The sequence below is a fragment of the Halichoeres trimaculatus genome, unplaced genomic scaffold, assembly GCF_033239565.1.
Source record: "Halichoeres trimaculatus isolate MK-OKI-2021-1 unplaced genomic scaffold, fHalTri1.1 fHalTri1_scaffold_16, whole genome shotgun sequence".
Lineage (NCBI taxonomy): Eukaryota > Metazoa > Chordata > Actinopteri > Labriformes > Labridae > Halichoeres > Halichoeres trimaculatus.
In genome coordinates, this window is record NW_027437194.1 from 8,786,558 (window position 1) to 8,914,580 (window position 128,023).

At 39.7% G+C, this 128,023-nt stretch overlaps 6 protein-coding genes across 8 annotated transcripts; 5 read left to right on the forward strand and 1 right to left on the reverse strand.

Annotated features, from left to right (window-relative positions):
• Positions 1-7,754: 7,754 nt before the first annotated feature.
• On the forward strand, positions 7,755-13,271 carry bhmt (betaine-homocysteine methyltransferase). Its single transcript, XM_074690283.1, has 8 exons — positions 7,755-7,942; positions 8,136-8,268; positions 8,390-8,502; positions 8,701-8,892; positions 11,389-11,536; positions 12,259-12,441; positions 12,526-12,754; positions 12,845-13,271. The coding sequence occupies exons 1-8, from the start codon at positions 7,832-7,834 to the stop codon at positions 13,023-13,025; spliced, it is 1,290 nt and encodes a 429-aa protein (XP_074546384.1). The 5' UTR covers positions 7,755-7,831; the 3' UTR covers positions 13,026-13,271.
• A 2,783-nt stretch (positions 13,272-16,054) lies between these two features.
• jmy (junction mediating and regulatory protein, p53 cofactor) lies at positions 16,055-49,261 on the forward strand. Its single transcript, XM_074691208.1, has 10 exons — positions 16,055-17,317; positions 29,022-29,195; positions 41,498-41,648; positions 41,900-42,069; positions 42,523-42,688; positions 43,235-43,425; positions 43,502-43,576; positions 43,929-44,021; positions 44,617-45,151; positions 45,242-49,261. The coding sequence occupies exons 1-10, from the start codon at positions 16,502-16,504 to the stop codon at positions 45,547-45,549; spliced, it is 2,679 nt and encodes an 892-aa protein (XP_074547309.1). The 5' UTR covers positions 16,055-16,501; the 3' UTR covers positions 45,550-49,261.
• Positions 49,262-50,625: 1,364 nt separating this feature from the next.
• homer1 (homer scaffold protein 1) lies at positions 50,626-78,542 on the reverse strand. Its single transcript, XM_074691209.1, has 9 exons — positions 77,520-78,542; positions 59,855-60,011; positions 57,098-57,229; positions 56,922-57,014; positions 54,602-54,744; positions 52,682-52,841; positions 52,489-52,599; positions 52,327-52,407; positions 50,626-52,244 (listed from the first exon to the last, which is right to left on the reverse strand). Exons 1-9 carry the CDS (start codon positions 77,522-77,524, stop codon positions 52,056-52,058), a joined length of 1,071 nt encoding a protein of 356 aa, XP_074547310.1. The 5' UTR covers positions 77,525-78,542; the 3' UTR covers positions 50,626-52,055.
• A 7,853-nt stretch (positions 78,543-86,395) lies between these two features.
• Positions 86,396-90,897, forward strand: dtwd2 (DTW domain containing 2). Its single transcript, XM_074690556.1, has 6 exons — positions 86,396-86,622; positions 86,822-86,912; positions 87,996-88,090; positions 88,172-88,370; positions 89,381-89,509; positions 90,323-90,897. Exons 1-6 carry the CDS (start codon positions 86,459-86,461, stop codon positions 90,500-90,502), a joined length of 858 nt encoding a protein of 285 aa, XP_074546657.1. The 5' UTR covers positions 86,396-86,458; the 3' UTR covers positions 90,503-90,897.
• Positions 90,898-92,035: 1,138 nt separating this feature from the next.
• Positions 92,036-104,371, forward strand: LOC141805251 (cytotoxic granule associated RNA binding protein TIA1-like). 2 transcript variants are annotated; one of them, XM_074690175.1, is made up of 12 exons: positions 92,036-92,274; positions 94,262-94,358; positions 97,026-97,124; positions 99,552-99,606; positions 100,350-100,437; positions 100,748-100,823; positions 100,972-101,077; positions 101,291-101,389; positions 101,485-101,569; positions 101,652-101,790; positions 101,935-102,080; positions 103,532-104,371. In XM_074690175.1, exons 1-12 carry the CDS (start codon positions 92,249-92,251, stop codon positions 103,668-103,670), a joined length of 1,155 nt encoding a protein of 384 aa, XP_074546276.1. In that variant the 5' UTR covers positions 92,036-92,248; the 3' UTR covers positions 103,671-104,371. The 2 variants fall into 2 exon arrangements, with proteins under 2 accessions (XP_074546276.1, XP_074546275.1); XM_074690174.1 differs by having other exon boundaries at positions 92,037-92,274; positions 101,932-102,080.
• Positions 104,372-106,530: 2,159 nt separating this feature from the next.
• Positions 106,531-113,442, forward strand: cunh2orf42 (chromosome unknown C2orf42 homolog). Of its 2 annotated transcripts, XM_074689732.1 has the most exons (9): positions 106,531-106,637; positions 106,916-108,004; positions 109,198-109,314; positions 109,462-109,563; positions 109,947-110,051; positions 110,934-111,041; positions 111,160-111,260; positions 111,367-111,529; positions 111,653-113,442. In XM_074689732.1, the coding sequence occupies exons 1-9, from the start codon at positions 106,547-106,549 to the stop codon at positions 111,889-111,891; spliced, it is 2,115 nt and encodes a 704-aa protein (XP_074545833.1). In that variant the 5' UTR covers positions 106,531-106,546; the 3' UTR covers positions 111,892-113,442. The 2 variants fall into 2 exon arrangements, with proteins under 2 accessions (XP_074545833.1, XP_074545834.1); XM_074689733.1 differs by lacking the exon at positions 109,462-109,563 and having other exon boundaries at positions 111,653-113,441.
• Positions 113,443-128,023: the final 14,581 nt, after the last annotated feature.

Sequence of the window (128,023 nt, forward strand, 5' to 3'; positions counted from 1 at the left end):
AAGATCTGACTGTATAACAGCAAAGTTTCATTGGTTGTGGGGTAGAATGCTGGCGGGCTGTTGAGTGACGTGTAGAAGATCAGTGCATTCCACAACAGATGCCTCTGGAAAATATGCCGCATCATCTAGCCTGACAGGATCTCTAATCAGACCCTGTGCAAAAACACCAACTCTTGCAACATGGTGGTAGCAACCAAGCAATGCATTTACAATTGCATTTCCAAACTGGCCCTGAGATGGACCCCACCTAGGGAGAGAAAGCAAGGCCAACCGAGAACTACCTGGTGAATAGCTGTGGCTGCAGAGCTGAAAATGGCAAACCTGTCCTGCAAGGCATAACATGCAGCACAAGACAGTACTAGATGAAGGCAGACCGTCACATTGGTATTGGTTGTATACTGCAGGCGGTTTGAAATAACAGCCTCAGCATAAGAAACTAATGCCTTCCAGAAGACTATGTTAAACACTCCATTATGTCACCCTGTCCCCTATTATTAGGCGTAGTAGATGATATGAACTTGTTAGCTTAGTTACCTGACCATTAGGGTTAGGTACCTTTCACATTTGAAACGATATAGTACTGATGCCCGGTACCTGGCAACAGTACTGGTACTCAACGGTACCAATTTATGGTAATTTTTTGTGTTTATGTGGTAAAAATGATCCATTTGTTTAATGATAGAGTACATTTTTGTTCAATTTAACTTATTTATTCCTCAATATACAACCTTGCAATGCTGTGTTCATGTCCAGTATGGAAAATCGCCTATTCTTCCTCTCCCTCACAGTCACAAGGATGCATTTAGGTCTCAAATCATGGTACCTTTGAATTTACGTGAATCTGTACCAGATACTTATGACAGAATTCGGTCAGTACCTATAAAAGTACCTAATTCGGCACCCATACTTACTGACCATCCAGCATTATTTTCATCTAAATCTACCTGCTATGGCTTCCCTAAGAGATTTCTGTGTTTTAGTGGAAACCTCCAGCCAAAATAGTTCGTTTTCACTGTAAACAATGATTGGCAAATTTAACATTGGTAGAATGGGAAACCCATGGCTTTTGGTACAAGCTCCAAGAGGACACTCAAGGAACTGCAGATTATTTCCTGTACTGGTTTCATTTACTTCAAGCTGGAAGTTGCTACTTTCTAGGGTTTGAAAATCAAGTCAGTAAAGCTTCAGATACACAGCCCATACACCAATACATGACGTTATGATGGCTGTTTTTATTATTTAAACAGTCTGTTATAGGATGTGACACAGATTCATGGGAGAAGCCAATAAACCTTCATGTTTGTCAATGACCAACAGAGGGCCACCCCTCTGGCTGCTTGGGGAGGTTTATTTGAACTTCAGTCGACCAGAAAATTACTATACTTGTAACTTGATAAACTACCTTAACCTGCACCTGAGATTCCCAACAATTATCCTTTAAGTAAGTAGGTCACTAAGTTTTGCAGGATTCATCCTCCAAGTACCATTAATACCTGCACCAAAGTGTGTCTTAATAGCTCCTCAAATACTCAAACTTTAACCAAGACAGGCATCCATGTACAGTCTGTGCTAAAATCAACTGAACTAATTGATGTGATATGAATGAACACTCCAGCTTTCCCCCTGTGTTCTTGTTCAATTAGGGTCTGGATCATGTAACTTGTGTAGAATAACAGTAAAAACCTGGAGGTCCCTGATAGATCCAGTCTGTCCTTGAGCCATGTGTTGCAAAACAGTCTCTGACCCACCTGGAACAGCTGCAGCAGGTTTGAACTGGATGTTTATCTTGAATGCTGGTTTATATAAACGCTGCGGAAACACAGAAGTTTCAGGCTAAGGAAACAAGATCTGAGGTGAGCATGTGTGTAGGAAACAAATGTTGCCAGTCTTTTGGAATTTAAAGGCAAACTCTGGGGATCAACATAAAGATCCACAGAGGAAAAAGTAGACAGTTGTTTGCGTTGTACTGAAGATTTAAGGGTTTGTAAGTTAGGAGCAGCAAACAGTGCTGGATTTATCTTGATCACATGAGGTTACACTACAACAAAGTTGAGTCTAAAATCTGCAATAAACTGGATTGTTTTTAACATTTTCAAATGAAAAAAAAGTTAGACTTTTTTTTTTCCATTTATTTGTATGCAAGTATAGTTATTCACTGAATGTAATGGTGCCAATATAGGTTATGATTTTCTGCTATGACATTATGCATAGAAATTCATGACCCCCAGAGGCGGAACCTTCACAATCCTCTAGTTTATTTCTCCTGACCATGACACTGGCATTTGTTACTTATATAAAAGCTTTTTACTTTCCAGTTGGTTTTTAATGAAACTCTTCACAGAAGTTCATGATCCTCAGAGGATGACCTTCAAGCTATGAAAAGCCGACCTTAAACATGAATCTGGTGCGCTTTAAGGTTAATGTGCCATGTTAGGAGATGTAAAGAGCCAAAGATTCGATCAATATTCAATAACTAGGTTATGCAACTGTGCTACATCCCAAAAGGATATACCTCTAAGACTTAGATAATAAAAATGCATGTGCATGTTTGGCTTAAATATATGACACATGTATATTGTGCTTTGAACCGGTCTGTTCAGTTTATTGTCATGGACAAAAATATCTGGTTTTCTATGAATTAGATTGTTGTTACATTTACAAAATTATTCTTGATCTCCAGAGTACTGATCCTAATGCAGCCAGTGATCCCTCTGAATGTGTCTATCCATGGTGCTCAATATGGGGTCCATATTACAGCTTGTGAGTGCAGTCCCTGCTGTTTTCTTCCTCTTGTGTCTCAGCCTCAGACTTTCTGTGGTTCATTCAGGAAAAGCTCCATGTCCTTAAACCTCCCCCCTTGCGCTGACATACCATTGGTTGCCATAATGTGACCCGTTGTGTTGATTTTGACTGCTCTCCAGCAGGTGTCATTGTCATGGTGATCCAGACAGAGAGAGGGCTCATTTACTGGGTTCTTGAGGCCGTCTTTCATCCATATTCAATGTGTTTACTTTATCTTTAGCATAACAACTTCATCATAAACCAGCTGGGCCACATTACAAGTGTACCTTAAAGGGTGTGACTGATTAAAACTATTGTAGAGCACCTGCTCTACTTGATGTGACAGTAAACCAAAATGACCCTGAAGTTTAAACAGCATCTCAGAAAACACTACAACATTCTTTGGATAGGTTTTTTTATTTATTTATTTATTTATTTATTTTTCAAATTAAGATTTTCAAGATGAATTTTTATATAGGAAACATATATGTTGAAAGTAATAAATGAATGAATGAATAAATAAATGAATAAATAATTTAATAAATAAATAAATAAAAAGAAAAACAAAACAAAGAAAAGATAGGAAAAAATAACATATGAATAAATAAATAATTGAATAAATTATACACACAACCAATAACAGGTCTTTCAAGAGGATTTTAGAAGGCACATTGTCAAAGCCTGTATTTCTTCAGCTATGTAGAGCTACTGGTGACTGAGTTTATCCAGTTTCACCCTGAGTGAGAATAGAACATCTGTGAGATTGTGCACGGTCCATAAAAAAAAACACATTCCTACAGTTGTTTTTCATCACTTGAAGCTTTTGATATCATTTAATAATAATCTTTTTGTCAAAAAACTTTTGAAAAATTCTCAGAAAGAAATGCAAAACATGATAGCATTGTATCCTACAAAGAAAGATATTAAGAATACCAGAACAACATAACAAATCAGGCAGGTATGAGGCTGATAGCAGAGTAATAAGGGACAGGTGTGCTGGGAAGAAGAAGTGTTTAAATGGGAACCTCTGCTGGACAGGTGAGGTATTACAGTGTCTGGAGAAGTCACTGAAGTGCAGAGGTTATTTAAAGGTGTTACTGGGAAAAGGAAGAAGATGCAAAGATGATTGTGTTGCTGAAACACGTATGGTTTATAGTATCCAACCCAAACACTTTAAAGAACAGGTGTTAAGTTATAAGCAGGTCTTTGTGCTTCCTTTAAAGAGGTGCATTGCACAAACCTGGTGGGGAGCCTGCACAATACTACCTGTCACTACTTGTCAGACCATTTCTGTGATCCCTGACACCAGTTTATACCTGGGTGTAACAAGCATCTTCATGAACTGATTGACAGCAAGGTGGAAATCATTCAAAAGCTGAAATACTTGGGGGCAGCAGAAACAACCAGCAGTGACAAACTTGAGTTGATAAATTTTAAGCGAAAGTTATGTGAGCTGACAAGTTCATCTGGAGGATATAAGATGTCTCTGACTGCTCTGTTGTTTGCTCAGTGAAAGCGTTGAGTTTGAATGTTTCTCTCGCATGAGTTGCACATGAACATTAACAAGACCAATTCTGTGTCAGAATTTATACTCGTAATAAACAAAACAGCTAATGTGAGCTGAGGAAAATGGTTTAGCAGATGCATCTGAAAACTATCATCAAGTATGAAACCATGCATAGACTGTGGACTCCATTATTCCTCAAGGTGAAGATTCAACATCTCATCAAAGACACAGCACAAATGTAATCAGCTGCATCTCTGTAAGGCAAATATTTTATTTTTAAGGATATTTTCTTTATGAATTTGAAAGCACTTTGAGATATGCTTCCATTGTCTCGTATTTCATTAATGTTGCATGTTTCCAACTTTGCAAATTTCTGCATATATAGGCTCAAGAATTCTGCAAAAATCCCAATAAAGAAGCAAATTCCAACAATGTGCAGTAATGCAATCCATCTCATTCCTGCATGATAAATTCACAAGTACAGAACACTTTGTACAAATTTACTTCAGACTTTTTTTAAGCTGCCAAAAAGAAGTTTAAAAGAGTTTAATTTGTGAACAATCAAGCAGTAAACTTAGCTTCAAAACTGTTCACAACCTATTTTGTATAATTCAATACAAAATTGTGCAACTTGATATTTGTTGAGATATAAAACATGTTTACATTTTGTGAGGAACATTGTGATATTTGAACATCGTGATGCAGTTTATCTCTCGTGGTATTTGAATAACTACTTACAGCTTGTTCAGAAACATTCAAAGGCTAAACAGACTGTGCTGTGTGCTGAATAACAGCAGTGTGACTGTTGAAATAGCTTTTATTGCCTCTAGGGGGCAGCAGAAACAAGAAAGAGTGACACACCCCCAATAAAAGCCAATAAGTGTTTTAACAACAGATATCAAGAGATCTAACTGTACTTCAGAGTTTCTGTTTGAACAGCTGAGGTTTAAGGTTTGAATAATTTGTTTGAATGAGTGACAGATTATAAACTGGTGTGTGTGTGTGTGTGTGTGTGTGTGTGTGTGTGTGTGTGTGTGTGTGTGTGTGTGTGTGTGTGTGTGTGTGTGTGTGTGTGTGTGTGTGTGTGTGTGTGTGTTGTTCTGAATATCTAATGCAGGCTCACTCAGAGAAACATTCAACCTTTTTTCAGAAGCATGTGAAAACTACCGTGTAGAGTCCAACTGTGCACGTACCAAAGGCTCCGTCATTCTGCAAGGTGCAGATTAAACACCTCAGTAAATGAACACTCTGTCAACACATTCTCAGACTTCTATGTCACTACTTTCACATTGTCGTTCTCCTCATTACTTTGAAGCTGGCTCATGATGATGACATGTTTAAGATCTTTGTAGAGCAGAAGATTTGAATATTAATCTGCACAATACACAGAAGCTTCCATGCAGAGTTCAAAGGGATCACAGCACACGTTAAATCTTCTCTGCTGCTACTTTGTTTTATTGTATCAAAGATTTCTTCCATGCACAGAATGTTTGATCCCAGCTGGTATGGATCAGTACAGTTTGGTCTTGGTCGGGGCGGTAAAGCCTGTTTGCGTTTCCACAACCAACCGTCAATCGGCAGAATGTAAGCTAGTAGCATGGTATACTAATAGTATGATGGCATAGCAGCGTGACACAGTGGACTCTGCTAATAAATCCAATGAAGAAGAAAATTGCGATGTAGTGTCATGCTGTTTCATGTCACCATAGTCCAAACAAAAAGGAAGTTATTTTCACAAAGTCAACTGGAGAATTAAGCATAGCAAAGTTTTTTTTTTTTTTTTTTTATTACCACTGGAAGTGACAATTCTTTCAACCAATCAACGGACTGCAATATTTCTAGCTCCACCTTCTAGGGTTGGGGCGGTACATCTGGCACCCCAACAGAAGGGTACGAAAAAGTAGAATGGTACGGGTCGGTAATTTGGGGACCTTGACCCAGTTTTGTCAGAGAGATGATGCATTATGTGCAACAGCATGTCTCTGTACTAGAAGAGTCCAGGTACTAAACTGACCTGACTGCAGTTTTGACTCGTTGAATATTCAAACTAACAATTAATCAAAAAGGAAAACGAACAATTAAAGAGGTTACATCCTCTACCAGGCAAGAATGGGACAAAATTTCACCCTAGGCTCCAGAAACTTCTCTCCAGGGTTCACAAGCTGTTGCGGAGTGACGTTAGAAGAAGAGATGATGCAACACAGTGACAAATGTGCATCTTTTCCAAATAACTGAAGTGTTTTTCTTGCATCAGATTAAAGAATAAGCACATATTTTCCCTTAAAAGGACTGTGAGGACTGTTTGAATTGGATTGCAGCGACACCTTTTGGCCTGGAGTTGCACACACACTGTCAAAAAGACTTAACTCTTAACAAGACACATGTTTGTTTTGGAAATTAATGGAGATCAGATTTTCTTTTTCACAGTACTTTTCTTTTTTTAAGACGACCTTTTACTGGATAAAATGTGACGAAGTAGGGTATTTATCCACAATTATGTAGCAGTGTTGTCTGAAACGTGACAACAAGCCAGCTGTCAGTTTGTACCATAGTTCAGTAGCCGGCTAGCGCTACTCGCAGCCAGGTGCTCTGGGACGAACTCATAAACTGTAACGTTTGTGACTCCTGGTTATGTCCTACCAGTGCTGACGTAACCTCATTTTTTATTTTATTGATAGACTACTGATTGATAGACGTAGACTGCAGAATAACTGCAGCACGTGGGTCTGAATGAGCATTATCACAAAAAGCTTAACTCGTGTTTTAGCTTTTAGCTCATGCTCTATCTCTCTCCTGTTTATCTTTCTTCTGCTCATCTGTCCTTTTTCTGTCCGACAGTTAGGCTGCAGTGTCCACCATCACGACAAAATTAATCACAGAAATTATTTTCCATAGAGAAAAACATGGATCTCCCTCCTAACTGCCAGACTTTTGTTGTGGTGTCCTGCCGACCCATTTGGGAAGCAGAGAAGTAGCATTTAGGAATAACTTACGCTGATAATCTCATTTTAAAGTGTGAATTATGAACAAGCATGTATCTAGAAGGGAAACTTTTCCAAGTTCACTTAGAAACTTCACAGTTCCTTTAAACAGTGCATGTTTTCATCTAGAACATGTGATATGGTGTCCCTTAACCCACTGAATTTAATAAAATGGTTTGCAAACCACCGCAGTCATGTTTTACCACAGCATCTATTTTGCAGACATAAGTCTTTGTTGAAACAGTGCTGAACAGATGAACCTGGTGATCTTCATGAGCTAAATTCGTCAAACTTTCCATTAATCCATTATCTCATTCTCTCCTTTGAACACCGAGTCCTCACAGCTTCAATCCACCAAATGTCACAGGTTACTCCCTCTCTCAGCGGAGCGGAGCAGGGTAGGGGGCGTTTTTCTGAGGAGGTTTAGCATAAACAATAGGTTTTCTTGTGTGAACTTGCCAAAGGGGGAGTGAAAAGGGATGACCCGCTTTAAGGGGCTGGCGGCTTCTGACGTGACACCGGGAGCACCGCACCCCTTACTCGGATTATAAATGCAGCATGGATGCGTATGATCGGTCCTTTCCAAACTCAGAAGAACTCTACAGCTGAGAGGAGAGGCCCGGGCACTGCTCTTACTATCAACATCATCATCATCATGTCATCAGGAAAGAAGGTAAACCACACGTGCTGATGAGACGCGTTTGATTTAGCTCTTAAACTCAGTGCATGGAGAAGCAACAGGGTGAGGTCGCGTTTTTGCGCACAAGGAAATCTGTGTGCGCACTCCAAACTTTCACAGAGTGGAAAGTAAGGAACATGTATGCACCTTTTAACATGTCTTTGCACACTTTTTGAATCTCTTTCAGGGTATTTTGGAGCGTCTGGATGCAGGAGAGATCGTCATCGGAGACGGAGGCTTTGTCTTCGCCCTTGAGAAAAGGGGCTACGTCAAAGCAGGACCATGGACACCTGAGGCTGCTGCCGAGCACCCTGAAGCAGGTATTTCCCACCACCCACTACCCTCATGCATGTCTGCAGCAGACACCAGTGTGTGTGTGTGCAAACCTGTGAATCCAGTTTTGAAGCGAACTGATGAGCTGAATGTGTGTTTTTTTTCCAGTGAGGCAGCTGCACAGGGAGTTCCTGAGAGCTGGCTCCGATGTCATGCAGACATTCACTTTCTATGCAAGCGATGATAAGCTGGATAACAGGGGAAATAAAGTGCAGACCACTGTGAGTAGCGTGACACTATGAGTGTGTGTTAAAGTGTGTTTGTGTGTGGCTGCAGCTGCTCTCAGGCCTCATCAGGAGGAGATGGCAGTTTGGCACCAGATTTGGCCTTAATCCAAAAGTTTGTGCACATGGAGGTAAAGGAGGAGGAGGTTTGTGTGTGGTACTGAGTGAAAGTCTCTTTTCTTCTTCTCACTGCAGGGTGCGAAGATCAACGAGGCCGCCTGTGACCTGGCTAGAGAGGTGGCCAATGAAGGTAATGCTCTGGTGGCAGGTGGAGTCTCTCAGACCCCCTCTTACCTCAGCTGCAAGAGCGAGGATGAGGTGAAGGCCATCTTCAAGAAGCAACTGGATGTCTTTGTCGATAAGAAAGTGGACTTCTTGATTGCTGAGGTATGCACTGAACTCTACATCCTTGTGTTTTTAAGGAAAGCTGCTGGCATGAGATCAAGTATCTGAGAAGAAAAGGGGGAAAAAGCTTTAAAACCTGTAATATGCATTCCAGTTGCATTACTTCAAGACAGAAACTCTTTAGTAACTCAGGCTTAGGAGCCTTTTAAAGAAGCTAACCTTGCCATGTAAACTAGCTGTTGTGCAACACCAAACTGCAGATTCCTTTTTTTTTTTTTTCAAAAAGTTAGTGCTGGAAAAGGTTTGCAGGGAAGGAAACTCTGAATATTTTTGTGTCTGTTTTTTTTAATCCACTTATTAAATTAAAACAGAGAACACAATGTTAGGATGGTGTAAAGAGGTTTGTTACTTGTTTCATTTAAAGACCTCTGTGTTAACTCCAGCGGCTGAACAGACCTAGTTAGGTGTTAATTGGCAGCACCTGGTCTGCAAACAGGAATTAGTTTAAAAGCAGAAGGTCTAACTTGGCCACTTGGTGGCGTACTGATACTTTAAATATATTTTTGAGAAGGACATGAAAATGCAACGCTAACACTGCAAAAAAAAAAGAAAAAAAAAAGAAATTTCATCAAATGTTAATCTTATTTTTGAAAAAAATGAATGAATAAATAAATAAAAAATAAAAATACATAAATAAATAAATAAATAAAAAAAATCTTTAAACTTTATATAAGGCACATGCAACTGACCAGTCAAGAAAAATATCTTATTTCAAGTTATACCAAGACAAAAATTAGATGTTGCTTGTAACTAGTAAAAATATCTGCTAATGGAGTAAGAAAGTTTCTTGTATTACAAAGTTCTAATTGACAGGCACTTTTTTTTTTTTTTACTCTACTAGCAGATATTTTTACTTGCTACAAACAATTCAGACCTCATTTGTTTTAATATCTAGAAATAAGACATGATTCTTGACTTGTCGGTCAAATGTGGCTCATCAGGTATTTTAAAACAGGTAGTACAAAAACACTTGATAAGATTTCAGTTTTTATACTGTATGTTTGGGCACAGACAATTAAATTTATTCTTATTGTGATGCAGGCGTTATCCATTGGTCAGGTCTGATCTTTCTTCTTAGTTAAGGAGGAAATATTTGCATCTTTTAAAGATTAACCATGCTAAACTGCTCCAGAGCTGTCTTTTTCTGCTCCTATAGCAAAGTTTTACCAAAGTTAACATGGATACAACAGACAATAGATGAACTAGACAAAACTGAGTGGTTATTGCTCAGACACAGGACTCATAAAGGGATAGATAACAAAACCGATTTAAAATGATTAAATAAAAAGCATGGATCAAGTGGCTCAGTTACTCTACAAACCAGGGGCTTTGTTGTGGGTGGGCCCAATGGTCCTAGGCCCACCCACTTTTCAAAAAGTCTATTCTAAAATTCTTTAAAAATGGTTTAAAAGGAACATTGTGAAATTGTCACTTCTAGTTTGTCTTTTTATTGTTGGACACCCTGTCTTTTTGGCCTGCTGGAAAAAACAAACCAATTAATCAGTTATGAAAAATTCTGCCTCATGTTACTTGGGTGGGACTAGAGGATGATTTGAGGAAAGAATGTAGATTCTTTGTCTTATTGGACCATGGTTAATGTTGCCACTCGCTACTCTGGCCAGGACTGTAAAAGTCAATTGGATGTGGAACAGTCTGATTCACAGACATGTTAAAGTGCAGTCAAATATTAAAGGAACAAAAATTAACTAGTAACCTTAGCATATCAGTCAGGGTTTTTATTATTTAACTGTTTATCTAACTTTTATAGTTTAAGGCTCAGGCAAAATTTGTTTAGCTCATCAAAACTGAAATCTTGGCTCCATCCCTGCCTCATATGTAGGACAAGGTTGCCATATTTTATAAAACGTCTTGGTGGCTATGCGACTAGATTGCAATATAATTTACTTTTATTGTAATAAGATTTATCATTCTGAGGCTAACACTTTTTTAACATTCATATTTTATAATCAAGCACTAGTCTTCTGAACACACACGTCCTTCTTCTGCTGTATTTGGTCACACAATGCTCTCTTTGGCATATGATCCTCTCTTTATTATATTGTGCATTAAATGACAATGAAAGGTGGTTGGGACCAGCTCTCAGCTCACTTTTTCCCTGTACAAGATCTCATTCTTGGAGCAGTGTGGTGTGCCTTACTGATCTGTTACTTGCAGAGCAGGTTTTGAACAGTGGGCTATAAAGCTTGCTGAAAATGAGTCAAGTAAGTGAGAAGTAAAAGTAAAGTAGCCTAGGTCAGTCATTTTGATCCATTACTGGAGGAGAAAAGAGGCTTTAAAGTTCCAGTAGCATGAAATAAAGCTGCAGGTTGAGAATACCGAACTCCGTCTCAAGAAGTGAATGATAACATGAGAAAATATCTGCCAGTTTTACTTAGTTGCCAAGTTCCTTTCCTATAGAAAATGCTCTGCATGTAGATAAAAGATCACACGTCACAAGTGTGTTTTGTTTCCCTGTAGTACTTTGAGCATGTTGAGGAAGCCGAGTGGGCCGTCCAGGTTCTCAAGACCACTGGGCTCCCCGTGGCTGCAACTCTGTGCATCGGACCCGAGGGAGACCTGAACAAGGTCAGCCCTGGAGACTGCGCCGTCAGGCTCGTCAAGGCTGGTATGAAGATATCTGTATTTATCAACTGTATGTGTGTAAAGAATGTCTGGTTACCTGAAGGAGGCAAAATGCAGTTAAAATGTTAAACACAGGATTATTTTCCCAGCAGTCACTTCTCTGTGCCACAGAACAGATAAACCAGACTAAAGGTCAGATCAAGGAACAGAAATGGCTAATGAATTTTAAGCTCACAGTCAAACATCCTCCACAGGATCACGGTAGTCTCATGACCGGGGTTTAAACATTGTTTAAGACCTCTGCAGAGATCTGACTGAGCAGAATAAAAACCACCACAGCAGAAAAATCTTAATTTCCTGGATAACTTTTGGCAGAGATTCAGGGGCGCTGCAGGCGTCTGTTTAACTCTGCAGAGTCATGAGAGAACTGCTCTTTTAGCGCATAACTGTTGAATCTATCAGCATTTGGTGAACATAAATTTGATACTTAATAATTAAAACAAGAAGCAGTGTGGAGGAGGGGAACCCAAGTGTGAAAAGCATGCAACCAATATAAAACTGATTATATCCAGAGGGTAAATGATTCAGCAATGTTGTGTGGGTGTAAAAGTGAATATTTGAAATCTGTGCATGCATGATTTGAAAATGGTACTTCAGTGCCCTCTAGTGGAAGTAGAAACTCATTGCAGCAGACAATTAAATTATAAATGCCCCTCATGTTCTCTCTAATATCCAGCCACTCAAAACCTACGTTTTCTTTCCCAGGTGCTCAGATTGTTGGAGTCAACTGCCACTTTGACCCTGAGACCTGTGTGAAGACTGTGAGGATGATGAAGGAAGGTGTGGAGAAAGCCAACCTTAAGGCTCACTTCATGTGCCAGCCTCTGGCTTACCACACCCCTGACTGCAACTGCCAGGGCTTCATTGACCTGCCTGAGTTCCCCTTCAGTATGTATAAACCCTTAGATCTGCAGATTTAGACGCTGACCGTGGTAAATCATGATACCAAAATGCATGTGTGCCCTCTTGCAGGTCTGGAGCCCAGAGTCCTGACCAGGTGGGACATGCAGAAGTATGCCCGTGAAGCATACAAAGCCGGCATCCGTTACATTGGAGGCTGCTGTGGATTTGAGCCGTATCATATCCGCGCCCTGGCTGAGGAACTCTCTCCCGAGAGGGGTGGTCTTCCTGCAGGATCCGAGAAGCATGGCTTGTGGGGCAGCGGTCTGGAGATGCACACCAAGCCATGGGTCAGAGCCAGGTAGACTTTGGACGCCTCTGCTCCCCTTACGTATTCTCAATTTACCTCTGCTTTAAGTCGAACAAAAAAGTAACTTCTCCTTCTTTATAGGGCTCGTCGCGACTACTGGGAGAACCTGAAGCCTGCATCTGGCCGTCCCTGGTGCCCTGCTATGTCCATTCCTGACGGTTGGGGCGTCACCAAGGGCAGTGCTGAGCTGATGCAGCAGAAGGAGGCCACCTCCAAGGAGCAGATGAAGGCTGTCTTTGAAAGGGCCGACAAAACCCACTGAGCGCTTCCTCAGGCAGCTCTCCAACACTTCCCTCAAGTTTACATACCAAAAAAATCACAATGCTGAAGTTTTTTCTGTCTCTTTAGGACCATTTACTCCGCTTCCTTCCAGGCTGCTTCAGCCATCTTTAACTATCTGCTTAACTTTGATGATGCCCAAGGAGAAGTTACTGTGATTCAAACTGGCTGCTGTGAATGCTCACATGTGATGCCTTGACACTCCAAAAAAATTACTGACGTTGTCTTACGCAAATAAAACGATGTTGGGAAAAATGAGCATTGTTGTGGATTTTGTTCATTTTGGAAGTGTGATGTTTTTAGTGAATCATGTGATGTTTAACTTTTCACTGTGTTAAACTTATATAAAGTCAACAACTATTCTTTAAAAGACCATTCATGACTGGATATCCAAGATTTTCCCTCCACTTAAAGGAATGTCACCTGAATAGCAGGTGAGCTGGATAACGCCAGTGGTTCCTGAAGCTTCACAAATGATCAGCCTGTATCTGTTTATTAGAGGGTTGATTTCCTGAACTCAAAATAATAACTTTGAATGATCTCTATAAAATTGTGGGCAGGATTTCCATCCAATAAATACATGTAACCCCAACTCAAACTTAGTACATCTATACAATAACAAAAATTAGTTAGCCCAACTCATACATAAGAAATAACGTCAAGATGTAATTATTGTAGTTACCTAGTGAAATTATTTTACATTCGTCCAACTCAAACTATTGTGATTAATTGTAAATTTAAGCAAGCTAAAAACCACTGTTTGACCAATCCCATGAAAAAAAAAATAAAAAACCTGATTGACATTTTGAGTGATGAGGGAACACAGGGGACATGAGACTGCTGATGATGCGCAGGTGGGAACATGGGGCTCCACAGTTTGGAGCTCACTCAAATAAGGCACTTGGCAGTTGATTTAAACTGAGTTATTTTAACACAATAACATAAAATTCCTTGTGGGAACATGATTTAATCAAGTAGATGTAACATTTTAACGAAGAAAAAAACGAGAAAAAAGTAAATATTTTTCCCCTATCTAATTTTGCATGCACCTTTTGTGTGAACACTTCCTAACCTATCTTGTTGTGGCTCAAACTGAGTTTTCAGTCTTCCTATTTTAATGGTTTAACAGAGTTCTCAGTAAATGTACCGCTGTGAGAGCACATGTCAGAGGTTATTATGTAACTCTGGCCTTTTTAACTGGGCGTCCAATGTGGAGTGTGATTTCCTGTGTTTATTCAGCTGACTGTGGGCAGCTATTGTGCTGTGGAAATATTGTCATGTGGAATAACCCCACTGGCAGGCCTCTTTAATCTATATAAAACACAACCTTCACCCAGTGAACCATATTTAATTCTTTTCAATCACCTTTTAACACTTTATGACGAACAGAAGTCCAGAAACAAAAGCAGGAAACGTGTTTGCTTTTTTTTCTTAGCTCTAGTTCTTTTTTTAATTTGAACTTTTTTTTGTCCATCTTCTCATTCGTCCTACTACGTAAAAATTTCCAAATAAATACATACAAAAAAAATAATACTAAATGTTGGGGAAACTTTTGAATTACGTCTTAAAACAAAAGGTCTTTCTTTAGCTATGGAGTATGCAGCATCTAACGTCGTGACGTTTTCTGCGTCCTTGCGTCATCGATTTACCCACGTGCAGATGTTTATGCTCCTCGTGCACGTCTGTGGCGAAGGAGGCGAGCATACAGAGGGATGAACAGAGAAAACTGGAGGGAGGCTATGATCACACATTTTAATCCAAACATGGAAATAATGGACTGAAAGATGAACTAACGCTGAGGTGAACCAAGTCGTACTCTGTTATTTTGTTCATGAAACTAATTTCATAAAATAAAGACTATGCTACATTCACGTAACGTCGAACAACATCTTCATATCAGTCGCACTAGTGATTTCGTGTACTGACTAAGTTTTAGGGGTATAATTAGAAACATTTTAAAAGAAAATAAATATTTCGAAACATTCATACACCACAGTAGAGGAATGTGTCATTTAAATATCCCAATTTACATTATGACATTGAGCAAAGTAAAGTTTTTTTTTCATCTGCAGATCACTGGTCTATATTAATCCCAAAATATCACATATACAGTATACGAATTTGTAAATTGATTGATAATTGATAGAAAATATTCTCAATTTAATGTCAGGCAAAAATGTCTTGAGAGCTTGGAACAGGAGCATGTTCATTATTGGCTGCATCACCCCTTCTTTTGACAACACTTTGTAAAGATTTTGGAACAGGGGAGACTAGTTTCTTTAGTGTTAAGGTGACATAAATAATTAATCATTAAATGAATGTAGACAGGTAAATCAATAAATATATTTATTATATATAGTAAGTGAAAAGTACAATGTCTGCAAACAGGTCTTAATTTTTAAGGTATTTAAACAAAAGTAAACCAGAGTATAAGGACAAAGACCAGACAAAAGAAACTGTAATAAACTGTTTGAAAGCTTTTTCTCTTGAAATGAATTTATTGTACAAATGCCTCGTTCTGTTACATTTATTTTCGTAAATGATACAAGGTTTCTTGTTCTTGAAACTACTAGAAAATGTGGAAACTGGCCATAAGTAAAATTAGATGACCGAAACAATACACTTTACTTTTGTTGTTACTGCGGTCAAAGGAATCAAAAATCAGGTTGAAATATGCAAGAATTATGTTGTTTGATAATTTTTTGACTATTTTTTTTTTACAGTTTGTGTGTAAATTTACGAAACCAAGGAAATAAAAACGAATTTTGTTTGCTTCACTACTGAGAAAACACTTAAAGTTAAAGATTACACTTTCATATAAGTCTTAACACTTTTAAATGACTCAATTTAAAGGTTGCTGTAGAAGTAGAGACCCTTTTTTTAAATTATTATAGTAAATATCATATTTACTACACTTCCATTGGACCCCTAAACGCCTCAGTGCGGGGGGGTGGTGGGTTCAGCAGTTAAACTCCGCCCCGGATTTGCCAACACGCACGCGCCTTGAATGCTTGTAAACAGAACCTCACACGTGACACCGAGAGCCGAGTCGCGCGACCGCATTGTCTGCGAGCGGACAAAGAGCAACACAGTCCGTGCGAGCTCCGTCCAGGTAAACGGTCAGGTATCATGACAACGGAGGTTACCTGCCGCGACATGAACCCGAGGATCCACCGTCAGCGTCACCGCGGAGTCCGAGCGAGTCTGATCGTTTAAAGAGCTCCATGTCCGGATCTGAAACCCGACCGTTAGGAGGGATAACGACGTTAGCCTGTGAGGGTAAACAAAGCTGGGGAGCCTTTGTTTCAGCTCTTAATTCAGCTAGCAGCGTCACACACAACATTTCTCACTTTACCTTACGTTTAATGTGAGCTAATCCACGCTAGCAGCAGCTCTTAGCATCGAGTTATTCTGTAATCTTACATTAATCTACGTGCCTCGGTTTACTGGCTGCATGAGATGTCATTCACAATGGAGGATAACTTGGAGTCTGGATGGGTCTCCGTCCGACCGAAAGTCTTCGACGAAAAAGAGAGACATAAATTCGTCTTCATCGTGGCCTGGAACGACATCGAAGGAAAGTTCGCCATAACCTGCCACAACAGAACCGTGCAGAGACGAAGCACCCTCCTGGACCTCGACAGCAGTCCCCCCGTGGCAGAAACACGCACAAAAAGTCCTCTCAAAACAAAGACGGATGAAGTCTGTCAAACGGGTAAAGTTAGACCTCACTCTGTCCCCAAAGGAAAACCCCAAACAAAGACTGTGAAAGTGTCAAAGACCTCAGAATGTGTCAGCACCGCGTTAGGCTCCTGGGACATAGTGACACCTAAAGTATTAGACATAGAGATCCTGGATCCAGTGGATGTCCTGTTGTCTCCGGACGATTCAGACCCAGGGGATGGTGAAAGCAGCCGCGAGGACTTCAGCTGGGCCGGTTTGTTCTCCTTCCAGGACCTGCGGGCAGTCCACTTCCAGCTGTGCACCGTCAACTCCGACCTGGAGCCGTGTTTACCCTCCTTCCCAGAGGAGCAGACCGGCATGTGGACGGTACTTTTCGGGTCAGCTGGAGTATCTCAGAGGGAGACGGATGCCTTGTGCTACCAGTTGCAGGTGTACCTGGGTCATGCCTTGGATACCTGTGGGTGGAAGATCCTGTCACAGGTTCTGTTTAGTGAAGGAGATGACACTGAGGAGTACTACGAGAGTCTGAGTGAGCTGAGGCAGAAGGGGTATGAGGATGCTCTGGAGAGGGCCAAGAGACGCATGCAAGAGGTAACTTATTTTGATTAATGTAGTTTCTATTAAATGCACATGTTGTGAAAGGTTTTGGATCATGGGAGACACATTTTCTCAACTGACAAGAACACGTGGAATGTTCTTTATTATATAAATCCTAGAGACAGACCCCTGTACTCAAATACTCAAGCCTGTGGTGTTTTTCCCTAAAAATATTGAATGAATATCAGTTTTATGCTTTTGGCTTCAGTGGAGAACAGGAAACTGGGGGATACTGAGGCTCCAAGTTGGAGTCCAACCCGGGCTACGAACCTAAAGTCAGATGATCATAGCTGGTATCCCAAGAGGTTGCAAAAACAAAAACAATCAGAAAAAAAGTGGGGGCGACATGATGTGCTGAGTCATATGCTGCAGGTTGTCAGACACAAAGAGGAGGAAGTGGTGACGGATCATCTGGTAAGGGGACTATATGTGGTATACCAAAAATCATACTTAAGCCAAGGTATCATCCTTATGTGGGGAAACCTGATGTCTGCTTAGAGCTTCCGTACTTGAGTCTGGTGACCTCAAACAACCAATTCAATAAATCAGAAATAAACCCAAAACAATCAGACAAATGCTCTCAGCCTGGGAGTATAAATAAAGATTTCAACAACAGACTGAAACATATCAGTCATACTCTCAATAAAATGACTAGAGGATCCATTATTTTCCAGATATAATACAAAAAAGTCTGAACAAACCATTTCCTAAAGCAGTTTAAGAAAGTTCTGGTCTCAGATTATCCTCCAAAAATATCCAGACCGGATTTGGCACATGTTCATTCTTTAACATATTTAAGGAGGCATGGGGAAACCACAGACTGGTGAAATCCCAAAGAAAAATATGTTGATTTCAGGGCATAATTGTGTCTCATGAGTTGTGTTACCACCACAGGAACTTTCTCCAGGGACTGGGGACTTTTGGGGGTACTAAGTGCAGTGTTTCCCACAGCACGAGAATAAATTTGTGGAACTAATTGCGGCATAGATGAAGAAAAAAAACTAAATTGTAGACAGTTTTCCTTTCCACTTTGTACCCTTACTTTAACCAAATCTGCGCTGAATCTGGGTATATATATAAAGACTACTTTAACTACAATTACTCTCTGTCTGAACATTGCCGTTAGTTATTTCACTCCAGCTTTGTGTCGACTCTTTTGATTGCTGTCATAAGCACAGTAGTTTCTAGAGCACCTTAATAATTTCTCAACAGCAGGTGAGCAGAGACTGGCTTACAATGATGCAACATATCACATCAGTCAAACACAATATGACATCACATTTATCAACCAATTACAGGAAGTCATTTGTCTCTCTGAATGAACAAGAATCTTCTTAAGCCCTGGACATTTCTCTTTTTGCCTCAACAAAAAGTTCTTGGTACATATAGGACCCGGTCTGATCAAAGTCTGGTGTAATGATGGAACAGAGAATGATAATAGACCATTTGCTTTTTCAGGAGAAGCTCCTGGGACTTAAGTTCCTGGTACCTTTGCTTTAAATGTAGCTGTGGTCTGCTTACTCTCCTCCTCTTCCTTTATCCTCCTCCCCTCCTCCTCCTCCTCTGTGATCTACCATCTGTTGCGGCTGCACGTTCACAGGCCTGAAATATGATCCGGTCCGGCCAGAGACAGCACACTCCAGTTGGCTGAGCGGTCTGAAGGGAGTTACATGGAAACATCAGAGAACAATTAGAGGTGGAGTGAGAGAAACGTTGTGTCACCACAGCTGCTGAGATAGTTTCAGTGTTAGGGCAGACAGCTGAAGGCATGTATTTAACTCGACAGGCGTGTAGAAAAGTAAACACATGATTAATTACAGAAGGAAGTGTGCCAGATACGGCGGAGCTGTTGGGTCTGGGCGAAATTACAGTCCTGATCAGAGTCAGTCTGAGTGTTCGAGAGGAGATAGAGCCTCAGGCTGAGTCGTCCAGGTCATCGTCTTCTTGTTTTGTTCGTCTGATTGACACACGAAGCACAAATAGCTGTGAAAAGGTTCAGCTGAAACAGGATGAAGATTGTTCAATCACACAATGACCAACTTGTTTCTGAGATGGAGATGGGAAATTTATTTGATTTGAAACACATAAGCTCATAGGTGTGAGCTATGATGCGTAAATTCATTGATTATTGATCAATATTTTACTCGTAAAGGCCGCAGAAACTTGACCAAAGGATTCTGTAAGTTGTCTAACGTAAGACAAACCCAAAGTCACTATCACGACAACCTCACTCGTTTGGTTTAAAAAACTAAATTTAAGCTTCCCTCCAACACAATACAGATTGTTACTATAGTATTTAAAGGTGCAGTGAGGACTGTCTGGAAAAGATAGTGCTTATCTGGGGAGAAGACTGTGTTTCCAATGAGCACTATCTCCCAGGTACAAGACTGAAGACTCTTGCAAAGATGTGTTTTGGAGAGCAGGTCTTCTTTGTAACACAACTTTTCCTTGCTCAAGACAACTTTTCCCAGGATGCAAAGCAACAAGGTAATGTGTCTATTTGTAGTTTGGAAGGTGACATCAATCAAACTTTGTAAACTCTGTGAGTAGTTTAGTGTCCTGAAGGTTGTGCAAACCGTCTGTTTAGTGTTTCACAGACCAGAGACAAGTCCGTAATGTGTAACTATCAGTGCACATCTACCACCTCCAACCTCACCAGCAGAGCTAACTTCATTTTATTGATAGACTCTTAAGTTTGAACAGACCATTGCAGAATAACTGCTGCATGGCAAAGCATGGCTCTATCACTCTCCTTTTATGCTTTCTTCTGCTCCTCTGTCCTTTCTCTGACCAAAAGTTAGGCTGCAGTATCCACTGTTGCTACAAAATTAATCCAAAAATCCTTCTTCAGAGAGGAAACTGCTAAACTTTGTTGGCCACAAGACTTTCAGTGAACATACAGTAAATCAATCCAGTCCTGTCTGACCCAGACAGAGAAACTTAGGAGTAGCATTAAATAACTATTTTATTGGTGCAGATAATCTAATTTAAAGATAGATTATGGCCAGGTATATAGAGGTGAGACTTTATCAAGATCTCTTAAGCCCCATTTCTACTAAGCGGTCTGGTATAGATTGCTGCAGTTTGTGTAGCCAACTGTGGCCTTCTTTGTTGGTGGCATGTAAGCTTCACCTTCTGTTGCACCCCAACAGAAGGGTACCAAGAAGTGGGATGATACAGTTTGCGATTTGGGGACTTGTCCTGGTTTCAATCGAAGGAAATGCCACAAAATGTGTGCTGTACTGAGACGAACCAAACTGAGCCACTTGGTGGAAACAGGGCTTTTGTTAGCAACAAGACTTTCAGTGAACTTATCAGTCCAGGCCCGGACAACCTGGACAGGGAAACTAAGAAATAATATTCAAAAAATAACCAATTTTGTTGCTGATAGTTTCATTTTAAATCGCGGGCAAAGATTAGGCATATATGGGAGTGAAAAGGTTTTTTAAGGAAGTTCTCACAGGGACTTTATCCAGTTAAAGAATTCAACCGTCTCCTTGCTGTTAGTTGGGAAAAACCTCCTGCAGGTTGCTGATCACATCTTGACACAGGGATGAATCACGCAACACTCCTTTCTACATGTGAGTATAGCTCAGTTTCCCTAAAATGATTACTAACAGTAGAAAAACAATCATTTTCAATGGAAAGATTAGTAGATGATGAAAAATAAATTGTGTTTTCATAAAGAATTGAGTCATTCAAAGTCCAAATACGCTGCGTGGACTCTGGGATAAGTTTTTGCTGTTCTCCGACATTTTTCTGACTTAATAGTTAACCAGCTAAGACAACAGTTAGCTGCTCAATATAACTGAATCTGAAATGAAAACACGTTGTATCGTCTTCATATAGTGGGGATTTAATGAGGTTTGGGACTCAGATTATTAAGTATCCACTGGTACACTGACACTTTAGCAACAGAAATGTAGCATAATCATCTCACTAGACTTCACACCTCTTTCATCTCTTCACCAACACTCACCATGATGAGAGTGAGACCTCAGATTGGGATTAAAATATTATGGGATTAGAGGAAAGTATAAGTAGGAGAGAAAAACTCTAAGATACTCTGTGGCTGTGAACTGTCTTACATATTTCTGCGCTCTTACCACACAAGTTTTGAGTTGATCTGTGGCCTGTTGCTCAGTGAAACCAGGTTACCTGCTTGTCTGCAGTAAACCACACACGTTTTACAGGCTACAAGTGACCTTTTAATGGCTTTACAGGTCTCTTTGTTGTCATTTATGTGTGATTAGAATACAAAGGTGTGAAAACTAGAGAAACATTAACCAAAGCGTTGCAGTGAACATACCTAAAGCAGTACGACCACATTGTTAGAACAGTAAGTAGATTCATCACCCCTGTTTACTGTAAATTCTATGATTACTGTTTTCAGAGCATCTCAAACCTGATGAGTAAAAGCTGCTTTAACTTTCCTGTTGACATGTTTAGATTCTTAAACCTCTTTATGAGCATGGTATGATAGCTCTAATCCTCATACTTCACCTGTAAGCTTATCTGACACACACTTGAGAAATTTTTTGTGTTTGTGTGTGTCGTCTTGGACTTTCTGTGTTTGTGCCTTTTTTGTGTTAGTGGGTCTGTAGTTCTGAAGGTGAGTGTACACATCAGCTACTAGTGCTTAAGTGGGATTAGTCTGCATTACAGGACACCGTAGTGGCTTAGATTGTGTTCAAAACTCACCCTGGGAAAAGCAAGTCTTGTTTCACCCACTAACATCATTATTTTTAGCACCATAACACACATGCATGCTGCAAACGATGAGCTGTCGTAACTTGAAGGATCCCCAGTTGCAGGTCTGAGTTGATTCATGTGTGATGGCTGCTCTAGACTCATTTAGAGCTCTTTCATTCAGAGAGCTGTCAGAGGAAAGCGTCTGCTCTCAGCTTCCTGTGAGACGCTTCAATTAAAAGGCAGAGGGAGAGAAAAGTACTCCAGCCAGACAGAGCAGATTTAGAACTGACAAACTGGAAGAGTTAGTCCTGATGATAGGGCTGGAGCAGCTATGCTATAGCTCATATCACTCAGAGCATCCTGTAATTATACTGTCAGAGCGCACTGGAGTGCTTTCTGCGGGGGTATCTGCACAAAATAAGGTACACTGAAGTAGTTTGGTATTTGTTCTTATTTTAAGTCAGTATTTCTGAAAAGCTGATGCTTTTATTGGGTCAGAAAGTGAAAGCAGCCACCACAAGGAGCCCTTTGTACATGTCAGTGACAATACCGATACCTTAGCTTTGATATCAATCGATTCAATATTTCTCAATGTAACGATGAAATAGAGAATTATATTTATGGCTGTAGTAACTTGAACTGAACAGATGACCTTTATGGATCTGTCCTACAAATGGTCACTTTTTCACCCATATTTGATCTAGCTGAGAGAGTCTTTATCAGACCAACACAAAGACTGAAAAGGTGCTACAGGTGTGAATATAACAATACAGCAATATAAAGTGAAACTTTGACCAGTAATATTTCAACTATATCATATCAATGTCAATATTTTATTACAATAAAAATTAGTTTATTTAGTTTGAAATTAGGGATGCACGATATTGGACATTTGCCGATATCCGGTATGCCGATATATCGAAACCCCTTTTGGCCGATACCGATAATCACAAGTTTGTTTGTTTTTTTCACTGTAAAGAAAGCTAAGTCTATACTGTACTGGAATTTATATGTTACTCTTATTGTGACGGTCTTATTTGTTCAAGAAACACACATAAAACAAGACAAAAAACATTTAATTTTACCATAAATAAGAAATTTATTATTTTTTCAAACTCAAGACATTCAGTATTGAAATACAGAAAAATATTTTCTTTAGATCACATGAACTTTAAATGTACAATGCATTTTTAAACATAACCAAGTTGCATTTGATTATTTTAGAGCTATGGTAACAACCTGGTGACAGACACAGAGCTCTGCAGTGCAAATAAATGAAGTGCTACATTTTATTTAAGGAGCTTATTTTTCAGATGGAAAATAATAATAATCCTAACTGAATAGCACCTTATCAGCAGAAATTTTCATATCTGCCGATACCGATAAACGTGTTTATAAGCTTTTATCAGCCGATACCGATATTGTGCCGATAATATTGTGCATCCCTATTTGAAATTATTTAAGCTTAATTTTCACAGTGTAGACTGATTAAGTAATAATCATAGTTAGAGGTGTCCCAGTCCGATATTGATATCGGATATAGGTCCAATATCAGCAAAAAAACAAGTATCGGTATCATATCGGAATGCATCCAAAATCTCCGATTTAAGCACTCCAATATAAGCATTGTTTGTTACCTATTGGTTGATAATAAATGGGTCAGTTTTTCCTCATACCTTCTGTCGCTGACTACTGTTCTTTGTTTGAATAATATCACTTAATCAAGCCTTTTCCAACATGACAGACATACTACAAAATAAGTAATAAAAGTATGCATGTTTAATGATGATATCGTATCGGACTAACATCGGTATCGGCCAGTACTCAATGCTGCAGTATTGGTATTGTATTCGAAGTGAAAATGTAATATCGGGACATCCCTATCATAGTCATGTTTTGTACAATATTAGACCTTGTATGAGGAACATTAGTTACACCAAGTGACATTTACCAGTTTCACCAGCTGACCACATCTTTCACCCTATATTATTTTTTACATCATTAGTTTTGTGTCGTATTTGTTTAAGTGACAAACTTGACACACACTTTATGTTTTCAAGTTAATTGTATTTATGAAAAACTGCGACTGACTTTCTTTATACCTTTATAGCTTCTTTTTTAACCTCAATAAAATAGAAAAGCTGTTTTCAATCAAATAGTTCTCTGGGTAGGATATTGCATTATATCACAATATTGTGATATTATTGTATCGTGAGGTTCTAGCCATTACTCACCCCTGACTGGTGTATTCCTAAAATGTATGGTTCAGACAAAGACAAATGAAACAGAAGAAGGCTTAATACAGACAGCTGAGGTCAACAGTGGTAAAGCAGCGATTGAGTTGAGAAACTCCTCACAATATGAACAACTTAACTAAGTGGGTAATAAATCAAGGTGAACAGATATTGTGGCTTTAAAAATAAAAAATAAAATCAAACTTCATGTCAAAGTTGAAAATAATGTTCTATTGAATTGATTTTTAGAAGTAATGCTCATGTAAAACACATCATTACATACCATTTGTTTAGAAACTTATGTATGTTTATAATCTGTTTAAGAAAACAACAACCTTAGAATAAGTTTTAAAGTCTGATTATTTCTGTCACTTTTCACCCTTATTGATATTGTAAAGTTTGATACACTGCAGCATTCAGACAGGGAGCTAAATGCATTATCCCATAAACCATCTGCAGTGAGGTAAAGCATGATCTGGTGCTGATTTTTCAAATATCTGTATTTTTTCTTCTTTAATCTTGCATACTTTATCCAGGTCTTTAGCCTTGTGGTTGAAACACAGGCAAACACTTGGCCGCAGGAACCATTTCGTTCTGGTGACGAAAAGTTCCTGGACCCTCTGGTTGAAACGTTACTCCTAAGATTTTCCTCCTCTCCACTCAATCCTCTCTCCTCAGAGCAGCTTTAGGGGCTTTGCATTAGTCTTTGACAGAAACTTGAACCAGAAACAAGTTTTAATTCATGAAAGACAGAGGAAGAATCTTTTGGAGCTCTTGGGTGCAGCCACAAAGTGTTAAAAGAAAACAAAACCCCATCTAGCAACCCAACATTTGTCTGTTAGTAAGAACGCCTGCTGCCTTTTAAGTGCAGGGTCATCGGCTTTAATCCACCGAGCAGCTGGAGGCCATCCACTTTTTTTTAAATGTCAGGAAAAATGTTCACTCACAGGAAAAAATACCAAGAAAAAAGTTTGCATTTCAAAACAAGCTCACAAGCTGTTATAATACCTAATGATCGACTTTTTGTGGCACTGAACAGGTGTGTGCACGTCTTCTTTTCCTTCCTACCCCATGCAGAGTGACTGGTATCAGCTCAGTCAGAGAACTCTGTATTGGGATTAATAAGACACTCTAAAGGCAGGCTGATAAGCCTGGAGGGTTTTCTGTTCAACAGTGACTGTAGGGGCAAAGAGTCGGTGTACGGTTGGCCTGTGGTTACCACGGAGACACAGGCTCAAGGTAAACAGTGGGCGCAGTGTTTGGGGCTGAATCGTGCAGTGTCTTCCCCGTTCCCCAACGTGGAGGGCTTTGGAAAAATCAGCCTGGAGTTAATATAAGAGTCTCTATTCATATCTATAGCCGCTCACAGAGGAGAGCACTTTATACACCGCTTTGGATGAAGATTGGCTGCTGGAACATTTCAATATTATCTGAAGCAGGAGTGAAGGAGGAGTATTGTACCATTTGAATTGGAGATGCTGGTTTCTAAGAGCTTGGACGTGAATTGTATTTGTGTGTACAATAGCTGTTTTGACTGTGTTTATGTGGTGAACAATGAGGAGTCTGTGCATGGCTGGACATATGGTGTGAATCAGCAACTGTTGGAGCAACTTTCCTCTCTTTCTCCTCTACATTACCATACAGTTTATGGTATCACTCCTGGTCACACACACTCACTGGGGCTGCTTTTATAGCTTAGGCCTGTTATTCTTCTCCTCCAGCTTTGAAAGAGCTTTTGTTTGAGGCTCATTGTTGAATTAGTCAGAATTAGACCCACTTCACATGAAATCAAGTTGTTCCAAAATTCCAAAGAATTAAGCAAAGCTAGCTTCACACATTATTAACACCATGACATGGGCTGTGTTTGTTGAACAGGTACCTTCTGGTAAAGGTTTAAAAGGCAGTGAAATGTGAGATTTTCTATGTCTTGGAACAAATCTTACTGTCATCTGTTTTTTCTTGTGTGACACTACAAACGTGTTGCTCTGCAAAGATGGTAAACACAAATGCAGCATCTCACACTGGCCTTTTTTTCAGTCTTTCTTGTCCTCTTCCTCCTCTTTCTCTACATGGGAGGAATCAGTCCATCAAAAATATCAAACACTCCCACACACTCTTTTCTCTTTATTTTTGTTGTTTTATGACAAATATACAACAAACAATTGAGTTGACAGGGTCACCATGAGTGAGATAGAGCTGTTTTGACATGATATATTGCACTGTATTTTATTTTATTTTTTTACTTTGCGCAGAGAAACAAAATTATTTTGCAAAAACTACAACCGAAAACTGCCACTGTTGTGCAACCAACTGTGATAGCGTTGGCAATACATTTACTATTGGTTATTTTGTAACTCTGTCACCATTTTTTCAATCAGAAAAAAAACAAACGGCAAACCTAAGATTTAAAAAAATCTATGAAACCAACCACCCAAGACTTAGAGCTCTCCAGTGATATATTATTCTTTATTATTTTTCAATTTAAAGAGATTTGATGCCTCTGAAAATAGGTCATTGCCAGATGGCCACGAGATTTCGAACGTTGTGACGACACAAGCTACCTTTCTTTTTATTGGAGTAATCTGATAAAGCAGCTCCTCCTCTGTGATGTCAGTTAGTCACACAACCGCCACTGAGGGATACACCCACCAAGAGCCGAGTATAACAAATAAACTATACATGTTACAGTACCCGTTTGACTCACCACACTGAAGCGTCCTGAGATGATCTGTGTCGAGGTGGATTTTCTTCTTCCTGAGCTGCAGAACCGTCCGGGTCTGACTCGGGGTCCAATACAAAAGGACGTATCCTACACTCTGTCATTTTATTACTGCTATCAATGCCTTACGGTGAAGCTTTGGCAAACGGCAAACTCGCTCGGTCTGCTCCATTCAATGTGGCGATTTTGTAAATACTGCCATGCTGCAAAAACCGCCCCCTGGCTCTACCCCCTCTGCCCCTCTGATAGAACTGACCAATCAGAGCACAAAGGGCTGTGACGTTGCGAGGTTACTAGAGGTCATTCTGGAAACGGAGCGTTTCAACGAGATCTTCAGAATGGCCTAAACTGAGGATATTGAGAACGCTATTGTGGGGCAATGAAGGAACTAAATGACTTATACTGAGGGCAGAAATGCTTTACAGGCATCCTAGTCTGGCATAGTGAAAAGGAGAAACAAGCATGATATGTCCCCTCTAAGCATTACAAACCCTCAGTGGAATCTCTGTAATAAATAAGTGCTGAATGAAAAGTAAACATAGAATGAAAATAAAAGTAATCAGATGGTGGCATAACTTTCTTCCAACTAAGAAGTATCAAACATCTAGTAAGGAAGAAAATTACCAAAGCCAAATGTCTATGAATTGTTGTTGACATCTCCTATCCGACTACACCAAACAGTGCAATGGGTCGGGCTTATAACCATCTTGTTTCATGGTTCATTATGGTTGTCACGGGCATGTGAAGTAGCCCCGCTAGAATCAGAATCAGAATGGCCTTTATTGTCATTATACATGATACACAACAAGATTGGAGAGCCTCTCTTTTCAGTGCCATAGACAGTTAGTTGGAAAAAATATACACAAAAAATAGTATAATTAAAAAGATAAAGAGAAAAGGAAAGTCGCAGGAGGCTTTAAATATACGAGATATGAGATTTAGTCCTTGTGCACAGCAAAACAACGCAAAACAACAAAAATGTAGCCAAAATGCTAAAGGGCTTGAAGCGCGGCCTCAAGTTTTTCCAGTTTTTCCAAAAAAATTCCAACTCTGACGGAGCACTGAGAAGCTGTGCTGTCTGTTAATTACTGTCCGTCTCTCTGAACTCCTAAAAAAACATTTTTTTTCTTCTTTTACATTCCTGATTTGCCAGAAGTAAAAAAATCAAGTTCATGTAGTATTGGAAAAAAAGGACAAAGGACAAAGACATTGAGCATTTTCACGCCATTTTACAGCCATAATTAAATATGTCTAGACCATCTTTAGCCTTAGTTGGTAAAAGGTTAATCATGTGCTACAACTTTGTAATGCTCACATCTTGTCATCAATCCAGTTGTTCTACACTTCACACACAGGATTAAAACCTCAGTTTAGACTGAAAACAAAGGAATTCACTTTAGATGGGACTTTGAAAAGAACTGTTGATTCTTACAAAGCAGGGGAGGGATATACTAAGTTATAACAGCATTGTTTCCAAGAGTTGAGAAGTGAAGTGAGAAGTATCAAGAGATTCAAAGAGAAAGAACTTTGCTGAATCAGGAATTTGTCAAAGTGTGAAAGAAGACAGTCACTAGAGCCACATTTTGAATCACACCAGCAAACCAGAGGGCAGTCATACTGCTCTGTGATTCCCACACACTATCTTACTTCCCAGAATACATTAATAGGTGATGTTTTTGTTGCTATATCATGAGGCGAGCCTGTAACTAAAAAAAAAGAAACTGTTGACGACTCATCCATCCTGTCCTAGAGGGTGTGAATGAATTTATTTTGGGATGAACCAAACGTAAATGTCCCTTCCTGTGAAGAATCTCACAAGTGAGTCAGAAGTGATGTTTGAATATTTCACTATGATTACTCTTGATGGCGTGCTTATATCTCCTCCACAGACTCTTTGTCCTTTCATCCTTTTATAGGATTTGTTTCCTGCAACAAAATCCTCAAACACTACCAGGCTTCTCTTTTCATGATGAAATGAAATATGTTACACCCCATGCTTCTGTGTCAGCACCAGTTTCCCTGCTTCATCTCCCCTCTGTGTGTTCCCTCCCAGGTGTTGGATAAGCACAAAGCCATGGACAGCATGGTGGAGCTGCTGCAGGTGTACCCTGAGGAGGACGAGGCGTATGGAGAGCTGCTGGAGGCGACGACTCAGCTCTACCATTACCTGCTTCAGCCTTTCAGGGACATGAGGGAGCTGGCGATGCTGCGCAGACAGCAGATTAAGGTAATACATTGGACACACTCTCACAGATACGAGTACCATCTGTTTTAGGGTTTGATTTAAAGTGGTTTAGACCACGCTGTAGACGGCGAGCTGGGACGGACTCATTCTCCACCAGCCGTTTTCTGGTTTGAGGTTTTTAAATGCGAAGGTTAGTGCTGGGAAATGGGCCTTGGACCACTTCAGGGTACTGTCCTCGTATGAGCCCACGCTTCTAAGCCTGCTGTAATGACATTAGCGTTTGTTTCCGAGGGTACATGTGATGATGCTGGTGTAAGAGACCGTCTGTGCTTCTCTGAAGCTTTGCATCCGGGGGTTGTAGAGGGCAGAGGATCAGCCAGAGAGGCTTTTCCCCCCGCCCAGATCGGCTTAACAACCAGCATAAGTATTATTACAGCAGCCACTAAACCACTCAGTAATTCTGCAGCCTCAGCACACTCCTCTGTTTTCCACACGCTCTTTCTGCTCTCCATCTTGGTTTTTTTCTGTTCATTAGAGGCTTGAAAGGGAGGAAAACTTCAAGTTACTATCTTACAGTCTTCACATAGTGTCTGTTTGGGGTCTAACGGCATGTCTGTTTGGGGTCAGTGGGTCAGGACTTTTTACACACCTTTAATCTAGAAAGTACATTTCCGTAAAGCCATATTGAGTAGATTTTATGTAGAGCTTCACTTCTGCTAACAGTAAAAACAGCTTTAATGTTTGTTCTTTCGAAAGCTTGGAAATTGATGACTAAATGTCATGATAGACAGAATTTACAACCTAAGTAGGGCTGCAACTAACGATTATTTTAAAAATCAATTACTCTGACCATTATATTTACGGTTAATTGATGAATCGGGGGAAAACAAAAGGATGAGAATGCATAATAGTAAAATTCACAAAACCAAATGTGTCGTTATTTTAGTTGATGGCTATTGATTGCTTAAAGATATATAAAAAGAAACAACCTATATGAACATAGTTTAAGCTGACCAGATGCTAAAATTATAAAGTATAACCAATAACACGAATGTATTGTCACTTAAAGAACCAACAGTATGAGCAAAATAATAGAGAATATATTGTTATGTCATCAGATTAAGAACTTAGTGAATTAGTAAATAAAAATGTGTCGTCAATCTTTTCACCTGCAGGTCAATCAGTACACCCCCTCTCTGCCCTACCGCTATCTGTAGCAGCTAACGCTAATGCTAACGTTGCTTCAATGAACTCCTTGTAGTTTTCAAACGGGGTAATGATTTAATAAAAAGACAAAACAAGTCCTAAAAGACATACCATGCATTTCACAATATATGAAATGAAAAAAATGTTGCAGTTAGTATGCTGAGTACTTTTACTCGGCGTGAAATACACCCAAACTCTGGAGTCATTATTTGCGTGTTTACTTGTTTCCCTCCCCTGCCGGCTCGGCTTCTCCTCCGCTGCACTGATCTGTTTATATGTGACGCATACGGCCCTGCAGCCCAGGTAATCAACACTCCAGTCCAGTAGGTGGCAGTAATGCACCTTCAGCTAGTTGCCAACCACTGAATAATCCAACAAAAAGGAAGAAGACAGATGGCGCAGTACAGTGCATGAAGAACATTGTCGACGCTTTTGCTAATTGATTTTTTTTGCGATTTTATCGATTTGTCATTGCAGCCCTAAACCCAAGTAAATGTTTGACTGGCTTGAACTAGATGTAAACAAGGGTTTTAGTATCATACTTAATGCTGTTAACAAAGACTACTTACCATTACAACAACAACAACAAAAAAGGACGTTCATTTGAATTACTATGAATCATATTTGAATTTGAATACCCTGGATATTGCTATAAAGCTTGTCTTCTATTCTTTAAGGAGCTGTTTGAATTTTCTCACCAGCCCAAAATGTTGAGGCGTTATAGTATTTTCAAAAGCATTAGTAAAACGGGAGCGCTATTGCCTTGTTGGGTTTGACATATAGAGCAGGTGTAAGCCAGAATGTATCAACTATTCTAGACTTCTACCATTTTCAATCCTCAAATATGAGCCTGGATATTTACTTTTGCAGCAGATGGTACCAGGCCTTAACTTGAAGCAGGCCTGTATTAGAGACAGGCCTCAATTTTAAATTCTCAATCAAGAATGATTCACAAAATGATTGCACACCTTTTCACTCGATAAACTTTTGCAAACAAAGAAACATACTCTGATGTGCTTCACAAACTGGTGCTGAACCAGCAGTATTTGCATACATTTAAATGAACCATTGTGCATTCATTATGCCCTTTTTATGCAAAGAAGTAAAAAAAAAAACCCACCTGATTCACAAACACCAGTATTAGCAGACAGGCACACATAGTGACTTTTTCACCTTCTGCTGAGAGTTGCTGTTGTTTTGCTGGAGTTTAAAAAAGCATTAGACAAGAAAATCAGGATATTTTAGTTAGTATTCATTAGGGATGTCCCGATATTACATTTTCACTTCCGATACCGATTATTAATCCGATACGATATCAGCATTAAACTTGCATACTTTTATTTCTTATTTTATATCACCTCTAGTATTCATCAATATTACTGTTGTGTTACAAGGGATGCACCATATATTGGTATCAATATCGGTATCAGCTGATGTTGGTCATTTTTTTTAACATATCTGCATCAACTGATGTGTAAAAGTGGACACTTCTCCTCCTGATATTGATCCAAAAAACAGACAAAACATGCTTTTTTGAACTACATCGACACATCATCTTGGATTGTTATTATTATTTTTTTTTAACCAATATTGATATCAGTAAATATCAGTTATCGGCCATAACAGCAATATTGATATCGGATATTGGTAGATGCCAAAATTTTTATAACGGTGCATCCCTACATGTTACTATTTTGTCATTTTAAGGCAGCACCATTACATACAACGGAGGTTTTTATTCGTTTATATTTGAACAAGTGTTTTTCTAGCTTGCCCCAGGAAGTCAGCTGGTTATAAACTGTAAAATCTGCCATGAATAGACTCTACAATGCAATAGTAAGGCCTTTCCCTCTCCATCCAGCTCACCATAAATGTGAATACAAGTGGATGAGAGCACAAGGCCCAGGCCTGTAATGGAGGCAGGCTTTTATTCAATTGTAACTGGCTTCATCTCTGACCTGACCACAAATTAAATACTGGTCTTTGTGTGAGGATTCAGTGTATCAGGCTGATGTAGAGAGGAATCAAGGGGGAGACTCTGCTCCAGAGAGGAGAACCTGGTTTGGATAGAGCACAGGATTCCCCAGGAAGAGCTGGGAGGGAATATGAGACACAAACAGAGGAGAAAGTGGGGAAACAGAAGAAAACAGAAATATCCAGCCGTTAGAAAAGGCATGTGCAAAGCTCAGCCAAAGACTTGTGTTGGCCAGCCCGGTCCTGTGATCTAGGATTAAATTACACTTAACTACGCCTGCTTTTTGATCACGTTATGCAGTATTCCTATCTCTCCTCTCATAGACTCTCTCTCCTCTGTTGTGTTGTGAGTAATCTGCTCTTTAAACTGCATTCCTCTAGCAGCATCGTGTCACTAACCAACACAAGCGGCTCTGTGGGTGTGTTTATGAGAGAGCATTATGATGGTATTTGGGTTCTTGGGCGGAGTGGGGAGCTAAATTAAGAAATGTCGCTGAAAATTATGGAGAACTTTGTCTTGAAGGATCAGTCTGATGATGTTTGAATGTTTTCTTGTCGACAACAAATCTCTGGACAAAAAACTTCAAGTTTGTGATCCTGAAAGCACAAATCACACAAACATCCTGCTGTGGCTGCAAACACTCCCTAAACCACTGCATCAGTATTAATCTGCAGCTAAAAATAGACTCAAGCAAATGTTTAGGCAAAATTGACCAGAAGCCACAGCATGCAGACACAACCCTTGGCTGTGTATTGCTCCAAACTTTTACTCATATAAGAGATGAGTAAAGATATCAGAGGCATCACTTCAAATACAGGTGAGGCCAAATATGACAACCCACTGCTCAGTGTCTCGTCACGTGTTTTCCTAAAAGACTTCAGGTGCTCGTGTCCCATTAATTCTTCTCGTTAGATTCTGACATGCTTCATTTCTCAGAACCTGAATGCTGAATGATGCCAAAGTTTCAGCTCCACCACCTGCTGCCCTCAGGCCGATCCAACGGCTGAAAACAAAGCTGTATGCAAATCAATCCCGGGTGCCGGCAGATGAGGCTGGTTTCTCCCAAACAGCTGAGTCAGGAGAGCAGGGATACTCTCCCTGTTTTGGAGAAGGAGCCAGAAACAGAAAACTGTAATTTACACACAGTTTGCATCAACACGAACGAGACGTGAAAAGGCCAAAACAGCAGAGTATCAGACGACTGAAAGTGTGACCGACACGTGTGAGGTCGTGAAGCCACCGCAGTGCTCCAGGCCCAAAGCCAGACTCTTTAAATGAACTGAAATTAGGACTCAGGCTTGTCCAACTGAGGCGTCGAGCAGTCAGAGGAATGTAGTGCAGAAAGCAGGAGGAGGATCTGTGAGGTTAGGAGGAGCATTTTCTCTGGTTTTGTAGGCTGTGATATAAGCGTGAGGCTAAATCTTCTTCAGAGGTCTTAAATTTTACTATATTTGAGTCTTTAATGGGTGTCTTTTTACCATTTACCTGACTTTTTTATACATCAGGGGCAGGATTTCAGATATTTCCACTCTGACTCTCTGAAGTTTGACTCGGTTGTTCTGTCTGTGTGGAGCAGCTCGGGTTTTACAGGGCTTTACAAACTCCAAAACATCTTGGCACATAACCATCCACAGATTTACAGGACAAAGTACAATTAGATTTTCACAAGCTGTTAAAGCAACCCCGGTAATCTGACCTGACACTGACCTCTGACCTGGTGAGATAAACACAACCCACATCTTTATTGATGTTTGTCAGTTTCACAAACATTGGGTGTAGATAGAGAGACATGTTTAAACTTTAGGATGGTTTTATAATGATGAGATACAGGTGTTTTTGAAATTGCTTACATATTTTTATTCTTTAATATCTTTTTTTTTAAAGTGATCCTGCCTTTTTCAATACCCAGTTCTTAGTTTCAGCAGCAGCATATACAATGAGTTGCAGTGACGGCCAACAAGAAGCACTGAAAACAATGATACTGATACAGGCAACACAGTTAAGGCCTTTGCACACTGAGTCTGTTATTCTTGGATGTGTTTTTTGGATGGGTAATCTGATCCAAAAAAAAGTAAAAAAAAAAAAAAAAACTTCACACAAAGACACCTTGTACACTGAGTCTGATGCGTTTAGTTTCCTGTTAATTGTGAAAATTTGCAGTATGATAAAAATGGAAACAGTGAATGACTTCGAGAAAAGAAAAGGAAAACACTGGGCCCATCCACTTCTGAAAATACAAAACTTAACAAAGCCCGAAGCTACAGAAAAAGTGACTTTGCAAGTAGCCGCAGTGTCACCAGTCTGTTCCTGAAACAGTGAAATTAAGCCAAACCCCGGACGCAGCCATATTGGTTATAACGCTGGCTTTCGCACAGCTACATGCGCCCCTCAGTCACGTGACCTGGGCTCTGTCTCTGATTTGACAATCAAACGATCCTTATAACTTCTAAACTGTAAAGTGTGTGCCAATAGTAAAATCAATGTTTCACACTCAAGCCGTTTTTGAACCAGGCTGTAAGTATGTTTTTTAATGCCGTAAAACTAGAGAAAGTTTTTTTGGCTGGATGTGACCGTGACTTCTCGTCTTTCTGCAGCCAGCCTCGAGTGAATTCTCAACGAATTCACTCAAGGCTGGTGAACTTAAAGCACTTCAGCACAGGCTTCATTTTTTTAAACCTGGTGTTTACCCTTACATACAACTCTGGAAAAAAGCTGGGTGGATGCAAAAAAACCCACGGAAAGCTGAACCTGTTCTAAAAAAATTTAATGATGGTCGAAGGTTTCAACATCAGTTTACAAACATGATTGACACAATATGAGATCAATGTTTTATTTCTATAACGTGTCAATTTCAGACGGAAAAAATTGACTCAGTGTGCAAAGGCCTTGAGTACTGGGTATCAATCAAAAATTTTTGATACCTGTACCAATACTGATACCTTACCTTAACAACACTTTATTCCATACCAATGTGTTCATAACTTTAAATGAATACTCTTCAATGAAAAATTATTAAATCAAATATCCTTGGCTCAATATAAACAGATCAACTGATCTCAGTCTTTTAAGAGTTTGATCAACTTCTTTGAGTAACTTCACAATAACATCAAAACCCATTGGCACCACAATACCTCTGAGCCGGGATCATCTCACTACTTCCTTCTGGATGAAGTGACACTAGAGGCTGAATAGAGGAGTGAAGTAAAATGTTTCATTTTTTAACCAACTTTTTCTGTAATTAATGAATCGTTAAATCATAATACTGCAAATTTTGTTTGGATCTGTGTCAATCAGAGAAAAGCTTTTCTGAGCTCAGTGAAGGACTTTGAGACCACGCATATTGAAGCCTCGGTTTTCCAGTGGTTCCCAAAGCAGGGTTCGCAAAACAGTAAAAAGGCATGATTTATACAAGATTATAAACATGTGAACAAAAAAAGAGGTTAAATTTGATATAAAACCATGCCAACAGAAAGTGTTTGATCTGTTTTCCACAATTCTTCCCTGAGGTGACTAAACCAGGATAATGATGGTATAAGTGGAGGCTGATTAATTCAGGAAACAGAAATATGTGGCCATTGGTAGTCTCATTTTACACATCAGCTAAATAAAGTACCTCAGGCCTTTTTTAGTTCATTTTTGTATGTTTTAGGATTGGACTGTTTGTGTTTTCCTACATTAGGAGGTCAGATGTTTCTTGCACCCAATGTTTGGGGGATGTTGGGCTGAAAGGTTTGGGAACAGTTGTTCTCTGTAACAGATAAATGACACAGAGATGCTAAAGTCGCTCCGCGGAATGAATGAGCAGATGTATCCCTGAATGAGAGCTCACCTGAATGACTCAACAAAAGGTGAGGAGTGTTTCAGTGACTCTTCATTGTTGGGCTGATGGTTCCCTGAAGCAGAGAGCGGTGTTGTGTTCCCTGCAGGTCAGAGGGCGGCCATGAATTAAAGATGTGCTTCCTCTCTAATGTGTCTGAGCCAGCTCTTGTTTCTGTTTCACATCACCTGTATCATTACGTAGCAACAGTTGTCATGGAGATACCTGTGAGCACCTGCTGTGTTGGCCTCCAGCTGTGATGCAAATTTTACACAAATGTAGAAAAAGTCAGTGTTGAACTCAAATGAGGCAGTGACTCTGAGAAAAGAATGATTCTGTGTCAGATGATTTAAAAGTTAGAATAAATTCAGATTTCTTTACTTAAACCCTTAAATCAAAGTTTTATCCCTTTGCCTCTCCCTCTCTGGTCTCTTTTAGTTCCTATTCTGACCAAATGAGATAAGCAGGCTCTAATTTAAGCGCCGGCGTCACTTCTATCTCCAGGAGTCTGACGCGCCTGTGTTTTGTCACCAGCAGCTGTTGTCCAGAGGTGTTAGAGGAGGTCACTCTCAGCTCTCCTGCTGCTTCCTGGAGCAGTTTCAGCTCTGTCCCTCATTGCACAGAGACTAAACAGGTGTCAAAAGAATCACCTGCAGATACAGGGCCAGTGGGTTATTTATGAGGCGGAGATTAAGTCAGGAACTCACTGACACCAGGTGGTTATAGGCGCGAGGGAAACTAACATCATGTTTATTACCTGTTACCTCTCACAAGCTGCAGTTTGAAAGTTCCTGTAGAGAAGGCACAGGTAACACAAATAATGCTTTGTCTGGAGTCTGTGAAAAGGAGCTAAATTCAATGATAATGCTGGTCCAGTCTGCAGCAGGTGATAGGTTGACATTAGATAGAATACCATGCCAAAGCATCAACACAAGAAAGTAAATTGTGCGAAACATTCAAGAACATATAATTAGAATAATATAATAAGTGTCAACCAGAAGAAAAATGTCCATCAGGGACAACAACTTGACCATAATTCCTCACTCATTCACCACCTTCACAGGGTCCAGGAGTGAGCTGGACTTCTTCACCAGTCTCTTCAGTCTCGCTGTCCTGTATCCTGTCCACTCACAGCAGATTAAATCCTCCCAATGTGGTGTTGGTGTCCGGTGTTAGCTCCGTTAGCCATATCAGTGAACAGCATGATGCTACTCTGCCCTCTGGTGCTGGGTTAGCACCGCTAGCTCGTCCATCTTATTTGAGATCGATCTTACATTCAACATAACCATGGATGGAAGGACAGGTCGATGTTGTCTCTTCTTAGCTCACACTGCAGCACCAGCACACCATCTTACATCTCCTCAGCTCACAGGGAACATCAGGCCTAGCACTGGTTAGCATTGACATGCTACAGGCTGCTAACAGCTGATCTTGTATGTAAACAATACAATCAGGGTTGCATGTAGGATCTCTGGAAACACACAGGAACAAAAACAGTAAAAGCACTAAGGGTGTAACGGTACACAAAAATCACGTTTTGTTTTTGGTTTTAGGGTCACGGTTCAGTACATTTTCGGTAGAGTATGGAACAACGCAAAACCATTTGCTTGTTTAGCATGTTTATTAAACCAAAAACTTGCCATTATACAGTGAGAGGGGAGGCTCTTTGGTCGTTAGCAGCAGCCATGATGCACAATTCAGACACAAGCTCCGGTGGCTACGGAAGCTCATCAGAAGCTTGATATTCATCTTCTGATTGGCCCACCGTGAGACGTCACGTCCACATGATATGCACATGATTGCAAAGCACCAATCACAGACCACTTTCCTCATGAATATTAAAATGACTTCCTTGCTCAGCCAATCATAGAAGAGTACTCACATGAATATTAAAGAGCCATGTGCAGTGGCTAACGTTAACTTACTGTACTCATTCAAATACAGCACTGTACCGAACCGAACGACCTTATGGAGTGGTTTGGCACGAATACATGTACCGTTACACCCCTAAAAAGCACCACTGAAAACCAAACCAGTTTGGTGTCAATGACCAAGAAATGAAACATAGAACAACAGCTAAAAAGAGAAGAACAAAAAAGGAGGAAAAAGAAAAATAAAGACAGAGCTGCTGCAACAAGCTTCCACTCAAGCAACGCCAGGCATCTCAGCAAACAGGCCGACCTGATCGATATCCCTTTAGGGTAAAACACTGACCGCTGACAAATACCTCTTACAACCCCACTTTAGAAATGCTGAACTATTCCTTTTAAAGACTGAGCTAATATAAAGAGTTTGGGGAAAGTGATGCTTTAGTTCCTCAAACACAAAACAAGACTTTTATCAGGGTGTATTCAGCACAGGTTCCTTTGCTGCTTCCCCTGCAGGGTGTTAGTTTACATTCTGAGAAGTGTTTGATTCTCTGGCTGGAAATGTTTGGGGCTTAAAAGGTTGTTCACAGGTCAAAACTGATTCTGCCACAAAAACATCCTGACATATTTTCCCCATATCGCCCCCTGATGGAAAACATCTCCCTTGGTCAGAAGCAGATTTTGGTGATGTTTACACAGCACTGCAGAAAACTGTCCAATAATCATCCGGTATCAAGAGACACCTGAGGGACAGGTGAGGTTTGGTTTCATCAGTATATGACAGTATTTGAACGCACGTAGGAGCTTTTATGTCATGATTTCTCGTTGCTTAGTCTTTACAGCTTTTTGATTGAAGCAGATGACTGATGATTCGCTGGAAAAACACAAGCAAGCCTAGAAAAACATCTGAGCAGAGGTGAGGATGCTCCTGTTTTGTGTAAAACCAGTCGAGCAGACTGACAATCAGAGCGCTGACTGATGCGGGGATGTTTGGCCTCAGTTTGAGGAGTCACAGAGGTCAGAGCAGTGTTTGTGTCTGAGCCATTTGTCGCTCTGTGTTTGGTGTTTGGATCCTTCTCGTGTCGTCTTCACAGGCAGGTGAAGTTTCCAGATCCTCCCTGTTTCTTTCATTCCTTCTGCTTTCTGTCACACTCTCAGTTCTTACAGTTTCCTCTCTGGTGTCTGACGTAATCCCTCCCCCCACCCTTACTCGCTCCCAGTTTCACCCCTAACATCCCTCACGTGCAGACACACACTCGCACAGACACACTCTTACTGTAACACAGACACAATACGGAGCTATGACATGGATAAAGAGCTCTGTCAGTAATCGCTGTGCTCTTGTTTATTTTTGAGCACCGACACACATCTGTTTCCCATCCAGATATTAATAAGCCTGCAAGTGAACGCAGCCCTGCTGGAAGTGTGTGTGTGTGTGTGTGTGTGTGTGTGTGTACATTTTGTTCCATGTGGTCTAGAGGAGGAGGAGAAGGAGGAGGGCGGTCGGGGGGTTCAGACTCCACGTGGCAGAGCTTTTCCCCCTCTTTCTCACTATTTTTCACATGTCCAGACACGAGCTGTGAGCCGCTCAAACGCTCCACTTGTGATTTTTGTTTTTGATCCAGGTGGTGAAAACTCCAAACTGTGTTCAGGTTTTGGTCTTTGTTGTTCAGCGGCTCAGTAGGACACTGGGTTAGTGTCACTCTAAAAACATAAACATGCTCCAACTTCTCTTTGGTCACCATCACTGTTACTGCCACCTGCTGGAGGATTCAGGTACTGCTCAGCTCAGGGGGTTTAAAAGCTGTGCACAGATTCTGCAGGAAATACGGGGTGCGTTCAAGAGATTACAACAATTTGCATCATCAAGAAACGATTTACTGTATAATACTCAAAGCATTTGGCGTCAGTTGTCTAATTTTAGGACTGTCATCTTCTGTAGCTGACAGAAGAAGACACCGCTTCTTACCTGGCTTCATGTTCTTCTCATGCATCACTGGTCACTCTTTCTTTGTCCTCCATTGCTTTGTTTCCTAATTCTCAGTGTACCTTAGCCCCTCCCAGCTGTTTAGCAGAGCAATCCTAACCCACAATACCTTTGTTTATTACAGTGAGTGAGGTAATGTGTCACAGCAGCAGACCCCTGGCAGCCTGTGTGCATACTTAAAGGGGACATATCATGCTGATCCCTGATTTAATACTTTCCCTTTATAATACATTTGAAAACAAGACCTTTCACCCCCTGAATTTTCAAAAAATTAGATATTGTATTTTTTCTGATATCCTAGAACGAGATTTGATGCCTCTGAAAATAGGTCATTGCCAGTTGGCCGCGAGATTTCGATCTTCCTTACGACACGAGGATCCTCTCTTTTTATTGGAGTAATCTGATAAAGCAGCTCCTCCTCTGTGATGTCAGTTAGTCACACAACCGCCACCGAGGGATACACCCACCAAGAGCCGAGTATAAATAAAGCTCCCTACCAGCTCTGGCTGACTTGACTGAGTGCTGGATGCAGGGACTCTGCTCTGCTGAGCAGCTCGGCTTTACATGGTGAAGTAGCAGTTAAAGTTAGCAGTTAAAACACTGTAGTTTTAGCAGACGTCGTAATACTTGTGAGACTGTGATATTTGCATGCTTGTTCTGACATGCACCGTGAACCTGGACCACAATAATGCTGCGGTAATAACATAGTGAGGAACTGACCGTAGAGGCGATCTTTAGACTACACTTTCAGCATGATGGATAAAACAGACAGAGAAAAATGAAGGAGCAGGATGGAGCCCTGTTATAGAAATAGTTTATTGGTGAAGCCTATATTTCCACGTCTAAATTATACATGTTACTGTACCGGTTTGACTCACCACACTGAAGCGTCCTGAGATGATCTGTGTCGAGGTGAATTTTCTTCCTCCTGAGCTGCAGAACCGTCCGCGTCTGACTCGGGGTCCAATACAAAAGGACGTATCCTACACTCTGCCATTTTATTAGTGCTATCAATGCCTTAAGGTGAAGTTTTGGCAAACAGCAAACTCGCTCGGTCTGCTCCATCTAATATGGCGATTTTGTAAATACTGCCATGCTGCAAAAACCGCCCCCTGGCTCTACCCCCTCTGCCCCTCTGATAGAACTGACCAATCAGAGCACAAAGGGCTGTGACGTTGCGAGGTTACTGGAGGTCATTCTCGAAACGGAGTGTTTCAATGGGATCTTCAGAATGGCCTTAAATGAGGATATTGAGAACGCTATTGTGGTGAAATGAAGGAACTAAATGACTTGTACTGAGGGCAGAAATGCTTTATAGGCATCCTAGTCTGGCATAGTGAAAAGGAGAAACAAGCATGATATGTCCCCTTTAATAAGAAGTGAAGTGAAGATGAAAAACTCAATGATTCAGCCTCTCATCGACACTGACTGAACTTTATCTCCTCTACTGATACACATATTGAACATCTGACCCTCTTTGACCCCCATCAGATCTCTCTGGAGACCGAGCGTCTGGGTCCCCGTCGCGTGGAAGGCTTGAGAAAGGAAGGCGAGGAGTGGCAGAAGAAGGCCCACGCCGCTGTGCTCTCCATCCAGGACCTGACCGTCAAGTTCTTTGAAACCACGACTCGTGCACAGAAAGGTAAGAGGAGACTCTCTGAGGGGCTCTGTTTATCTGTGACCTTTGAACCTTTGTGTTGTGTGTTTACTTCATGACAAAGTGCAGCTGATGCTCCACGTAGAGATGATTTAACAGCATCTTTAACCTCTCACATGCCGGAGTCTCCAGAAGATTTAGGTTTTAAAATGTGTTTCTTGTTGGATCAACTGTCTGAAAATCAAAATATGTTAGATCAGGAAATAAATAGTTCTGTCTCTGGTTGTGTGTTGCAGCTTTGTATGAGCGGATGCGAGCTGACCAGAGGAAGTTTGGAAAGTCGGCGTGGGCAGCGGCGGTGGAGCGCATGGAGCGGCTTCAGTACGCTGTGTCCAAAGAAACTCTGCAGCTGATGAGGGCGAAGGAAATCTGCCTGGAGCAGAGGAAGCACAGCCTGAAGGAGGAGGTAGAGAAACACCCTCCCTCCACACCTCCACACACACATAAATATCCAACACACAGATTACAAAAAGCCTGTGATTCTCTATGTCAGAAACAATAACCACAGCAGTCAGAGACACTAAACACTCGGGCACAGACAGGCTGAGAGAGGAGGAAAAAGGAGATAAGAGTCATGTTTGAAAAATGAGCTCATGGCTCAAACATCCTGTAATGGAGAGAAAAAACATCCTGAGAGAGAGATGACTCACTGACTGTGAGGGTGAAATGATCAGTGAGTGTGTGTGTGTGTGTGTGTGTGTGAAAATACAGAAAAGCTCACACTTTGGAGTCAACAGGATGGCTGCTTCAGTCAGCTGTCGTAAAAACAGTAAGAAACACAACGTTTGAGGGGAGCAGGAAGGAGAAGACAGCAGAGAGACTCCTCTCATGGTGTGTTTCTGTGTTTGTGTGTCGTTAGATGCAGAGTCTGCAGGGTGGAGAGGACGCCATGCTGCGTCTGGACCAGCTGGAGGCGCTGTACTACGAGTTACAGCTGCAGCTCTATGACATCCAGGCTGAGGTGCTGCGCTGTGAGGAGCTGCTGCTGACTGCGCAGCTGCAGAGTCTGCGCAGGCAGATGACAGGTGAGCAGGTGGTCGTCCTTTCGGTTCAGGTTCAGGTTCAGATTACTTTATTTGTACCCATAGGTAGGTTTGTTTAGCAGTCAGTGAGATTACCAACAACTGTTTTGGAGCCCTAATACACGTCTGGGGTCATTTATTTTATTTTTATTTTCATTTATTTTATATTCAAAGACCCATTGGGATAAAAGTCTCTTTTACATGAAATCAATTAAAGTAAGAAAAGCCTGAGTTAGTGAGGATGAACAGCAATAAATAATGGTATCATCTGCATAAAAATGATAAAACGCTTTTGACACATTAGTACACAGATTGTTGATATGTTGAAAATAAAATGGGTCCCAGAACTGAGTCTTGGGGCACTCCTTTAGAAACATTTAAAATGTGACGTTCTAATCTCTGTGAAACCCTTGATAAATAAAAACTGATCTCTACAGAGTCTTAAAAAGACAAACTCAAACAGTTTGATTCCTTTTAGGTGTTTGAAATAAACTCAGATCCTGTCCTCAACGTGTGATTAACTCTCACGTGTTGTGATTTTTTCCTCAGACCGACAGGACGAGGTTGTGTACTACGACGCCTTCGAGAGTCCCGATGCCATGAAGGGTGAAGAAGACCCCGCTTCCCCTCCGTCCCCACTCAGAGATGAAGAACTGTGCGTCCTGCAGCAGAGGACGCGACAGCTGGAGGCCCGGAGAGGACGCATCACTGCCAAGAAAGTCTACCTCAAAAACAAGAAGGTGAGAGCAGACAGACAGAAACCTGGACAGACTTTCAGTTTTGGATTTACTCATAAACTTTTTTTTGTTCTGACAGGAAATCTGTATCGTCAACCACAACCAGAAGATCCAACAACGAGGAGACGGAGACTCTCTGCACTCACTGGAACAGGTCAGAGCCTGATTGGTCCACTTTTCAAAATTCCATTAATTAAAGGAATGCTTCTCAATGAATTCATTGTAAATAGATGCTCGCTGAGACAGTTAACTAAATTATGATTATGTTTTTTGAAATGTTGGTTCTGCAAACCCAAATATCGTTGGGTGAGCTAACTTTTAAATTCTGGTGCATGTTGAGAACTTACTGGCATCTGATCGGTCTGAGAGCTGCATGCAAAAGTCAAATTATCCCTTTAAACTGTTGTTGACATCCGGCATTAGCAGTGTTTCTAAAAAGTTAACGATAATCCTCTGAAACGTGTCATGTTTGTGTTTGATCTAAAGATGTAAATGTTTCTATTCAGGGAGAAGAAGCAGAAGAAGATGAAGCCAAGAGAATCGCCAGAGTGAGTCAGGAGAGGCAGAGGACTCTGGACCGACTGCGCAGCCTCAAACAGGTTCAACTTTTTATGCAACACTACCACAACTTTAACTTCAATCAAACTTTATTTATGTAGCACCAAATGACAACAAATTTTGTCTTAAAAAGCTGGTCTTGTAGGTTTCTCGAGATCTTTGCTGTGGACCTGCCAGAGAGATCCATGGTTAACTAGAAAAACACTCAGAGAGCGCAGACCTCCGCCAAGCATACTGTGTGTGTTGTCACGCAACACTTTAGTCCTACTTTAATGTTATACTCCCTTTCAACAGACTGTCTGCTACAATTTGGTGTTAGTTGCAGGTTTGTGCGATAATTTGTGACCTGACAGTGTTGAAAATTATGATGACCCAGTACATATTTCATATTCCAGACCTTAGTATCCAGAATATTGCCAGGATCTGGATCGTACTTTTACATCTGTCAGAAATTATGGTGACCTTGTCTTGTATTGTTTTGCAAAGCAATCCGACCATTTATCGTGGAGTTATATACACATATGGTGAAAACGGCCTTATCTCACAATGATAAAGAATCCTTTAAAAGTAATCCTGGATCCAGACGTTAGGGGTCGTAAACATGCAGTGACTTTGACCTTTTTGACCCCCTCACAGCGTTATCCCGGTCAAGTGACTCTGAAGTCTACCCGCCTGCGCCTCACTCAGCCTCACAGCCGGAGAAAAGGCGTCCAGCAGCAGCCAAGCACTCAGACCACCAGCGTCCAGACCGACCTCATCTCCGACCTCCCAGAACTCTCTGCTCCTCCACCGCCGGACGCCTGTGCCTGCGACAGCGTCTCTCTACCTGCTGTTCCACTCCAGACTCTGGACTCCTCTCCTCCTTTCCTCTCACTGCCTCCTCTCTCAGCCTCCTCAGCTGTTCTGTCACTGGCTCCTCCCCCTCCTCCGCCGCCACCTCCTCCACCACCTCCCCCTCCTCCTCCTCCACCGCCATCTTTAGAAGACATGACACCACCAGGTGAGAGGAGCTCCTCAGAGAGTCCAATGAGGCTGAAGTCAAATGAACCAGAGCCTTCCTCTCTGCCTTTGGCGCCGTTCTCGCCCCGGTTCTTCGATAGCAGTCAGCTGCTGACGGCGAGGAAGAAGCTGAGGAAGACCGCCTCTCTGGACTCATCGCAGTGGAGACGAGGTGAGTGGTAGCATTGAGGTTTACACATGTTTACAGTTTTCATACACTGAATTAGTTGAAACCAGAACCGTCTTGTCTGTGTCTCCACAGCGAGCTCCCCCATGGATGAGGTCCTGGCCTCCCTCAAACGGGGCAGCTTCCACCTGAGAAAAGCTGAGCTGCGAGTCCTAGCCCCAGATCCTGATGATGACAGCAACAACATCCTGGCTCAGATCCGTCAGGGCGTCCGGCTGAGGAAGGTACGCAACCGACCCGAGCAGCGTCACGCCAAGACCTTCCCTCACTCTGCCGACGCTCTGACCCGCAGCATCCACGAGGCCCTGAGGAGAATCAAAGAGGCTTCCCCAGAGTCCGAGTCCGAGGATGAAGGCCTGCCCTGCACTGACTGGGAGAACTAGGAGTTTTTATGAAACCTTGATGGTCGGATCAGCTGAAGACACTTTGAACAAAACGCCGTGATTCTTTTTTTTTATATCTGAAACTGACAGAAGCTTTTTTTAATACTTCTGAATGTTTGTAAAGATGGACCACTAATCTTTTTTTATGTCGTTGCTGTGGCATTCATGGCGAGGAAACAACCTCTAACCTCTCATCGTGTCAGAGTCGTACTGTAGCTTGCTGTGATGGGTTTGTTTTTAGGAAGCGAGTGTTTGCTTTTTAAGGTTCCCTCGTTTACAGCAGAGAGCCTTCACTGTATCTGTGTGAGTGCTGATCACTTCTTCATCCAACTCTGGGACAAACAGTTTGACTGTCGGGTTCATAGACGCAGAGCAGGAACGCCCACTTTCTTAAAGGTGCAGGTTGACATTTTTGGGGGGGGGAAACGATCGCTGGCTATCTGACGTTAAAAGGCGAGAAAGCGTCTGAAAATCACACCAGATCTGTCTCAGCTGTGTCCGTTCGGTATTCTCCTGATCAGACACACAAGCCTCCTGATTTAGCTGTATCAGTCTGCACAGAGCAGACTAAGTGGGACAGGAACTCAGGCACAGAAACCACCAGGGCTGGGTCAACATGCTTTTCTTCAGATTGGATTTTTTTTTACAATTTTGGGGTGCTGATTTGATTTGATTTTTCTGATTTTAAGTTTGCTTTTTTTTAACACCACACCATGTGAAAAGATATAATATAATGATGTCTACAGGCTATATCAAGAGCCATATATTTCCCAAAAACTGCTCATAACATGTGAGTCAGATTTTATTCAGGGGATCTGATATCATGTTTACTAGATAGACAAAGAAAAACATTTCACCCCCTGCTGGAGAAATGTGGTAACTTTTTTCCCAACATGCTTATAAACAAAGACTAAAGAAAAGGATTTAAATTTGAAAAAAAAGGGTATTTAAATTTTAAAAAAAAATCACAATACTGTGAATTATTTTTTATCTCTCACCCCCAGAAAAAAAAAATCCAGGGACTTTCAAAATAAATTGGAACTTGTTGGGGAACTCCTGGGTCTCTGGACTCGGGCTTTCTGACATGTGAACTGACGGATAAGATAGTCAACGTGCAGCAGAGACAGATCTGGTGTGAATACAGCTTTACTGTTCCCTCTCAGATTCTATCAAAAACCCCAAAACTTAGATACACATGGGGGTGAAAGCCAGTAAAGCAAGAAGATGAACTTTAGAGGGAGGATAAGGAGTTTAATTGAACTTTTTTTTCTATTTTAGAGGTTTTTATTAATCTCGCATCGTTGAGGTGAGACGATAAAGATAAAGACAGTGTTGGATGGAAAAAGAAATTAAGTTAGGAGTAACAGTTTGAACAACATTCACAAAGGCCCTCAAGGTTTTTTTTAAAAAACCTTTTGCACCTGATGTCGTGAGCCATATGTCAATCCAAACTGAACTAACTTCAACATTTATTACAGAGAAACATCCACAAATCTGAAAATGATGCTTCAGAATCATCAGATTACATTTTTTCTTTAGGATGAAAGTTTCCTGTTTATTTATGAGTGCACTGCTAACAGGAACACGCTCTAAAAGCTGCCTCTGACTCCTAAATCCTACAGTAAGAGTGATAAAAGCCATCAATATTTAATATTTACTGTATTTATTACTTGGAACATCTAATGCTGTAGCCAACAGGAAGAGAAGAGGAGTTTGAAGAAGAGTTTCTGCAGGAGGAGATCCAAATCCTGCGTTTACCAGCCGCTCAGACGGGCTTTAAAGAGGAGCTCTGCACAGCCGCTCGATAGATATGAAGTCTGTGTTTGCTGTGAGCTAGATCTCTTCAAGATCTAACACGACTGTTTCCAAATGATCTGCTTCACAAACACTGGAGATATTAACACACAGACAGACGTACTGTTTCAGATTATTAGTGATTAAATGAAAAGAGATTGTCACCATTTTGACCACGTCAGTATTCAACAAAACATTCAGTTTGAATTACTTGAATCTGGCTTTTTGTGATCTCTAATCGACTAAAGATGGAGAAGTATGAATTTAACGTCTCTTGAGGTTTCCTTCTTTCTAGAATGACCTCCATGGAGTCATCTTACATTATGTTACGTTACTGTTAAATTACAACCAATGCACAAATATCTAGTTTATTAAAATCTTTATTTTAGTGGGGTTTACCTCTCAAATTTCCAAATAAAAGCTGGAAGCAGCTATTTTAGTAGTTGCAACTATCCGTTAAGGATAAGAAAACAGCCTTTGGATTAATTTATTATAAAAATAGTGAGTTACAACATATTTAATCAAGTCTTCTGAAGACTTCTTGCTAACTGAACTAAAGTTTAACAGAGCCAGAATATTTAAAGTCTTTCCAGGATTATCAATGCTTTATTGCCCTCTGCTGGCTAACAATGAGCCTCCTGCTCTTCACAAACTGACACCATTCAGCTCATTTAGTGACGTTTGTATTTATTTTTATAGTTTTTTATCCGTTAATAATCTAAGGGAGTCTCTTTTTCCACTGCCTTTTTTTTCTCCTTATTTTACTTAAGTTTTCATTTTATAATTTGATGTGTGTGCAAGCGTGTGTGTGATTTATGCCGGCCTCATTGTGTGTTAAATGTGTCAAACCTGAAAACTCACACTGACCCTTCTGTTTCTGGAAAGTCATGCACTGATGGCTTTATTTAAAGGATAAGGATTGAATCTATTTATTTTCCTTCTTGTCGGGAGTTAGATTAAATGATGGAAACCACATTTTGATGGCACTTTACATAGGAGGTAAGGTTTTATTATTTGGTATTAATGCTAAGCTAACCATTTGCTAGCTATAGCATCATATTTACAAAGCAGCCATGTGAGGTATCAATCTTCTTGTCAAACTCTCAACAAAACAACAAAACTATTTTCCAAAATATTCAACTTTCCTCAAACATGTGGAGACATTTGACGTAAAAACTGCAGATATGGACATCTTAGGTAGGAGATCTTTACACCTCAAGGTAGAAAACATGTTTTAAATCTTGGCTGCAGAAGTCACTGACAGTAACTCTATCACTGCATTTTTGTTTTCTGGTTACAGATACCATTGTGCTTTTTTAAAATTCTGTTAACTTGTAGAACCTGAACCGTAGATCTCCTCACACCATTAACAAGTTTGACCTTTTATGACCTTATGCATGTGACTGGTTTTAGGACGAACCCATCACAACGTAAGTGCAATAACTAAGAAGAAAAAGTCATTTTATGAATTATACTGTAATGAAAATGTAAATCATGAAAAATATATCCGCATGCCTAAATGTATTGAAGTATTTATTGAAACTTCATATTTTAAATGATTTTTAAAAGCGTACAAATGTAAATGTACTTTTTAAAGTTTTCTTTTTTGTTGCTTTTTTTGTTTCCTATCATGACATTCCTCCTTGCTTTCTATATCTCAATTATATATATTTTTTCCTTTCAAAATAAAAGTATGCTCCAAAATATTGTCGAAATCTCCTCTTTGACTGCTTTGGGGTATCCCTCAACATCCTTGGATTACCTGACCAATACTTGACTGTGATTGGTCAAAACCAAGGGGTAAAGGACAAAACTTCAAAAGCAGGCTGATATTTAGACATGACCATGAATTTTAAAATCAATTCGGCTCACAAGTAGGTTGATATTATATGCTGACATGAAAGCGCCAACAAATGTTTATTCTGAAGGAGCTTTTATTGGTTTTTAAATTTCTGTGCATAATTCAGAAAAGCTGTAAATAAAATGCATCATCTTGATGACTCATGAATCTTGAGTTTTATCCGTTTGAAGCCGATTTCTTTAATACTGGCCGGAAAATTCAGGTCATCCATTTCACCAGAGCCTTTTCCATATAAATCACTGACATGGTTCCACTTAAATAATTGTTTTTTTTTTCAGCTTATTATGCTTAAAGCAAAGATTAAAGGAAAGATTAAGATTGTTTTCTCTCATTTATGACCCTTTAAATTTTATTTTCATCTACAGATTGCTGGGTAAGTAACTATGATGCAAAACTTTAAACTTCAGTCTTACACAAGCCTCATATTGCAAAGATTTTTGATATTTAAAGAACAGAAGTTTAAGTCAACACTCAATGTAAAATTAATAAAAAATAAAGTTTTTCACTTTGTGGTTAATGTGAGTTGAAGTTGTGATTAACTTTCTGTACTCTCAGGGAAAGTTTCACTGATGCCTGCAGGTTGAACCTCAGGTCAGTAGGAATCAAGGTCCCTCTCTGGTATTGTTCATGTTTACATATTCACCCAACTTGTGACATCACTGATTGTTAAATCTCCAAAGAGCAACACAGGGGGCAGCAGAATGGCCTGGAGGTTAGGTCACAACTTGTGGCCTTTTTCCCACATCACTTCCTATTTATGCTCTGTTTCCTGCTCTGTCCCCGTCCTGTCCTCTCTGAATGAAGCACAAAACACCAAAAAATATAACAAAAAAAAAAAAAAGGGAAATAATCGACACTTTCCAAACAGAAACATCTTGCTCTTTTTAGTCTCTTTTCCAATCTTTTTTGGGTCAGATTTCAGGTTAAGGACATTCGGTCATATTTCACAACATGTGAAACACAGGTTCAATTCAATAACATGACTTTTTTTTGCTTGGCAACAGCGGAGGAGGCTTCTGGAAAGTTGCTGGCATTGAAGGATTTGGAACTGTAAATCACATTAAGATGCTACAAAGCATCAGAGGGATAATATAAAGTCTGAAAATGAGCATAAACACCCTGTTCAAAAAGTGTCACATTGGTTACATGATGAAAAGTATGAAAAATATTAGCTAACAATTATAGTTCCTTCTTTTTGTTTTTATTCCTGTAATATGTCATTAAATGAAGGGATAAAATTGATGCTAATAAAACCACGATAAGAGAACTGAACTGAACTTTATCTGGATGAAACTAAGCAACACAAACAGTTTATTTGTTGTGTGATAAAATGTAAGACACCAGAGATCTTCGTGCAGCATGCTGAGTCATCTGGCGTTAATCAAACCGTCCTGACACCTCAGACTGTGGAAAAAAAAACACCACAACCATGTTTGCTGTTTGCTTTAGTTTTACTAGAAACTCAAAATTACAATTTGTGTTTGAAGCATGTGGTAATAATAATAATAATAATAATAATAATAATAATAATAATAATAATAATCAACATTTAAAAGTCAAATTTTTCGCCTTTAGCTGTTATATTTATCATTTCACCGTGATAAAATCATTCAAGTCTCCCAAATGTACCGACGACGACAACGACGAGCCCTTAAATAGTGTTCTTCAGGTAAACGTACCTTCTTCCTCTCCAAACATGAAGCTGTGTTTTTTGGCAATAGTAAATCCCACCAAAATAAAAGTACCTCCTCTTAGCTACCATTGATGCATCTCTGTACCAAAGGCAACAGCTGCAAAGTTCAAATCTGTACAAGAGAAAAGTGTTATTTGGCAAAAGAAAAGAAGATTCTCTTCAAGTCCAACCTGCAAATGTTCACCTTCGTCCAGAAACAGATCACAGATATTGCCAGTTTGTCAAAACAAACAAACAAATAAAAGCTAAACCATCGAAAACACTCGAGTACCAGACAATAAAAAAGTGAAATCAGATCTTTGCTTGTGTACAATTTCAGTAATAAATTAAGAAAAAGAGGATTCGATCATTGCACTTCAAGTCAAAACAAAGAGGGAAAGATTCACTCACACACACAGACTCCATTTTTACAAGTGCACTATGAAGTCGTTTTTTAAAAAAAGTGTAGAAAGAAAGAGCAAAGAATCAAATCCCGCCTCGCTCAAAGCTTTTTGGGAGAGTAAAATTACCTGAAAGTGAGAGTGGAAAGAGTTTCTTTCACTCTCTGGAGCTCCCTTTTGTATTGCTTGTGTATCGTAGAAGAATAGAATAAGACAAAAGTCCTCACCGGCCGTTTCTTTTTTAACATTTGGCAGTTCATCGGTGGATTTCAGTCACAGGAGAAACACGTGAAGCGTCCTCTTCATGAGTCCTTCTCTACAGTTTATTTGGCTGACGATGACGTGAGGAAGAAAAGAAAAAGCTGTCGACTCCATGGCGACTGAAAAATGCACCACAGCGAAGCTCAAAAAGTTTTTTTAATGATTAAAGAAGCAGAAAATGTGAAAAAGAAAATTCAGCGTCTGTCTCCTTGACGACGTCCAGAGACGTAAATAAATCAAAGTTCATTCAGAGTCTTTGAACGTGTCGTCAGAGCGGAGGGAAGGCATGGTCCAAGCGAAGCCGCTTCTGCTTGGCGTGTTTGTAAACGTGAACCATAGCAAAAAATGTGTGTGTGTGAGTGTGTGTGTGAGATGCTGATGCATAAGTTGTGTGTAAACACTTCCTTCTACACGTATTGTCATTTAAAAAAGATTCAAGTGGTCTTTTGTGTGGTGGGTCCATCATGCAGTGGTGATGGTGGGTTCAGAGTCTATGTGGAGCGTCCCCCTTCTTCCTCTAGCTGCCCTCCAGAAGTTTGGCCAGTGTGTCCCTCAGCTCGTTCAGCTCAAAGATCTTACTGTCCAGCAGCTCCAGCAGCGTGCGCAGACTCTTCCTGAAGTCCTCCTGCTCCTGCTGGCTGCTCTCCAGACGCTGCTCCAGATCACTCAGCTGAGACTCCAGCGCCTGGTTCCTCGACTCTGTGTCCTGGAATAAAAAAAAACTCTGTGTTAAAGGCTGTGTGTCGAATGTTTTCAGTCTTATAATCCAGACAGCTGTGTTTCCTCACCTTTAGTTTCTGTGTGAGCGCTTCTCTCTGAGACTGGAACTCGTTGGCACTCTCCACCTCTGCTTTCAGTCTCTCCAGCTCCTGCAGGTGATTCAGAAACAGTTCACATTCAGACAAAAACAGACAGGTGTGTTTACTCTGCTCTGTTTTTAGACTCCGTACCTCTTCTTTGGCCCTCAGAGCCAGCTCCAGCTCCTCTATTGTGTGGTTCAGCTCTGTTTTCTGGGATTTGATCACAGTAGTTTGGCCGCTCACGCACTCCAGCTCAGTCACCTGGAAAACAAACACCTCACCATCAGCAAACTGTCAAAAAACAACCACCAACATGTTGGATTGTTCATCTGAGAGCTGGTACCCGTTTGTGTAGCCGCTCTGCTTCCTCCTGATAGGCTGCCAGCTGCTGCTTCCACTGCTTCACGTTGGCTGTGGACTCCAGCAGAGCTGCCGTCAGCTTGGCGTTGTTTCCCTTCAGTGCTGCAAGCTCCGCCTCCCAGTGCTTATTGATGCTGGAGGAACTGAGGAGGAGAGGAAGTCAGAATTTAGATTCTGTATCTAAAATTAAAGCAGGAAAACAAGGTGTAGAAAGGCACAGCTTAACACTGCAGCAGTTCATCCAGCAGAGGGTGCTAAAACACTTGTTATTGATTTTTTTTTACATTAATCAGAACTTGTTCATGAGCTCTAACAGCATTTTAAGGCCTTTCTTTTACTCTCTCATTCATTTTTCACCTCAGTGTATTTCCATGGAGTCTTTGTGAGAACTTTAAATCTCCTTTTTCTGAATGTTTTTGTTGAAACTTGCTCCCTCAATAGAGCTCTCTGACCTTGTCTTATAAAACATGCAACAAGTCAGCCCTCACTGATCCACAATAGGTAAACAAGCCAGACAAACAAATAACCAAACGTAGCAGGAGAAGCAGACAGCTCTCACTATTTCTGGAACTTTTTCTAAAAGTAGCTGAGGCTTCCCGAGCACGAGGAGCTGCCAAACTTATCAGGTGTCACATGTGTCAGTGTCCACCACTGTGAGGTCGTTCACTGTGGATCAGAAACTCAAAGAGTCTTCAGATGGAAATATGTCGTGAGGCTAAAGGTTTTTTTTTTTTTGTCAGATTTTAAACATTTTCAATCAAATCCTTTCTGTAAATTTAGGTGTGTTTTATATTACTCAGAATCTTGCTGGCTGTATTTTATCAGACATTAATAAATGTAAACAAACTGTCTGCTTCCGGATTACATTTGACTGAGCGTGTGCAGAGAGAGCCCTCAGACTGAGCAGTTATGGCATCAAAATAGACCCTGATTTGATTTTTTGGGGCCAAAATTGCGACAAATTGTCAATCAGGACTTAAAGAAAACAACCAAGCAACCAAAACAATCAAGTTCTGGAAGCTAAAAAATAGAGCCTGACAGATTAATCAGGCAGGCCGATTAATTGGGCAGGCCGATTAATCGGGCAGGTCGATTATAGCCTGTCACCGATTAATTAACATCGGCCAAAATGTAGCCGATCATAAAACGTTATTTTTAAAAAAATGTTTCTTATAAATTCACAAGTTATTGTCTTTGTTGAAATAATTTATGAAAATGTTTCAATGTATTTTGATGTAATTGTATTTATTGCATGTTTTGAAAGCAGCTACATTGTTACTTAAAATCTACTTAAGTCCCATGCGTTAAATGGAAGATGAAACTTTTCAATAGCTAGTAATAATTGGAGTTCATATACAGTTTTTATCCTGTGTATATTAATAAACATATTATATATTAGCGGATATATCGGATATCACTCAATATATCAGATATCAACTTCTTTTTGCCCCCAGTATCGGCATTAGGCCCAAAAATCCCCTATCGGTCTGGCTTTACTAAAAAAACACAATTTGGGGCAAGGGTTGCTTCATGACTGAAACAAATCATCATCAAATCAGAGCTCAAAGTTGACAAAAGAACCTTAATATACAAGGTTAACCTTTATGACACAGAAAAAAAAAAAAAGTTAAAATGTTCATTCTCATGTTTTTATGACTGCTTCCTGTTGCTCAACATCCTCTGAAGCCCAGTGGCCTGAACCATCTCCCCTCTGAGCGTTTATAATTGATGGGCAGCACATGAAGTCTTTTAATGTACAGCCTTAAAGCTGTTTGGAGGCTCACAGGGAGCACATTAATAATGAATGGATGAATGGACGAACACATCTGAGCTTTGATGTGCTCGTTTCATTTTAAATCAGCTGACAGACGCTGATGGACAAGTCGCGTCAGCGTTCCCCTACCTTTGTGAGAAGGGCAATGCATTCTGTGAAGGCTCCCCTCTGGCCTCGGGGATGTGGGGTGCTTCTGGTGTGGCTCTTTCGTCCTCTGTACCGTTGATGCTCTCTGGGGTCAAAGGGGACAGCAGATCGCCAGGCGCTGACTCCTGATTGGACAGAGCGATGAAACAGCAACCAAATCATGCTGTTAGAGTTTGGTTAAAGTCTTTAACTTTCCTGTTAAAAGTCTGATGAGAAGACTGAAACTGTAAAGCCAATATCTACAGTTAGCTTAGCTTAGCTTAGCTTAGCGTAAAGACTGTAAACAAAGGGATACAGTTAGCCTCCTTTCACCAGTTATACTTAAACTTATTGCTTTCGTTGCAGATTTTGTGCCTGATTATTTCATCATTGTTTGGTCCACAAATCCAAAAAAAACAGTGAATCACTTCCTGAGACAAAATGTGGCATTTATAACCTTTATTAGCTCAACATATCAAGTGTTCTGGGATATTAGTTTGTAAAAATATCATTTTTTAAAAATACTTTTTAATTTCCTGTGTTTTCATACAACACCACCTTTGTGATTTCTCCTTTAAAAAACATCAAAAGCTTATAAAAAATTATCTATAGTCATATTTTCAACCATCAGCTAACACAATTAAATGAGAAAATCAAATAAAGTAGAAAAATATAATAGACTTTATTGTTTTAATAAACTTTTTGATAATACTTATACTTAAAAGTCTCTTCTACTTTTCTAAAATATGCATACAAAACATCTCTGTCTTGATATTTTAGAAAAATCATATTTTTTTTCTCGTTTAACTGTCTGTGTTACCTCAAACTGTTTGTTTATTTGGATACCATTAGCTTCAGCATGGTAGAAATTTTTCCTGCAGTTTCTCTGCCATCCAAACAGACAGACTAAACATTTGGGTGCCCAGGAGTTCAATTTTTGTTGCGGTAGTATTGAAATATATCAATATGGTTTGATTTTTACTGGTATCACAGCACAGCTCAAATTTCTGGAACTGCAGCTCTGCTAGGTACAGTTTTTACAGGAAAAGGCTAAGCTAACCCTCTCCTAGTATCAGTCTTGTCATTTTGCTTTCAACAGGAAGTAAAAAAAACACACACACATTTTTGCAGTTCCTTTAACATGACCCTCATTAAACAGGATGAAGACCTCAAAGCTCTAGGAAATTAACAAGATTTGAGCTTGAATGAATCAAGGTATGATTTTTTTGATGACTTCTCTCTAAAGGATGACACATAAAGAATAAAAATGTTTCAAACTGGTGGTTTTAGAATTCAAACTCTGATTTTTCTGACTCATTGGAGCAGGTATTGTCACTTTCTGAGAGCTTGAGAGGAGAAGCAGAGGGTCATTTGTGGGAGCTTTATTTGGATCAGGGGTTCCTCTGGTGGTTTGTCTGACACCAGGATGATAGGCAGGGGTCTTAACCGTAGATGACAGGGATAACTCAACCACAGTCAGGATAATTCAGGTGCATCACTGCAGTCAGAACAGGAGAAACCTCAGGGTAGTTTGAGTCATAAACCAGGGGTCAGACTGGGGGAAGAACGGGCCAGGGCGGTCACGTCTTTACCTTCTTTATGACTGGTTTGTTGACTGACAACAGGTTCCTTCTTACTGTGCCGCTCTGAGGAGGAGTCATGAAGGAGGGTGAGGAGCCAAAAAATGTTAACTCAGTAGATCAATGTGTTAAAACGCAGAGTAAAACATCAATACCTCATGACGATATTTATCCATACAGCTTGGCTTTAGTGTAACATGAATTGTTATTATACTTTGATGAGGCTTTAAAGCAGCAACTATTTCATTTAAATTAACTTATGTGGATTATAAATTAGCAGCTGTAGATCAGACTAAAAATCCACTTTCATGTTGGTTTGCAGGAGCCAAAAAGTGACTGTGAAAATGAGCTCTGTGACAAATAAGGTCACCAGAGTAACAGTCAGATTCTCTGACATTGCTGTAAGGCTGGAGCAATATATCGTGTTCGAGTTGATTTGAAGTTAGTGTCAGCATCAAACAGCACGTTTAGAAAAGCATCAAGGCTGAGAGGCTGAGTCTGGTGGGGTGTAATCTGTCAAACTGACTCATTCAGGTTTTCGCTAATGGAGGAGACTCTGAGATGCTTCCTTCAGGAGAAGAATCCACTAAGACAAAAACACAGCTCCAAAAACTCTTTCGTTTCCTGATTTTGTGATTCCTTCAAGTTTGATGCCAAAAACCCACCTATGGTCAGAATGTGTCAGTGAAGAGGTGAACTGAGTAAGCACAAAGACCACAGCAGCGTTGGTGGTTTTCAGTTACCTGAGAGGGAGTGCTGCTGAGCGCCGTCTTCTCCTGAGACTTCTCTTTTGCTAACCGTGCCGCCTCCTTGAACTCGACGAACTTCTCTGCAAACTGAGAGTAAACAGAGGTGAGCAACTCAAAAGCAACTCAACAACAAAAACTTCAGGTTTACAAACTAAGATTCCTGTTCTCACTTTGACCAGGTGACTCTCTGACGAGAAGCCCAGGCCGTAGACCGTGTTCGCTCGGCTGTCGGCCCACTGGCCAAACTTCTGCGATGTCTTTGTGAACGTCATGTTGGGGGTGATGGTGCTGTTGATGATGGCCTGAAGAGGACAGAACAGACAGAAACATGTTTAAAACAAATATGGTATTTGTGTGTGTGTATCTGCAGGGGCTTGTATTCTCAGTCTTTGCTCGGCAGAAAACCAATGAGGGATTTAATGTGCAAAACAACTTTGTAGGAAGTCATGTCACTTTTTATTTGCTCTTTCTGATTCTTTTAAAGCTTAGACCACTTCAGGCAGGAGCCATCTAATATTTTAGTATTCGAGTATTCTACCGAAAATTCCACCAATTAATCGAGTAATCGGATAAAACAAAGTTATGTTTAGTTAAGGAACAATTATTTTTTAAATGAAAATTTGCCACAACTGATATATTTTAAGTTCAATACGATCTGACAAGATATTAGACATTTTAACTGGGAATGAGACATTCTTAATAAGATTTTGAGTCTTTGCAGTGTTCTATATGCCACATCAAAAGTAGTCTGGGCGAAATAACATTCTTTGACCTATCTAAAATTAAATGATTCCTCGAGGTAGAGGAAATTCCTTTAAAGTGATACTCCAGGATGGAACAAGTTGGGTCCTATCACAAGGTTTAGGGCAGAAATTACCCCTACAGCAGTGTTTTTGTGCAGCAGAACCCAGAGCGCACACGCCAAACACCCCCTCCCTGCTCCTCTGCCAGTTACCTCTGCACTCAGAAGGAGCCATATTTTACTTGACAAATAAACGGACTCCCACCAAAAAAATCTGATATCGGTCTGCATTCACGCTTTATTTAGAGAATTTTCAGCGCGTTACTTTCACACAAAAGCATCGCTCAATAAGGCTCTAGTTCTCATCATGGCGTAAAACGGCGCTACCTCCGCTGCAGAGCCACAGCTGGCTACGAGACGCTCGCCGCTTGGTGTATCAGTCCGCGCGCGGCGTGCCAGATATAAACAAACGCAGGTAGTCTGCCAGGACAAAGAGACACGATGAGAACTAGAGCCTTATTTAGCGGTGTTTTGTGTGAAAATAACTTGCTGAAAATTCTCTAAATAAAGTGTGAATGCAGACCGATATCAGATTTTTTCGGTGGGAGTCCGTTTATTTGTGTTTTTGGTCAAGTAAAAATTGGCCCCATCTGAGTGCAGAGGAAACCGGCAGATGAGCAGGGAGGGGGTGTTTGGTGCGAGCGCTCTGGGCTTCTGCTGCACAAAAACACTGCTGTAGGGGTAATTTCTGCCCCAAACCTTGTGATAGGACCCAACTTGTTCCATCCCGGAGTATCACTTTAAATTATTTTTTGTGATCCAATCACAAGGAGTCATTTCAGCCCTAGTCCACTTCAACACTTTCTATAAAGTAAACAAATCACACACAGTTAAGCAGATATATTTTGTCTTTTCTTCTTCACGCTTAATAAATATCAAGCTTTTAAAGAGTCTTATGCTGGAAATACACCAGATGCATTTCTGGTCAGATTCCGTTGCGTACTGCCTGTGTGCTCTCTTATCCATCAACTCACACTGGCTGCGTGTTCAGTGTGGTGCGTTGCAGGACCTCCAAACAGCTGGAGTCACAGACTGAGGAGTTCCCGCACTTCCCTTCCCAATGATAATCCTCTCCTGGTTCATGTTGGACTGTAAAACCTCAAAACTATTGACTCCTGGTCTGGCTTCACTTATTGTGTTGGTTTGTTGTAATCAAGCTAAATGTGTGTTTTAAATATTTTTAGGTGGAATCTATGCAGGACCTCCTGTCCCACTTGATCTGCTTTTTGAAATTAATGCGTCACATCTCCGGCATCCAGCAAAGTGAGGAGACTTGCATATCCTGACTTGATTAGAAATCGATCAGATTGGATGCTGTGACGGGAGACATATCTGGCCTGTTTTGGCCGTTATCTCAACCTCTTTAAAACGTTTAAAGCTTAACTTCAGTACAGATTGAGACCTGATTGGTTGGGACTTTGATGCCACATGTCAACCTATATAAAGTCTGAGCCAAAATGATCTCAGAGCTTTTTACCAGCTGTAAAAAAAAATCCTTGTCAAAACGTCTGGTTTTCAGCATCTAGATTTATCTCTGATTGTTTTCCACTCATTCTGTGATTTTAAAAAGCAAACACACTCAAGAGAAGGATGTTTCTGAGAACTGAAGGCCATTGTCCCAACTTTAAGGTGGGTGGTGGAGCACATTCCTCTGGTACATGCAGTTTCTTTCCTAAAACATTTTCTCCCCTTTTTAAATCCACACTGAAGCACAGCCAGAGAGAGAAATGTCATCATGTGGCATCTGTCTTTGTTTGTCGTCTTTCTCTCAGACTTTTTGTTGTCTGGATAATAATGTCCTCCAGCACCAGCCCACCCAATCGCTGCTATTTGCAGCCCAACACAGCAGAACTTGTTGGTTCAACAACAACAGCAGCTTCTGTGTGTGAGAGGCTCTTACATAAGTATGCTAACTCCACCCCTGCACCTCTCTCCAGACTAAAATAATCACTGCCACAGAAATATGACAGGCCGGCCTCCCCGTCACAGCTCCAGCACAGAGAGGCCAGGACCAGGCACAGACAGGCTGTGGGTTCATTATCAGACAGAAGAACAGTCAGAGAAACTTATCAATGTGGAGGTTATGCTAAAGGCTACGGTCTTAACTCAAGTCACTGACACACACCTTGGATCCATCCAGACTGATGATTCGATAGACATTCCTGGTACTGTCAAAGAAGTAGGAGACTGTGACGGCGTGTTTACTGGTGGGAACCCAGTTCTTCTTGGTGGTCGGGTCGATCTGGAAGACGTGGGCCCGTGTACTGAAGATGGGCTGCTCTCTGTGCAGAGAAAAAGGAAACACAAGGAGTGAGATGGCACAATAAGTGCCAAGTTAAAGGACTTAACACCCTGAAATATGCAGCACGAAGAATTAGGAGGAAAATTCGGGCTGTGGTTGCTCCAAATTACATAAATATGACAGAAAGTTGCAACATGTGTGTTTGAAACCAACATTCATAATTTATGCTCTGCAAACCTGCAAAAGTTTTCATTCTGGCAGACAAAGAGAGACGGACACATTGAAGCTTGGAGGTAAACACCAACGTCTGGATACCAGCCTGTTTTTGTGTTACTGTTTTTATTTTCTTCAGTCAATGGGTTTGGTCTCTCATTGTATTAATGTTTGTTGGCTAGACTTTTGGTCACAAAATGGGATGGTTACCTTTCACATTTGAAACAATACAGTGCCGATGCCCGGTACCTGGCAATCGGTATCGGTACTCAGCGGTACCAATTTCAGGTACTCTTGTGTGTGTTTATGTGATAATAAATATTGATTTGTTTAATAATAAAATCTCAAAGTTTTTCAGTGAACACATTTATTTCTTAGTATATGAACTTGGAATGCCGTGTTTACGTCCAGCATGGAAAATCGCCTACTCTTCCACAGTCACGAGGATATGTTTAGGTACCTAAACATGGTACTAGGGCTGCAGCTATTGAATATTTTACTATTCGAGTATTCTACTGAATATCCCATCGATTAATCGAGTAATCGGATAAAATACATTTTTGTTTAGTTAAAGAGCAGTTATTTTTCAAATGAAATTTTTTCTTTTTAAGAAATAGAATTTTCCGATACAGCATGTCAATAAGAGCACTTGCTTTGGTAGCTCCAAAATTTGTAAACACTCTTTGACACAATTTTTGTGCCTTGTACATCTGATCAAATGTTGCGGCCCCAAATGGCACCAGTTTCGTAGAATGACCCATTAGTCTCCAAACTCCAGAAAAGAAGCTAGATTTGTTGCTAGTTGCTATTTTGTATAAGAGGTAGCTTGAGGGGTTTGAAAACTCTCTTAAAATGGCCTCAGCTCTATTTGAAATTCCACTCTTTGATCTTTTTTAAAATTAAACGATTCCTTGAGGCGGAGAAAATTACTCGTGTAATTTTTGTAATCGAGTACCTCGAATCATTGAGGAATTGTTTCAGCTCTACATGGTACCATTTGATTTTATGGGAATCTGCACTTGGTACAGCAGACAGAATTCAGTCAGTCGGTACCTGTAATAAAAGAACCTAATTCGGTACCCATCCCTAGTCATAAACAAATATCGAGGCACAAGATTCGTGGGTTGAAGAAGAACAAAAATCACTTGGATTCAACCTCTGGTTAAGATGTGAGACCCAAGCCCACTTCAATGGCTACAAGACTGGTGAGATGTCAACATTTAGAATGTAGTGTGTCATACCGTCAAGAAAAATGAGCCAAGGTTATTTTTCTAAACAGAAAGTACTACTGAGAATAATACTGCAATAGTTTATTGATAATTGGACATACAGGAGAGTACTAGATGTAAAGTTTTGACTTGATGACGGCACTGAACTACAACTGATCAAGGCATACAGTTAATGATATGCACAAAACTTTCATCACAATCTATCTCACAGTAACACACTAACAGCCTCACAAATATGAAACCTAAAATAGTGCAATCACCCCCTGGTGGCTTGCTGCAGTACAGATAATTTGAGTCTGTTAACACTGACAAATACTGACTATAAATTTAGACTGAAAAGTAATAAAGCAAATAATATCTAGGAACTGAAAAGCTCAGAAGCTTAAATCGAGTCAATACTAACAGCAGAGGAGGTTTGGCACTGACAGAGAAGATTTAAAAGAATTTTAATGTGTGTAACTGACATACTTAGATCTGCAGATCATCCTGCAAACACAACAAAAAGATCATGTATATTGTCTAGTTTTACTGTTTGAGTTTGCACTTAAACCCATTTTTGTTGTTTTTTTGTTGAGGTTTTTTCCAGAACTCTTTGATGCTTCAGAAGTCTTTCAGTTTTTCCTCAAGTCTGTATCTAAAAGCACCATTCCTTTTTTTGAGGCCACTGGCACTGATGCTTTCTCAAGTTTACTGAAGATTTTGTTATTTTGTAGCAATAATGCCCTACAAACAACATCTGGCAGTTATTTTGCATTACAACCAGGGACTAATGAAAAAACACGTTTTCAAGGTGAGATAAAAAGTCATTTTTTGTGTTAATTAATGATTATTCAAACATCAAGGCTCATCCTGGGTACCTCTCTTAACACTTCACAACAAAAAGATGCCCAACTCATGTTGGCTGTGAGAGTCAGCAGCTTTCATCCAATGTTGGTGCCAAATTTCTCTGGGATCCATCAAACAGCTGTGACACTAAGGCTGTGTTTTGCCGCGTAGAGAGAGAAGTATGGAGGAATGATGTGAATCAGGGGAAGGTGAGAGAAACTGTGTCCCAGATCCCAGCACATCCATTATTCACTGGTCTGCTGTGCTGCTACACCACCAGTGACTTGATGAGGGAAAAAGAACACCCACAAGGCCTTTACAGCGAGAACAAGAGTGTTAATGGACAAATGAACACACACACTCTGTCTCTCTTCACATGTTTTTAGTGAAGTGGCACACAAGGGCACACACACTAAACACATTCAATTCTCTTCCCCCTGAAAAGAAAGGCTCAGCTGAGGGAATAAAGAGAGCGCATATTTTTAAGATCACAAAAATCTGCAAATATTTGAACTGGTTTCATAACATAGACCATCCTCAGCGTTCCCAAACACAAATAAACCCAAACTCCATGATCACTTCATTACTCTGAGTTAATGAAGCTCTGCAGTCAGCGGGTGATGTAGGAAGAGTCATTAAAGATGATTTATGTTCAAAATAAAACCAAAGAGGAACTTGACAAAATATTGCCTTACAAACAAAAAGTCATAACGAGAGGATTCACAAGACTTCAGAGAGATTTACTGAGCTAAAAATGCAAAACAGGGACAATGTAGGTCTAGCTAGTAAGTGGTACTGATGATAAAGATGGTTTGAATTTAACAAAGAACAAAATAAAGTATGATTTCTGCAAAAGCTGAAATCTAAGAAAGTGTTATGTTTTATGTCAAGTAGAAATTCTCTAATTTGACTTAATATGAGCCCGAAAAGTCCAGAAAAATGTCACCCGAGTGGCTTGAAAAGAGAAATAAAATCTGCCAGTGGGATGAGAAAATATACAAATTTTATTTCTTCTTCTTCTTTAGTTTTGTAAATCTTCCAATGTTATTTTTATATATCTTAAAAAAGACATTTTTCTGGACTTCTCAGTAGCTGTGACTTACATTGAGTCTAAAAGGTTTTTCTAAAAAAAAAAGACAAGCACACTTGCTCAGATTTCAGTTTCTGGAGAGCACATTTTCCTTGTTAAAGAATTCTTCCTCAGAATCAAGTTTGTTGACATTTTTCACTTGGGACGCTCAATACCACTTTTTTCGGACTGATACCAGTAACTGTGCATTCACACCTAAAGAGGCAAAAGAGGCAAAAGAGGCAAATGCAGCACGCCCGAGAAAGCAGACAGCAGCCAAAGCGGCAAAATATTTTAGCTGCTTTGGCCGCTCGTCTCGTAACTGACGTCAAAGTAAAATGCTGCCTGTCTTGGCCAGGACTCTCTTGTAAAAGAGATTTTTAATCCCAACGAGACTTTTTCCTGGTTAAATAAAGGTAAATAAATAAATAAAACAAAATCAGGCTTGTCATTTAAAGGAGCCGCACAGCGGACTTCTTCACAGTGGCAGCTGCTTGCTGTTGTTCAACTTCACTTAAAACCATAGCATGAACATAATGTAAAATCACCATCTGATCAGTCACGAGCAGATTGACAGGCAGAGTTAATATTGATTTATCCACAACATCAAACTTTTACAGTTTTGAAATATACTCAAATTCTGTGGTGGTAAGCAGCGCCCATTTGCTCATTTGCTTCATCCCTCTTGAGTACTTGTACCGATACCTTAGTACTTTTGATACTCGGGATGCACCGATCCAACTTTTCTGGTTCCAATACCAATACTGATATCAATACCTAGGCCTTGGGCATTGACAACTAACGATCCGATACAGTGTGAAATAAAAACCTGTATGCCCTATTGTGGAATAAGACGGGTAATGTTTTAGGCAAAAAGACAAAAATTTCTAAAGCAAATCTTTAAACTATGAAACATTTAAATTAGGATTGCACAATTTTGAATTTTTGCCGATATCCGATATGCCGATATATCGAAACCCCTTTTGGCCGATACCGATACCGATAATCACAAGTTTGTTTGCTTTTTTAACTGTAAAGAAAGCTAAGTCTATCCTGTACTGGAATTTATATGTTACTCTTATTGTGACAGTCTTAAATGTTTAAGAAACACACATAAAACAAGACAAAAAAACATTTGATATAACCATAAATAAGAAATGTATTATTTTTCCAAACTCAAGACATTCAGTTTTTAAATACAGAAATATAATTTCTTTAGATCACATGAACTTTAAATGTAAAATGCATTTTAAACAAAACCAAGTTGTATTTGATTATTTTAGAGCTACTGTAACAACCTGGTGACAGACACAGAGCTCTGCAGTGCAAATAAATGAAGTGCTACATTTTATTTAAGGAGCTTATTTTTCAGATGGAAAATAATAATAATCCAAACTGAATAGCACCTTATTGACTGTGCCTATTGGCAGAAATTTTCATATCTGCCGATAAACGCGTTTTTAAGCTTTTATCAGCCGATACCGATATTGTGCCGATAATATCGTGCATCCCTAATTTAAATCTTTACCAGCAAAACAATTCTTCAGGATGTACACAAGTTCTTTTCAATTGTAAACTTTTATACCCTGTTGGCTGGTAAAGGGATAACATTAATTGTAACTACTGGCAAGGAGGACTTACTCTACTCACTGCATATCCACTGCTGGTATCAGAAGCCTTCAAGAGTACCTGATACCTTGAAATGAGGCCAGTATTGGCCCAATACCAGGTCCCTATTCTTTATACAGATATTTCCTTGAGAGACAGAATTTGGTGGCTTATGAGAAAGCTTTCACTGGAGAGGGTTTTCTTCTAAACCAAAATAGTTTGGAATAGTGGTGCAACAAATCGTTGGTAATAATACATATCATCATCCTGATTTTCGAGGTCAAATTATTGATATGCTAATGACAGTCATTGATGTTTTAGTTTAAGATACAATGTGTCCTGAAAAAACTCTTCCAGGAAAGGTGAAGAATGAGTTTTAGTCAGGAGAAGTTTCCTGAAGACTGCTGAGGAATGGAAGCTGAGTGAGCGATACACGACTGTGGCTAAAAGTCTGGTATATTTTAAAGTTTAAGAACAAGAACTCATTTTAAAGTTGCAGCAGTTTGATTCCAGCACAAGTCAAAACAGGAAAACTTCTGTATTTTTTACAAACAAGGAAGTAAAGTTTGAGAAGAAAAAAGTGGAATAGAAGTCAAAGGTTAAGGGAGAAAACACTGAATAAGAATTGTTAAATGAGAGACAGACAGAGACAGAGATGTGGGTGTTTTTCTTAAACCTCCTGCCACATGTGTGGGCGATTCGGATCAAACCTAACAGGAATGATGTTTTTATTTTAAAGCAGTGAAAGAGAGGGCAGATATGCTAATTTCCCCACACTTCTAAAATAACAGCTGAACAATGCAGCAGAGCCCACACAGACCTGGACGAGCGCTGTCTCTCATGAGCACAATAACATCACTGTTCCGGGGACGATGATTGACAGACTCCAGACCCTGGATGTCGGTGGTACAAAGAGGTTCTACGTGCCTCTACAACAGCGGCTCTGCCGCTGAGCGATGAGTCTGAGCGAGCAGAGATTAGAAGGGTTATAAAAACAACAGGTCGATTGATCAGAGATGACAGGTTCATCTGAGTTCAGATCGATACTGCGGGGCGAGTTGGTACGCTTCCACATTTGTTTGGCAGAGCTGCTGCTGCTGCAGAGACAGTGCCACGGTTTGGTTTCATTTTGATTTGAAAACCACTTTCACCTGCATAGAGGGAGTTCAAGGTGGCAGGCTGGAATTATGAGCAGGGAAAGAAAAAAAAAGTCAGCATATTATATCCGAGGCTTCATATTTCTGAGTGCATGCAGAGCGAGCACACTGACACAGAGATGGTGAGCTGAGGCAGTGATGCCAAAGGTGACCTGAAACCACCTGTGCACACACAGAGATCAGCAGGGGCTGGACAGCATCCAGACAGCATGGATGACGAGGTCCTGAGGTCTTAGATTAAAAGAAAACACAAGCTAGGAGTCTCTGGGTGGAACTGGGCTGAACGGTCGCTGAAATCCACAAGTAGGGCTGATTTCTGCCTTGAGATGCTCTGATTTATCATTGCCTTGCAGCTATTCAAAGCTTTCTTGTACTACTAATTTTGGAGGATCAATAAAAAATGGAAAATATGTTTTTTTAATAGAAAAAAGGCTTTAATTCTTTTTTTCATGCACTGGACACACAAGAAAACCTACTGGTGGCCAAAACAAATGCAAGATTATGTAATTGCTATTCAAAACAACTTTGTTATGATGATTAAATGAATGAAAAGACATCTCCAAGACTTGTTGCTCAGCCTGTTTTTCTCGGATGGTATTACTCAGAGTTTCTCTCTGAAATTAAAAGAATGGCAATGAATGTGCAAATATAATGGGTCTCAAATGAATAACACAGTCTTTTCAGTCAATTAAGCATGAAAGGTCACAGCAGGATCAACCCTCCCGACCTGTTCTGACACCTTTACATAACAACTCGTCCTGAACACGTCCTGCTAGATAACAGGGAAGAGCTCCTGTAGGTAAATCATGTCAGAGGAAGTTAAGCGTCTGAGCTGCAGTGAGTCCCGCGTGTATACCTTCCTGTTATTGTCTTTCCTCTGATTAACTGTGTCTGTCGTTAAATAACGGCGTCTCCACTCTGCTGACTTAATTAACACACTGACTGAAACATGACGGAAGAATCCCAGAGAGGAGAACAAGAAGGGAGTCTCACAGGAGACCTGGGAATCTGAGCTCAGAGCCAGGCAATCAAATCTAGTTCCTCTTGAAGACTGACAGACAGACTAATCAGGAGTCTATGATAAATGGGGACGGAGCAGATTTACAGAGTTGGGATCATCTTTAGAAACGTAACAGGAAAATGTGAGAATTATTGTTAAGATACTTTACACTAGGCCTGTCATGATAATCAATAAATAAATTAACCGAACGATAAATAAAAACGTCCTCGCTAAGTTTGCCAGCATCGATAAACTGTCATGTGCATGCATGTTTGTTTTCCTCCTCTCTTTCGACCTAAGAGGCTGAATGAGAAGATGGCTCACTACGTCTATCTTTCCTAACATCGGGGTGCATAGGTTCTATAGCGGATTTAGCGGATTTATAGCAAAGTGAGCATCTGTCAAAAATGCGATCTTTGGGGTGAAGACGGGGCTACTCGTGCGTACACATGGAGAGAGCTAAAGCGAGTGTCCTGAGGGGTAAGGAGGAAACACCTGCTAATATGAGTGATGGCACGAAAGATACAGTTTAAAAGCCGCCTGCCACAGTCCCAGTGTGGGAGTATTTTGTTTTTTATCAGAATGAACAAAGTGTGAGCTCATAAACACTAACGAGCTGATATGTCGCATTTGTTTGAAAATAGTGGCGACGGAGAAGAAGAAGGCGAGGTGCAGCGGAGCCTTGTTCTTTGACAATCCGCTCTTACTGAGGCTTTTGGTTGGCAAAGTAAGTAGAAATAAAAGCGCCAAATGGTGGGCGCTCAAAGACAGCTACATTGCCAAAGAAATGCAGCCCTTCAATACGGTTGAAAGCCAGAAATGTTAAAAATTTTTCACAGACAAGAACTGTAGGAACTGTATAAACTCCCTTTTATTTAGGCTCTAGTTTTTATTGTTGTTGTTGTTGGGTTTTTTTTAGTTTTGTTTTTTCTTTAGAGACAGGTTCTATGTTTTATTGTTTTTGATTAGTATTAATTATTTTCATTGACATGTATTTTTTTTCTAAAAGAGAGTCCATTTCATTGTCATTATATATTTTTTCTCTTTCTTGTTTGTTAAATGTATCATATTTTTGGTTTAATTTATTTTATTTAAAAGATACTGACCTTTTAATTACAGTTAAACACTCTTAAGAAATTAAAGTTTCTTGCTTTTGATATGGTGTACTCACTTTATTATCCCATTTATCATAATTACATCAATGAAAAAATGGAAAAAAAAATCCAAATAATATTGACAATAATATCGTTTATCTGCAATAATGTTTTGGAAAATTATCGTCGAGCAAAATTTGTTGTCGTGACAGGCCTACTTTACACTAACTATTTACATCCTCATCACCTGCATGTATTGAATTAAAAGTAGGGATGAGGAATTTAAGAAGAAAGACTATTCAAATGTCATGCCGATTAATTTCTTTTTGTTCGTTCTTTTGCAGAAATTTCTCCCAGAACTCTTTTGCACTGCAGGCGTCTGTGTTTTTCTCAAGTTCTGAATCTCAAAGTGCTGCACCTGTTTTCCCGGCAGCTGACAGAGATGCTTTTTCATGTTCTTTTGTTATCTAATGGCAAAAAAACAAAGAGCTTTCAGAGGCCCTACAACCACCGTCTAGTTGTTATATCACAGACAATGGAAAAAAAATAAGATGACAAAAGTCACACTAAGTTGTTTTCTTTTTTTTTTTTGATATCGAATGACTGTTGCAAATTCTTATCCCTATTATCAAAGCAGCAAAGGATCTCTAACAGCACATCCTCATAATCAGTCCGATAAAGCCACCACATTAAGGCGTCCACTGATGGATCAAACTCCTGTCAAATCATTTCATGGTTTGTGTTTGATGTGAGCACTCTGGGTTAAAGTGAAAAGATCAATGTGTGTCCTGTAATCATGTGAACACTGCAGAGACACATGTGCATAATGACTTATGATGGATGCAGTGTCACTCCCTGATTTCTGAAGTTACAGTCTAACAAAATCTACTTTCTCACTTCTGCATGCTCCAAGATTTCTGTTTGTTTTCTTTTTTTTCCCCAAGTTATTTTTTTGGCTTTTCATGTCTTTAATTGGAGAGGATAGGACAGTGGATAGTGGGAGTGGTGAATGACATGTGAGAAACGGGTCGCTGGCTGGGCTTGAGGCCGGGCCACCCCCTTGAGGCGAGGGTGAACCTCATGGGGTGCAACCAAGACCACTAGGTCTCCTGTGTCCCTTGTGTTTTCTTTTGATGTTAAACACAAAAAAATGTGTATCTTTTGATACAGAAAAAAACTTATTTTTAAAAAATGAGCAACAATTTAGATGTTATTCTTGCTGAAACTTCTTAAAAATGAGCAATGAGTCCCATGTAAGCATGCATATACACTTTCATTTTAATGAATTTTTTTAATGATTTTTTTTTTTTGTAAAGTGAGCACACATAATTATAGAGTTTGTTGTTTTTTTATTGATTGATTTATTTTTTTGTGGAAAAATGTCCCATGCAAGCATGCATGCAGCCTTTTAGAAAAGGGCAAAATAAAACTTCAGCTGCCTGTAATGGAATAATAGGTTTTAAATAAAGTATGTATCATATTGATGAGATTGATGTCTTTAAAATTCATGTATTTAATATCATCTTATGGCAAATGAGGTTATATTGTTCTTGTCATAATTTTACATATCCTACATAAAAAAAGGATTATCTTATTTTATGTTATCTTAATAAAATGCATGAACACAGCTACTCATGTTGACTACAATAATAGCGTCAGTAAGTGAGGAAATACAGCATAATGGATCTGGATATAATGGATGAAGACTCCTGGACATCATCTGATAGATATGTGACCACAACCTGACTATCTTCGTCAACAGTAAGTAAATTAAACATTCATCAAACTCTGTCAGACATAAAGTAAAATCACTTCTAGGTCTCTGTAATCAGCTTGAAGTGCAGCTGTTTGTCTTTTTTAGAATCTCTTTAAAACAAAAGTGACTCCAACTAAAGCTAGTAACTCATGACCTTCCAGGTTTTTCTGATTCAAAGCATCCAATTTTGTGGGAAAGCTGTTATGCTGTGACTTTTCTGCACTGTGTCAAGGCTTGAGTGACGACAAAACACAGCATCAGAGCATGAATCAGACCAGGAGGCCAGATTCTGTCGCTACTTTGAAAACGTAGCGCTGCGCCTCGCAGTATTAAAGGACAATATTTCAGCGTGTCATTTCACATTTCAGGGTGTCAGCTTGGCCTAGATGAAAATCTGCCCTGGTGATGTGTGGCTCTGCGAGAGTGTGAGGCGATTGTTTGCCGATAATCCCTTTTCACAATGAAACAAACTGTGGCGTTAGAGTCTCAATGACGAGTGCTTTGACAGAGGAATCTGACCGCAGATGTTATCACATCAGCAGTTCCCCACGTTCTGACGGAGAACAGAAGACGCACACAGACCCCAGTGTTTGCATACCGGAGAACAAAGACTGGCTCTGTCCATGACTACATTTTAATGTGCTCAGATTATCTTCTAATTCTGTTCAGCATGTTCTTTATTAGAGCCTGTTGCAAATCAGGCTCTCACATCAAGCTTCAATTGATGCATCTAAGATTCAAATTGTGCTGCTGTAAGACAAAGTTTGCAAGTGTGCTCTGTTTTCAACTTTCTATTTATTTATTTTTGTTATTTACAGACTCATTTAACACTCTGTTAATTACTGAACACTATCTAAGCATGCTGCAGTTTCTCTGAGCTTTGTTTTGCTCCAATAAAAAAAAAGATATCAGAAATATTTGATGTCTGCATTCAAAACACTAAAATTCTCATATCTGAGCTCTTTGTAACATCACATTTCTATAATTTAAAAACAGTATTCAAAGGATAAGTTGTAATTTGAGGCACAAATAGCAAGAGGAAATACATTTGGGCTGTCCATAATAAGAGAAATCACTGTCAGAGGAGTCTGGCTGGCTGCAGCCTGTGCTCACCCAGCGCAGACAGACACAGCACAGCATTACTAACTTAGCTGCTGCTGCTGCTGCGTTGTCATAGCAACAGCCACGTGACTCAGAGCTGGTCATGAGCCGCAAACATCCTCCAACTCGCTCTGTCCCCCTGCTTTCCCACATGCTCTCACGTTCCAATCCGATTCCTGTGTCCCTGACGGTTAACCCACTCGCAGAGAGGAGGCAGCGGGCGCTTGGCAGGACTCAACCCTGCAGTTTAAAACTCCCATATGCCGTACAGAGCTTCAGCTGCACACAGGAACCAGCGCGTGTCTGAGTTTATCTGCAAATGTAAAGACGATTTGGGATGAAAGAAGACGCACAGCTGAAAGACATGAGTCTGAACCGCTGCTTTCACCATGTCTGAGGGTAATAAGTGAAGAAATACAATAATAAAAGCAGGAAGTCTTTTTCCCTTTTTGGATCACTCCTCTTTAACCTTGATAAAAAAAACATATAAATAAAAACTATAAAAGACCAACACAGGAAATGAGAGAAAGAAGTGAGTTACAAAAAGATGAGCCGAGCTGGCTACAATCTGCATAAACGTGAAGGGTCAGCTGAGAGCATGAACGATTTCATTTTAAAAATAAGGCAGCAACTAGTTATTCCTCTACATAAAGATATTCAGTGTTGTATAGGCAAAGAGTTAAATTTTTCAGTCTTAAAAGGTCAGGATACTTGATTTACCTAATCTTTATGAAACAAGGCTACCTAAATTTCTGTGTTTCCTAATTTAATCTGACTCCACTGATACAGTCATTATCCTGGTTCCTGGTTCAGTCACAGAAAACATATTTTTCCTTTTTGCATGGTTTTAAATAAAATTAAACCCCTTTTTTAAAGTTACAATGCAGGCTTTTTGTGCCTTTAATTGGATAGAGGACAGTGAATAGAGTGGGAAACAGGGTGAGAGTGGGGAATGACACACAGGCTGGATTCAAACCCAGGTCATCCGCGCAAGGGCCAACCTCATGGAGCGCGACCTAGACTGCTAGGCCATCTGTGCAAAACTTAACACATATTTTGTTTCTAATTCTACAATAAAAGACATAAGATGCAGTTTTAAATACAAGGCAAGAACAAGTATTTACCAATGTGAAAATGGACATATTGCAGTGTGTGTCATGATTGCTTATTGCTTTTTACAAAAAGTGTTTTTGGCTAATTTCGTTTTATAAAAGAATGTTCTATGAGCTAACTTGGTGGTTTTGCAAGACATCTTCAGAATTTTTTTTGTCATCTAAAATTACATTTTCACCTATTATTGTAAAAGTATAAAGACAAAAACAGAAGTTAAATTTGAAATAAAGACTTACAACTGATGCATTTTCTGCTTTTCTGTGCTGCCAGATCACTCCTGAGGTTGGGGGTTGTATTTATTCACAACAGCACAGTAAACATGTGCATAACCTGTTTTCTGCTTATAGTCTTTTTAATATCTCAACAAAATATGTTTGGATGTAGTGTTCTTAAGTTTTGATCTTCTAATGTCTTTGTTCAGTGCATTAGTCATTACCTTAAGACAGTGTTTCTCAATTTTTTTTCAGACCAAGGACCATTCATTCCCCCAGAAAACTTTTGCAGACCACCACGAGCTAAATAGCCCCAGAATAAAACCCCAGAGAACAAACTCATATGCTATAAATTCAAATCATACATGTTACAACTTGCTAGGGCTGCATCTAACGATTATTTTGAAAATAGATTATACTCCAATTGTATTGTCGATTAAAATTATACATTTTATTTCTTTATTTCCCTTTATTCAGAACAAGTTTTTTTTTTAATGACAGAGACTAGAGTAAAAAAAGTGCACTCATTTCCTCTGTTTTGTTAGTTGTTTTCTTTTAGAATGAGGGAGAAAATGGACCTTAAAAATCTCAGTATAACTACATTACTGATACATTATTCCAAAACACTTGAAATTTCTAGTATTCAAAAACTTAAGTACTTAGATTAAAGTACTCAATGCTTTTACTAACCATTTTTTGTAGATTTTATCAATTTGAGTAGTAGCCAAACAACTCGCACCCACACCCCCTTTTTTTTCGTTAATGTTCCATTAAAAAAACACAATTTCCTCACGATCTTTGCGGACCACTAGTGGTCAGCGGACCACAATTTGAGAAACACTGCCTTAAGAGATAGTTGGTACACGTGTGTCTGTCACCTTAAATTTGTGGATCCAGGAATTGGAAATATCCCATCATGTTAAAAGGCCGAGATTTCAAACAATAGTTAACAAAAGGCTAGGATGAAGTAACCTCATACTACAATACAGTTATTGTTTAGTTTAATAAAGATAAGCTTTCCAACCAACATAATGTACTGTGTCCTTTTTAACATTTCCTGCTCTTAGTGAAAAGCAACACACTCAGTATATCTTTCCGTTATGAGGCAACAAGCTTTCTGAGAACAATAAATGGGGTTTAAGGTGAACAGGTGACATTCCTCCAAGCTCCTGCTCTGTTTGACTTCAGCTCCATTTCCTGCTCAGTCTGCTCAAATCATGTTACTCTGGGCAGCTGTTTCCTATTTTTCTATTACTGATATGATTTGTGAAAGAATGTCTACAAATTCTTTTTTACTTTTATACCTAAGGTATCATTCAGTTTGAACCATTATTGCTCCCATGAAACATGGTGCAACTGTGTTTGAGTGATGCTGGAGATGAACGTCAAACGTCTCAGTAAACGTCTATACATTTATAGACGTTTACATTCCTCTGAAACCTTAACCATTCCCCTGAGATCTGTCCACTATAGTGTTAAATTTAATGGATTTAAAGTTTAGGACGTATAATCCATTAAAAGTATTAAAGGCTACTTCCGTTAAGTGATCAGGATGGTAGCCATCTGATTGCACGTCCTCGTTTAACCTTTGCTGCTCCTGTTCTTTCTAAAACTTCCTGTCAGTGTTAGATAGATAAAACACTTTTACTCAAAATAACAAGAGGAAGAGCATCTGGGGTTGCCCAGTAAAAGTGAAACCTGATTGCGTATCGTCTGTTCCTCCAGTGCTTACTAAAGGATGTCTATCTAACTTAGGGACAGACATTTTGAGCAACGATAAAAATCATTCTCCATTAAGCAAAAACTCAGAATGTGTTGGACTTAAATTACAACGACAGAAGTGAGTTATAGCAGCAACTGTTGCCATCAAAGCTCGTGTCTGTTTTTAGAGTAAAAACATGCTGTCTCATTGGCCTGAGCTGTTAAACTGAAAAAAATCGCCTGGATCCTGTTTTATTCAAAGTGCCAAGTTTCAGCAGGGAAGGCTTGTTTACAACCATCTATTATCCAAGAACAGAAGCTCCTGTCCTTGCTGGGAGAGCTAAGTGTGACTTACTAATTAAGGGGTAAGTGCACACACAGGACGCGCCGTCTTTCTGTGTCGGAGGAATTGATTGCTGACTGGATTATAACCATTGGCCTTGAGAATTATAGGGGATGTGCTCTGCATGAAGTTTACCCCCACCCCCCTCTCAACCACAATATGACAACAAACCAATCACATGCTACATCATCTGCTTTCATCTGGAGTAAGAACTAGGTCGCCCTTGATCAGGAGAATCACCATACATCTGCAGGTTCTGCTACATGCACTGCACAAAGCCAAGAGTGACGAAGAAGAGCAAAGCTGTCTGAAGGAGATTTATCAGGGTTTGCTTTCTGTAAGGAACCATAAAATGCAACCTGTAAAGCTCCTTTATGTCCATTCTCTGTATTTTTTAAGGTAGAGGTTTTTCTACACGGATATCAAATCTTCTTTTCTTTCTCAGATTATCTGCACTGTTTGTCTGAGAATTCAACAGATGCAGAAATAACAGCAGAACATTTCCTTTAACTCCTTTGTTTACAATTCTTCCTCACACACCAATCCAGTAACAGCCAAAACCAACACCACGTTGTGGTTTGTGGTTGTTTCAGGTCTGTTTTTTCTCTGCCACTCATCTGTGTTTAAACATCTCTCACACTCTTTCCACTGCTGGTGTTTAGTAATACATTTATTATCACCACTCTGAAGATTGTGCCCCGCCAATACATAAAGACGAAGAATAAAAATTTCATGCTACTGATGCTGTCAGGTTTTTGCGTGATACGTTGTTCCTTTAGACTTCCTTACAAGCAACAACTTCAGCTTAGCTCAACTCTGATTTCAAACTTTAAGCAACATAATAATGGCTGCTTGTTCTGTGGTTGGTTGTCAGAAAGAAATGGTCGCAAACATCACAGACCAACCAGTGTTTTGAAGTAAAGTGTGACCATGCTTACTATAGACCTTCAGCTGAACGTGTCAGTGACTCAATATAGGCAGTAAGTGATAAGAGGAAGTTTAAATAAGGATATTCATTATCATTCCTAAGATACATAATTATTGTTTTTCTGATAGATTCGAAGCATTTCTCTGTCTAGATGCAGTTTCTGGATCCTTTGGCATGACCCTGGTCTCAGACTCAGTGGTCTGTGTCTTTGGTTTGGGAGGGTTTCTGCTTTATTGACACAAGTTTACCCTTCACACCCCAAAGATGATCCTCTCCTGGTTCATGTTGGGCTGTAAAACTTCAAACCTGTTGACTCCTGGTCTAGCTCTGCTCATTGTGTCCGTTTGTTGTTGTAGTCAAGATAAATACAATCTAGTTTTGACACAGATTGTTTTAGTTTGAAAGTCACTTGGTGTTTAAATGGGATCTCCATGCATAATTTCCTGTCCCACTCAATCTGCTTTTTGTAAATTGCCACATTACAGAAATGGCATCCCTTAAAATTAGGAGGCTTGCTTAGCTGCTCTGGCAGGTACACAGCTAGACTGCAACGGAGCAGTCTTGACTTGAACAGAAACCTATCTGATCCTGTACCATGGAGGCACAGAGCCAGACTGGAGTCACATCTGGTGTAAACACTGGATTTATCCATTAAAGATGCCTGTCCTCTGAATATCTGTTTAGTTGCTGAATTTCCCCATCCTCTCTTTAATTCAGGGGTGGGCAAACTTTTTGATTCGTGGGCCACAATGGGTTCTAACATTTGACCAAGGGGCCGGACCAGGAGCAGATGGATGGAGTGCTTTGGTAACTATCAGGGTATCATTCGTTCATTCCATATCCGTTTTAGAATCCAAAATCGGAAAACTGATGACGATTCGTTATTCAATTTTTCGTTTTCAAATCAAAAATAAGACAACAAATAACGGTCTATTTTTCGCTGTTTTGATTTTGTTTTGAAATTAAAATTAGTATATGAGAGAATGGAATTATAATGGGATTTTTAATCCGTGTATGGTTTGTTCTTTCGTCATTCTGTTTCAAAACAAATAAAAAATAAATAAATAAAAAAAACTTACTTGTTTTTTTGTTTTTCTGTTTTAAAATCAAAACGGAAAAACGGAATTACAGAGAAACACGTTTTTTTCTGTCCTGGTTTTAGAAATGAAAAAACAAAAAATAAAAAAAGATTGAGTCAAAATTGTTTGTGTGATATTTTGATATTAAATGTGAGCGTCTCTATATAAAAATCAGACAAGTAACTCACATTGAAGGTTTATAAAGACATGTTCCTGAGTTGTTTTTTTTTTGTAAGTAACAGATCGCTGACGATCCACTCCATCTTATCCGCGCGCATATGCGCACTTCCATGTGTTTCAATGAGTTTTCTTTTGTCCACTTTCCTTTTCTTAGGTCCGTTCATCTTAACAGAAGGGTTGATGGGTCAGAGGGTAAAGTGCAAACGTGGAGTAATAGGCCTACGCTTCACCTCAACAAAGCCAATGTATCTACAGTGCGCCATCTAGTGGGAAAACATCAGAATTGCAGGGAAAATAAAACATTAACAAGGTTTATTCTTTTAATTTTTTCAAGTTCGGCGGGCCGGATTAAAACGTTTAATTGGCAACATGTGGCCCCCGGGCCATAGTTTGCCCATGCCTGCACTAATTTCTCACAAAGCTGGGAGGCATGCACCATCCCTCAAAGTGACAATATTTCGGTAAAAATTGGGATTTTTGCAGGTTAACTTCCTTGCTTAGCTTTACAAACTGTTGTACTCTTTGGTACTGTAACAGTCTATAAATTGTAAAGGGGTCTTTTGCATCATCTTTGCTTTGTAGAATCAAAAACAGTTGTCCAGTAACTACTGTGGATTACAAAGGAATATAACGTATGTAGAACATTTGTATAAAAAAGGACAGACATTGCAAGATGATGTTATTTTGAGGGTGAGTGTGTCTGCATACTTTGTGCCCCCTGCATGATTTTGAGTTGGGCCACCCCTGTGAAAAAGAATCGACACGCCCCTGGTAGTAAGTACTTCACATATACTTAACATAGATGACAAGCTCGGACGTTTTGACAGGCAGACAGTGCAGTTTAGACTCTGCTGAATGGGACTAATCAAATCCGGCCAAAACAAACTCGTCAGTCAAAAAAACCCACAGCTTGTCATTTCATGTCAAATTAACTACATACCCCATTTTCTCTGGATTTGGTGGCGAGTTGAGTATGATCCTCTCGGTGGTCTCTTGAGGCTGGAGGCTAGCTCTGATCCAACTAAAGCCGCTCTGGAGCCACGGCGCTGCTCTCAGTCCGACATGGCTCGGTGTTGTTTTGGTGGTTATGCCCGTGGGTACATTTCTGTGGAAGTGGGAGTGTTGGTTTCACGCGAGCGAACGTGTCAAAGCGCGTGCATGACGAGAGCCGAGAGCGCGCTAGCCGTCAAAGCTACCGTTAGCTAGCCAAATTAAACTCCTCAGTCAAACGAGGATTATGAGGCTAAACTCGGGACAAGCAAAGGCAGAGTGATTTATAACCGAGGGAAGCTTGTGAAGTTCTCACCACAGAAAGCGAAAAAGTCGAAAAGAGACACAAAAATGTTGTCAAAGCGATTAAATACTGTCTAAATAAGCTAGCTTTATCCATTCGTTGCTAGCTTATTTGAAATCTCCGTTCATGTTCATCTGAAGATGTTAGTTATTCTCTTCCAGGAGGGGGGAAAACTTAATATTCACTCCTCAATCTGCTCATAAATCCCAGTTTCAACCGCTGGCTCTTTCTTGCTGTCCTCTGTGCCATCAAATCCCCCTAACCAGTCGGTTTGACTGCCACAAATGGTAGGTTTTAATGCCGCTTTGTGATGAAGGTAGACATCTTCCTCCAAGAGGGATCTTCATGTCGGTTTTTTTTTATTTGGAGAAAAGGCAGAAAACACTTGGCGCATACTCCAGGTTTTATCATCCTCCTCCTCCTCCTCCTCCTGCTCCAGGACTCAGCTCAGCCTCACAGACGTCGATGATAACCTGAAATTCATCAGGTTTATGTTCCGCACGTGAAGTCAGTCAGTTTCCTTTGCACGTATTCTTCTAAAATGAGGATTCAAACAAAGTCCAAATGTGATGCTGAATCTCCATCGGCCGGTTCACCCTCTCCCTCTGCTCCTGTCAGTCCTCATCTCATTCATTGACTCGGCTCCATCCTCCGCCGCTGCTGCTCTATAGGGAGCATTAATGCAGCTACGTCATCGCGTAAACCTTGAAATTTGACGTAATTGGCAATAATATGTTTCCTCACATCCGGTGTAGCTATAATGAAAATAAAGCATGTTTCACTGTCAAATATCAAAATAAAGGTTTAAATGAGTGAGTTTTAATGTGGTTTTCCTATTGAGAAGTAACGGAAGAGGTACTCAGATATTTTAATTAACATAAAGTAGCATAATAAAGGTGAAAAAATGTTCAACAACATGTAAGAACATACAAAAAGCTGCAAAACAAGCACTTTTTTTTATCAGTCACTGTGATTTTATGATAGGGAAACCTTTATCTCTTCTTTTTATGATAGGACAACCTCTCCTGGTTATCACACTGATAGTTTGCATTCATCAGTTAAATATTTGAAATAGTAAAACAAATAAAAAATATTCAAAATGTTTAGTAATGTATTCATGTATGCAAACATACTGACAATAAACAAGCATGAACACATATTCCACTAATGATTGCCATCTTGTGGACAGTTTCAGTTACAGCCTCTACTGAAATGCACAGATTTCATCACAGGAGAAAAAAAATGCTAAAATGTGGAATAAATGTACAAAATGATATGAAATTGCTCCTTAGTAAAGCTTTAGAGGACTAAGTGAAAATAAAACTACTCGTTTCACATGAAAAGATGCCTGTCTGGGAGTTGTATTTATAAATACACATTTAATTAATGTTTATCATCTATATAGACAAGTAGAATTATATTATATATTATTCTTGAAAATAGAGCTAACTGCACAAACAAAGTTTCTAAAAGTTCAGAAATAGTGAGGAGTTTCTTCTGAGAGCAAGAAACAGACAGGATGTTGATGGGAAAAAAGATTTATGAATAAAAATGAATTTTAAAGCACATTTTTCCAAAAATGAGATGCAGAAAGGCAGTAGTGGCTCTGAGGGAAGTTTCGAGCACATACTGGTAGCTGTCATGAACGGGCTGCTTGCAGGAGTCAGAGCAGAAGTATAAGAGTAGCCACCAATGATTGACAGCTGTGCGTTACTAGAGTGACACCTCCACTGACTGACCCCCCCCCCCCCAACACCTCCATAAATTATTGCTTATTCCTGACAAAATTATAAATTAAAACATAACAACATAAAACATTCACACTGTAGTTTGAATAGTGTTCTGTCTGAATGGAAATATGAGTTAGGGAGGCAAATTCAGTGTTAAGATAATTTTTTTCTTTATCTTGTTGTAGGTTGTCTTGGTAGAAATGTTAGCATTACACACCTTTAATAGTAAGATCTAGCTTGTGACTCTTAAAATCTTTTGTCGAAAGAATAAGTACAGAGAGAAATACTTTAAATATGCTTGTCCCAAGTCATAAAAGTTTGCGTGTAAGGATGACATTTGCTTAGAAACAACCTTTTGACCAGAGCACCCGATTCCAACACCTCCAGTCTTTCACTTCCTGTATAGATTCATGATCACACTGCAAGACAGACACAAACAGGTGCATGGATGACATTCTCCTTGGAGCAGAGAGAGATAGTTGAGGCTTACTTAAGCACAAAATGCTAAGAATAAAAAAGAAATAGCATCAAATGTGAGAGAGAGCAAAGAGTATAAGCACAATTTCTTCTGCTGTTTCTCGTCACAAGTCTTCTGCTAGCTTCTAAAACTTTAATGAGATTTCTGTGATGCCTTGTGCTGAACTGAAACAGTTTGAACTCTCTCATTCGCCTCAGACACACCTTTGGAAAAGTTCATGACACAGGATACAGGCCGCCAGCAAACATTATATTTAGACCTGGCATGAAAAAAGCAGAGGCGTTTACTTCATGCTTCATTTTTGTAACTGTCAACTTCAAAACAAGCTGCAACCCATAAACCCTGACAAACTTTTGCATCAATCATGTCAAAAACAAGAGTTCATCCGGTGTGAACACGACATAATAACCTCCCTACATGTTGCAGATGCTTCACATGAAACACAGGAAGACTAGTTTTCTATTTCAAGATTACGCTGAGCATGAAAACTCAAGTCAAGGACGCCGGCTCAGAATGTGCTCAACAGAGTAGCCCTGAGCGATGGTGCGAGACTGAAGCAGATTTAAAGATCTTTTAAAAAACAATGGATTCCTTGACTGAGGATATGATCAGGGCTGATGTGGACTCCGATATGACTGTGCTGACGCCCGAAGAGTTTACTGAACAAAATCCTGAGGGCGGTGATGAAGTGGAACACCTTCGAAACAGGTACAAACCACCCATTGTCATTCTGAATACTGAACTCTAACACAGCTATGAATCAAATCCAGAGTTAAATGATGCTGCTGATAAGAGTTTAAGATGTTCAGAGGCAGCAGTTTATCATAGAGTAATAAATTAAATGCATTTCTCAATGGAGATGGGAGTTAATGAAGGAAACTCCATCAGTGTCTCTGACAGTGTTTGTGTTTAAATTTGTTTGGCTGAACACTCAGCATAATTTTAATGGTGTGTGTTCATTACTACACTCGGTGGCTCGTCTTTTGGGGTTAAGAGCAGGTTAAAGTGGTAAACCTCCTCATGGTGCAAAGGTTTACTCCTTTGGAAGAGGAGCTGATATGAATTCACCCTGGATGTAAAATAACAACACTCAAACAAAAAAAACAAAAAACAAAAATAAAATCAATCCTCAAAATGATCATTATGTTTAACAGTTTAACATTAGTTTGAAAACTTGAACTTGAAATGACAAGACAGAAAGTAAAGCAGACACCTTTTTATTTGGCTCTAACTCTGTGGATGTGAGTTCTGGTGAACGTTTGTTTACTTGGTTGGAAAATGAGTCAGCAGAAGCTACAGTTCAGTATCAACAAAGAGGAGATGTTAGTCACGTGATCTTGCAGGAGAAGAGATATCTGCTCTGAGAGGTGTTGTAAGCATGAGCAGCAGATGACTTAGACTCATCTTAGCACAACTTTATTTATATATCAGCTTTCATACACAAAAACATGCAGCTCAGAGAGCTTCAAAACAAAACAGAAAGGAATGCCCACATTAAAAATGATAAAAAAATTAAAATAAACAATAAAGCATGTTTGAGGACAATATAAACTAGTTTGATTGACAGTAAAGTCTTTTAATGATAACAGAGATCTGGTTTTGCTCTGCTGAAAATGATATCTGTGATTAATTTTGTTGTAATGGCAGACACTGGAGCCAAACTGTCAGACAGAAAAAGGGCAGAAGAGCAGGTGAAAGCTCAATGGAAGAGTGATAGATCACAGACTAAAACGTGGGTTACGCTGTTTGTGATAATGTTCAATCTCCCCAAAATGCAGCAGTTATTCTGCAGTGGCCTGTTCAAACTTGAGAGTCTACCAATAAAATGAAGCATGAGGTTACATTAGCTCTGCTTGGTGAGGTTGGAGTTGGTAGATGAGCACTGGTAGGACATAAAAAGGATTCACCTACTGGACACTAAACTACAAACTTAAATGACAAAGTTTGATGCAGTTTTTATTCACTGTTCTTTCTTTTTCCTCTTTTTCAGTTTACGTGAAGCTGTCCATGACGACAACGTCCGACCCAAGATGCAGTGCCTGATGATGGACTCCTCCTTCTCCATGGTGACCATGCAAGGAGAAGACAGCGGCATTGCATGGGAGACCACCCCCAGCCGCTGCACCACACCCTGGGCATCTGAAGCTGGAAACCCCATTGTGGAACTTGGCTCTCCAGTATCAGTCCGACCTACAACACCCGGATCCGGACCAGCAGGGAAGATTATCTTTGTCATGGATGAGGAGCTGATGTCAAGACGGAAGAAAACCAAAGAGAGAAGCATCAAAGCAGTCCTGGTGGAGAGTTCAGAGAATATCTCAGGAAGGCCGGAGCTGGTGGAGGTCTCACAGCCAAACGTAAAACCCGAGGAAGGAGATAAAGAGGAACCAAGTGATGTCCCTGAAGATAAAGAGCAGCAGCTGTTTAGGTTGGTGTCAGAGGGTTCTGAGATCCTCAACATTGTTGTTCCCCAAAAACTGGCAACTGTGGACGAGGAGGAAAGCAGAGAAATGGTGGATAACCTTTCATATCTGGAGGAGAGCCTTGTTCCTAAAGCCAGCGAGGACACTCAGGATTATGAGATGTTGGTTTCAGCAGTTGAGCAGGTCAGGTCTGTGCCTCCTGTTGCTCCAAGTGCCATGGATCCACCAGGGGCTCCAGTACCCAGACCTCCTGTGAGAGGTCCTGCTGGGAATGTGGACTACTTTGAGGCGTTTGCCCTGATTGACGCCCAGGCTCCGGGAAGTCCAGCTGTAGCCACACAAGGAGAGGCAGAACAAGAGGGAGAGGGTACAGCTGAAAATCTGCAGGCAGAAAAACCTGCAACACCTCAGCAGAGCAGGACCACAACAACAGCTGAAGGCAATGATAGATCAGACTTGATCAGCCTCGAGGGAATCACCAGCGAACTCCTGGATGATGTCTTCTATGGCGGCATGGAGGAGTACGCCATGAAAAGCTCAAGCAGAGAGGGTGGAGCTGCTGCAGGCACACCAACTAGGCTTCCTTCTAAACCAAGTGGCTCCAATTTGTTTGGAAGTCAGGAGGAGATCCTGACTCCAATCTTCCTACCAGATGGACCTCCCAAGATCATCGACCCTATTCTGCTGGAAGAGCCCAAAGCGATGGCGTTCCTGTACACTGACCTGTACGAGGAAGCCCTCGGGAACCGGAAAAAAGAAGAAGATGCCGAAAGTTTGACATCTGAGAAGTCCTTCCACAGCCGGCATTCAGACCGGGAGGCAAGAGGATATTTGGAGAAATATGTCCTCATAGATGAGACTCCTGCGTTAGACGTTGCATCAACAGATAAGAAAAAAAGCCCAGAGGAAGGTCCGAGGACATTGTATGATGATTTGTATGACATTAGTGATATGCTTTCCAAGCCTGGGAAGGAGATGCCAAATTCAGAGGAGGAAATTACAGACTTTTTCAGGTCCAGCGCCAATTCTTCCCCATGTGACGAGCCTTTCCTTAGATCACTTGAAGAAGAAGAAGAACCCAAACCAGTGAAAAAGACGAAAGATAAGGCGGCCAAAAACGTCTCCATCAAGGTAGAAAAAGCAGAAGTCCCACCCATTGTATCCGGCTTTGAAGAACCAGACTGGGGAAGCATAGAGGATCCTCCAACAAGCCTGGATGACAAAGACATCGGTCCCCACTCAGAGCAGGATTTGTGGAAACAAGAGTCAGACGTGCAGTTGCCGGTTCCCCCTCCCAGGAGAAAAGCACCATGCGCTCCAAAGTCAAGTCTGGACTTAACACCTCTGACACCAGTTGACATTGCACAAGAGCAAGAGGAAGCTGGAGGAAAGGAGCAGAGGGTGGAAGAGAAAGAGACTGCATCACCTGCTGAGACCGCCGACGAAGGAGAGGGAGAAGATACATCACCTGCCAGTGATGTCGCCCTACTTGAGGAGGCACTGGTGGAAGTGGAGTCCCCGCAAAGTGTCGAAGAAAGCAAAGAAATCACCGTCACAGAGACAGAATCAGCTGAACAGAAAGACACTGAGACTAAAGCAGAGGAAGCTGCAAAACAGACTGAAGCAGAAGAAGCAGATGTTAAATCAGCAGAATTGGCTGAAACTGAGGTTCAACCAGAGGTCAGGGATGATACAACACCTGTTACACCACCTGAACCACCAAAAGAAAAAGGATACTGTGTGATTCTTTGAGAGTGCTGCAAATTCAGACAGGTTTCAGGATAACTTTCCTGCTAAAATATGGTCTTAAACTATCGCAGATTAAGAAATTCTCTAAAATGTTTACAAACTAAGAAATAGTGTGCTGTTTTTTTACAGTGTGATCCAGTTTCCAAAGGAAATTCTCAACTTTTATCTCATATTCTCATTATGCGCGAGTCTAAGCATCAAAAACATTTCAATAAAATGTCCAGAAGGAGATTTTTTTTCTTTGTTTTCCTACTTAATCCAAATTTTGCAGCATAGACAGCTGAAAACAGTGCATGAATCATCGTGAATTTCCTGGAGGAGGTTTGGGTTGGGATAAAAAGGGTGTGAGAGCATGTGTTGGTGTTTGTGTAATGTTAGGGTGGATCTTCAGCTATAAATAAGACTCCTGAATGTTAACCTGACACCTTATCTCAGTCAGAAGCCTGTATACCCTGTTGTAAACAGTAACAAACCCATATATTCCTGCAAAATGTCATCAAAACAACACCGTCTCATTCTGTTTTGTTCATTTTTAAAAATGTTTTTTTCATGCTGAATTAAACATTTTAACTATGTACTAAATTCTACATCACCTACATCATTTTATAGCCCTGGGTATATTCTTTTTAGGATCTGTTTCAGACTAACTTGACAATGTAGTATTTGCACTGCATGTGTGGTCAGTAAAGCAGCTTTATGTCCAGCAGTATTTACAGATTTTATTGCCTCTAGGCCTGAATCCAAGGGTCCCATCTGGAGCTCTGCAGTGATCCTGTCCCTGCTGACCTTGAAGAGGAGAATGAAAACACACTCCCAGATATTAGCCTGCAGCAGAAACTAATGCAGAATGAATAAAATGTTGATACAATGACAAAGCAAATGTGTGCTTTTGTTTCTGCAATGAAACACATGTTTCATTGGTGTCTGTGAAGCACGAAAGACCAATTTTATCCATCTGTTTGAATGGGCTTTAGTGACATCCAGTGTCAGACATGTGAAATTCCCTATTTTCTAATTTTTCAAATGATTGTTTTACCCTCCAAATCGAGAGGTGGCAGCTATGAGCTCTTATCTCACCTGAACCAAGAGTCAGGATCACAGAGGTACACTAGATAGAGTGAATATGTCCATTCTCAGGGAAAATATGCCTATATCGCCCCCACAGAAGTCTCAAATGTAATCACTTACTTAAATTACCATCACAATACAGTATTTATCATAAATGATGCACTTAAACTTACTAGAGAAAGTCAAACAAAATTAGTTTCACATTATATTTTTACAGATAGAGTTAAATAGAAGTTCCAGAGCCACAAAATCTTTTTATTATGCTACTCTGGCAAAGAAAAATATGAAATAAAACAAACATAAATCAAAATTAAAACATTAAGTAAGCAGTAACCATAAAACAATAATGTAACTGAAGCCAGGCGCCAAATACATGAAATAAAAACCCATAAAAAATAAAGTGTTCTGGCAAAATACTGTCACCTCTGAATAACATTTTTTTTCTGTGTTATAGTGTTTGAATATCACTTGGTATCTTGAAATATGAGACTTGTTTTAAGCCCTTTAAAGAGGTGTATTCCACAACATAAGTACTTTCAAACTTCCCTGTCAAAAGTTGCTGTTTTCTTGAGATTTTTACTCGTTCCACTTTTCTTCGTTGTTTATTAGCTATTCATTAACTAAATGTTTCGGGGGGGAAAAACAACTAGCTCTAAGAAAAACTGCTAGCTTTCTTGCTGTGCTGTTTTAATTTCAGTTGATATCATGCAAATCTGACAAATTGTAAACCCTAAACAGAAATGCATAAATACATAATAAGACTAACAACTTCCTCATTTAAATATATATAATATTTACTTGACTTAAAATCTTCAAGAAATTACTTTCTTTCATCTTAGATTAAGACATTAAGCTGTTTTTCTTTATTTCTTTTTGCACATATCTCAAGTTTACAGAATTTTATTATCAAGCTTTGTCAAAAGAAATTAGTCGATATCTTAACATGAACTGTATATTTCATGGGGAAACTGGGCGGATTCAATAGATGAATAAATAGAAATAAATGCATAATGAGCTAAAATAAAATATTTTTGATAAACGATTGTGGTTTTCTATGTGGTGTATTTCTGGACCGGAAGTGCTCAGCCGGCGCTGTGTTTGACTCTATGGCTAAGTTAGCTTTGAGCTAACCCCATAATGGACCATGTCCCCGGTTTATGCTCCACACACACTCCGGAGGAAAACGGAGAGAAACCCTGCGACGGCTCCTCGATCGAAGACGAGTTTGTGGACGCTTTCGGGGACCTGGCTGCCCTCCCGGTCGAGGTTGGAGAGAGAAGACCGACGTGTTTTCGGTGCCGGTGAGCTGAATTACAGTGAAGCTAATGCTAACTAAGAAACCCCTCATCCCTCTCCTCCTCCTCCTCCTCCTCTTGAAGTCACTGGCATGTTTAAATGAGGGAACAGATTTATGTCGTTGTGTGAAAGCTGAAGACCAGCTGAAACACAGATGGGAGATAGTGAATGAGCACTCACAGCTTCAACTTTCCTCCCATGTAGTCGCCCTCAGAAGGTGTGTCTCTGTCCTTTTCTTCCACCTCAACCCCTGGAGGTCTCCACGTGTCTCTACGTCGTGCAGCATCCTGCAGAGGTAAGTACGACCCAACAAGTCTATATGGACATAGTATGAAACACCAGGGTCTTTGTGTTTAAGGCAGACAGTGTGCAAAAACATGAGCAATGCATATGTGGAAATATCTGACCCCCAGCATCATGAAGAGAGTGCAGCTATGATGTTTATATAATAGTGCAAAACTTTACAAATAAAGGCATTGAGGTTTTAAATGCAAGACAATTAACATGTCCAACATATGGAGACACTACAGCAATAGGTGTCAAAAGGCGACATGATGATTCATACAGAGGTATAAAGATCTGATCTAGCCTCCCCTACAGTCTATTACACATGTAAACATAATCACAAATCTTTTAAATTATTCCTTGTAGGAGTAAAAGGAAGTAACATAATGACTGTGCAAAAGGGAAATGAGTATTATTTGTATCTGAACTTTCAATACAGGTGACAAAGTGCTTCACAAACAAGTTATAAATCACATATAAATGAAGGGTGAACAATAAAAGCAGCTGATTAGTAAAATACTTTGCAAACATTTGTTTTGAGTAATAAAATAAACAAATGGACTGACTCTGCAAGTCTGATAAGTGCTACATTTGAATAGTCCGTATAAGGCAACGCAGGGCAAGTTTCATATCAAGCCCAGTGATAATCCAACAATTGTTTTTATGCATAGTCAAAATTTGGATTAAAGGGGATAGATTAGAGATAGATAGATTAAAGGTAAGATGTTAAAATAAAAGCGATGTATTATAACAACGCAACTGGTAGAGAGGGAGAGTCAGGGAATAAGATGAAGGAAGGGGGCAACAAGTTGGGCCTCCTGCTAAATAGGCACATAACCTGCATCCTGTGCGATGTGTTTTTAATATATGTTTTGATATGCTCTGCTGCACAATGTGCCTCTGCTGCACAATGTGCCTCTTTGAGGACAGCCAAGTTGGCCTGAGTCTAACAAAAACTTTGACAATGCTGATAAGATCAACACCACTGTCTGTTTTTTTATTTGGAAAATATGTTGGCTGGTGACTTCCGTTGAAAGTTGGTTGGCATCTTCAACTTTGTTTCCTCTTCTTTTCTTTTCTTTTTTTTTTTTAGGAGAGCAGAGTCCTTCGCACAGTACCTCTACTTGCTGCATGTTTACCACAAGGGAAATGCAATGTCATAGTTGGGAGGAGATTCAACGAAGAGAAGTAAGCACTATTTCATTTCCCCAATACCCCACTTGGACTTTATTCCATATCATGATATATAATCACATCTTTTCTCCTCAGGCACCCAGAGCTCGCCGCAGTATGTCGGGACAGCAGAACGCTGATCTTGTACCCAGGCCCAAAATCCCAAAACCTGGAGGAGTTAGTGCAATATCAGGAAGTAGGAAGTGTGAAACATAATGTGATCATCATAGACGGCACGTGGAGCCAGGCCAAAAACATGTTCCTTAAAAACAGCCTCTTCCACCTGCCGAAACAGGTGAGTGTGACGGTGTTAAAGCACAGGAAGATGCTAAATGTCCTCATATTTCAGCGTAAACCATAAAAAGTAGTTCACCCTCTACACCTGAGATGGTTTAAATCCTCCTGTGACTCCCACTGGTGGAGGAGCTGCTTCACCCACATGTAATGACTAACAGGAAATCAAAGCAATGTACAAAAAAAGAGCATGTCTCTTTAATGTGGGCAAGTGAACATCGAGGACTCATCAGCATCTCCTCTTCTCCCTCTGGTATTCCTGGTCGAGCTTCATGCAATCACATATCAGAGCCTGGAGTTGAAGAAACAGCATTTTGAAAACGATACTTGCTCGTTAATATTCATTAGCAGCCTTAACTCCGGAGAAACAGAAGATGAACGAAGAAAGATGGAAAGCAAAAATTTAAATGTTTTTTTGATGAGCTTATTAAGATTTAATCCTTAAGCTTCAAATCATGGTTGATTAAGCAGCATTTGTGATCACTAGAAGGAAATATCAAGTGTAATTCGGTGTCAAATGTCCATAACTTCAAAGATAGTTAATACTTGATTAGCAGCTTTTGTGTCAGAAGTATTTATAATGTTATAACACAGAATTAGAATCAATTTAATGTGACAGTAGTTTGTAACCATAGCCGTCCTGCTTCTTTGTGATGAATCATTTCAAACTGATATAAAAATTATTAAAAGTTTTATATAAAAAGGAATAGTTTGATTGAAGAGGTTTAACTGTTATCTATAAAATAAATCGAGTTTAAAGGATTTTATCTATTTATTTTTTATTTCCAGGAGCAATTCATCTCAATCAAACTGTCTGTAATAATGCCAGTTAGCTAGAAGTGTAGTTTCCATCTGCAGGCCTCAGCCAACTGTTAAAATGCACTCCTTAAGAAGAGCAAAATACAGGGATCAGAGGAAAACAGTGCCTTTAGAGTACAAATGACACATTTAAGCACAGTATTTCAGCTGTTAGGTTAGTAACTGCTGATCATTTGTGCTTTGCTTCATCAGGTCCAGCTCAACAGGACTCTGTCCAGTCAGTACGTGATCCGCACACAGCCCTCCAATATCTGTCTGTCCACGCTGGAATGTGCTGCTGTTGCCCTGTCCATCCTGGAGCAGAACGATGACATCCAGGAGGTGAAGATCTGACATTGTTGTGGTTATAGACATTACTGTGTTTTTTAAATTCCACTTAAAAGGACAACTCAACTTTTTGGCCATATTTGGGGAAAATTGTGTAAAATTAAGAATGTTTATGGACTTCTGAAACATGTTTCAAGCTATCAGAGGGACTCTTTAGTGCCTCCCCAAGCTCAAAAGCCGAATCTGGCAGTTTCTTCTTTGTCCTGTCAGTGAAAAGTTGAGACAGAGGTTTTTGTGGTTTGCGTGTGTTTAATCTGTCACTGATACGATTTTACAGTTTATTCTTACTTATATGGTTTCAGTGAGCATACCAGGCAGAAATTTGAAAGTTGATACACATTCAACAATAAACTTGAACCCTAGTTCCAAAAATTTCCCACTGACACCAAAGCCCTGAGTTTTCTCAGAAGATAAAAGAGCCTTATCTTTGTCTTGATCAACCCGAGAGGAAAACGTCTGCTTGCAAGGAGCTAAATGATCCCCAATGTTCAGCAGCTAAGTGCTCACTTTGTCTCTTTGCTATTGCCAGAGGCTGCATACACTGGAGTTTCCTGCCTTGTCTCAGACACTGAAGCTGTGTACAGACTGTTTAGCCTAAAGAATAATCCAAAATACCACTAAAAAAGTTGGTAAAGCTTAGAGGGAATGTGGAGTTGGACAGAAAATCTCTTAACGCTTGATACTTAATTGTTTCAGCAGTACTACAAAAAACTTCCATCCACACAAAGATTTTTATGAAGGATTTCCATAAATTTACCAGCATATCTCTTTATATTTTTATTTCTTTGTCCACCATCTGATCACCAGGTTCTGCTGAGGCCCCTGAAGGCCCTTTGCTCCTTTCAACTGGAGCATGGCGCTCAGATTCATCACAGCAAGGAGCATCTGTTGAAAAATGGCATGTATGACAAGCCCATGCCCAAGAACAAACGGAAGATTAAAAGGATGGAGAAACTCGTCACTGATCACAACATCTGCCCGAGATGAAGGCGAGAGACTGGAAAGAAGAGGGCTCATCTGTGTGCGTGGGCAGAGCTGCTGATGCTGCAGAGGACTGGACCATCAGAGAAACATAAAGCAGCAGGCACTAGAGCAAAACACGCTGTTTGGGAATTTTTACCTTTTCTCTTTTAATATATTTTTAAATGCTGGTTAATTTAAGTTATGTTTAAGTTAAAGTTGTAGTTTGAGTCTCATGAAGGGACATTAAACCCAGATTCCAGCTTGCGTTGTTTATAACAGTTCACATTGTTTACAGTAGTTCTGTTGTAACTGACTTTACAGAAGAAAACATCTGGAAGGGCTAATTTTCACTGAACTTTTATAAAGTCAAATCATTGTTGAAGTATGTTGTGAAATAAAAAAACTTCTCTGAAAGTTCATGTGGAGTTTAACACAGTGGCCTATGTGCTCTGCTGTGTGCATTCTTGTGTTGTTGAAGATGTTTGCTTCAGTTCCTTTGAAGCACTTTTCGTAACTGTATCAGGAGGCACCATGCAGCTTATTTATTGGGTATTAAAGTTAATCTGGCAGATGACATTGCAGTAAGGTAGACAATGGCACTATACACAAGTTTCTGCTCAATAATTTGCAGATTAATAACCTGCAAAGGGCAAATATGAAAAGTTTTTTGTTTTCTTAAGGGCAAGTCCTAATTTTCTTTTCTTCTTCTGGCAATTTTCCCTGTTTTCCCTTGCAGAAACAGGGTATAAATATGACTATTTTTTATAATCAGCAACCCCTGCCAGGTAAGAAATGAATAGACAAAAATATATTTAAAAACTGTTGTAGGGTGAGCAATATTTATCAATGGCAAGTCCTACATTTTTGTGCTTTAATTTTGTTATTGGGCACGTTTCTCTATGGTATTGCTTTACCTAGCAAAAGCCTGTCTCTGCTGGGGACATTAGCAAATGAATATTTTTTTCCCTTCTGAAGGCAAGTCATAAATTAAATCTGTTTGTTTTTCGGGCAAGTTACACAATATCTTTTTTTTTCTTTTTCACTAGAAATGGGCTTCCACATTATATAAATATATTCTATATTCTAGGGAAACCCACTTCCACCAGGTTAGAAATGAATAAACAAATACTTTTTTTTGTGCAGGGCAAGCCCTGATTTTTTTTTTCTTGTTGGGCAAGTCTTTTTTATTTTATTTTTTTTGTCTAAACAGGCAAGATTCACTTTTTTTTTTTTCTTTACCCGGCAGAAGCCTGTGTTTTTGCAAAATAAGGGAGACATCTTATTTATTTGTTTTTATGGACAGGTCCTTGAAAGAAGTTCTAGTTTTTATTATTTTATATTGGGCAGTATACATTTTTTCATCTGGGGTGAGCCAATTTCTGCCAGATTAACAATAGATAAAAAAGAACTAGTCCAAAAAAACATTTTTTTTTCTTTGAGGCTGCGTATATATTTTTTCTTGTTTTAACTCTTCCTGATTTTTATTTATTTATTTTTTCTCCCGGCGGAAACGGGCTTCCATGTCTTATTTTGTAACATATCTTGAAGTTGCCTGAAGGCTGAACTATTGAGCATGCGTGTTTCGTGTTGGCTCCGGTCGCTCCGCCATCTTTGTCGGCTACCCATTGTTCAATCTGGAGCTAACAGCAGCGGAAAATCACTTTATTCTGCGCAATAAAATAACCTGACGGTGTCACAGGCAGCTGCCCGCGACAGTCGTGGATTTGCTCTCAGGGTTACGACTTGTTCTCGGCCAGCAAGTTCAACAGAATGGACGATGACCAGCCCAAAACCCTGTAAGTGTGTGTCTGCGTTATCGTTAGCCAGCCTGCTAACCGCCTGTGTTCGTCACGTAGCTAACATTGAGAGGAGCGAATTATCCGGAGCGCGAACGCCGCTTTTCCGTAGTTATTTGATCCTTAACTCCATTGTTTGTTCTTTTTCTTGATCAAATCAAGAATATATGAGTTTAGAATAACTTAATGTATCGAAATGAAACAGCCAGACTCTGCTATGTTCCGCACAGGCATTAACCCTAGCTAGCGAGTTCCAGAAAAATCTTAAATTAACGCGCCGGTACACACTGTTTACGAAGGAAAATCCACATTTTAATATTAATTAATCTCAAAATAACCTCAACCGAATCAAAAATTGAAATAAATGTGTCACTTTTATGTAAATGAAACTGTTCTATTAAACGATTTAGTCTCGACTTTAGCGGAAGAACATATAAACGCAATTTTCTTCAATGGATTTTGGTGTCGCCGCCTCCGTAATGTTTCTGAAGCGATGTGATAATTGTAACAGGCCTAAGAACATGTTTGTATGTTGATTTTCAGCCAGAAAACACATTCCCCGTTAATTAATATTCATAGTAGTGTCAATTAAGGTTTGAATGCGGTTTATTTTTGTTACCAGGGTAAGATTAACTTAAATCTATTTAAAGCCAGCAGTGATGTAAGACAAGGTCAATAGCTGAGATTTCAATAATGTTGGTTGTCCCTAGATGCACTCTGTGTTTGGATGAAAAGCTGCTTGCTTATTAAATGCAAACGGAAGAATCACTTGGCATTGAGGTTTTATCGCCTCAGGTCATTTGCATTTACTACAATCCTGAAGGTGGATTCATTGGGAATCTGCATATTGCTTTGTGGTGGTATCAATTTTGAGGCACAGGAAAGAGGGGGCTGCATTGTCACACAGGTTATGTAAATACAGATTTTACAATGATTTTAGAATAGTATCAAACATAATAATAGTGCTGGAAAGAGAACATGGTCACCGTTGTCAGGCAGGTGTTTGAGGACAAATTTAGTCTGCTTTTCAATCTAGATGATGGAAAAAGACCATTTTTTTCCCTTCAACATTTTGAATCAGTAAAATTCAGGGTACTAACACATGAATATGTTGTTTTTGTGTTTACAGATACACACGCACACACACACACACACACACACACACACACACACACACACACACCCACACACACACATATATATGTATATATATATATATATATATATATATATATATATATATATATATATATATATATATATGTATATATATATATATTTAATTTCGGTTCTGCTCTTACTTAAACTTATTTAATACTACCCAAGCCCCTTATCGACAAATCTGGCTCTAAGTCTGTCGAATATGACAAAAATAATTTGTTGTGCAAATAAAATTGTCAATTCTGTAACAATTGTGGTAAATCAACAAAAAAAAGTCTATGTGCCATCTTATTGTCTTATCATCTGTTTTCAAGCCATACATATGATCTGTGTTTGCAGATTCACAATTTATTATCTGACAGATTACAGCTTTGTTAACTGGAAAAAACAATAGTGTTTACCTAATTATTCCAGATTTCTTTTGCAAATACAAAATGATAACAATACATTTGTGATTTATTATGCAACCCCATCACAAAGTCCATGTAAACATCAGTTTTGAGCTGTTTTTTCAGATGAGTATCCCAGAAATAGAGTACAACCACAGTACAGTCCAACAGGTAAAGGGAGTCATTGTTTGAAGGCTGATTTATTTGGTCATTTGAACACAACACAGTAAAAAATGTGAGGCAAGCTAGTATGCCCTAACCTCCCCATAAACAACAGGAAACATAAGTGATCTTATTAAAAAAGGCTGTAAAAGAATGAAAAACTAAGCCATCATCACAGTAAAGGTCATCACAAACTCCATATTTTATGACTACTTGCATCCCAGCCCAGCATTTCTAACTCTTAGTGTCCTCTCTGTGTTTGTTTGTCTGTTTAGGTATGTGGGGAATCTGTCCCGGGACGTGACAGAGGCTCTCATCTTGGAATTGTTTGGCCAGATTGGACCTTGCAAGAGCTGTAAAATGATAGTAGATGTAAGTTCAAGTGCCAACTTTTAACTTCTCTGTTTTCCACATCTTACCTGGAAAGATACTTTTTGGCTCAAGAAACCTCTTTGGCAATGAAATCCCAGGATTGCAATTTGCAACAGTTTCTTTTGATGATGCACAAAATAATATTTCTTCCTATCTCTTGTTTTCTCATCTAGCCACTTTCTTCCCCGTCTTTTTTAGCCAGAGTCTAGCATGGTTACTAAACCTTCTATTTCAGCCACTTTGCTATATTCCATATGAAATTAAATTGCCTCTGACTTATCAACTGCAGCAGTCATATCTGCTCTCCAAGTTTCCTGAGAATAAATGTTGCTAGAGTTTCCTTATCGGGCTTACAAACATGAACGCTCATCTCGTCCAGCAGCTGATAAGAGAGTAGGCACTCTTTCCTGTGAGAGACGATGGCTAAGTGTATGGTGGGTTTGATTCCAGCCATAGCCCTTTACTGCATGCTCCTCTCTTTATTTCAAGCTTTTCTTGCCACACTCCCAACTTTATATACAGTATAAAGGCCAAGACTCCAAAACCATACATTATTCATTTTCCAAAACAGCATGGACGATCTGAAACAGAACAGGTTTTCCCTTTTCGGGCTGCATATCGATGCACAAATAACCTGGATAATCAACCTCCAAACATCTATTTCTGGAGGATAGATCTTCTGACTTTCCTGTGGTCAGGGTTTATTTTCAATCTTCTCGGGTATGTTACTTTGTTGGGAGAGCAGCAAGCCAAGATGGAAAGAGAATTCATACATCATAGTATAATACAAGCCAGCCAAATGGATGTACTACAACTATTTAAAGCACATTTTACAATGTGTTGCTTTGAAGAAGAGCCGGTCTAGATTGTTGTCTTTGTTTTGGTTTGCAAATAGCCAATATCAAGACAGAATAAGATTTAATCTTATCTAATCATAGTCTAACATGAGCAGTTAACAAGCTACAGCAGCAAGGAAACTTCCTTGAACCGGCTAAAACCCTGAACAGGACCTGACTTGTGTTAAGTCCTTTGTCAGCGTTGCCCTGAAGGGAATCCAGGTGGCCGAATCATTTACTGCTACTGGTTTTGTGGTCTTTAATCTTTTTGGTAGTCCTGCTCTAACCTCCATAAGTTACTCTCCAACAACATATTTTCCTGTGTGAGTAATATTGAGCTTAGTTTAGTATACACTCTATCGTTGCAGTCTCAAACTCCTGCTGGACGTCCTCCTTGGTAAATATCAAGGGTAGGGCCTGCACCTTGTTGTTGGTCCATCCGTTGTTGGCCTTCTCCTCGTGCATCATATGTCAAAATTCAGGGATGTCAATACACAGTGAATGTGCGCATATGCTGTCTTTTCTAATCTAAGGCTGTGTCCAAAATGGCATGCTAACATACTACTCATACTAAGTGTGACGTCAAAAATAGTATGTAGTGCGTTCACATTAAATAATTTGAAAAGATTGTGTGCGCGAGAAATACCCGGATGTATACTATATCGGAAAAAATTCTAAGTATGGGAGGTGGGCATACTAGTCGCACTGACACGCCCCATAATGCATTGCGAGCTCCATATTTATAAACATAAATAGTGAATGAGATGACAAGATGACAAGCAACTAAAATGGACTTGGCTCTACAGGGAAACCAAAACGTAAGTACATAGAAATAAAGTGCCTGAGGCGACGGACGGACCGTCTTCGGTGTCTGCGAGCAGTAAACATTTTTTAATTTTTTGAAGAGTGATGAATTCGTCTTGAGACCGGTGTTAGCTAAAAATCAGCCACTAGCGAACTTCCAGTTTTCAAAATGAAAGCATCTTTAATTATCCCCTTTGAGTTCTTTAACGGTTTTGTAAATTGGGCTCTTGTTTTGGAGCTGATAGCATATTGGCGCGCTTAACAGAATGTCTGAAATGTTGAAATTAAATTTATCCGTGCGTTTTATGGCCCAAATGACCACATTTTGGTATTCTACGAGATGACTTTCTCGCCTAAAATGTTCTTAAAACTTTCAAATGTGGCGAATCAACAGAGATATTTCATAGTCTGGTGTGCATTCATAGACTTATGTGTGCCTCCAATTTTGTCGTCGGAGGTTTTGAAATGCATCATGGGAAACTGAGTTGTATACTACAGTGTAAACGGTTGGCACTCTAATCATACTTATAGTATGTATACAGTATTTACACAACGACCATGTAGTATGCAGTACGTTAGTATGCCATTTCGAACACAGCCTAAGTCTTTCAGGGCCCTCAATTTAGACCTTTATTCCAGCGGTGGAAAAGCTCCTTTAGACTGACGTTTCCTGTTGAGATTGAGAGGTGAGATACAGATAAAAAGAGACAGGGAACAACAACAATCAAGTGTCCATTAAATTAATCACACTCACACATCTAGAGGACACTTAGACACGCAGACACCTGGAGCTTAGGATCAACCTGCCAACTGATTGATTGAGAGTCAACCCACTCTACCACTTAGCCAGAGCTGCATCAGCTGAGTCAAATATTGCATCATCATGAACATGTTCAGCACATATCCTGTTTAGCAACTTTTGAATACACTCAGAAGAGACTTAAATAGCATTCTGACATCAGTAGACCGCTCCAAACAATCTGATAATGTTTGTACTGAAGTTGTTGTTTCTAATTCTCCCCCACAGACAGCAGGTCATGATCCCTACTGCTTTGTGGAGTTCTATGAGCATAGACATGCCACTGCCACAATCGCAGCCATGAATGGTCGGAAAATTCTGGGTAAGGTAAGCAATCATATCTCCTGGGTGAGTCAAACAGAGCGAGGCTGGGTGGGCGAGGTCGACATAAATCAGGAAAAACTTGTATCTTATTAAGTCTAATCTTCCTGCTTCACTTCACTTAATTTGTTTTGTTCCCCTGTGCACATTATTATTCAGTGCACAATCTGAAATGTCCAGGATGAACAACAGACTCGAACCTCCTGCTGTGTAATCATCAGAGTTCTGAAAACATGATGCTGTGTATTGCATAAATTTAGCCTGAATTATTTCCTGTTTTTCTTCTTCTTGTAGATTAACACGAGTCACTAGACTGCTTTTGTTCACAACACGAAACCCATACTCTCTTGAAAAAAGGAGTTTATTAATAACTGATTTTTTCTTTTTTACTCTTTTGGTTTTCTTCTTTTTGGCACTGATACCAAAGCAGTAGATATGTAATCAGTATTTTATTCAGCCATTCACTGGCTCTAAAGGTTGAGTATTTTTCTCACACAAAAAAGACCCAGATTTTGTTGTCTTTTTGCTTTACAATGAGGAAAAAAAACTCTTGTTTTCACTACCAATTTCTTAGTTTGTGTCTTAAGACTCACACTGGCTTCATCGGTTGCCTGGTCCACAAAATACTGAACATTGTAGCAAACCCATTTTGACAGTTTTAGGTGGCCTGCTTTTTTTTTTTTTATTATTAAGAAACACATTTATTAAATTTGTGGGGAAACTATGGACCCAAGCAAATGTTGACTTTGAAAAGCTCAATAAATTTGGCGTTTGGGCATTTTTGCTATAAATGAAACGCCTAAAATAAACAATTACACCGTCTATGGAAGAGGGTTGGGGATGGTGGTTCATTTTTAACAAGTAGAATTGGGTAAAAGAAAAGGTTTTTCTTCTGGGCTTAAAATACAGAAAACTGTATTTCTGAGATTAAGTCATTATTCTGGAGAAAAAAAAAGCATGCTTGAATTTTGAGATTAAAGTCGGGATTCTGAATTCATTACATTCAAATCAGGATTTTAGAATTGTCATGTTGATTGTAGTGTTTTGGGATAGAAGTCAGTATTTTTTGTCAAGTGGCAGATTTTTGCTTTTTCCTTTAGAATCCTGATATTATCTTTAATCTCAGAATTTTTGTGTTGAAATCAAAGTGAAGACTTTTTCTCTAAACTCTAAGAATTCAGTTAGAATTCTGCCCTTTTCTCAGAATTATGACCTTACTCTCAGGTTATTGTTATGACATGATTTGACTGACCCTTGACCTCTTCAGTAAATATGACAAGAATTACAAGTAATCTTCATTTCCCCATTTATTAAGCTTGTGAATCACAATCTTTGTAACAACATGATAGTTTAGTTTATTAAAGATGTTGTCACCATACAATCTGTGACTCAACTCAGGGGCCTGCAAATAAATTTAGACAGTTTTTAAAATTCCTGCTAAGCACGATCAGTACTGACACAAATGGTACCACAGACTTGTCATTGAGATTTTCTTTTATTCATTTATCAAAGTTGATGAGAATTAGTTTGTTCATATAAGAGTCGGGATTAGCCGTCCATGCATTCACGTTTTCAGATCTCAAATTTTTAAGGCAGAAACTTCTACAACAAACCCTGAACATATTCGGTTTAACGCTGGGATAGTTTGCAGGCCTTTGTGTAAAATAACACCATGCATATCCATAAACTGATAAACTCACATTACGTGTTTATAAAGTGTTGTGTGTTTTCCACTTCATACAAAATGCTGCAACACTTGTTCTTAATTCAGGTTTTCCTTGAGTGAGTTTCCATGTGTGTATGATTTAACATGGTCCTGCTGTTTAATAATGTTATGTGTTAACAGTCTTCTATCTACTACAGTTGTTGCTCTTTTGTGCCCCTGACGTTTTTTACTGCTATGTGTTCTTCTTCAAACTTATGTCCACATAGAATCCACATAAGAGCAACTTTAACAGAAATACATTCAGTTGAAAATATTTTATCCTCAACAGGTATTGAAGGACCATTTGAGGAGTATAACAAGTTCGTAAAAATCACTTGTTTGTAAGTCCCTTGTTATTTGGACCTTACTTCCTACAATTTTTCTCCAAATTTTTACTAGACTCAGACTGAATTGTTCCTGATTATGAAGGTGATATCCCATAATATTCTCCACTGTGTTTTATTGTTTTATTAAGTAATGCAAAGGTTTGTAAAATTAGATTATAACATTGAAGAAATCAGTTTGTAGTGGTGGTTTAAGTAGAACCGAAGTGTGGCATTCAGAGACCACTTAGTTTAAAAAAAAAAAAGATCTCAACCACAAAAGTAAAACTGGTGTGTGACAAAACCTCTAATCAAAGAAAAAGCACCTTCCTCTAGTCCACTAAGATGCTTCAGTTCTCACCTTGTCTCCTCTTCCCTCGCTCTCGACGTCTGTCTCTGTTGCAGGAGGTGAAGGTCAACTGGGCCACGACGCCAACCAGCCAAAAGAAAGACACAAGCAGTAAGTAGAAACTCACTGTGGAGTGGATTCTTCTGCCGATGCAGTTTTTAAAAACAAATTTGTTAAAGTCAAGGTGAAAGAATAAGTGAAGCACTGATGTTTTTATGAGGCATTGTCTTTCAAACATTTGTTTAAAAAGCATAACGATACCTGCTGTTGTGGCAAATTGACTGTGCCAGTTTATATAAGATGAACCTCAGTGGATTGGAATCCAAATTTTAAATTCTTAGCAAAGAAGACAGCTTTTCTCGTGGTATATCTAATATAAAAAAGCTTTCTTACCTTCCTCGTCCACCACTCTTTGCTTACTTACCCATCCAATCCAGCTCTTTGTATTTGTATCGCACATTTCATTTGTACTAGCACGCAGCCTGAAGTCCTTCAAGTGAAAGTGAAAATAGTGAAAATAAAAGTGAAAAGTGAAATAAAATTTCCATGCTTTCAACAAAAAAGAGATACAAGAAATAATTGATGGAAATTAATGAAAACCAGCAATAAGTAAAACAAGTGACCTAATATCTGTGAAAGGTAAACAAATAAAGGGAAAAAGAGAAAAAAAGAGAAGGAAAGTAAAGTTAAGACAACAAAAGAACAGGGCCTATTCTTATGCCCATATAAATAAGAGTGTGGAATAAAATGTAATAAGGTAGTAAAGTTATTTCTTTTTAAGCTTTATATTTTGTGTGTTCTTAATTATTTATTGTAACAAATGACAACTTGACTGTTTTTCTGTCTTGTCACAGGTCACTTCCATGTCTTTGTTGGAGATCTAAGCCCTGAAATTACCACAGATGACATAAGAGCAGCTTTTGCTCCATTTGGAAAAATATCGTAAGTGCACCCTCAGAGTCATTTGAAACCTTTTTAAGCTTTTATTTCATTTTATAAAGACAAAATCCACATGCTCTAAGTTTTTAAAAGCTAAAAGCTGTCCACAAAATATCAGCTTTACTTGTTTCCTCAAACATCTGGGTAATTTAGTTTTCTAAGAAGGCTACTCAAACATTAAGCAGTGTCAGATACACTCTAATAGTCTTACCTATGCATTTAAACTGGTTTAAAACAGAACAAATGCTCCAAAGTGGAAACATAATCACCTTATTTTGCCGTTAGATATCACTAATGTTGTTTTTGTCCACAGAGATTGTCGTGTGGTGAAAGACATGGCCACAGGTAAATCAAAAGGCTATGGCTTTGTCTCCTTCTTCAACAAATGGGTAAGTGTGCTGTTAAGGGCCTATGAGTAAGTGACCGGAGAAATGAATGTCCAGGTTCTGATTCATGGATGTTAAAGGCACTCTTTACAGAAAGCTGTGCTGTATTTCTAAGTGAGTTTTAGAGTTTTGTGTTCATTCTGTATTACAGGATGCAGAGAACGCCATCCAACAGATGGGAGGACAGTGGCTGGGAGGGAGACAGATCAGAACCAACTGGGCTACAAGGAAACCTGCTCCTAAAAATACAAATGAAGGTGAGTTTACAATAATTAAATCAAAGACTAATTAATTGGCTATATCTTAGCCCTTTTAAGGTGGCTCACTGTAGGCATGCACAGCACAGAGCACAGTTTGCTTTTTATTTTGAGTTTATAGAAATGTCTACTGACTTTTTTTTCCTTTTTTTTGGTTTTAATTTAAAAATATTTCTGCATTTAACACGTTAAATGTTATTTTTCTCCTCTTAGCACCCAGTTCCAAGCAGCTTTCCTTTGATGAGGTGGTCAACCAGTCCAGCCCAAGCAACTGCACCGTGTACTGTGGTGGAGTCACAACAGGGCTGACAGGTGAGTCATGGTTTGTCTGCAGGAATTAGCTGCAGGTTAAGGAGCACCGTGTGCACATAGAGCGTATTATAATATCCGTTTTTTTCCGTTTGTAGAGCAAACAATGAGACAGACCTTCTCACCCTTTGGCCAAATAATGGAGATTCGTGTTTTCCCTGATAAAGGGTATTCATTCGTGAGGTACGCTGGCTTGTTTTTGTTGCATTTAAGTCACATGACGTCTGCAGGGGTGACCTGGTTTTAAACTCTCATCTGTGTCCAGGTTCAACTCCCACGAGGCAGCCGCTCATGCCATTGTGTCCGTGAACGGCACATCCATAGAGGGCTATGTTGTGAAGTGTTACTGGGGCAAAGAAACAACAGACATGGTCAGCCCCATACAGCAGGTACAAATGCCACAGGTATGTACCAGGATTGTCCCTGATTCACCACCCTTTGCTGCTCATCTTCTGCTTGCTTCAGTGCTAAATCCTTAATCTAATTCTGTGTAATGTTGGTGCAATGTGAGCCTCTGCATCCTAAAATATTCCTCCGTATGTCAGCAGAACACGGTGAGCTTTGCGGCACAGCCCTACAGTCAGTGGGGTCAGTGGTACGGCAACACGCAGCAGATTGGTCAGTATGTGCCCAATGGATGGCAGGTGCCGAGCTATGGAGTGTACGGACAGACCTGGGATCAGCAGGGTTACAAGTGAGTACACGTTCAAAGGAGCAGCTTCAGAAAGTAGAGACGTTCTGGTTCCGTATCAGACATGTAAATTAGTGCCTCTGCAAATCTTGTTTTCATGCTACAGTCTCTTTCTTCCTTTCCCAATCTGCTTTTGCCTCGCTCAACTTGTTTCTCTCACAACCAAGACACTATACTGGAGAAACAGACGTGCTTAATAATTACCACTGTAAATGTGTTGACTGCTATTTTAAAGCTCCTGTGATGAGTTTTTTACAGGGTTAAGAGTCAGACTGAAGTATGCACATGTGCCTTTTTATAGCCTAGAACAGCAGACTAAACCATCAACAACATGACTGGTGATATTTATGTTGTACTTCTTAATGCTTAAAACCCCCATGGGGAGAGTAGGAGTCAGGTTGGACACCTGAAGAAACAGATGTTTTTACTTTTTCCACAGCGAATATTCTCTCTTAGTGAAACATTTTTTCTGTTCAGTACAAAATCTACACAGATGTTTCTCAAAGGAGCTTTAATGATTTCTAACCTTTTTATCTCAACCAAACAAAAAATCTTTGCAAAACTTTTAGATATTATGCATGCATAAATTATACTACACAAAAAAAAATGGATATTCTATATGTTGAAAACAAAAGAGGGCCTAATGCTGCATTCATGTGCTCCTTGGGTGGTCGTGGTTTTGAAGTTTAGAAGTCATTCTTGGGACTTTAGTGTTCTTGTGTTTTTGATCAAAAGGTCGGGTTACTTTAGTGCAATCAAGTTGGAAAAAAATACTAAAATATTGCTGTAGATAAAGAACCATAGAATACAATACTTGTATGAGTTGCGTTAAAACCAGTCTAGGTCATTCTATGTATACAAAAACTACCAGGGATTTCAAATATGAAAAAGGGAGATTTTAAAATGAGGAAAAAGAAAGTACATTGTACAAAGGCAAGGAGAAAAAAGAAAAAGAAAATGTGAGGAATACAATGATTAAAATTGTAAAAGTTAGAACAGCAGGAAGTGTGAAACACATGAGTTAACAAGAAGAAATGAAATAAAAATTTAGACCATCATCAGAACCAACAAAAGATAAAATGTTGAAAAGATAAAAGATCCTTCCTGAGATAAAATAAAAGTAGTTTCTGGCAGATCCCTTTGGCATCATAACCAAATATTAAAAACTATAAATTAGGTTTTCTGTGCCAGTTTAAATTGGTCCAGAATAAAGCCGAAAACATTTCAACACTACATTTTTCGTATCTCTAATCATCAGTCAACAAATCTGACTGCACTCTATCTCTATCGTTTTTTCGGCGGTGCATGCAAACTGGGATGTATGCCAGTCAGCTTCTGCAGTTAACTGAAGCTTTGTGATAACTTCCAGAGTATTTTTAGCATCTCTAGCTACGTGAAAACATCAGTCATGAAGGCAAAGTTGTGTGACTGTGTTGTTTGTCTTTCTGTTGCAGTCATTTACACGCTGGTGCAGGGTGGACAGGAGTTGGAGCTATGAGCAACGGGGGAATGGTGGAGCCTGGGCAGGGAGTCAACGGGACGGTGCTAACCAACCAGGCTGGCATGAGCACTGCCGGCTTCCACACCCACTGATCAGTGATCACAGTAGCCCTCTCTGAGCCTCCGAGGCCACATGGATGATACTCTGCTGGGGGAAGGAGCCCTTTAGATGTGCTCTCTCTGTTACCACACAAATTATTCTGTTAGTGAGGCTGGTGCGCCATTTTATCAACCTCCACCAGCCCATAACTTAACCCACTGCCCAAAATCTGCAAGTGTACAGAAATCAATCCACATCAGAACAATTTAACACTGTTAATTACAGCTATCGCTAATGCACCTTGCATTCCTGGGCCCATTTTATTCTTTGGCGTATTTTTGTAATGCCTGCAGATAACTGGCCAAATGTAAATTATTCAACCGTGTCATGATATTTCTAGCACAGCCACATTTTAGTTTAGAAGAAAAAGAAGTGTTCAGTATTGAAATATATAGTAAAACACCATTTTCTTTTTTGTTTTCAGCCCCTCAGAGCCAAAGAGCAAGGGCAGATTTTATACCAATGTTTAACAATCATACAGGGAGGAGAGGGTACAACTTTGCCACAGGAAAGACTTCAATGGTCCTTAGTAATGTATTGGTTAAGGGGTGCGATTTTTATTTTTCCTCAATTAGAACCTCTTGCAGCTTGTTTCTGAAGTGAGAAACTAGTCTGGGGAAGTTCTCAGGGTGTTGTGGGGTCATTCTGTGAAGAGTAGGAATCACTGAGTAAGAAAAGGCAGGTTGTGGGGAAAGTGGACGACATAAAACAAGTAAATTTCTGCGCTCCTTAGATTCATCTCCTGGAATGGACTGAATTCATTCTGTGAATAAGAAATGTGTGTGTGTGCTGGCGTGTGTGCATGAACTCTGATGCTTTTTACACACAAGACAACGTCCACTTTCATCTCCCCCCCTGAAAAACTTAAAGGACTACTCCATACTTTTTGCTGTCATAATTATTCTCCAAAATGCTGACATTGTATAAAGAGCTTTTTGCCTTTTTCTGTTCAATTTGGGGACTGTCTTATAAAGAAACGTTGCAGTGACACCATCGAATCATGTGACATGTGAGACCTTTTATGTTTGTTTATAAAAGTGGCTGTCAACTGTCAACATTATTTTTTAAATTAGATTTTCAATATCTCAAATAAATCAATTGCAGGGATTACTGCCACTCTTATCTTACTTCTAGGCAGACAATATTGCACAAATACTTAAGATTATCTTTTCAAAAAAAAGAAAAAAAATCAAATAATAGGGATTTTTTTATGTTTTTGCATTCCACTTTGTTTTGTTATTTGCTTTGGAACTCTGTTTTATGTGACAGTCTGTTCAGTTGTACTGAATCTGTATAAAGACAACATGTTACTTGCTTCTGGTTGAGGTAATGGATTCCAGAAACAGCTGTTTGACAGTAGCATCCCTGTCCAGTGCTGGTCCGTGTACAGTAGAGAAAGTGTGAGGTTTGATTCTTCCAGAGGACGAGCCGCATTGCTATGTAATGCAAAAAAAAAGCCTTTCGATCGACAAGTAATAACATAATTTAAGTTATTCTGTTATCCTAAATAACGATTGTTTTTATAGATAAAGAAACAACATTATAGGATCAGATTTTTGCACTGTGGCCACCATCATTTTAATAGAGTTGGATAAATCCATTGTGTTGCCTTACTATCAGTGAGTTTCTTTTAATTTAACCAAAAATTCATCCAAGAGTAGGCGGTGCCTAAGAATGTTTTCAACCTATGTTTTGGCAAGGCAAGGCAAGTTCTGTTGATGCTTCAGTAACATGGTTTGAGTTTTTGCTTTGTCCCATTAAATTGCTGATGCTTAAAACAGCTCCCATTTAACCTGTTTGAATCTCATCTTCTATCCTCTGGTGATTAATAACAGATTGTGTATCATGTATTTATTTTTTGAACACTACAAGAGTCCTGAGAAATTGTCCTGCAATATCACTGACTGGTGTTATGACTGAGGCTGCAACCTATGATTGATCCTCAGTTAATTTCACGTAAGTATTTATCTTTTTTTTCCAGTCAGAAAAAAATTATTTACCAGTCAAACATCTTAACGTGTTTTTTCAAAACTTTTGAACATTTTGTCATTTTTCATACAATGAGGGAAAACGACCAATTTTACCTGGGAAGCTGTTATCCAAGTGTTTGCACACTTTGGTTTTAAAACCAACTAAAGCAATTTGTATACCATAAATATGTTTATTTCCTTTCATATCAAACAATTGATGCAAGGAGAAATATTTTCTTTAACGTACAAATTTGTTGCATGAACCTTCAAATCAGAATTGTTATTCATAAATATGTAGCCTTGAAGTCGTAATTTATTTTTGAACAAATGATAGGATAAATCCAAAAGATTATTCTACATACTATCTCAATTAAGGGCTAGAGACAACAAGAAATACTTGAGTACACCATTGAAACAAGCCCTAAAAACCCAGAGTGAATTTTTTCACAACTTCACGTAATGTTTTCCATGGAAAGTAAAACACATTAATTACTTACTTAGAGTAGGCATAGAAATTTAGGAGACAATTCATAATGTCTCACTATTTGGCAGCGATATCAATCAAAAGTAAGTGTATAATTTACATTTATGTAGTAATATGGTCACAACGCATCAATACTTCGATATTGAAAGTGTCCAATTTACATTGTTAAATAATTATGTATAGTATCGATTGATATTTTTTAGTTATGTTTAATCAAGTTACAAAGTGTTCTTTTTAAATAAAGAAGTTTTATTTCACCGCTAAAAAGAGAAACCGGTAGAGAATTGTGATACTATTCAGTTATTTGCCGACTCTCGACAAAAACTACAATCCCATGACTCGGCCGTAGTCCGACCCCGCCTTTTTGTACCCACGTGACTACCTCCGGCCTATCAGGAGTGTCGTTACAGGCGCAATGCGGCGGTTGGGATGTAAGAAGGAATGGCGACGGTCGAGACGGTTTTGGAGGCCAGAGTTGAATTTGACTAAAGAGAAGAGGAACACAGGTAGTTTGAATATTAAATATAATAAACACACACAGAGAACGATAACCTACGACCCTGTTGTATGTTTTAAATCAGGTGCAACCATATTTATACTGAGATCGCACATTTAAAGTAGGAAGCAGTTACAATGCCTTTCAACTGTTAATAAGCTATTTAAAATATTTAAAGTCATAGGGATTGAATTTATATATTTTTTGGCACCATCTGTGTTCATTAATATCAAAAGACAGTTTTGTGTTGTTATTTGCACATTTAACTTTTCCCCCTTTTTTTCAAAGGTTTAAACCCTGAACTTTTACTAATGGAGATCCCCAAAATGGAAAGTGAAGTGGCAGTTTCTTCTCCCTCCACCCAGACTCCACTCACTCCCATCAACCTTGCAGCCAAACAAAGAGACAGCAGAAAGACTACATCCAACACCCCCGCCTTCCTCTCCAACCTGGGCAGAGCCACTTTGAGGGGCATTCGCAAGTGCCCGCAGTGTGGCGTCTACAATGGGACGCGTGGGCTCAGCTGCAAGAACAAGGCCTGTGGGATATCCCTCAGAAATGCCTCCACAGAGGGCAGGGGCAGCAAGAAGTGTGCTGTTGAGGTGGTGAAGGTGATAATAGACAGTGAGGAGAGAGGAGGGAAAGAGGGTGTAGGAGGAGGTGTGCAGGTGTTTTCAGTGTGTCACAGAGGAAGAGGAGCCACAGCGACACAGCTAGGGTTTGTCGAACTTGTCCCCACTGACACTGCTATAGCAACAGGTGATGGAGCTACCTTATTGACCCGCATCAACTTAGGTCGCTGTTTTCTTCCGTCTTGCAGGCAGGGTCAAAGATCAAACCAGGGTGAGTCAGAATCAGCCGTTGCCAGCTCAAAGCAGTCCTCAGACAGCCTTTGCATCCACATTAAACAAGCTATCGAGTGTCAGAACCACGCCACCCCTCTCACTTTGAAAAGCTCTGTCTTAGAGGGGCTCCAAGCCTCCATCCAGGCCAGGGAGGAGCTGTGGAGGCTGGCTACAGAGTCTCCAGGCCCTCTGGTGCAGCGTGTCTCAAAGGACACCCTGGTGGTGAAGTGCCACACAGATTCCCAGCATCCTCTGGGGCTGCTGCATCTCACTGTGGGTGCAGGAGGGCTGTCAGAGGTTTCAAAGAGTGAGAGGAAGAGCAGAGAGCAGCAGCAGCAGCATGGCATGTTTCACTGTGCCTGTAAAGTGAGCGGCAGCAGCAGGAAAAGTAAACTTGGAGCTGATGGAGCCAACCCTCATCCTCCCATGGCATCCCCGCCCTGCCTTCACTTCTACGCCTGCGTGTGCGCCTTCGCAAGTGACGAGAAACTGGCGTCAGAGTTTGCTTCTTTTATCAGCTACACCCCAAGTGGTACAGTTACAAAGCTTCCCTTCGGTCCCAATACATCATCAATACAATCAGTTCATAGCTGTTTGTGCAGCATCACCGTTTTTTTTTGTACCAATTTTCAGCAATGTAATCAGAATTAATTCAGTACCGCTGTCCCTTTTTTATTTGCAAAATGTCACAAAATTTATTGAAGTATTTTCACAGCATAAGGCAAGGCAAGCGCATTTGTTGCATTCATACAAAAAGCGATTCAAAGTGTGTCAAAAACAGCAACAGCATCAAAACATAAAATATACAATAATAATAATAATAATAATAATAGTAATAATAATAATAATAATAATAAGAACAACAACAACAACAACAACAAAAGTTTAGGAAAGAGTGTTAAATCAGATTAAAAATTGTATTAGAACTCTGTTTATATATATATATATATATATATATATATATATATATATATATATATATATATATATATATATATATATATATATATATATATATATATATATGTATATATATATATGAGATTTTGCTCCAAATAATCAGAGTAAAAGAAGAATGTTTACTAACAAAGTTGGGATATTCTGAAGCAACTTGATTTTTTTAAATAGAAATGCAAATTACAGCATTAAAAATAGTCTTAAGGCAAGAAAAAACTCACTGATAACCAAAGTTTAGCACTTTAATAATTTATTATGTAAATAGTTTCATTGAACTTTCTGTACATTCAGTTTAAGAGACTTAGGGTCACTGTAAAATAGTTTTTTGGGGGAGGTTAAGCCAATTGTTATTTGGAGAATTAAAAAAAAAAGTCCTATATCTGATTTAATCACAGAATTTGGACTTTAAACTCTTTTCACTGAACCTAACTCCCCAAAATAAACTTTCTCAAAGGTCTTCACCCCTATCAGAAAGTCCAGCAACTTTACATTTGTTTGTTTTTAATGCTTCACTAATAAATAAATACATTCACTCTCTAACTTTAATTCACACTAAGAGTATATAAATTGCAGATTTAAAATTTTCCTCATGTGAAAACTATATTTTTTCACCTGCTGCCAACTGCAGCTTACTGTGAAACACAGAGGTATAACAGTGGTATAAACCGACTTTGGCTTCAAAGATTCTTTTGTTCATGTTTTAATGGCTGTATTATTTGAGTCAGTGTAATCTAACATGACCAACTTTTTCTGTTCATGTCTCCTCAGGTGTTCATCAGAACTCCAGCAGAGTAACAGGTCCAGGTGAGAAACCTCTCCAACAAGCTGACTCCGTCAGTTCCCATCAGAAGACAAAGAAGCTCCGCCTGGATGAGTCTCTTTCAGGTAATTTAACAATAATATTTGCTACATGTGTCACTCATTGATGTAGGTTACATTTGTCTGAATCTTTCATTTCGCTTTCTCTTTCTTTTCTTTTCTTTCCATCTTTACGTTTCCCACCCTGTCGTTCTTTAACTTCCCGCCCCTCAGCGGCCTCTCCCTCTGGGCTGGGAAAAGAGGCAGTGTCGGCCTGTGGTCTAAAGAGAACCGGTCAGAGGAAAGTGCCTGGTGCTGGGGGACTGAAGGCTCCAGGTGCTGACCCTCTGCTTGCCTGTCTCACTCGCTGCATGTCTCACTGCTGACCCTCCTCTTTCTCTCTGTCTTTATCTTCCTGCTGCATAAATCCGTCCGTCAAAGAGCTTTAAACCATCTTTGACATCTGTCTCTATCACTCCTCTGTCTAATCCTGCTGCACTAATCCTCAAACACTGTTGAAAAGAACAGAGTTGGACTGAAGTGGACACACTGAGCTTATTTTATCATTTAGAAGAGCTTTTTAATCACATGTGACAGGCAAACATTCAGAAACTTAAAGGTTTAGAGATTTGCTTGTGGGTGGTCCTCTTAGAATCAAAACACATGCTGAAAGTGTGTCTTTCTGTTTGTGTATGTGTGTGTCTGTGTGTATGTTACAGGGAGTACCCAGGTTGTAGATGAGCGTACAGTGACTCTAGGCTTCCAACAGTGGCTGGCGAGTGTCACAGAGAGGATCCACCAGACCATGCACTACCAGTTTGACGGTAAATCTGAACCTTCACTGCAAAAACTGAAATCTTATCAAGTGTTTTGTCATTTTGTTTTAAGTAAAAAATGTCTTTTTAGACTTAATGTTAGCCACATTCACCTGACTAGTCTATAAAAATGTCTTATTTCAAGTTATTTAAATACTACAATAAGGTCTTAATTGCTTGTAACAAGTAAAAAAAATCTGACAGTGGAACAAGAAAAGAGTTACTAGTATTGAGACATTATTTTGGTTTCAAGCAAATTTTTGAGCAAATTTTTCTTGATCTATTGGCATTTTTTTTACTTGTTACAAGCAATTCAGACCTCATTTTTTGTCTTTAAATGTCATTAAAACAAGACATTTTTTTGGACTGATAAGGTGAATGTGGCTCATTTCAAGCATATTAAGACAATTCTAACTTAAAATAAGAAAAAATGCAGGATAAGATTTCAGTTTTTTTGCAGTGTTAGAGCTCTGCATGTTTTTAAATCATTTCATCATGTGATAAATACCTAAAAGAGGGTTTAAGATAAAGTGAGACAATTTGACTGTATGCCCACTCCTCTGTGTGTGGGCTTACAGGGCATCTGGTAAGTTAAGTTTGGTATAAAAGATGATGTGAGAAAGCAGCTGAACTAAGTTTATCTATCAGCACATATAAGTAGCAGTAGAAGCAATATCTTTTATTAACAAACAAAAAATACAAAACAAGATTAGGGCCACCAGAGAAATGTATCTTCAGGGGTAGGCTAGTGAAATGAATGTTTTTTTCTTATTATTTCATTTTATTCTTTTAGATTTACCTAAAATATTGATTTTTTTCTTGGATTCTTGAATAACAATATGCCAACCTGTCGGTCTCTTTAAAAAGCTTGTTCATGTTTTTCTCTATCAGGGAAACCCCAGCCTCTGGTGTTCTACATTCCTCAGGAGTTCTTTAACGCTCTGCAGCAACGTTTGTCATTAGGATCAAAGAAGAAGAGACTTCCCAACCTCACAACAGGTTAAACAAAAACATTTACGGCTTTGTCTAACTTAGAGTTTTAATCTGTTTATTTTGAAGATTTCAACTTCAACTGTTTCTCTCTCGCTTCTCTGTCCCTTTTTGTGCGTACTTTCAGCGTTTGTAAAAAATGATGGACTTCCTCTTGGCTCCTTCTCCAAGTACACCTGGCACATCACTAACCTCACACAGGTCAAACGCATCTTCGACACTCCTGAGGTAAATAAAATAAATGAATAAATTAAAAATAAACAGTCACAATTAAAGAGCCACAGAAAACAAACCTCCTCATGGTTTGTCTCTCCACCTCACCATGTCTCCTTAGCTGCCTCTGGAGCTCTTTCAGAGCTTTGTGAAAAACGCTGACGGCTCCTATTCCCGTTTCCGCTGCCCCGAGCCTCCACCTGAACCAGAGTTACCTGAGGGATACAGAACGGATCGACCGCAGGCGATACGACCCATGGAGCTCCGCACCTTCCTCAAAGCTGGTGAGTGTGTTCACTCTGCAAAGAGCAACTAACTTAGACTCAACACGTTCACCTGAAAGGTCCAGAAAAATGTCGTATTAAAAGATGTTAAAAGACCAGGTCTGTATTTATCTGTCTTTGTAGGACCGGGCTCTGCAGACCAGAAGGAGGCTGGTCCGTTTGTCATCGAGTGGATCCCTGATGTGCTTCCTCGCTGTCAGATGGGGGAACTGAGGATCAGCTTTGAGTTTGGACACCAGCAGAGCGGTCAGACGGATCACGGTGAGAGGACAAGCGTGGTGGAGAAAGGAGGCTGTAACAAGTTGGACTCAAACCCGAGCAGACAAAAAAAGGGAACGGAAATCCTTCAGGTGGTCGTCTGATAAATGGATTAAAGCTGCCTCTGTCATTAATCATTCATACATCCAGCATGAGACTCAGTCACAAATCCATATTTATTATGCAACGTATTGATCACCAGTGGCCGTATGAATAACAGAGTTTGATATTGATCGGAGACAATCCAGACTGTAGAGACACACTCAGTGTGAAGCCTTAGTTTCATGCTAAGTATTATATTTAACCACAGAAAAGAAAGAATATGTCTTTTATCAAACATTTTTAGTCAAGAAAGAGTGAAGTATGGAAGTTTAAACGTGTCATCTGTTTGACAAAATTTCTGAAATCTTGTCAAAAGTTTGTTTATCTTGAAGTAAAAATGTCATCCAGGTCAAAGTCTCTCTTTTTGAGGTTTTGTGTTACACTGTCAAAATCAGATGGGCTTTTTTGCTCCATAAGCATCAATAGATGGTAGTCCAATAGAGAAAACCTCAGGACTGCAAACAGATTCAGCCTCTGCTTACCCTCCTTTTCGCAAATATTAAGGTGACCTTTAGAAACTGTTAAACCATGAGTTTCAGTAAAAACAGAGAAGTTTTTTCAGAAACTAATGCTTTTATTTCCTCTCACCTGGATTTCGCAACTCCCTGTTTACCTGCCTCAGCCCAACTTCAGATTGTTTAAATTCTTAGCTTCTCTTCATCTGTTTCTGCTTTCTTCAAGAGCTAACATAATCACTTAACACTGAGTGATAGAGCACAAGCTAAAAGCTAAAACCCAGGCTAAAGAGGAACTCACAAGCTAAAGGCTAAAACATGAGCTTAAGGCTAAAACACAAACTAAAGGCTAAAATTCAGACTAAAGATTAAAACACAAGCTAAAGCCTAAAACACGGGCTAAAGGCTAACACAGAGGCTAAAGACTAGAACATGGGCTAAAGACTAAAACACTGTCCATACTGTCGGTGATAATGTCCATTCCAACCCACAGTCAGCAGTTATTCTGCAGTGGTCTGTTCAAACTTGAGTCTATCAATAAAATGAAGATTGAGGTTACATGGCTGTTTCAATAGATGCTTGGTCTTTTCGTTTTCCTCACATTGGTAGAAAAAAATTCCACAGGTCGTCCATATGAAAAGCAAAATTGCGTTTTTTGGGCTGAAGCTGGTTCCACAAAAAAAGACAAAACATCATTGATCAATTTTATGCCTTATGTCTTTCCATAACACCGTCTAACTGGCCCCTCAGGCACAGTCACTTCTGGGTCACGTTCGGCATTTAGTAAATTCCCTTTCCGTCAAAATTCAGACTTTGTAAATTTGTTTCAGGACTTGTAGAAACATTTTGCATCTTTTAAATTTGTTTAAAGTTTGTCATCGATTCAGTCACTTCTCAGCCATCGTACCAGGCTGTCAGTAGCCCTGAATATAGCTACAAAACTACAGCACAAAACTGACGAAGTTTGCTTGTTTTCACGTTTCAAACCATAGCTCTACCTAATTGTTGATAAACACCTCACCTCGTCATGTTGTATCTGGTTTAAAGTTAACTTGAACAAAAATAGTAGAGTTAAAAAGAAGATCTGATCTCCGTGCATTTGCTTCACATCAAACACACACCTCGTTGAGGGTCACGTCTTCGAGACAGTGTTTGCTTGACTGTGTTGTGTTGCTGCGATCCACTTTACACAGTCCTCACAGTCCCTTCAAACACTATCCCTGGTTGTCCTTTCAGCTTGTCTTATCTGCATTATCCTTCGTTCTTGATCCTGTCTTTTAATTTGTAACAGGAAAGCACTATAAAACCTATCTTCTATTTCAGATTTAATTCACTCTGATCTGCTCCATACTTTCAGAAATGAATGCACCTTCCACTTTTTTGCATCTCTTTCAACCTTTGATTTTTGACTTCTACATCAGTTTCTTAAACTATCATCAGTTTCACTTGTACTGTGAATTAAGGTAATATACCACTATTCCTAAAACTTTTACTACAGCTTTTGTAACTTAGACTACTACTACCTCATCTGAAAAAGTTTCCAATTTCACTACGACTAATCGCAGCTTTTCCCTGTTTTTCTCTGAACTTTTTTCAGTTGTTATTAATGATATGTTATATTATGCTGCTTTGGATATGCTTGGTCTGAAAAAACTGTCCACTGAATGTTTTGTGCACTTTTCTGGTGTAAAAGCTTTCTAAATTACTTCTCTGACTACATTAAATATGGATTTTGTCCAGCAGAGGGCGGCCTCACCCTGCTCTGGTTATCAGAGGGGGTCGACTCGACAAAGCTTCTCATGTCAGGGCTGAGTAAAGAGTGAAACTGCTTTAATGTGACAGAAAGAAGAAGTACAGAAGAAGATATATTCCTTTAATGTGTTTCATAATTTGGCTGGCTCCTTCTCCTTCTGGGCATCACAAAGCAGGAATCACACACTCCCCTTGAGATGTATCACTAAAAACATCACACATGCCTCCAAAATGTGTCCAAATGTTCATGAATTAATTAAGATTACAAGTTAATACCATGAGAGCAGCACGCCAAATTCAACGCACTCCTCAAAAAATAGCAGCTTGCACAGCGTGCTTCTACATCAGGGTGTAGGCGTAGGAGACGAGTGCCAGCCCCCCCCTCGGCCTCCTCCCTCACAGGCCTCCAGGACATCAGAGCGAGGACAGCCTCTGCCTGCTCAGGGAGCCCTGTTGCCAGACGGCTCGGAGCGACGCGTGTAGCTGTTTATGTAGTCTGTCAGTCACAGAGCACAGAGACAAATCAATCGTCTCCTGGAAGAAAGAAGCAGGCGCACGCTGACAGGAGAGGTTTCCTTCATCTCCTGGAGGATCTGTTACAGACTCGGGGGGCTCGGGCTGCAGAGGGGACGGGGGAATGTGGGTACAAGTTTAATATTATCATCAGATGTAAGGCTCTGTGAAACAAAAAGTGTGTCATCCGTCCTCAATATTTGGCTTAAAGGTTTAGTGTCGAACTCTTGCTCAAATCACACAATGTTCCTGTCTCTTATTTGCTTTTTTGACTCTTTTACACAATTTCCTAAAACTAGAAAAGTTGCACATTTTAAACTATTATCTGTCACCATGGTTGAGATGCTAACATGGACATAGCATCATGTAAAACCTGATTGCAGTGTCAGCATCACTGTATTGGAAAGCTCACATTTTGCCAGTGGGACCTCCCTCATCAATCTTCTCCCCTCTGTCTCCTCCTCTTCTCCTGATCAGCTGATTATAGTCGTCTACTCATTCAGGCCCTAAGCGAACTAGATTTAGCTCCTACTTCTATTGACCGATCACTCCTCTGTAGTCCGACGTTTAAGCCCTTCTTCCTCTGTTCTGCTTTCAGTTGTCGTTTCACTTCGATCGCTGCAACCCTCCCTCAACCTCAGTCACCTCCAATCCATCTCATCAGTGTCCTCCTGCCTCTTCCCTTCACCTCTAAACTCACCAGAGTCTGGACTCCTTCCTACTCTGCTCTCAGCTTCATCACCCCTTGGAGTAAATTAACACAGCAAAGACTTTTCAATCACACTTTCTTTCTTGAGCAAAAAATAAACGCTCATATTGACATCTTGGCAGATTGATACCCAACAATAAAGGGGTTACAGATTTAGAAACACGTGAAAAGAGAATTAAGAAGTATGCAATATCAGAAAACAGCTGCAAATTAATAAACAACAATGGGATACTAAAGGACAATATGACTACATTAATTGTAAACATGCAGCATATACTTTGTGCAAACTACAGTTCTGTGCATGAATGTACAAAATATAAACCCAGTTAAATTTTGGTGAAAAGCAAAGTGAACAATGGCTCACAATAGCACAATCCAAGGGGTTTCAAGTGTTGCAAAGACACTGAGCGCTGTGTTTTGCAGCAGTCAAAGTCAGATTTGTAGCATTCAGTTTCAGCTTGGCTTCAGCAGTTCAGATGTAGTTAGCTGCACTGATGAAGCAAGCCTTTCATTTCAGCCTTTCAAGGAGTTCATGAACAAATCTGGACAGATTTCACAGCTGCAGATTTATTCCTACTTTTTTGTCACTTTCTTTGCTTTTAACTCAACATCTGTCTACGTTTTGTAACAGAGTAATGTTTATCCCTGTTTCTACCAAGTGGTTCAGTTCAGTATGTCTTGGTACTGTCCACATCTTTTGACTAAAAATGGGACAGGTCCCCAAATTACCAAACTGTCCTGTCCCACTTTTTGGTACCCTTCTGCTGGGGTGCCAAACATACCGATCCGACCCAAGAAGAAACGCTGCAGTACATTGATTGGTCATAAGAATCGACTTCCTGTTTGACAGTGGTAGTAAAGAATAACAGGTAAACCTGCCATGTTTGAATCTTCAGTCAACTTTTGTAAAGATAACTTTCCTTTGATTTGTATCAGTGTCCACTTCTATGACGTGGCTATCCTCATCTGGCTTATACGCCACCTACCAACAAGGGTATGGTTGGCTGTTGAAAGCATAGACTGAGCCGAGCAAGCAGACGTCCATTTTTTTACAGTCTATGGTTAAAAGCGAACAGGATCAGGCTTTACTGGTCTGATCTGCAGTCCAACCACTTGGTAAAATTAAGGCTTTATTTGTGAGGTTTTGGAGGGGTTCTTGAAATAAAGTGAGGCTCTGGAGAAAAAAATAGGTGCAGATAAAAACACGCAACAAAAATGTAAACCTGATTACTTTTCAGACCATGAACTCAGATCCAAATTTAAATAACATACATGAACATAAAATAGTTCAGTTTAATTTGTGTGGATCAAAATTGCACAAGCCTTGAAGGCAATTCTTGTATTACTTTTTAACTAGTCCTACTGATTTACTTTCTCTGTGCAAATTTACCACCATCAATGGCTTTTACTATGACCAAAAATATTTACAGATCTCTATAGGGGATTCAAAAACATGTGCAAAGAAAATAAAATGATGTGATAATGGAAAAGCATCTGCAAATTTAAAATAATTGGATACAATTTTTGATACTAACAGTCAAAACAGCTGTGTTAACGATGAATGAGCCGCAGACAGAATGCAAAATGCACCAAAGCAGAAAATATGTGCATAGAGTCTTGGGATAAGACTTTACTTGTGGTATTTCATTTTGCAGTGAAAAAGTCTCACCAGATCATCCTCCAGATAACGTGTTTCATAACGCCTAAAAACTGAAGAGCTCGTATTTCTGTTCAAGTAAAATTCTGGAGATCAGCGAAAGTCATCAAGGTTCATCATCTGGGGACCATGATTTCCTGTTTGTGATTACTTTGCGTTTCAGAGAATGAAATAGAAAGTACGATCAGCCCCTAGCCTTGTTGAAAAGAGTTTAGTAAGAGCAGAGTCACAGATTTGAGCTCTTCTCACAGAACGAGAAGTTCACGGCAGAGTCAGCTCAGCCCGTCTCTCTCGTTTTGTGATTGAGTGAGTGAAAGTGGCCGAGACGCGGCCAAGTATGACCACACATCTGTCAACACGGCAACAGACACAAGTTCACATGCTGGTGGAGCTCCGTCATCCCACATTATCTCTGGACAGAATGTTTCCCCCCTCCAACACACGCGGCAGGTTTAATCTGACTGCACCTTCAGCTGCACGCTGCAGCAGCAGACTGCAGGGCTGAGAGCCGGTTACATCATCTGGAAACAACCCATCGCACATGTTTTATTCCTGCCGTGACATTTCAACGCCCACTCTACATTAATAAGAATGCAGCTGTGTTCATTAATCCATTTCTCACATTACGCTTTGCTTTCATCATCCACTAATGTCACCTTTGTTTTAATAAATACACTGTAAAGTTAATACTTCAGGTGAGAAGTGGACTCCTTGTTTTCTCTCACATCGAAGAGTAAACTCAGTGAGACTTGAAATGTTTGTTTTTTTACCAAACGTTTCAGTTTTATCGTTTACATTTCTGTTTTATTTCATGCTCAGTGTTACAGCTGCAGCAGACTCCTGCTTTAACAAGAAGTGCAACCCTACATGCTTGATATTCAACAGGATCTAGACACAGCAGGAAGCATTCTCAGGCACAGGACGCTAAACCTACCTTTTCCTGTAAAATACACTACCGATTCCAGCCACAGGTGTCACTGCAATCAACACAACAAACAGAAAGTCCTCACAGAGACTTAAACCTCTTAAGACCCAGCGTCCACATATGTAGATATTACATTTCTGCCTCTCAGACCCATGATACCTCTTTTTTTTTTTAACTTGGACCTATTAGCCATATTTAGGGACACTGCCCACATCATCTTTTGGTGATATCACAACACTGCACCCATTTTAGTGAAAAAAACAACAACAAAAAAACAGCATATTTAAGTTCAATAACACAATAAATGATGAGGGAACTCATTACATAGCCTACATAATCAAACTTCCTGTACAGTGAACAAGTTTAGCTGTTATACTTATTAGGTCTTACTTATCCCAAATAGCAAGGTGAATAAAAAAATGCACACCAGAAAAAAAGCTTGGGTCTTAAGAGGTCAAAGATAGTGGCCCTCATATATCAAATGTACGTACGACTGAAAAAAGGGGGTGTACAGCTCATTTCCACACACAGATTGACATTTATCAATCTGAACGTGGGCGTAGGGTACACTTAAATGCCACGTCTGAGTACCCAAGTTTCATGTTAGTGGGGAGCATGGTGTAGCAAGGAAAATCTGTCTGTGGAGGAGAATTATTAGATCATATGAATGCAAAACATTTTCAGACAGAAAAACAGATGTTCTTATATTAATATTTATATCTTTGAATCAGATGTTTTAGCCTTTAGCTCGTGCTCTATCACTCTTCCGTTTAGCTTTCTTCTGCTCTTCAGTCCTTTATTTGTCTGGCAGTTCGGCTCCAGTGTCCACCATCACAACAAAATTAATCACAGAAATGTTTTAGCAGGGAAAAACACAGACATCTCTTCTCACAACTAAACTATGTCAGCTGACGTAGTGTTGTCATAGAGACTTAGATGTGCCCTAAATCAATCCAGTCCTGTTCAACCCAATCAGGGAGCTAAGAAGTAGCATTTAGCAATAACCTAGCTTGGTGCTACACTGCAAAAAAACTGAAATGTGTCAAGAATTTTTGTCTGATTTTCAGTAGAAAATGTCTTTTTAGATTTAATATTCATCACATTCACCTGAGAGTCCAGGAAAATGCCTTGTTTCAAGTTATTTAAAGATAAAAACGAGGTCTAAATTGCTTGGGACAAGTTAAAAAAAAATCTGCCGATGGAACAAAAGAAAAGTTACTTCTATTAAGACATTAATCTAGTTTCAAGCAAATTTTTCTTATTCCACAGGCAGATTTTTTTTTACTTGTTACAAGCAAATTAGACCTCATTTTTGTCTTTTAATGGCTCAAAACAAGACATCTTTCTGGACTGTTTAGTTGAATGTGACTCATATTGAGTATAATAAGACAAATTTGACTTCAAATAAGACAAAAACACTTGATAACATTTTATTTTTTTCCAGTGTGATAATCTCATTTCAATTTGTGGATTACTATCAGGCATTTATCTAGAAGGGAGACTTTTTCTAGATTACTTAGGGAGTCCTCACAGTTCTTTTAAGCTGAATCTATACTTCTGTGTCAGATTGACATCTTAGACTCAGCATTTTTCTAATCTTTGAACATTAGCAGTATTCATCCTCTGGGGATCTTTCTGGAGCTCAATCCATTCAAAAAAATATTCAGGAGTGCAGAGGGCAAAGTGGTTTAGGTCTGGCTCCATGAGGTTCGTCCTTGTGCCAGTGGCCCAGGTAAAAATCCACCCTTTGGCCTCTTTCTAGCATGGTACTCTTTACTCTTGTCATGTTTCCTCCACTATCCACTGTCCTCTCTCCTATCCAATTAAAGGCATAAAACCCCCCAAAAAGAAGAGAAAATTCAGGATGACCAAATGTGCGCTCAGACCCAAGCCACTTTCACAAAACGTGAAGTCTAAAAAGAATCCGTGTTCATCTATCCTAAAGTGATCTGAGGTCAGCGGTTCATCCTCAGAAACATCTGTGTAACAAATGAAGTCTTTACTTTAGCAGAACAACAAAATCCTGACATATTTCCCTGTTCAAAGGATATTAATGAGGAACTTTAATGTTTATGCACGATCATTTCCACTCCACTAACTGCCCTCATCTGTGTTTCTACTCAGCTAAATTTAACAAAGGCTTTGGGACATGTTGGGATAAAGTTATTTAAAAACTTTTTGGTGGTCTGAGAGTAAATACATCATGAAATAAAGCTTAAATAATAAGAAACATCCTTTGAGTTTTCCTGCAGGGTGGATTCCTGTCATTTTATTCACTGAAATTAAACTTAGGAGAAAGATTTACGTCACCTGAGGCCTTTGTCCAACAAGAAGGTAAGAAAAGCCACCACACTAGACTTTGATTTTGTGTTTTTTCCTTCTACCTTCCTGAAAGTGACACGTTAAAGGGGAAAACCTTGAGGAAACACAGATCAGCTGTTAAACAGGTCAGAGCTCCTAATCTGAGTCAGCCTGGCAGAGATCTGCAGAACACCTGCACTCAACAACACGCTCTGGTCCAACATGGAGCCCGAGACACGGAGGGAAACAGAGCTGCCAACGAGTCATCTACCTGCCAACTGGAGAACGCCGAAGCAGACAGACAGGACTTGTCAACACGTCCCTGATGACTGACGACAAACTGTGACGAGCAGAGTTTCTGCAGCCTCTACACAAATTCCACTGCCTCTGCGTCAACAGAAAGTCATTAGCTCCGAGAAAGAAAGTGATCAGTGGACGAGGTCTGTGGCACATCCGATACAAGGGCATCTCCTTGACCACTAACCCACTGACCTCTGAGCCCGGCCTGTCAATCCAGGAGTTAACCATCCTCAGCCGAACGTCGACCCCTGACCATCTCTATCTGCTTTCCCTCAGCTGCTTCCTGAGACTGGCACTGAGTGCAAAACAAGCCATATTGACTCATATTAGGAAGTGAAACCAGGCCTGAATGATGGATGACTGTGGAGGGAGTCAAATAAAACCTTCCACTGCGTCAGAGACTACTGTTTCAGATCCCCGACCCACTTCAGCAACTCTGAAGGAATCTGAAGTCATCAATGAATCAATGAGTGGAGTACTTTATGAAGCTTGGCCTGGAAATCTGTTCGACTTGTATTTTCTTTTAAATTTGAAGTTATATCTATGAACTCTAGTTTAATTGATCTTTTTTTGAATGAAGTAAAACAGAATTTTTTTTTCAGAGTTCTAAAATTGTCCCAGAATCAGTTCCAACTTAAATATCAATAATCTTATATTTCAGTTGCAATTTTCACGTTTTTTTTTTTTTTTTGTTTAATTGTCTTCCAAACATGAATTTAAATTTACTTATTAAATTATTGGATAAAAATTAGATTTATTTATTTATTTATTTTACAAGTTTTAATAATTTGGGATTTTAATTACAATGAATTTTTTTTTCAGAATTATTTGATTAAAACTTTTTTTTTCTTTTATTCAAAATTATGTGATTAGGACTCTTTTGAAACATTTTCTAGTATTCTTCGAATTATATTTTTGTTTTTTTTTTCATTTAGAAAACTGTGATTAAACTTTGAAATTTTGACTTTTTATTAAATAGTTTGATTAAAATTAGATTTTTTTTTTAAATTCAGAAACGACTTTTATAATTTCGTGATACAAAGTTATATTTTTATTAAGTAATGTAGAATACTGGGATTATAAGTTTTAATAATAAGAAATTTGTCTCATTTTATCCTAAATTTATAAATCAAAGTTAGAATTTGCCTTTTAGTGAGTATTCTGAGGGTGTGAATGTTGCTTCTTCTTCTTTTTTATTATTATTATTATTATTATTTTTTTTATAATTTTGAGATATGAGTTAGTCCTTGACTGGGCTAACCTCCATCTTTGAAAAGTTCAGTACCCCTTTATCCTCTCTCATACAAAAGCCTTTAACGTATACATGATGTGAAGATTTTACTGCAGATATTTTACCCTAAGACACATTTTACTGCCTGACTTACTCAGTAAAGTCTGTTGATGTGCTGAATTATCAAGGCAGAGCGGTACTTAAGTCCTTTGAGGGACTGGACTAAAAACTCCAACGGCGTGGTGTTGTTTCTTTTAACACAGTGGCTGCAGGAAGACACTGCAACGGCTAAACTATGGTGCTCCAAAAGGGGCAAAATAGCAAAACATTTTACCCTGACAGATATAACAAACGGTCCATCTATCAGTTGATAACTCAGCTTGAACATGTCTTTAACTCATCTCAGAAACACTTTGGCGTCACGATGACACAGACTTCCCACTTTCCTATCTTCTTCCAAACTTTCTCTCCTCCAGTCTTCCCCTCTCTGTCTTCTTCCTGATTGTTGGGCTGAGTGGAGTCATCATAAGATCCATCAGTGTAGAGTCATCGCCTGAGGAAACACGGGCCAATTATGGCCATAAATAATAATGGGTGCAGGCATCTGGCATGATGACTGATGGGCCTCTCTCTCAGCTCATTTACATGGCCTTTGTGTGGCCATCAACAGCCTCGCTCTAATGTAACGCTCGGCAAATGAGCCTTTCACACAATATTGTACGATTCCAGGGACGGTGCTTGTCGTCAGGAACACGTGAGCTTTGTTGTGCCTCTAAATGTGTCCAGACTTCCTGCCATGTCTCTGTTTGTGTTAGTGAAAGAGAAGTCCTACCGTCAGCATCGGTTACAGCGACATGGAGGCAGATTGATTGTGTCTGTGTGGTCAGGTAACAAACCAACCACCTCCCACACTCCAACAAACTCTCTACAGATCCCTTACATGTAGCTGTCAGACACCTGCCCACTCACACAGCCTCCTTAAAGCCTTCCATATCACTTCATAATGAGCTAAGTGAAAACTGATAGAGTTACAGGCTGCTGGTCAGTTTTTAATTTCTAAAGGTAGGTGTCAGCGCCGATCAGCGGCTCCTTAATCCGTCCTTTAGGTCTGTGCAGCCCGGAGCCAGAGAACAAAAGGCTGCAGCATGCTGACGTGTGTCCCAGGAGCTGATAAGCCTGGTTGTTAATGGTGTTAGGGTAGATTTCATTACCCCCTCCAGACTGCTCTCATTAAATAAACATCCTCCTGTCACATCCCTCACCCTGCCAGCAGAGGAGCAGCTCAGGCAGGAGGGGCAGAGGGAGATGAGCTATGAGTGGGACAGACAATAAAGTGGAATGTTAATGAAAAACTTGTCAATCAAAGTCCAATCAGCGCTCAAATTTGGGCTGGCAGTCCGGCAGAGTAGCTGGAGGGGCTGTTTTTCACATGCTGGGCATGGAATCGATCCGCTGCGCCACCTTTCGCTGAGATATCTCCACAATTATGAAGATGATTGTTGTGAAATTTGGTGAAACCATTCATGAGCCCCAGAGGATACACAGTAAAGACTTTGATAAACCATGGCCACTTTTGTACAGCGCCACCATTAGGCCATTTGCAGCTTTGAGTTGCTGTGACAACTAATTTATTTATTTCAATGTAAAAAAATGCAAAAGGTCCCCAGAGGATGCTCCATGATGCATTTGATATTTTTTATTTTTTACTTTTCTTTCTTTTTTTATTCCACAAGAAAACCGGGCAACTTCTTCCTTCTTAGTCAAAGCCATAGTTTTGCTCCCATATAAGCAACACAACACTCAGAGGTATTATCCAGTGAGTTAAAACACTTTATTATTTCCTTTTTTTAAAAAATATTTCAGAAATTCTTGTTATTTTTTTGTAGTTTTGTCTTTGTGTAGTAGTTGTTTTCCCCAATGTGTCTGATAAAGTTTTACTTCCTGTGTTTTTCCCTCTGATTCCTTTTGGATTTATTTCATTAATGTTTTAGTTAGATTTTCTGTTTGCTTTTGCACTTGGGGAAGCAGTAAAGAATACATAGGTGTATATGCTGATTTTTTTTATGTCTTTGTTATGCAGCAAACATAAGCTAAAATTTTAAACTCACACGCTATAGATTTCCGGATTTGCTTTGAATTAATGAGATAACTGATAAAAACAACCAACAGCAGGATAAAAATTGAAGCTAAGTTAACAAGCATGGATGTTCTTGGTTTAAAATCTAGAATAAAACAAACGTTGACCTATGGACTATTCTGAAGATAAATTTGTGCATTTTAAAGAATTTTATTTTTCTTTATGTCAGAAACCTTGAACATGGGATAAAGAAATATTCACTGCTGCTCATCTGCATTATTGTCATCCCTCTCTGTTGCAGCAGCTAGTTCCCAAAATGCCAGATCTGAGTGACATGTGCTGTGCGCGATCTTCACTAAGCTTTGCAAATGTTGGACATTCAGGTATGGCAAGACTGCTTAGACAAACTACAAACAGATCTACACTTCAATAGTTTACTGTCTTTTGGATGGACATATATTCTTTGATACATGTTTATTTCTACTATCAAGATCAGCTTTTTTTGAATGGGTGTATATGTGGTATCTTGAGCTTTTGCAGCCAGCCTCTAGTGGACACTCAAGGAACTGCAGTTCTTAACACGTCTTGGGGATGACATGCAGCAAGACTTGAGCCTCCACACACAGGGTGCACTTTTCTACCTCTGAACTCTTCAGATGCAACAAGTGTTTTAGGATTGAAGAGCTGAGAGATAATAATGGACAGAAGAAACTTCCCGCAATCAATCGTAGAGTTACTGCCACCTTGCTTTGCAAAGCTAGTAAGAAATGTCAGCACTGTTGCTGTAATATGATGGTTCTGTGTTTGTCTGCTGTTTTCACTGCTAAAAGTCAAATGGAAGCCAACATGCTAAGCTCACACATGACCCACGTCAGAGGCTTCCCAGAGCATCTGTGGCGTTGTTTTTAAATTAAATATTGATTTTAGGAACTTTCTGGTGAAGAGCATGCATGCAGGTGTTACTGAGATCTTCAGGCGTGTCTAAAGGTTTAATCCGTCCTGTTTTTCTTCTTCTTTGTCCACTCCATCACTTCTGACCCAACCACAGATTTCCCACTCTCTTACCTTTTCTATCTGACTTTTCTCTCTTCCCTCTGTTATCTTTTTATACCCTCCTCTCCTGCAGACCCTCCCTCACACTCTCTGGACCTCCTGACCTTGTGCGGACCTTCCTTTTCTCCTCCTCTCTCTTCCTCTCGCTCCCTCTGCTCCCATGCTCTGACTAATCTATGCCATCACCCTCTCTTCATCCATCAGGGTGCTCTCATTGTTTTGACGTCTAGTTAATTCTCGGCTCATGATTTATCAAATTCTTATTACCGCTTGCTGAAAGCCTCATTCATTGTCCTGATGTATGGTAATGATAGTCCCGGTGAGGCTGCCTGAATCGCAACAAACCCACTCATTTATTTCCCTCCTCTCTCCTCCCTCCTTCCCGTTGTGACTGTTCTCTCTCTGAAAACACTTTTCTCTTTTCTTCGTCCTTGCAGTCTTCTTGGCCCGTCTTCCGATAATAAACAGGAGGACATTTGCATCTCCGCACGCTGGCACACAGATACAGAAAACCGTCTCTGTCTGGTAGACGCCACAGCAACCTCAAATAAAATCAGCTCTTTAAAAAGACATGTTTACTTTGCTTCAGGTTGTCAGGAAATGTAGAGAAAAGAAAAGTTTGTTTGTTGATGTGCAGTCACTTTCCTAGACTCCTCCCTCTGTAAAACTGAACGTAGAGATCATCAAAAGTGTAACCTCTCCAAACGTACCTACAGAGAACAAACTTCTGTTGATTGAATCTGTAATGACAGGTCTTGTGGTTAACTTTGTAACTTAATGTTTCCTGTCTTGTTAAAACCACGTGGGATTAATTTTCCTAACAACACTTTAACATGACTCACAGCTGTAGCTCAATTTTAAACTCTTCTAGTGAAATCATTCGTTTGAAATATGAGCTCTTCAAACTTCCTCCACAGCTACTTTGACTTCTCTTTGACATTTCTTTGAGGTTTTTCAGCTCTTCATCTGTTTATTAACCACTATGATTCAAATAAAGAACAGAGTGAAAAAACACACAGTTAAAAGAAATAAGAGTTATGAAAGTTGGAGAAAACATAACACACACCTCACTTTATTTCTTCCCTTTTAAAATGTCTAAATGGATTTTTAATTCTGAAATTTCTAGAAACATTCTATTCATCCTTTAATCTATCTGTTCATTCATCCATCAATCCTGTCATCTTTCCATAACTCCATCTTTAGTCAAGCAATCAAACCATCCATAATCCATCTATGCATCAATCACCCATCAAATCATCCATCCATCCATCCATCCATCCATCCATCCATCCATCCATCCATCCATCCATCCATCCATCCATCCATCATTTTTGTAATAATCCACTCATCCATCCATCAATCATTATCCATCCATCCATCCATCCATCCATCCATCCATCCATTCATTATCCATCCACCCATCCATCCATTCATCCATCCATCCATCCATCCATCCATCCATCCATCCATCCATCCATCCATCCATTCATTATCCATCCATCCATCCATCCATCCATCCATCCATCCATCCATCCATCCATCCATCCATCCATCCATTCATCCATCCATCCATCCATCCATCCATCCATCCATCCATCATCATTTTCTAATGATCCACTCATCCATCCATATATCATTATCCATCCATCCATCCATCCATCCATCCATCCATCCATCCATCCATCCATCCATCCATCCATCCATCCATCCATCCATCCATCTATCCATCCATCTAACACTCCACTTATAGATCCATGGTTTATCCATCCAACAAACAATCCATTAATCTTAAAGTTCATCCATTCTTCTTTCCAATTTTCAGTTCATCTTTCAATTCATCAATCTATTTTTAAGTTGATCAAGCATCCATCCATCCATCCATCCATCCATCCATCCATCCATCCATCCATCCATCCATCCATCCATCCATCCATCCATCCATCTATCCAATGATCCTTCTAACCATGCATTTTTACAATGATCCACTTATCCATGGTTAATCCATCCATCCATATATCCATCCATATATCCATCCATATATCCATCTTATATATCCATCCTTCATCCATCCATCCATCCATCCATCCATCCATCCACCCATCCATCCATCCATCCATCCATCCATCCATCCATCCATCCATCCATCCATCCATCCATCCATCCATCCATTCATCCATCCATCCATCCATCTAACACTCCACTCATACATCCATGGTTTATCCATCCAACAAACAATCCATTAATCTTGAAGTTCATCCATTCTTCTTTCCAACTTTCAGTTCATCTTTTAGTTCTTCAATCTCTTTTTAAGTTGATCAAGCATTCATCTAGCTATCCATCTTAATCCATAAATTGATTTTTCCATCAATTATCCACCATCCACTGATCCATCCATTGATCCATTGATCCATTGATCCATTGATCCATTGATCCATACATCTATCCTAAGATCCAATGATCAATCCACCCATCTATTTTTTTTAACACTACACTCATACATCCATGGTTTATCCATCTATCCATCCATCCATCCATCTTTAAATAGATGTTGGTGCTAATTATGTCTTCAAAGAAACTATGAGTATAGAGACTGAAACAGGACATGATTTATGTTAAATCAGTCAAAGTTTGACTTTTATCTATGCTGTGACTTTTACAGCCCCCTGGAAACTTGATTTGCTTCAGCTAACACGGCGCAGGAACAATGTGCTGACGTGGTGCCAGGAAAGCCAGATATTCCCTCCATCTCAGCATTTCTTCTCCTGCTTCCTGTCTTTCTCCCCCTCTTTTCACTCCCTTCTTCTGCTGAGATGAAGGACAGACACTGAGGGAGAGGAGGTCAAGCATTAGCACAACTATCTAATCACTACAGCTCCTCTTTTCTCCTCCTCTCCTCTGACAAGTCATCTGTCAACAGGCTGCCAGCTCTGGCCTCTCCATTAGGGTAGCAGCACCTGAGTATTTCTCACACACACACACACACACACACACACACACACACACACACACACACACACACACACACACACACACACACACACACACACACACACACACACACACACTTTTCCATGCGTCTCCCAGCCCAGACAGTGCGATCGATGCCGCCAGCTCCATGCATCATTTGTCACACTGCTGCCCTCTCTTTAATGAGCTCGTCT

Bases quoted from the DNA above. Each gene is read 5' to 3' on its own strand.
- jmy (XM_074691208.1), top strand. From the start codon at position 16,502: ATGTCATTCACAATGGAGGATAACTTGGAGTCTGGATGGGTCTCCGTC. The intron at 29,196-41,497 runs GTAATACATTGG...GACCCCCATCAG, and splicing joins TGCGCAGACAGCAGATTAAG to ATCTCTCTGGAGACCGAGCG. The intron at 41,649-41,899 runs GTAAGAGGAGAC...TGTGTGTTGCAG, and splicing joins CACGACTCGTGCACAGAAAG to CTTTGTATGAGCGGATGCGA.
- cunh2orf42 (XM_074689732.1), top strand. From the start codon at position 106,547: ATGCGGCGGTTGGGATGTAAGAAGGAATGGCGACGGTCGAGACGGTTT. The intron at 108,005-109,197 runs GTACAGTTACAA...ATGTCTCCTCAG, and splicing joins TATCAGCTACACCCCAAGTG to GTGTTCATCAGAACTCCAGC. The intron at 111,261-111,366 runs GTAAATAAAATA...ATGTCTCCTTAG, and splicing joins GCATCTTCGACACTCCTGAG to CTGCCTCTGGAGCTCTTTCA.
- LOC141805251 (XM_074690174.1), top strand. From the start codon at position 92,249: ATGGACGATGACCAGCCCAAAACCCT. The intron at 100,824-100,971 runs GTAAGTGTGCTG...TCTGTATTACAG, and splicing joins TCTCCTTCTTCAACAAATGG to GATGCAGAGAACGCCATCCA. The intron at 102,081-103,531 runs GTGAGTACACGT...TTTCTGTTGCAG, and splicing joins TGGGATCAGCAGGGTTACAA to TCATTTACACGCTGGTGCAG.
- dtwd2 (XM_074690556.1), top strand. From the start codon at position 86,459: ATGGACCATGTCCCCGGTTTATGCTCCACACACACTCCGGAGGAAAAC. The intron at 86,913-87,995 runs GTAAGTACGACC...TTTTTTTTTTAG, and splicing joins TCGTGCAGCATCCTGCAGAG to GAGAGCAGAGTCCTTCGCAC. The intron at 88,371-89,380 runs GTGAGTGTGACG...TTGCTTCATCAG, and splicing joins TCTTCCACCTGCCGAAACAG to GTCCAGCTCAACAGGACTCT.
- homer1 (XM_074691209.1), bottom strand. The intron at 54,745-56,921 runs GTAACTGAAAAC...CTGTCCAATCAG, and splicing joins TCAGCAGCACTCCCTCTCAG to GAGTCAGCGCCTGGCGATCT. The intron at 52,245-52,326 runs GTGAGGAAACAC...TTTTTATTCCAG, and splicing joins CGCTCACACAGAAACTAAAG to GACACAGAGTCGAGGAACCA.
- bhmt (XM_074690283.1), top strand. From the start codon at position 7,832: ATGCGTATGATCGGTCCTTTCCAAACTCAGAAGAACTCTACAGCTGAG. The intron at 8,503-8,700 runs GTGAGTAGCGTG...TTCTCACTGCAG, and splicing joins GAAATAAAGTGCAGACCACT to GGTGCGAAGATCAACGAGGC. The intron at 8,893-11,388 runs GTATGCACTGAA...GTTTCCCTGTAG, and splicing joins TGGACTTCTTGATTGCTGAG to TACTTTGAGCATGTTGAGGA.